Raw genomic sequence first — 144,179 nt, forward strand, 5'->3', positions numbered from 1 at the left:
GGGTCCTTTGTTCTTAAATGCCTGTCCTATAACAGAAAACCACTCTTGGCACCAGGGCTCAAGAATTTTGGGACTTTTAGCTCTGTCTAAACATAACACAGGCAGGCAGGGACTATGCCACAATCCAGCCTTACACAAATGGAAACCATAGTAGTGTCAAATGACTAAAACAGTTTATTAGTGAGGTTTCTGCCCTTTACTCAATCCATGGATTAGGGGAGCACAGTTCCTCACAAGCAGTGGAGCACCCTTCCAGAGGGACTTTCGGCAAGAACGAGTTTTATAGTATATTAGAAGAGGCAACACAGAAACAGCACATGATTGGCTAGGAGGTTGGGAACTTTCTTATAAGGCTAGCAGCTCCTATTTTCTAGGGTAAGTTGAGCTAGCTAAAGCTGAGTTGGAGGATTGGTGTTAGACAAGGTACCTTGACAGGTGTTTCCCCTAAGTGCAGGCTGACTTTGGTTTATATTTGTGATGTGGGCTGTGGGGGGTGGCCTCCGTCCTGTGGGTCCCTGTATAGGAATTAACTTCATCAGTAGTGTTGTAGGATGATGGGGTGGAAGGGGACTTCGAGGTCATCTGTCTCCATCTCCGTCTGATCAGCAGACCTAGCCGGGGTGTTTGAAGGAGCTGACTCTGCAGCAAACTGCACAAGCTCACATGGCCACTGGGGGTGGGTCTGGACGAGGGAGATCTTCAGGATAAAGGGCCGGCACGTCCTGCTGTCCTGCTTGTGCTGGCGCCACGCTTGCTGTGTGGTCATGCCTCTGTGACCTGGTGTGCGAAAGCAGGAGATTCAGGCTCTGAGAAGAGGAGGACATCATGGGATCTGGCAGCTAAAGCTTGACACCACCATCCCTCGGGTTTCATAGAGTCTGTAGTTTCACTGGGAGGCCAGCCGACTTGCTCTCCGCTGTTGAGTGTGGGCGAGGAAGTGGGAGGAAAGAAGCGGGTGATGAGAGAGTAGGAAGACAAAGAGAGACCGTGAGGAGGAAGAGGCGAGTGAGACATCACAGCCCCAATTTAAAATACACAGCTTCAAGGGCTCTGCCATATGCAGCAGACCGGGGACTTTACACCTGCTGTCCCTTACTCCTTGCCGTGCGGTGCTGGCTCTGGGACCGCTGGCCCTCAGATGGAGCCCCTGCTCGGTGCCACAGGACAGCCAGCTCTAGGGCATGTTTCCCGGGCTGCATCTGGATGGTGTGTCCAGTGGAAGGCGTCTGTAGGACCGAAAGGTGAGGGGGTTGGAGAAGCCAGGGAGACCCGTCCCCCCCTCCCCACCGCCTCTGCCTCAGGAGGCTGCTCTGGCGGCAGCTGCAGACAAGCCCTCAGCGTCCCAGCTTCCTCAGCTGACCCTGGACTTCCATAACTTCATCTCCTCTCTTTGTCTTCCACCCCAGGGTAGTAGCAGCTTCCTCCCCATCTCAACTCCTCCCTTGTCTGTGGAGATAATTCCCCGCATGGAGCCCTTTCTATTATAAATACTTAAAAGTAGTTTGTTTTATTGGTTAGATCCGGAGACAGGTTAGATTATTATTCCTAGTGAACAGAAGAGTAAACTGCGGCTTATATAGGTTAAATAGCTTGTCCAAGGTCATCACAACTAGCAAATGATGAAATTCGTATTCAGAATATAAGGCTGCAGAGCTCACACTCTTAATACACTCCTATGTGGCCTCTCAGAATGAGTTAGAAGTAATTAAGGAAAAGGAAGAAAAATCTTTTCATGTATGAAATGGTAATGATGTGGAAGCGTTGCTTTGACCTTAAGAAATTAGGTAATCTCTGTGGCAGAGTAAGTGTGTGTGCCCAGTGTTTCATAGTCCTAAATCTTGGTAAATTAATTCAACTCAGGCACTGGTGCTAGTCTTTTATTATTCCTCGTTTTCTCGGTTGATCACAAGGGGTTACTTATTTCCACTCATCTATTCCATCTATTCCATTTCAGTTTGTGAAAATGTGGCCCGAGCCTCGCTTTGAAACTCAGGTTGCTATAGAAACCTTTGACTGGAGGTGGATGGATCACGAAGGTTTATTAATGAGAATTTCCTCCTTCTACCTCTGGGCTCAGTTTGTGTGAAAATCCAAGAAAGGCTCATTAGTTTTTGTATTAGGGTTCTCCAGAGAAACATACCCAATAGGATGGATACAGATAGAGAAAGATTTATTTTAAGGAATTGGCCCACATGATGATGGAGGCTGACATGTCAGCAAGCTGGAGACCCAGGAGAGAGATGGTGTAGTTCCCAGTCCAAACGCTGTCTGGCTTGAGACCTAGAAAGAGTGGATGTTTCTGTTTGAGTCCAAAGGCAGGAAAAAAAAGGATGTCCCAGCGGAAGGCAGTCAGGCAGTTCTTCCTTACTAGTGGGAGGGTCAGCCTTTTTGTTCTATTCAGGCCGTCAACCGATTGGATGAAGCCCACCCATGTTAGGAAGAGCAACCTGTTTTAATCAGTCTCCTGATTGGAATGTTGATCTCATCCCAAAACACCCTCACAGACACAGCCAGAATAATGTTTGGCCAAATGTCTGGGCACCCTGTGGCCCAGTCTGGTTGCACATAAAATTAACTATCACAGTTCTCATTACTGGAGGCTAACTTTTCATCCTGTTTGGTGATCAAAGCTGATGGCTGTCTCTCCGGTCAGCCCTACAGGATGCTGATTTCAGGCATCAGAGGAGAGTGTATCCTTGAATTGATTGCTGTTAGAAACCTGTCTTGAATTGATGGCTACCAGAGAGTCACCTGATATTTGAAAGATACTGTGCTCCCTGGAGCATCAGTATCACTTAGGGAAGTTTCAGAAATGCCGATTCTTGGACCTCACCTCAGACCTACTGAATTAGAAACTCTGAAGGTAGGGCCCAGCAATCAGTGTTTTAACAAGCCCTTCCAGGTGATTCTGATGCATGCTCAAATTTGAAAACCAGTGGTCTAGGCTACAACAGTGTTTCTCAAAGTGAGAGCCATGGAGCTTCTATTGGTCAGCAAATGTATTATTACGGATGTTGACTGAAAAAAATGCACAATGTTAAGAGTTGTGAGTTACATTTTATTCAGGGACCTTATGAGGACTATAGCCTGGGAAACAGCCTCTCAGTAGCTCTGAGGGGACTGCTTGGAAGCAGTAGGGGAGGAGCCAGTATGTATATGAATTTTTTTGGCTGGGAAATACATGTCAAGTATAAGATTACTACTAATCACAAAGAACAGATATCTCAAGTTAATGATTTTAGTACTTTTGTACGTATGGAAGACGCAACAAACTGGGGCTAGTGAAATTCTTCCTTAGATATGCATCGTAACTATCTAGAGGCTGTATATCTTAGAGCTTCGTGAGATTTTGCTAAGAGAATAAAAATGAAATGTTTTATTTTGAAAAAAAATCCAAAAAACACAATATAAATGTATTCTAAGTAGCCTAAATGATCTGTTTGTATACAAATACTGCCATACTATATCTTTGTCCATAATTTGTGTCTGTATTAGTTTTTGTGTTGGTATAGAGTAGAATTCCTTTGCCACAGGTTAATGAGATGCATTTGTGCTAAGTGAAGACTGGGTGAATTGTTTAGGAGTTTGAACCTAGAAAAGTGATAGAAAATTGAGGTGTCATGAGGCATGACACTACCTGCATGTCAGACTTGAGACCCTTGCAGTCAATACCTATTCAGGTGTGATTTAGTTGAAGCAAACAGTGTCATCTCCCATCTGAGTTAGTGCTGGTAACTTGAATATTATTGGTTTTGTAGTTTTGTACCTGTTTAGTTTATAACCTTGTTTTGGCTTTATAGTTGTTTGTATATATAAGCCCAAGGACCTTAAACTGAAATTTATATTTATATATATCTAAGTAACATAATAATGAAAGTAATTTATATTAACTTTGGGGTCTGTACAAATTCATTACCTTTAAAAGGAATTTGTTTTCATATCAATAAGGATAGGCACACTTATGCAACAATATTAAAAAAATAAACTTAAAAAAAATATTTACTTTTATTTATTTATTTGGTTACACCAGGTCTTAGTTGTGTCTGGCAGGCTCCTTAGTTGCGGCTTGTTGGCTCCTTAGTTGCAGCTCACCGGCTTCTTTAGTTGCGGCACGTGTGCTCCTTAGTTGTGGCTCACCGGCTCCTTAGTTGTGACATGTGAACTCTTAGTTGTGGCATGTATGTGGGATCTAGTTCCCTGACCAGGGATCAAACCCGGGCCCCCTTCATTGGGAGCACGGAGTCTTAACCACTGCGCCACCAGGCAAGTCCCTAAACTCAGTTATTAACTCAACAGAAGTTTAGGGAGTTTTGCTAATTGACCTCAACTAGACTCAGGGACCCAGGCTGACTGAGGTTTTGTTTTGACGTTAGCATTCTTTTAAAAATTATTTTTAAAAATTGAGATATAATTCACACATTTAAAAGAATACAATCCTGTGGTTTTTAGTATATTCATATGGTTATGCAACCATCACTACTACCTAATTCCAAAACATTTTCATCACCCCCAAAAGAAACTCTGTACCCATTAGCAGTCACTTCCCATTTTCCCTACCCGTCAGCCCCTGGCAGCCACTAATCTGCTTTCTGTCTCTATGGATTTACCTAATTTGGACATTTCATATAAATGGAATCACACAGTATATGGCCTCTGCGTCTGGCTTCTTTTACTTAGCATAATGTTTTCATCCATATTGTAGCATTTATCAGAACTTCATTCCTTTTTATTGCCGAATAATATTCCACTGGATGGATAAACCACATTTTGTTTATCCATTCATCAATTAATGGACATGGGTTATTTCCACCTTTTGGCTATTGTGAATAATACTGCTATGAACATTCATGTATAAGATTTGAGTGAACATATGTCTTTAATTTTCTTGGGTATATACCTAGGAGTGAAATTTCTGGATCATAAGATAGGTGACGCTATTCTAACCTTTTGAGGAACTGCCAAACTATTTGCCACAGTGGCCGCACCACTTTACATCCCTACCAACAGTGTACAATTGTTCCAATTTCTCCATATCCTCCTCAATACTTGTTATTGTCTATCTTTTTTATTATAGCCATCCTAGTAAGTATGAAGCAGTTTTGATTTGCGTTTCCCTGATGACTAATGATTTTGAGCATCTTTTCATGTGCTTATTGGCCATTTGTGTATCTCCTTTGGAGAAATGTGTCTTCAAATCCTCTCTTTTTGATTGGGTTATTTGTCTTTTTATTGTTGAGTTGTAAGAGTTCTTTATATATTCTGGATACTAGACCTTTATCAGATATATGATTTGCAAATATTTCTTCTCTTTCTGTGGGTTGTCTTATCACTTTCTTGATAGTATTCTTTTTTAAAAAAATTTATTTATGTATTTATTTTTGGCCACATTGGGTCTTCGTTGCTGCCCGTGGGCTTTCTCTAGTTGTGGTAAGCGGGGGCTACTCTTTGTTGTGGTGCACAGGCTTCTCATTGTGGTGGCTTCTCTTGTTGCGGAGCATGGCCTCTAGGCATGCAGGCTCAGTAGTTGTGGCTTGTGGGCTCTAGAGTGCAGGCTCAGTAGTTGTGGCACATGGGTTTAGTTGCTCTGTGGCATGTGGGATCTTGCTGGACCAGGGCTTGAACCTGTGTCCCTGCATTGGCAGATGGATTCTTAACCACTGCACCACCAAGGAAGCCCCGATAGTATTCTTTGATGCACAAAAGTTTTTAATTTTTATGAAGTCCAATTTATCTATTTTTTTCTTTGGTTGCTTGTGCTTTGGGTATCATATCTAAGAATCTGTTGTCGAGTACCCTAATGACCACAACAGTATTCATGTTGTGACATAATGTGCCCTGGCATTTAAAGCTTCCACTTGAGACTTCCATGTATTACTGATGCTCACATTTCATTGGCCACAGAATGTCACATGGTTTCACCTAATTTAAGGGGGCAGAGCTATGCAATCTTACCATGTGTCTGAAAATGGGAAAACCAGAAATATTTGGTTAACAGCACTAATGACCACCACAGTTTAACTCACACTTGAGAAACACCAAACAACATATGTGGTATAAGTTAGAACCAAAAGCTCTGTCTTCACTGAAATACAACCAGGTCTTAGGTTCTCATATTTTTTCAAGGATCTATATGAGAACTGGTCACATGAAAAAGTTTTAACATCTTCAGCAAATTTGGGCCAAACTGTATTGTTTGTTATGTTATTTGGTGGCTTTTACATAAGGAAATGCGTGGTAATTCTTTTTAGAATTTAGTAACAGGAAGACATCTATTTCTAGATAAAGTTAATGTGCTTCCTTTTTATTTTGGAGTGGGAAATGTGTTTCTGTCTTTACTTTTGTTGCTAGGAAGCTCAGAGCTGAAATTCATGACCATCTCATATCTTTCCCTTTCTTTTTCAAAGAGTAAGATTTTTTCCCTGAAATGTTTATTTTAGCTGTCTTGTATCATGTTTTTGTTTTTGTTTTTGTCATTTTTCCCCCGAGTACCTCATTTTTTGCCAGGCAGTTAGGAGATAAATTATAAATAAATTACAGATATTATTAGCTTTTTCAAATCCAGTTCTTAGGTCAATGTTATGCTTAATTTTCAAATTTTACAGATCATTCTATCATGTTCATGCATCATAATTACAATCATGAACTTTTTTTAAAATTAATTAATTTTTTTTTTGGCTGTGTTGGGTCTTAGTTGCAGCACACGGGATATTTCTCTGCGGCACACAGGCTCTTAGTTGCAGTGCATGGGCTTCTTTCTAGCTGTGGCACGCGGGCTTAGTTGTCCCACAGCATGTGGGATCTTAATTCCCCGACCAGGGATCGAACCGGCATCCCCTGCATTGCAAGACGGATTCTTAACCACTGGACCACCAGGGAAGTCCCTACAATTCTGAACTTAAGACATAAAACTGGTGCAACATGAGTAAGGGGTGGAGAAAATGGGTGGAGGCACCTTTACTCAAGAGTAGACACTTTGGTAGTTGCACGATACTCACACTTGTGTGGGAGGGTAGTGTGGAAATCATATCACAAGCCTCAAAATTATGCATACTGTTAGATTCAAGATTGAACTTCTGGGTATTTATCCTAAGAAAATAATTTAGGAAATGGCCAAAGGTTAATAGTTATATAATATCTAATGCTTTTTAAGCTCATGGTTAGTGCCTTATATGTATTATCTCATTTAAGAGATAGGCATCACTATTACCCCATTTAACAGATGGGGAATCTGAGGGCCAGAGAGTTTAAGTGACTTGCCTGAGGTCAACTCGCAGCTAGTGAGGGCAGTGTCTGGGACTCAGACCAAAGCAGTCCAACTCCAGAGTCCAGAATTTTAATTATTATTCCCAGTGCAGATATGAGAGCAAAATCTGGAAACAGTAAAAATATTCAAAAATAGGAATTTGTTAAATGAATTAAGCCATACATTGGGATACCATGCTACCACTTAAAGTGTTGCAAAATGATTTATTGACATGAGAATCTATTCACTATATACTGCTGAGTGAAAAAAGCAGGAAATTTAAAAAGGCATGCTAGGTATGATATAAACGTGTGTGTGTTTGTGTGTATGGGTCTGTGTGTGTGAGGGGACTGACACTTTGAAAAGGGCCTGGAGCAGTGGTTCCCAGCTTTCCTGGAGTCTTAGAATCCCTGGAGGAAACTTTAAAAAATACTGATGCCGGGCCAATAAAATCAGACCAGACCAATGAAATAAATCAGACTTCTCCAGACGAATGAATTCAGAATCTCTGGGGGTGTCCCAGGTTTCACTATTTTTAAAAAGCTTCCCAGGTTATTACAGTATGTTGCCAAGGTTGAGGACCACGGGTAGAGCGGGAAGTCCATCTAGGTATTGAGTGGTTGTCCCTGAATAGAATGGGAGTTGGCTCCTTTCTTTTTTTCTTTTCTGTGTACTTTTTTTTTTTTCTGTAATGAGGCTATTACTTGTAATTAGGAAAATTTTTAATCGAAATAAATATGATTCAGAGCCTAGGAAATGAAATGCTGTGTTCCTTTTGCTTTCCCTTACTTTTCTAAACCTTGTAACTTACTATTTTATTTTCTAGCATGTAAGTATATTTATAGCAAAGATATACAATGTGTATGTGTGTGTCTGTGTCTGTATGTCTCTGTCTGTGTGTTTGTGTGCCTTGAGTGCTCCATGGTACCTGCCAGAGAGGGAAGGGGGACAGTTGAGTGCAGTCCCTCAGGGAGCCAAACCATGGTGTACGTGCCTGGGGACCAAGCCGGGTACGACAGTCCCAGTTCTCCAACAGCCTGGGGTGGTGAAGTTCCACCCAGGAGCCGCTGCTGCAGTTTCCTCCATGCCTGCTAGGGTGACCAGTCATCCCAGTTTGCCCGGGACTCTTCTGCTTTTAACACTGAGTGTCTCGAGTATCGAGAAGCACCTCAGTCTTGGGCAAACAGGACAGTTGACCACCCTGTCCTTGCTCTGATGGGCACTGTCATCCTTTGCTCTTGACTCTGTCTCTCTCTGAGCCTCAGCACTTACATCCCATCCGGGTGGCAACTCTTTGTAACTACCTAACCCAACACAGGGAGGCAGGGATGGAGCAAACTACATTGGTATTTGCTCCAGGGCTAAAGTACAAATAAAAAATGTATTTTTCTTTTTTCATCTGCCTTTTTTTTTGAAGGAGGATATCTCCAAGCCTAACAGTACCAGGATTTACTCTCTTGTATTTTGCTCTGGGCTGTCCTTAATGGCCTTGAACATGGTCAATTTCCTAATCTATAGGAGAGCTACGGTATTCTTGCTGAGTAGTACATTTTAAAAATATTCCTGAATCATAATACATTTCTCTAGGGTATGTTAAAGGCTTGCCAGCCAGCCCTTCATTGTGACTTACCTTAGGTAGGTTTTTGTAAAAAGCTGGCCTGGATTTTGCTTAGATAACCATAGAAATGGAATCAAAACAATCTATTTCTCCCTCTCTCTCTCTTTTCCTAAATTGCTGTTTGATCTCGTCATTTTCTGCTAAATCTTGGCCCCTGTTTCAAATTGCACATCACGCTTTTTGCATGGTTTGACTGATACAACAGACCTTCTTTGAAATGTACACAGTATGTCAAACCATTTTGATTACCTGTAATATTTGTAGTATAACAGCACTGCATATGTATCACTCTTTCTCTTAAACTTGGTGCATCAAAAATTTTCCCATCATTTGCATATATATCATCTTTACCCATCAGTTCCCACTGAATAATGGCTCACAGCTGACCCAAATCAGTTAAACTGAAGTGTTTTTGATGTATTAAAAAAATATTAAGAACCAAAGCTCTATTCCCAAGCTGAGGTAAGATCTAGCTTGTCAGACAGAGCTGAAGATTTGAGGCCAAGGTTGTATTCGGGATGGTAAGGTTGTACGATCTCTTTACAGAAATGGAGACTGGACTCATTATTGACCAGAACTGGGTAAAACATTTACCCTCCTTCTGCTGTAGCTGCTCACTTAGGAAAATCTGATTTCATCAGGCAAAATTTCCCCAGACCCCTTACTCAATTCAGATAGCCTTGGTACATTACAAAATTATTCTTTTTACATGAGACTAAGTAGCTAGTTCTTCTCTAGCGATTGTAACTTTTCCTTCAAAATGTGAATGGAATATAACCCCCCTGTTTATTGAGCTATTAGTAAGTATAGGGGCAATGACTTTTCTCTCTTTCTGTAAACACCTGGCTGGTTATAGACAGACAGGAAGAAAAATGGGTAAACAGAACTTTTTCCCATCCATCAGGTCATGGCAGGGGCACTCCCTACCCCCTTCAGCTGTGAAGACATATTTTCCTTCCAGAAAGGTTTGCGGGATAGAGGAGCTGGTATCCGGTGTCTCTCTTTTAGGAACCTTTGGACTTTGGCTACCTTGCACATCTTTCTCCTGTGCCCTTAAGAAACACTTCTGTTCTATTTCCATTTCTTTTTGGTTAAATGTTATGTTTTAACATTAATAACTCAGCAAATGTTGGCTCCCTTCCTTAGTCATGGATGCTTTTATTCCTTTTAATTTCTAACATTAGTATTTCCCAAAGCCTTCCTCCCCTAACCCCCATGGCAGGGATAGCTAAAATTAGGGGAAGCATTGGGCATTTTTTAAATATGTAAGATATACTGCACTTTAAAAACTCTCACTGGCAGAGGACTTACAGTTACTGAGACTGAGACCACCTGACCTAACTCCCCTCTTCCTACCCACTTCAGCATCTCTGTGTTTTCACCCATCCTTTCTTCCTTCCTCATATCACAGAAGCAGAAGTGTCCATAGTTAATACTTTCCCATTGCATCTTATACCCCCACCCCCACCCCCACCCCCACCGCCCCCACCGACTTTTCTGAAACCTTGCAGGTTCCTTTTTCGATTGTATCATTCGTCTGGTCTTCATTCTATTCTTTTCCACTGAGTCCTTCTCAGCCTCCAAACATACTTTAGCTTCCTCCTTCTAAAGAAGTAACCTGCTCTAGTTTCACTGCCCTTTCACTGCCCTACTCTCCTCCTCTTCACTGCTGAGCTTCTCCCTGCCTTATCTCAAAAATGCAAAGCTTCCGATCCTTCAGGACCCTGCTCAAATGCTTGACAACCTCCAGGTGGGAAGGACCTTACTCCCCTGCCCTCTGCTCCCCAAATTTCTCTCCTTCCAGAGGAAAGACCCTCATTCTCACGATAACCTTCCTCTGTCCCCTGGTTTCCATAACAGTGTGCTAAACCAGAGGGGTGAAACTCAAGATCAAGTTTTCCCTCAGTATAGCCACCATTGAGAACAGTAGTCAGCTTGGTCACTGCATTGGTTGACCTGTTAAATTTGAGCATCGTCCAAGGACAGACAGGAAGAGGGTGGTGAATAATTAAGTCAGAAATCACATTAAGAAAAGAAATACTTCCTCCTTTAGCTAGGAGCCTAGTCCTGTTTCGGGAAGGTACTGGGCTTCCATCATTATGTGGCATAGCACAGTTTCTATCCATTTAATTTCTATCTTCACCTGGTTTGGGGGAATCTACCAGTATAAAAGAGGAGCCATATCAGTCTTTAATGGACCTTTTGCTACTCAAAGAAGGGCTCTGACATTCCATCAAATTTTAAGGCTCTTTCTGTTTTATTTAGTTTAGTGTTTCTCAGTGAGCGTCCTTTGGGTATTTCATCCAGGACAGTTATTCTTTGACTACTATATGATATTAAGCATCCTTGCTTCCCCCCATGTTCTGGTGACACCAAGGGTTGGGGGGAACCACTGTCGACAATGGTTGAAAACACAGTATTTTTACATGCATATTGTGGCACGCAGAATTCTAAGATGACCCCCAGTGACCCACACACTTATCTCATCTCCTCTCCTTGAATGTGGGCAGAACCTGTGAATATGATGAGATACCATGGTTATGCTACGTGATATGACAAAAGGGAGATTAGCCTATTGGACTTGACCTAATCCAGTGGGCCCTTTAAAAGCAGAGAGTTTTCTCTGGCTGGTTCCAGAGGAGAAAGTCAGAGTTTCAAAGCAAAAGGATTCTACATGCCATTGCTGGCTTGAAGGTGGAGGCCATGTGGCAAGGGAGGGAGGTGGCCTTTAGGAGGTAAGAGCAGCCTGGCTGACAGTCATGGAGGAGATGGGAAGCTCAGTCCTATAACTGCAAGGAAAAGAATTCTTCCCACACTTGAATGAGCTTGGAAGAGGACCCTGAGCCCCAGATGAGAAGCTCAGCCCACCTTGATTTCAGCCCAGTGAGATCTGAACAGAGATCCCAGCCGCTCTGTGCCTGGACTTCTAACCTACAAAACTGTGAGAGAATCAGCTTTCGGTAATTTGTTAACATAGCAATAGAAAACTAATACACATGTATTTGTCTTTAAGAAGTATATAGCTTTCCCCAACAAATTATAATGCTCTCAATTACAGGAATGGCACCTACTTCATCTTGGGTTTATCACCATGCCCAGTGATGCCTCTTCATGGCAGAACTCAATTAATGTCTGTCTAGTGAATGAATGACATTTTAAGGTTCATCTTAAGGTGAGGGATAGGGAGAGAGAAGTCATCCTTCCTATAAAGTTGTCCCAATTTCAACAGAATAACATTGCTTTAGTACCTGCTGCATTCAAGGCACTAATCAAATACTGATTTCTTTCAGTGGCTGAAGATATTCAGCCAAACTCGATTTTTTCCTGGACTTCCCTGAAGATTTTCTTCCTTGGCAAGAATTTAACAAGAAAGAGCCAGGTCTACATATGATTTTATTAGTTTTGTCCTGCTGACACTCTGTAGCATGTGTATAGTCTACTAGGCTGTTGGAAATGGCAAGGTAATAACTGATTTTTTAAAAATATTTATTTATTTTTATATTATTTTATTTTTAGCTGCATCGGGTCTTAGTTGCAGCACGTGGGATCTTCGCTGAGGCGTGCGGGATCTTTCATTGCAGCGCGCAGGCCCTTCGTTGCAGTGCCTGAGCTTCTCTCTAGTTGTGGCATGCGGGTTTTCTCTCTCTAGTTGTGGCGTGCGGGCTCCAGAGCACAGGGGCTCTGTAGTTTGCAGCACGCAGGCTCTTTAGTTGAGGCCCGCGAACTCAGTAGTTGTGGTGCGCAGGCTTAGTTACCCTGCAGCATGTGGGATCTTAGTTCCCTGACCAGGGATCGAACCCACATCCCCTGCATTGTAAGGCGGATTCGTTACCACTGGACCACCAGGGAAGTCCCAATAACTAATTTTATAGTTGTTTTTCCTGATTCTCAGTGTAGTCTCAGGTCTCTGTGGCAGGGGAGAAAGCCAGTGGTATCTGAGGCGATGGCTAAACATAAGCTGGTCCTTGGATATGACGTGGAGTGATGGTGAGGGTTTACTCTGGTGAGGTGTTGGGATCTAAGCTGCAGCCCTGGCCCTCACCGGGACGTGCCTCTGTCTCCCTACTTGGCTGAGGGGCTGAGGGGATGATGATAGTACTGCCTCATGGGGTGGCTGGGGAATCAACCAAATAATGCATTTAAAATGCTCTGCATAACGCCTGGTGTTAGGCTGCTCTCAAATATTAGCTATTATTCTTACTACAAAATGTGAAAGATTTATTTCTGTAAATGTTTGCACTTTCTTTTCTGTAGTTTGTGTTGCAAAAATAAGAAATAATTTTCCAATATAAAATGGCATACTATTAATTTTGCTTTTTTGAATAAAACATCCTGCTGGACAGTATCATTAGGCTCCTCTTGAGGGGCGGGCTCCCCACCCCCGACAGGAATCACTGGTCCTAGACCCAGAGGAGAGTAACTGAAACTGCTCTAGGGTTAGCCAAGGTCACAGGTCACCCGGATCTTCCCCCAGGCCTGTAGCTCAGACACACTGAAACAGGCTGTTAGGAAACTGGAAGGGACTGCCTGTCCCAGGTGCGGGTAGCCTGGCAACGGGGCAGGGGATTGGGCTTGTCCAGAGGAAGCCGGGTTCAGGCTGTTGGTCCTAAGCTCTTGCCAAATCAGGTGCCTGTCTTTTGTGGGTGTGTGGCCCGGATGACTTTGTGATAAGAGCCAGGCGCGAGAGGCCACACACAAAATAGAATTTCAGGACTACAGCAGGAACTTGGGGAGGCTGCTCTCCTGGTCGGCTGGGCCTTGGATTTCTCAGGGAGAACAGAACAGGCTTTCTGTAGAAGGTGATGTGGAAACATTGACGTTTGTTTCGCTGGAGAGCAGGATAGAAGGGAGAGAATACCGTGCCAGTGAAACCCCCTTGCTGTTCTTTCGGGATCTTGTTTTGAAATGGCATCTAGATTTCAACAACATGCTTGTGCTTGAAAAATGAAAACACTGGACAGAGCTGGTGGCTACGAGTGTGAACTTGCTCTGGCATCCAGTGTAATTTGTTTTTGCTGCGTAACTGCCATTCTTCGCTGCTGCTCCTCCAAGCAAATCTTTGTGAAAGAGGAGTTTCCGCTGGGGAGATCTTAGCTGCTTTGTTAAAAATGTGCTAGCGTGGGAGAGGGAAGGGGTTTCCCTGTCGCTAGCAGAGGAGAATGTTACATGGACACTTACCCTGAACAGGAACTGAGGAGAAAGGAACTGTGTATTTGCACCCAAAGAGATCAATGTACTGTTGACTCATCTACCTTTCTTGGGGTATTTAGGGATCCAACTGCTTAGCTTAGGCCTTTCCTGGTTGGAAGATACTCTCATGAAGCTCCAAGGGAGGGCTCCGGGGGTGGGTGCACTAAGGATTCTCTGGGTCTTAATTCAGGGCCTAGCTGGCTTGGTTAGGTCCCAATCACCATCTGTGTGACAGCTTCTGACCTTTATTAGCATGCTTATTTTTTTGAAGAGAGTAGTGCTATATTGGGAGCACTGTGCGAAATACAGGTAAAATATAAGACCCTGGTTAAATTTGAATTTCAGATAAGCAACAAATAATTTTTTAGACTAAGTATGTGCAAATACTGCATGGGACATACACTAAAAAATACCTGAGCTAGAGTGAAGTAGCAAATGCCAGGAAGATAGTGGGGTCATTTCCTGGAGATTTTTTGTGGTGGCTTGTGATGACAAAGTGACACCAAGGAGTTCCCTCCCCAACAAGTCTGCTAAGTAGCAGAAAGCTGTTTGGAACCAGAAAGGGGCAGATCCCCTGATTAAAAAAGTACCTCTGCATTCTTTCCTCACTGGGTAATGAAAATATCCCCTTCTCAAAGCCGCCTTTCCTTCTCAGAGGACAGCCTCCACTGGCTTTGGCCATCCTCTGATGGCCTGGCCCCACGTCATCTGCTGATGCAGTGAGCTCTTTATCCTACATTCCTAACCTGGGAAATGACTCTCGTGCTTCTTGCTGAGGGGTGGCACCAAACTATCTTGTTGTTGTTGTGAGGGCTGATAACAGGGAGGGAAATCAGAAATCCAGTGTGAAGATAATGTAACTGGGAGATATGGCAGGCTGCAGCAGCAAGGGAAGTTTATAGTCAGACAGAACTGGGTTCAAAGCGTGGGACCACTGCTTGCTCGTCGTTGGATCTTGGGACTGGGGCTCAGTTTCCTCATCTCTAAAATGGGGTGGGTAGTGATATTTACCCCACGAGGTTGTGGTGAGTGTTAAATGAGATAGTATAGTCAAGGCTTCTTAGAGAGTGTGTATTACTTGGTAAATGCTAAATTAATGGCAGTGCCTACTGCCCCAACCACACAGGAGTTCTGTCTCCCCCATGCCACCATGCTTCTCAGAATGATCTTCTCACTTAAGCCTTGCCACGTGCTAGGGAAATGGGCTGTTTTACATGCCTCCTTTTTTTTTTTTTTTTTTTTTTTTTTTTTTTTTGCTGTACGCGGGCCTCTCACTTCTGTGGCCTCTCCCGTTGCGGAGCACAGGCTCCGGACACACAGGCTCCACGGCCATGGCTCGCGGGCCCAGCCGCTCCGCGGCATGTGGGATCTTCCGGGATCGGGGCACGAACCCGTGTCCCCTGCATCGGCAGGCGGACTCTCAACCACTGCACCACCAGGGAAGCCCTACATGCCTCCTTTTTGACAGCAGAAAGCTGGTCGGCTGGCCTCTGAAGCTTCTTCTAGAAGGAGGACTCTGGGGTATCTTGGCACCGTAATCAATGGCTACACTTGGGCTATTAAGGCTATTAAGCCAAGGTGGAGGTGGGGTTTTCGGGCTCCTCATGATTTCGCGAGCTCCAACTCTAAACTTCGGCACGTCAACATTAAATCTAAGTAAACAGTGTGCTTGCTGCACAGAGCCAGCTTTAGACGAGTCCCCGTTCCCCCAGTCAGACTGCAGCCCCAGGCCCCTGTGTAAAGACCTCAGGGGCCACTACTGGGCCAGACAGTGAGACGTGCCTGAGAGGCCGAGTGCGAGCAGCCTCTCCGTGCACAGAGGGCTCCTGAGTCCTCGGAGCACTGACTCTGTAAGAACACGAGGAAGACAACACAGACGACATTCTAAAGTTTCAGCATTTGGAGGAAAGCTTCTCTATTGATAGCCTGTTGATAGCTATGTGCCTATCAGAAGGTGCGAATGTATGTGTTCTATAGAGGAAACATGGGTAGATTAAAGGGAGGCTTTAGTGGGACAGACAGGCTTTTAGAAAGGGCATTAAGAGAAAGCTCCAGTGACATTTTAATGTACCTGATTACACATAACGATGGGAGAGGTTTTTTGGGAATGTGGAGCATAGACCGTGGGCTATGGAGGCTGAGGCTGCCCGGGGATTTGGGCTCCAGGAGAGGGCAGAACGAACTCAGTGGCTTATTCTCCTGGAACTGGCAGCTGGGGCCAGCCTTGCCGCTTGGCCTTCCGCGGCCCCCGGAGAGTCAGCTGGCTGGTGTGTTGGCTGACAAGACTGTGTGTGCTGAATCCCTTTCCAAGGAGGAGGAGGAGATGCCAGCTCTTCCATACATCATCCTCCACCTGCCAAGGAGGCAAGATACTGCTGCAGAGAAAACAGCTTTTACTCATTCCTTTGTATTTGGGGCTGAATAAAAGCCAGAAACAGTGGGGTTTGCTTCATAAATCAGTTACAGATCATGCTGATGGGAGTGCTGCAGTCTGGAACATCAGGGCTGGGGAGCGTGTGATTGAATGTTGAGAATCTTAGGGTGTTATCCTCCCTAATGTCCACTTTTGGACCTACAATCGTGTCATCATGGCTGGTGTGAGCAGCCAGCTATGACAGGGAGGGACAGGCAAGGGTCAGGGTGGTAAATATCTATGATGTGATCATTGTGGGGTTAGCAGAGAGCAAGGTATTGCCCTGCTCTCTGAGTAGTGAAGATGGGGGGCAGAGGCATTTTGCTTTATGCGCAAAGAAAAAAGAGCAGGTCCAGTGCTACCCCCAAACACAATCAGTTTGTCTAGGTTGGGTTTCCTTTGGTGTTCTCTCTCGAGACGGCCAAATCAGATTTCATACTCAGAGAAAGGATCCACCATGTTCAACAGAAATTCTTTTAGTCCTGAAGACACTGTAGTTTGGCACTGTTTTTCCTCCATCTGACTGTGGTGTGTCTTGGTACTCAGCTCTCACTTTGGCTCAGGTCTGAGTTTCATGCTATCGCTCTCAACTCTCCCTTCCTGAGATCCTGTTATACTCCGCAGTGCTGCTTGCATCTTCCTCCAGTAGGTAATATGTGGTGCTAGTGGGACTTGGTTTCATCAGTGATGTCGGAGGCTTTGCTGAACTCGGAAGAACTCCCCACAGCAGAATGGCTCATGGAGAAGTGTGCATAGGTTATCAGAATGTTATTTGCTGGTTTACATGAGCCATCTTCACAAAAATAGGGGCTATCACTTTTCCTCCAACTATTGTCCAAATGTCTTTCATCTCCCACCTTGCCCCAAACACAGACCTGTACCCCTCATTGGCCTCCTTCTCCCCTTTCCAGATGACTAGTAAGTTTATGAGTTAATTATACTTGAAAAGGCCTCAGTATTTTTTCTTAAGCCATGGTGGCGAACTAGCTTCTCCCCACCGCCTGCCTTCCTGAGTCATTGCCCAGCCCAGCTGCCAGGGAGAGTTGGGAGGAGGAGTGTAGGGTGACTAATAACATGGGTGAATCTGTAGCCTGGAGAAGGATTTCCCTGCTTTCTTTACACCAGGCCATTGTGTGGAAGGAGTGTGTGTGTGTGTGTGTGTGTGTGTGTGTGTGTACATGCTGGAGCCTTGTCCAAAAGCAAGTGCTTTCTCAGCATCACCTGGGGCCTTGCTGTGGGAAGGTGCTCTGAGGTCATGCACTTTTCCTTCTTGTACTCAAACTTGGAGTCCAACATTAGCTTTGTGGTTCCAGCCAGATGAGGAAACAGACCCTGTGCAAGTCATTTTTAAAATCATGTTCAATGAACTTCTTGAGCTTACAAATCCTAGCACTTTCCTTGGATAGGTCAAGGGTGAGCAGCCTTCACAATGGTCTTTTTTCCTTCTTTTAAATCTCTGTTTTTCCAAAACTGTGAAAATGAGCATATTCTCCTTCAAATGGAAGTCCCTCCATAAACGACTCTATCGAAAAAGAAAATGAAATCCTTTAGCAAACTCCTTGCTTCCTGGGCCCCCAGAGAAGGGATTGGTTTGGGAGACAGGGATCATGTACTCAAACATTACACCTCCATCTGCCCTGAAAAGAGGATCCGTGCCTTTATTTATAATATATTTACCCAGCTCAGTGGCCATTGAAGAAGTCTGTTTAATGAAATGCTGCACTTGTATTTAGATGGGCTGTTGGAAATCAGTATGAGTAAACATGTGTAGAGATTTATTTTCCTCCCCCAGAGGTCTCTCGGAGGTCCCTTAAAGATAAATATTTGCCCAGAGTCCAGTTCGTATTTCCCCAGTCTAATGTGGTACTGAGCCAAATGGATTGCCTTCTTCCACAGAGCTTGTTAACATGCACAGAACTGCTCTCCTCCCCGAGCGGCTGTGACATCTAACCCTGCCCTGGAGACAGTGTGTGGGCACCAGCCTAGAACGTTGGTGCAGGCACAGGCTTGTTGCTGTTTGAAGCAACCACATGCCACCGCTGAGGACTGGACCATTTTGAATCAGACGAGTTTTGCCTTGCGTTCAGGAAGTCCCATTCCCTCTCCTGTGTGAATTTGCCTTGCTGCCTTGGTGTTATGGAATTCAAGGGCAGTGGACATAATTCTAGAGTCCTTCGAAATGGAAATTTCTTGAATCTTAATGTTCTCTCTGGGAAGCTGATTGCAACTTTCTTTCAAAAAATTTCTTTTTCTTTCAGACCCTTAATAATATTCCAAAGCAAACCGGGATATGTTATCTAAGATCAGGATTAAAAAAAATTCTTTTTGACTGGTCTTTATCTCTTGGGTAAAAGTGAAGGGAGAAGGAATTATAGAGTATTTTATGCTTTTAACATACATTTAAAAATTTTAACTACAAATTAGGAAGGTAGCCTTAATGTTACTCTGTAAAGGACATGACTGATCATTTTAGAGTGCATTATCATTAGCATAAAATGGGGTTAAGAAGAGGTCTGGGACTATTCAGTTTATTTTATATAGCTCCATGCTTGAGAATGGCACAGGTCTTAGAAATTGGTGTCCGAAGAAATTTAGGAAATATATTAAGTTCACACTCAAAATATTCTTTATTATAAGGTATCTATAGTATCATAATCTAAGAAATACTATATGCTCGTGTCTGTAATCTTGAAATGGGTACACAAGTGCATGGACAGTCTTGAGGAAGACTGAAGTCACCTGTCAGGGATTTGGAAAAGGCTAGACAGTTTGAATTCAGACTGTAAAATATGTCAATCTAAGTATATATTGCCCAGCAAGCATGGCTTCTGCATCCTACAAGATTCAGCAATTGATGTTTTTAAAATCATTGTTGGAAGTTCGGGACTGAAAACTATTATGAAATCCTGCTCCTTGAGTAGCTAGCCATCCACTCTATGTGAATTGTCCTGACATGAGAAAACGGAGTGCTGGAGGCCAGTGAACTTTTTGAGAAACTGGCAGCCCAGCAGACATGCTGACGCCAGCAGGACACCACTGGAAACTGAAGGTCTTTGTACCAGGAAGAAAAGTGCTTCTTCCCTGAAGGAGAGGGAGCCCTGGCAATGGAAGGCCGTTGGGAGCAACTGGGTAGTGAAGCTTGGGGGAAGGGCCTGGGGATCAGAGAGTTGCTGTGTGTATAATAGGGGGAGAGGAATTTGGAGCTCTCGGGGTTGAAACATAAGGGATGTCACCATGGGAAGGGGGTGGGGAGAATGGCTGAGAGTGTCCTTCAAGAGGTGTCCCTTCTTCTTGTGGAAACCCCCTCTGTGTTTTCAGTGAAACCTCTCAGGAACTGCTTCATGCCAGCAGATTTATTCTGGGAACCAGTGGAAGGGCTGCATTTCGCTTTAGGGTAGGTGGAGGAACTCAAGAATGGCGTGCAGATTCAGGCGGTAAGAGGACATCAGGCCCCATGGGAACTAGCAGGACTCTGGGGGAGTCTTTGGACCTTCCTCGACTGTAGAATTGGTGGGTTCAAGACAATTTCGTCCAGATGTTACAGGGCAAGGAGATCTGAACCTGAATTTTGGGTCACACCTTTAAAATAAACACCCAAATGAATATTTGTTCTTTAAACTCGTGTCCTATCAGGTTGGCTTAACAACTCCGTCCGTGGATTCTGTTTTTCTGCCCCGATGAATACGGAATGGGAAGGGAGGGTCCGGAGGAGTGAGCTTTGGAAACCGGGCCAGACCGCCTGAGGAAGGCGGAGACCACGGCCAGGCTGCCAGGCGTGCTTTGCCGGGCGGGTGGAGCAGGGCGGCGCGCCGGGCTTCCGGGCAACCCGCGCAGGGCGGCGGTGGGCGGCGGCGGGCAGCGGCGCGGGGAGGGCGGGGGTCGATGTCAGCGGTGGGCGGCGCCGGGCGCAGCGCGCTCCGGGACAGCTGGCGGCTCCGCGGCAGCGCGGCGAACGGTGACAGGTTCCGCAAATAACAGCTGCGGAGCAATCTTTATGTTTGGACAACGTGGGAAGGGCCATTGTTCACAAATCGGGCTCTTCAACAACACCTGCATGCACAGATAATAATTGACTGTCGGTCTCGGGCTTTCAAAGACAAAAGAGAGCCGTGGAGGGAGGAGCGAGCAGTTACTGGAGATCGCGGGACACCATTTGAACCACGGAGAGTGCAAACGAGGATTCCAGGTTCTGTTTCTGCCTCCGGCGGGACTGTAATTCACCGTGGGGCTCTCTTTCATTTGCCAGTAGTGAGCTCCACCTCTTTTATCCTTGCAGGCCGCCGCCGCCGCAATCGTCATTTCTTATGCAGAGCGCGCTCCCCAGCAAAGCAGCGGTCAAAACTGGTAAAGTGGCCCTAGGAAAGGTCACACGTGTGTATGTAAATCGAAAGGTTTATGAGGCGCCCGTGGTTTACACTCCTCGGAGACTGCAGTGTTAGCATGTCAAAGCTAGACTGGAACCAAGGTCTACATGCAAAGTCTCTTCCTGTGGCTCCGGGAAGGCCTGACCATGACCCTCTTGATCGTGCAATTTAAAATCCCTTGGTGGCGCCAGATGCTGCCACTACGTTGCTAATGCATGCAGTACCTTCCACTTGCACACTGCTTTGCCGTTTATGGTTAGTCTTCCTACTTGCATATCTCATTTTAGCCTCATATGGACAGTGTGAGTCTGTAGTGAGTAAGAGCCCCGTTTTAACAGAAGAGGAACCAAAGGACCAAGTCTGGTGTTCTGTCCACCACTTGGCACAGCTACAGTGTACATTGGGTTATTTGGATCCTATTTAATTTCATTTTTTCCTTTTTCTGCCTTCAGTGAACAGCTACTACCAGGTCCAAGATGAGGTAATAGGCACACCAAGACTTAGGAAATACACTTCCTATCCTGAGTGCCCTGTCCAGTATGGTGCCACTGGCCACAGGTGGCTATTAAAATTTAAATCTTAATTAATTAAAATTAAATAAAATGTAAAATTCAGTTCCTCATTTGTACCAGCCCCATTTAAAGAGCTCAATAGTCATGTATGCCTGGTGGCTACTGTACTGGACAGGGCAGAGAGTTCTACTGGTCAGCACTGTGTGTAGAGGCTAACAATCTAGTGAAGTTTAGGAAATTTTCCCTCTTTTCTGTCCTATGTGCTATGTTCTTGAAGTTCAGTTGTTTCTTGGTGCATACATACTTCTTGCTTTCTAAAAAGTAGCCTGAGCAGTTTCAGTTTCTCAGTAAAGAGGTATAATGTACCTACAATAGATGCATTCTTTTTTTTTTTTTTTTTTTTTGTGGTACGCGGGCTTCTCACTGTTGTGGCCTCTCCCGTCGCGGAGCACAGGCTCCGGACACGCAGGCTCAGCGGCCATGGCTCACGGGCCCAGCCGCTCCGCGGTATGTGGGATCTTCCCGGACCGGGGCACACACCCGTGTCCCCTGCATGAGCAGGCGGACTCTCAACCACTGTGCCACCAGGGAAGCCCAGATGCATTCATTTTAATGCTCAATTTAGTGAGTTTTGACTAATGTAAACAGCACTGTAGTCACCACCATTATCAAGACACAGAACTTTTGTATCTTTCCAAAATGTCCCCTCCGTGCCCCTTCCCAGGTATTCCTCCTGTTAATCCTTAGTCTAGGCAAACACTGATCTACTTTCTGTCATTATATATTAAATTTGTAGTTCCCAGAGTTTCATATAAATAGAATCATATAATATTCATTCTTTTGTCTGCCATCTTTTGCTCTGTTTGAAATTCATCCATGAGATTCATCCATGTTGCTGCATGTATTACTAGCTAGTTCCTTTAATCATCGATAGTGTTCTTTTGTAGGGATATATCACAATTTGTATATCTATGCACCTGTTGATGGACCTTTGGGTTGTATCCAGTTTTGTCTGTTATGAACATTTGCATACCCATCTTTGTGAGGACATGTTTCCATTTCCTAAAAGTGGAACTTCTAGGTCATACTGTAAGTGTATGTTTCACTCTATAAGAAACTGCCAAACTGTTTCCAAAGTTACTGTATCATTTTGCATCCTATTTAGCAAGGTTGCAGGATACAAACTCAACATATAAAAATCAACTGTATTTCTATATGATAGCTATATACAATTACAACTGAAATTTAAAAAGCACCATAAAAGCATAGAGAATGAAATATTTAGGGTTAAATTTAGCAAAATACGTGTATGACCTGAGCATTGAAAATAACAAAATACTGCTGTGAGAAATTTTAAAAGACCTAAGTAAATGGAGAGAAATATACTGTGTGCATGGATTGGAAACACGATCTTGTTAAGATGTCATTTCTCCCCAGGTTTTTTTGGGGGGGAGGGGTAGAAACTGATAAACTGAAAATGGATATCTAAGGGATCTAGAATAGTCAAAACAGTATTGAAAAGAATAACAAAGTTGGAAGATTTACATGACTTAATTTCAAAACTTTAAAGCTACAGTAATCAGGATGGCATGGTTCTGGTATGAAGAAAGTCTAGATAGAAGATACTGAAGTACTGGAGCAGGAAAAGATTTAGGAAAAATTTGGAGTTTTGAGTTAATAAAGAGAGGCTTATAAAGAGGGATTTGTGGGGAGAAGAAAAATCAAATGGGGATTTTATTAATTTGCTGTCTGGCATATGATGTAATTCTTCCTCAGTGACAACCTTAAATCTTAAGTAAAGTTCTTAGGAAAACTTTCATAGAGATCCACAGAGGGTAGAACCAAGATGGCAGACTCACATGAAGGAGAGGATTTGGGGGGCATGAAATATCAAGAAGACGTAGTAAGATCCGGAAGTAAGTAAGTAGAATATAGTCTGTAAATGTCTCAAGTAAAATCAAGAATTTTATAAAAGTATGGGGAAGGCTTTAGAATGTTCCAAGCTGTGGAAGCAGGGTTCAGACCATAGTCAGTCACATTCTCTATGTCTAAAGACTTTTGTTATGTAAAGAGAATTCGTGAATCCAGTGCTGGTATATTGTACAACTCCAGGGGACACTGTTTTCATGTTAGCTTTCTAAATGAAAGCTGGTCCTGGAGTTGTGCAGCCCAACTCAGCCGCCTTCATCAACTGAGTCTAAAAATCAGCATTTTTTAAAAGGCTATGGGAGTGTGAGGTTTGCAAAATACTCTTCAATATTATGTATTATCTCTTTTGTGTTCCTCACCTGTGTCCCTAAAAATATGTTCCTTACTTCCCAAACTTCTCACATAAAGACTCAGTAGAGGGACTTCCCTGGTGGTCCAGTGGTAAATAATCTGCCTTCCAATGTAGGGGAAGCGGGTTCCATCCCTGGTCGGGGAGCTAAGATCCCACATGCCGTGGGGCAACTAAGCCTGTGTGCCACAACTATTGAGCTTGCGTGCCTCAACAAGAGAGCCCATGTGCCACAAACTACAGAGCCCACGCACCCTGGAGTCTGTGCACCACAACTAGAGAGAAGCCCGCGCCGCAACTAGAGAGTATCCCAGCAGACCACGCGCCATAACGAAAAGATCCCGTGTGCCTCAACAAAGATCCCGTGTGCTGCAACTAAAACCTGACGCACCCCCCCGCCCAGAAAAAATAAGGGGAAAAAAAAAAGACTGAGTAGAAATGACAGGCAAAGGAAACAGTGAAGCCACATATCAAATGGGACCCCCAAAAAGAATTTTTTGCCTTCTTCCTTCAGTCTTCTCGGATTTAGGGATTCATAAAAAGGAAGAAAATCTCTTATTCACACAGCCTGGATTAAACTGCTTGTCTAGTTCTGTTCTATAAAGTCCTTTCCATTTGGATATTCCAAATAATTAGGCATGTCTGAAACAGAAAGTGAAGCACTTTTACTGCTTTTTAACATTGGACATCCATTTCCCCTTCTGTAGTAGTGGTACCCTGCTTTCCCTCTGGGGAATCACCCTCACCCTTGCTCTGGGTAGAGTTGACTGTTCTCCCAGTACAGAACCACTCCACTCAGGACAACCAGGGCTTTTATGATTGGTTCTCAGGTGGGGCACATGACTTAAATTGGGCCAATCAAAGTGAAACTCATAACTTGGTGGAATAAGCTTCCTTCTAAGCTATACAGAACTGAAAGTTGGAAGTGTTGTCAATAACTCCTTCCCGCCCCCCCCTTTAAATTAGTTTAGGTCAGGTTTTATAGTACCTCAAAGCAAAACAACCCTAAATGAAACACTGAATTTATTATCTCATCCTCTAAGCCCATATCAACTTCTCTTGGTTGTTAAAATGGCACGATTATTGTTTCAGTCTCAGGATAAGTTAATTGCCGTAACAAATGACTCCAGAATGTCAGTGGCTTACCGCAGTGAGCCATGTGAAGCCCAGGTGGTGTTCCTATTTGGCAGGCAGACTTTCATGTAGCCCTCCTTCAGTCTTGTGGATCTGACCTCCTCTTCAGCCTCAGAGCCCTCTTCATTCATTGGGAGGATGGGAAGGAGCGTGGAGAAACACATGTGGGAAGTTTTTATGGACCAGACCTTTACGGGGAACACATTACTTCTGTTCACAATCTTTCCTCAGAGCTCAATTACATGGTATACCCACCTGCAAGGGAGGCTGGGAAAGGTGGTCTACCTGTGGCCCCAAGAGGAAGAGGAAGCTACACTCAAGCTCCAGGATTAAAAAGTGTGGTCGTTTGTTATTTATTCCTCTCCTTGAGTTACTTTATTCAGCGAGTCACCAAGTCGTGTTAGTTTTTACTTTGCAATGTCTTTCATCTCTTGCTTCTTCCCCCTTTACTCTGCCCCCAGTTTTCTTCCATAATCCAGCCCCAACTCTTGCTGTCCTCTGTTTCAACCCATTTGCATTCCCCGCTGCCAGGCTCCTCAAGGGCAGCCACTGCCTTCTCCAGCTTTGTATTCTCAGTGCCTACAGACACCTCATAAACATCAAGAAGTGTTTGCTTTGTGAAAAGCTGACACACTAATCTTCCTTATCAGCAATTTCAGCATGTCATTCCCTTGCTCAGAAATCTTCAGGAGATCTTGTAGCTTACTTTGTCAAACTTGTATTTATATGCTTGCCTTCAAGCACTCATGCCCTTCTTTTTATCCTACTCCACAGCCTTCTCTGCTCCCCAGGCCAGCTCCAGCCCAAGTGCGTCCTGTTTTCTGGGCACTATGCTTTTCCTGAAATGCTCTCTTCATTTACCTCTTCCCTCTGTCTTTCCAAGTACAGATCTTCCTTGACTTTTGATGGGGTAACATCTTGATAAACCCATGGTAAGTTGAAAATATTGTCAGTTGAAAATGCATTTAATACACCTAACCTACTGAGCATCATAGCCTAGCCTAGCCTACCTTAAACATGCTCAGAACACTTATATTAGCCTACAGTTGGGCAAAATCACCTAACGCAAAGCCTGTTTTATAATAAAGTGTTAAATACCTCATGTAACTTACTGAATACTGTATTGAATGGTTGGGTACAGAATGGCCATAAGTGTACTGGTTGTTTACCCTGTGATCACATGGCTGACTGGGAGCTGCACCTTGCTGCCACTGCCCAGCATCAGGAGAGGGTATCGTACTGCCCATTGCTAGCCCAGGAAAAGATCAAAATTCAGAATTTGAAGTGCAGTTTCTACTGAATGCACATAACTTTTGCACCACTGTAAAGTCAAAAAATTGTAGGTTGAACTGTTGTAAGTCAGGGACCCTGTGTACCACCTTCCCTCAAGGTCCATCCAAGCCCTGGCTCCTCCATGCACCTTTCCCATTCTGCACCTGTCCTCCTTTACCTCCCCCTTCTGTGAACCCCCATGGCTGCCTGTATTGTTGATAACCAGGGTGACCCTATGTCCTTGCTTTTATTTCTTTTTTTTTAAAAACACTTTCATATAATTGATCAGCTTATTTATTTATTTATGGCTGCGTTGGGTTTTCGTTGCTGCACGTGGGCTTTCTCTAGTTGCAGAGAGCAGTGCATGGGCTTCTCATTGCGGTGGCTTCTCTTGTTGCGGAGCACAGGCTGTAGGCACACGGCCTTCTGTAGTTGTGGCACACGGGCTCAGTAGTTGCAGCTCACGGGCTCTAGAGCACAGGCTCAGTAACTGTGGCGCACGGGCTTAGTTGCTGTGCGGCATGTGGGATCTTCCTGGACCAGGGCTCGAACCCGTGTCCCCTGCATTCGGATTCTTAACCATTGTGCTGCCCGGGAAGTCCCAGTCCTTGCTTTTCTGAGACGGCCCTGAACGCACATGATCTGTCTTGTTGTCAGACGCATCGGCATAAAAAGTAGACAAAGCTGGAGCTGCTCTGATTGCAGGGAGGTGGGCGGAGATCAGTGCTATAGCACCACACCTCATGCCCCAGCATCTTCTTGCAGCCTTTTGAGGAGCAGAGTTTAAAAACTATTGATCAAGTTCAATCCCTTCATTTTACAGATGAGGAAACTGAGGCAACCAAGAGGTAGGCTTGCCCAAGGTCATAGCTGGTTGAAATAGTCAGAACCCACAGCTCCTGACTTCTAATGCTGGCATTCTCTCCTAGCAGCTGCCTCCTAGTCTGTCCTGCTTTTGTCTCTGGTACACCTATATAGGAGATTCTTAACTCTACAGGGCAGCACCTGTCTGGTAGCCTTCCCCATGGCTGAGATTTAAATAATAGTAAATGCTCAATTCATACTTACTGATTTAAATTCCATTTCATATCAGTGGGTTTGAAATCTAGTAAAATTAGCCAGGATCTGTGACTAAAGCTACGAACCCATTTTATATACATGTGGCAAAGATCAGAGGGAGAACGCAGAAAAATAAGAGTAATTTAATTTGATGGCTGGTAGGATTATGGATGAGTTTCTTTTATGTGTGCCAGATGTGAGGATGATAATGTGATAAAATTAACTGGAGTCCAGATAACTTCAATGACACTTTCAATGCAGCTGAAAAGTCTTATTTTTCCTCTCTTTTTTTCTAATTTTCTCTTTTTTCTAATTTCAAAGTTTGCTAATTCCAACATTCTATCTTCTTTGAAATTCCCTCTAATCTCTTTTTCATTCAAAACCACCCCAGGCATTTGAGAGTGTAATTCACAGAAATTTATTATTAATAATATCAGTGAAGTGAATCCTGTAATTATTTACGCCATAATTTTAAACATGGCGGAGCATTTGCAGAAGCATGGACCTTGCCTGAAGGGTTATACGGGGCACATTACACGTCGATATGCAGCATGAATAAATCCGTTTAGATAAGATGACTGTTGGATCTCAAGGATAGAGAATTCTCAACTGTGTTCAATAATGATATTAATCAGTTTTTCATAAAGAGACTATCCTCAAAGGACAGAGAACAAAGGAGGAAGGAAGCTGCTTTGAAGAAAGTCTTGAAAGAGACATCGGTTGGGCATGGCATGTGGCTGGGAGCAGGCCAGGCTAAAGCCACAGAGTATGAAGTTGCTGGCATCTCAGAGCTGCCATCCTTCGAAAGAGAGGATTCTGTGACCTTCCTTCACGAGAATCAGGGACAAGGACCAAGAGCTGCCTGTGTGTGAGAGAGATTGGTGTGATGTTTTTATTTCTCAACTCTTAAGATCTGGGGGCCGGGTTTGAAGAGCCATGATTAGCAAAATTTGTCACAGCACAGTCTGGTACAAAGAGAGGAAATAAAATCCTGCTTTAAAATACTTTAAATCACAAGGAAATTGAAGAGTCATTTACAAGTACTTGTTATGGGCCTTGTTAGGAATCTTGTTGTGTAGATCTGGTTGGATGGGGGCCAGACCTACCACGTAAAGTTGAGCAGTTTGTGTGTTGCACAAAGGTCCAGGCTGAGGTGGTGAATCAGTCTTGGCTCTACTTATTGAGCTCTGTATTGGCATGAGACTGCCTTAGCCCAAAGGAATGGTACTTTTTTTCCTAATTTACCCAAAGCTGGCTTGCCAAGCCAAGTGCCCAGAGGATGTGTACTGTTGTAACTTGCACAAAGACACTGAAGAGGTTCACAGTGGCCTGGGAAAGGAAGTAGGGGAGGCTGAAAAGAGAGAGGGTAACAGTAGAGGAAGAAGGTAACATGGATAATTTAACTAAGTTGGGAAGAGAAATATTCAGAAAATGTTACAAGACACCATGTAATCTATTGTGCCATTACTGCCAGGATTCCATTCTCCTGTTTCTTCTGCTGTGCTCCCTACCTTCCATCCTCACTGGTTTTCTCCAAACCCATGGCTTTTCCCTCCATGTCGACGCACAAGACTCCCAAATTTCTATCTCTAGATCTGACCTCTCTCCTTAACTTCAGGACCATCTGTCCGAAAACTTATATTGGAAATATCTATCTGGGTGGCCCTGATGCATCTTAAACTCAACATGTACCAAATAATATTAATTATCTCCCTCTACTCTAAACTTGTTCTACATTCTTGACCTTGCAAATCCACATTCTCCTCTTTATTTCCCCTGCCAATGCCTGGGTTCAAGTCTAATAGCATCATAACTGATCTGCCTGCCTCTAACCTCTCCTCAATTTAACATGTCCTCCACATTTCTGGCACAGTAATTTTCCAAAAAGGGAAGTCTTTTCATACCTCTCGCCTCCTTAAAACTCTACTGGTCCTTTTTTGAGTTATAAGGTCTCCATGATCTGATCCCTGTATACCTCTCTCCAGCCTTAATTCCTACTTTTGCTCCCTTTATACTTTATAACAGCTCTGACCTGGAGCATCCTATACTTCACTTCTTCATACCTTTCTCCTTGATGATCCCTCTGCCTGGGATGTCTTGCCCACCTTGTCTACCAGTTAAACTTGTTATTCACAACTTTGCTTGAACAAGGAAGCTTGCCCTTAGAGAATCACCCATTCTTTCTTTTGTGCTACCCAATGCCTTGTACTGTTTTGGAACATATTTTTTTACATGTCAATCTTCTGTGCTAGATGGGGCTCTATGATGGTTAATTTTATGTGTGATCTTGACTGGGCTAAGGGATGCCCACATAACTTGTAAAATATCATTTTTTAGATGTGTCTGTAAGGGTATTTCCAGAAAAGATTAGCATTAGCATTTGAATCAGTAAAGTGGTAGAGATGATCACTATCACCAATGTGGCTGGACATCATCCAATCCATTGAAGGCCTGGATAGAACAAAAAAGCAGAGGAAGGGCAAATCTGCTTTTTGCTTGAGCTGGGGCATCAATCTTCTCCTGCCCTTGGACATTGGCACTTTTGCTTCTTGGGCCTTCAGACTCAGATTAGGACTTATTCCACTGGCTCCCCTAGTTCTCAAGCTTTCGTGGCAGGACTGAATTACACCACAGCTTTCCTGGTCCTCCAGCTTGCAGATGCCAGTTCATGGGACTTCTTGGCTTCCGTAATCATGTGAGCCAATTCCTATTATAAACCTCCTCTTATCTCTCTCTCTCTCTCTCTCTCTCTCTCTCTATATATATATATATATATATATATATATCCTATTCATTCTATCTCCCTGGAGAACTCTGAATAATACAGGCTCCATGACATCAAGGGCGAAGTCTTGGTCATCTATGTGTAACCCATTCCTGTAAGTTTCCGGCCTCATCAGCCTGTGCCTACTCGAAAAGGTTGTGTAGTGTGTGTCATATCTTATACCCAAATGGTATTAGAACAAGTCTTCTCCTGTCCAGTTGCCAGAAATGGGCTTTCTTTCAAATGGGGCTTCTAGGTAAGTTTCCACTCTTATTCCCACTGTGGTTTTAGAGTGAAGAAGACCCATGCAGACACTAGCCTACAACTGCTACCAAAAATAACCATCCTTAGAAGTTAAAGGTCACACATAATCTCAGAGCCCCCATAAAATCTCTGCTGGGCCTCTACATGAAGAATCTCTCAGCACCTCCAAGCTAGTGAGGGGCCATTTAACCTAAGATGAACCAAGCTGTTGCCTGGCTATGACTTGTCTAGCTCCAGAAGTTTAACTGGGCAAATCAGATGTTCTTACTTGGGAATTTGAAGTCCAAAACACTGAAACAAGTTGCCAGTTGGTAGAAGGGGAAAAAGGTGAAAGGATGCTAAGTGGTAGTTCTGGGACCCTAGCCAGCCAAATCATGGATAAATTGCTGCAGCTTGAAGCCAGCAAAACTATGAGTGAGCAGGGGGAGGCCAGCTGGTGGAGATGGAGAAAGAAGCAAACACGTGAGGGCACCAGCTCTGTTATTGGTGGGGCACCAGCAGAGGAAGCTTGAGATTTCCTGCTGCTAAATGTCTCTAAAGACACTCTGAAGCTTTAGTTCCCATGAGAACTGGCTGTACCATGGCTCAGTATCAGATCCTGTGACATCCCTGTCCCTTCCCTTTTATTTATTCTTAGAGTAACCCCCTACCACCACCCGCCCCCAGTGAATTAGGTTGAATAGTTCTCTGTTCTTTCCACCTTGGAAAGGGACGTGACTAACACTTGTTGAATTACACCGTATGGATTTAAAAAAGAGAAAGAGCGTGTAAGTTGCCGTGGTGAAGCAAGGCTTCCTGGAAGAACTAGGACTTTCGTGGGAGAAGGGTAGAGGGAGAGATATCCCAGGCCTGAGACAGTGCACAGTAAATAATCCCAGGTTATGCCAAGGAAAAGGCTAGTTAAAGAGCAGTAATTTGTAATTGTGTGGCGACGCTGAAGACGTGAGAGTCCTCGAGTGGTTTTCCAGGGCTGCCAACAACCCTCACTTCAGTCTCCCCAAGTCATCATTTGGATTAGTCTGACCCCAAAAACTTGGGAAAGACAAAGAATGATTATTAAAGAAATCACACTACGCCATGGAAGATGGAAAGGTAAAATTTTGCTGTAACAATCCCTCAGACAGGATAAATGTTGTACTGGATTATTATGTTGTCTAAAGATAGTCTTTGTGAATGGTGAATGACACCTGTGATATTTTCAGCTATTTACTTTGCAGTGCTTCCATTTCCATTCTATTTGGAGTGATGGTTTCTCTTTTCCAATGCCGCCTCCTTTCCTTCATCTTGGCAGTGGGAAATAACCTGACAAGGTGCTTTCAGGAACTCTCTCAAGGTACAGCACTCAAAGTTCTCCAGAATTCAAAGTTCCTCTTTTCAATCGTGTTACTGTATGTGTGTGTGTATGTGTGTGTGTGTGTGTGTGTGTGAGAGAGAGAGAGAGAGAAAGAGAGAGAAAGAGAGAGAGAGAGAACTACAAAAAGAGAACAAGCAGCACTGGCCAGCTGCCATGGAGACAGACATCCGTGAAGAGGCATTTGTGTAGAAACAGCCCAAGGGTTGGAGAAATACTTCAGGATAAAGCAAAACCCTTGAACATGCTTGAGCTTTGTAGAACAAACCTAAATGTGGCTTATGTACCCTTCTAAACCTAAACTTTTCCAGCATTTTAAATTAATGTTTAATATTTCATTTACTTAAAAAATTATTTATTTATTTTTGGCTTTGTTGGGTCTTCGTTGCTGCGCACTGGCTTTCTCTACTTGGCGGCGAGCGGGGGCTACTCTTCATTGTAGTGCATGGGCTTCTCATTGTGGTGGCTCCTTATTGCGGAGCACGGGCTCTAGGTATGCAGGCTTCAGTAGTTGTGGCACACGGGCTCAGTAGTTTGGCACGCGGGCTCAGTAGTTGTGGCGCATGGGCTTGGTTGCTCTACGGCATGTGGGATCTTCCCGGACCAGGGCTCGAACCTGTGTGCCCTGCATTGGCAGGCAGATTCTTAACCACTGCGCCATCAGGGAAGCCCAGCAACTTTTGAAGTCAGTATTTTTCCTGTGTCCAGGTGAGGAAGCTAAAGCCCAGAGGGCTGAGATAACTTGCTAAGGTTGCCCAGAAAATTAGTGGTAGAACCAGGCTTCCTGATTCCTAGCGTAGTGCTTCTTCCTCAGATGAGTGGCTTTCCAGCTCTCTCTCTCTTTTTTTAAACCCCACATATCTCTTTCTTCAAATGAAACCATTTAAGACGTCCAACATGTGAAACAAGTATGGCTGGAACTGCCCTAGTTGAAAATGGGGTGAATGTGGGGATTTTGATAGCTCAGCTACCCCCTCCCCAAGGGCAGCTGGGCCCTGAACTTTGTCTGAGGAGGGACTCCCAAAACACTGCTCCCGGAGCACCCGATCTTGCCCAGAGCACAGACGAACTCCCTGTTTCATCAAAAAGGGACATTTCCCCCCAAGAAGGGATGCAAGTTCATCTTTATTTTATTTTATTTTTTTAAAAATCTATCTATCTATCTATCTATCTATCTATCTATCTATCTATCTATCTATCTCTCTATCTATCTGGCTGCTCCGGGTCTTGGTTGCCACATGTGGGGTCTTTAGTTGTGGCATACGAACTCTTAGATGCGGCGTGTAGGATCTAGTTCCCTGACCAGGGATGGAACCCGGGCCCGCTGCATTGGGAGCGCGGAGTCTTAGCCACTGGACCACCAGGGAAGTCCCCAAGTTCATTTTTATCTAGGCCAGCCACGAGCACAATTTTATCTGGTGGTGACTTATTCTTTCTCTCCCTCTCCCTGCCACTTCTCTCGAGTCACATCTGCGGTGCTCTGTGTGTTTAATCTCTCACTTATCCCTTCTGTCCCGCTAGCTCCTTGCGCTGAGCTGCTTTCATCCTGGCAGGTGACCGCCATAAGCCTTTAAAGAGTGGTAAAATGAGATGGAGAAGTAATCAGAGGCCCCAGGGCTGCTTTAGGTGATGTTTGTTCAATTTCACCCACTCTCCCTCTGAGCTTAAGGTTTTCCATTCAGGCTCATGAGTGCCACGCCCGGGGCATTCCAGCTGAGCTGTCTGTAGCTGAGCCAGAGTTTTTAGATGGCTGGAAAAACAATGTGCTGAAGAAGCAAGACCTCCATGCTGTCATCCTGTTGGGACTCAACCCAGTAGCCTCAGCCAGGCCTCACACAGCTGGGCGCTGAGATGGTCTGCCCTGTGTGGTGACAAATGAGAGAGGAGTGAGCAGCACCCACAGCCCTCTGTCTCCCTCCCTCCCTGAGTTGGGAATGACTGCAGGGTGAGCAAGTATCAGGGATGCAGGGTAGACTTGCCAAAGTGAGGGAGGTACGTATGAGCCGTGGAGAATGACTCATGAGCTTTCCACCCGATACAGGAATGTCAGCCCTTCCAGGATATGCGTTAGGAGATGATCAACTCTAGAAAGCCCTCCCCAAGCACCACACGCTGCAAACTCCACACTGTTCCTGTATTCCAGATAGGGAAAAACAAGACTATAGAAGAGAAGCTGGATTCCAAAATGACACTTAGAGACACCTCCATGTTTCAGGTGAGGATTCTGGTTTAAAATGGCTGTTGGCACTGGGGAGACTGTTCCAAGAGTGTGAGTCATCCTGAAACTGCACATTCTGTGACTGATGGCTATTCCCATGGCCCCTTTCCAGATGGCAGCTCTGCACCGTGATGAGTAACCACAGCTCACATTTCCATAGAAGTTTACAGTTCCAGAAGCTCTTTCCCATATATATCACTGAACAGGGTTCAGTGCAGGTAACAGAAACCACTTTAGTAGTTTAAGCAGAAAGGGCGTTAATATAGATAATCAGGTGCTTACAAGGTGCAGGCTTCGGGCTGGCCTTCCATGAATGTCTCCCAGAGCTGGATCCCAGAACTGGCCTACCCAGAGAGCATCTGCTTCTGCCACAATTAGGAAGCCAGTCCCAGAAATGTTGGCTCTAAGAATATAATTCATTGTAATTTGGAGATCAGAAATATTGGCTCCAGCTCCATTTGTGATCTGTGCTAGCAGGATGCATACCTCATGTCTTCTTAACTTTGTAAATTCAAGTCCTTTGCAGAGACATCGCTGCAGGGGAGTCTGGAAACTAGGTTTTAGCCTTGCAGGCTCTGTGGTATGGGAAGGCACACTAGAAAATTGGATAGACACATCTATTCTGTATCTGCCATCCCATACTATTTCTCACTTAGTATTCACAGGAAATCTGAAGGTGACAGGAAAAGTGATAGTCTCATTTAGCACATGAGGAAAAGGGCTGTGATGGCAGGGCTAGAGAGAGAATAACGGGGAGCTGCGAGGCTCAGGGACTGTTGCTCTGAGCAAGCGAAGTTTGTGTTGAGGTCTAGAGAATGCTAGGGCTTCAATTAGATGAAGGGCTGAGCAGGAACGGTATTCTAGGCAGGAATAGCATGCATAAAAGTTCTCAGGCTAGAGGGAGTGCAATCCACCTGCAGCACTGAAGGTGGGGCAGCGTGCCTGTGGGGCGGGGAGAGAAGGATGTGGGATGAGGCTAGAGAGGCACCAGGGACAGACAGGCAAGCCCTGTGTGCTCCATTGAGGAACTTTGCCTTTGTCCCAAGAGCAGTGGGGAGCCATTCAAGCGTTTTATGGAGGGGGATGATGTAAGCGTGTGTGGGACGTGATCACGTTTAATTTTGAAAAGGTGACAGGCTGCGGTGTGTGTCCTAATACCATGCCCGTATTCACTTAATCACTGTCTGCAATTTGCCACCGAACTCTCACCCTTCTGTAGTACTAAAGGGGTTTATTTTTGTGTCCTCCTCATTCTTTCATTCTAAGCAACAGGAGAAAAACAACAGCAAGAAGAGGTCTACAAATCTGGGAGGGTATTTCTAGGGGTTTTACATCTGTATAAATAAAAGCCTCTGGGGAAAACCATTAATTTCCTTTGTAGCTGTTTTAGGATGCTGGGGTGGGGGGATTCGGAGTGAGCTGCGGATTGTTCTGTGGGTGGAGCTCAACGAGGTGTGGAAGTGAATCAGCAGGCGAGGTCTCTGATGGTGCCTCTGGTCCTCTAGAAATTGGCAGTGCTGGGCTACCTCGGCCCCCCTCAGGGATAGGTTGGAGGAGGGTGGGTCTCCTCTCACTGACCAGCATGTCAGGGTCTTGGCAGCCCATGGTCAAGTCCTGTTTCGAAGAGATCAAAGATCGGAAACTTAAAAAAACAGACATGACTGTACACCAAAACGACCACATCTCTTAAAAGAACTGGCCTCTGAGAGTCCCAGGACTCAACTTCCTCCAGAAACCTTTCTTCCAGAGGAACCCAGCTCTGTTAGCACCTTCCTCCGAGGAGGATTTGGCGTCCAGTAGGCAGTCCCACCTCCATGGAGACTGTGAGTCTCCTAACCAGATGTGAGCTTCTTGAAGGAAGGGATTACACTTTGCATAAGTCTTTGTATTCCTTACAACATTCGTTGGGGTTGGTTTATGGTCTGAGTGGGAAATATTCACAAATCCCGAGATTCTTGACTTCCTTCTTTGGGTCATGGTGCCCGTGGGGTGGGGTGTTTCTAGACCCCAGGCTAGGAACCTTTGCTTAGACTAAACCTTCCACAGGACTTCTCGGAAGTGAACCTCTTTCTGATTCTCCCAAGCCTATGTAGTGGGGGGCTGTCCACACCGGCCCTGAGACCAGTGACGAGGGGCAAGAAGTGTGCTTTGTGAGGTTCCCCTGGGACAGCGAGTGAAAGCAGCTGCGGTCCTCTTGGGCACGGCCTCCGCCTTCCTGCAGAGGTGTACAGAGCCAGAGCTGGTCTGCAGATGCATGGTGAAACAGAGTTATTAACAACCATTTAACTGTGTGGGTCAAAGACATCAATGCTCATTTCTTGCTCTGCTTTTCTTTTATGGGTTTCCCCGAAAAACTGCTAAGGCAGGGAGCCCTGTGCGGCTCACGCACTGAAGTGGCTCACATGCTGGCTGCCTTTCACAGCCACTGCTGCCCAACTGGGGAAAGCACTTAATCGTGGCATTTTGGCGTCTCTTTGTATGAGCAACCAGAATGTGTTGGGTTTGGTGCTCTGAAGCTCACTTCTTTGCTCAGTTGGACCCCCCCTCCCCCGACCCTGGTCATCCCTGCTTCTCCATCTCTCCATCCTCTGCTACCCAATTCGAATAGAAACTCAAAAGAATCATTTCTATTTATATTTAGGGAATCCTTAAAGAAATAGACGTCAAGAAGCCAGAGCATTACCCATTTTTTCCGTTAAAAATGATAACAATGAAGTGATAAATGATTCATGAAGTAAAGCATTACGGGCAGGGCTTTCCTGGTGGCACAGTGGTTGAGAGTCTGCCTGCCGATGCAGGGGACACGGGTTCGTGCCCCGGTCCGGGAGGATCCCATATGCCACAGAGCGGCTGGGCCCGTGAGCCATGGCCGCTGAGCCTGCGCGTCTGGAGCCTGTGCTCCGCAACGGGAGAGGCCACAACAGTGAGAGGCCCGCGTACCACAAAAAAACAAAAACAAACAAACAAAAAAAACACATTATGGGCAGATAGTGTAGTCAGATTCCTAGAGACAGAAAGTGAATTGGTGGATACCAGAGCTGGGTGGGAGGGGAGAACGGAGAGTTATTGTTTATGGAGTAGAGATTCACTTTGGGGAGAAGAAGTTCTGGAGATGGGTGGTGAGGGTGGTCGTACAACACTGGGAATGCACATAATGCCACTGAACTGTACGCTTACATGGTTCTAAATGGTTAGAACGGGAAGTTTTATGTAACGTATATTTTGCCACAATAAAAGACACTGCTACAGACAGAATTATCTCAACGAAGAGACACTAAATGTGTTGAGTTTTAGCTTGGGGGCTGTGTGTGTGTGTATTTATATTAAAAGTAACCGGTTTCCCGAAAACATATAACCTGCTCCCCGCCAAGAGGCTCTTTTCCTGTGCTTTTGTGCATCCTGAAGTTGTCTCCACAGTGTGTTGGTCAGGAAGTGGGTGACTCATGGGGCATTTATGACAGATCCCTGAGTCGCGCGCGCGCACGCACACACGCACACACACACACACACACACACACACACACGCGAGTCACCTCCCCCACAGGCTTCTAAGACAGGCAGGGATTTGGATGCTGCCAGAGAAATGTGCCTGGGGCAGGCAGGCACGTTCCTGGGCGGCCTTTCCTGTGCCTTAGTAATAAAGGGAAGCTGTGGCCACAGCTCCCAACCCCAGGCCCAGCATTACTTCTCTCTGGCTCTCTCTTTAAGTTCAACCTGGATGGTGGCAGCAGTGAGAGCAGTTGGTACTGGAAGTGCCGGGTGCCTGCTGGCCGCCGTGGGCTGCGCCTGTTTCAGGGGCCTCTTCACACAGTGATGGGAGCGATGCTGGGTGTAGGCACACGAGACGGCCGGTGCGTCGTGGGTACCATGGTCCGGTTAATCCCAGGGCTGGTCTGACATCTTCCTGGTGGTTGTGAATTCGTTTGGGAGCGACTCAGTTACGTAAAGACGTGGAGGGCTGAGCTGGACGTTAGGAGACCCGGGCTTGGACTCGGCGCTGCCACGAGCTCCTTTGGTGACTATGGTAAATCACTTAAACCTTCCAGCCTCGGTTTCCTTCTAGATCAGGACTGGCCGGCACACAGCTCACGTGCCGCCTACCCCTCCCGCGTCCACAGCAGACACCACTCACTACTCACAGCGCTCTCCCCGAGCCCAGACGCCCGCTCAGAGCCCTTCCCACACAGCCCTCTTGTACCTCTTTCGGGGAATCGGAATTAGCAGTTCAGGTGACACCTATTTGCCTCCTAAGGTTGGTTCTCAGTTCTCACTTAGAATCACTGAAGAGTGTTTACAAAATACACATGTTTGAACCCTACCCATATGGGTTCTGATTTAATTGGACTGGGATGAGCCCCAGGCATTGATATATTTTAAAAGCTCTCCAGGTGATTCTATTGTGTAGCTAGGATTGAGGGCCACTGGTTAGATGGTCACTAAGAGCTCATATCCAGTCACTCTATGAATGAGTGTTGGCAATAAGGTGGCAGACGTGACTGGGCCAGTTGGGCTACACTCTGGTGGCCAGAACGTGAGGTCGAGAACCAGGAGACCTGGCTCTTGTTTATAGTGTTCACTTGTAATTCACTCTATCTTGACTGAGTTATTTATTCTTTTAGAGCTTTAGATTCCACATGTATAAACTGGGAATAATAATCTCTTGAGCTTCCTATTTCACCATATTTTAGGAGGATGAAATGGTAAAAGATAAATGAGAACAGTGCTACATTGTGTTACATAAATTACTCCATTTTAATAACCCAAGTGCCCCTAAATACTTTTTAAAATGTTTGAAATAAAACTTGAATCTATCCCTTAAGAGGATTTGGTGAAGATCAAGTGAGATAAAATACACAACAGCACCCAGCACGCTGCCTGGCAGGTGTGCAATAAAGACTTGTTTAAAAATTTTCGCGGGCCTCCCTGGTGGTGCAGTGGTTGAGAGTCCGCCTGCCGATGCAGGGGACAAGGGTTCATGCCCCGGTCAGGGAAGATCCCATATGCCGCGGAGCGGCTGGGCCCGTGAGCCATGGCCGCTGAGCCTGTGCATCCGGAGCCTGTGCTCCGCAATGGGAGAGGCCACAACAGTGAGAGGCCTGCGTACCGGAAAAAAAAAAAAAAAAAAAAAAAAAAAATTTCGTGGCGATTACTGCAACAATAAATCACACATGGAGTTTTATGTGCCTTAAAGGAAGGATAAGCTCATTTCTGTGGTTGCTTTGTTAGATATGGTTCTTTATTTGATTTTTCTAAGGTAAAAAAATTATGAATGTTAATGCCTGAAATAGCCTCCTTATAAAATATGCAAATGATAGACAAGTAAAAAAAGCAGAATATGAAAGTCTTCCTTATCTTCCCACCCCACTACTCCCACTCCAGAAATAATCACCAGTGGTGATTGAAGTGTATTTGTCTAGGTAGGCCTCTTTCTTTGCATTTACATCACACACACACATTAAATATTTTTTTTTCTCATATAAATGGGATCTATATAGTATTCTACAGTTTACTTAACAATGTGTTTTAGGGGTCATTCCATGACTTCTGGCAAGTTATTTTAACTCTTCATGCCTAGTTTCCTCGTCTGTAAAAGGGGGTAATAATAAGGCCATTATAAGGTTTGAATTAGTTAATATTTGTAAAGTGCTGAAAATAGCGTCCAGCACTTTTCTATGGTTAAGCTCACAGTCAATCTTATAGAAATAAAGATTTCCTTAAAAGTTTATTACGTAACGTTCTAAAAATAAAAAATTATTTATCTTCATTTGTGCTGAACTTAGGGCTAATGGTAAAAAATACCGCCACCCTCCCGGCCCCGCAACCCCCGGCAAATTAAGACGCTGTTTTGAAAGTAGGTACCCTCCCTTACCAACCTTTCATACTTCATACAATGAATGATGGGCACTGGGACCCAACCGTGGGGACTTCAGTGATTTTATCCTAATGGATATCCGGATCTCAGCCTTTTCATTCCACTTCTGCACCTCAGTTTCTCTACTGGAAAGCTAGGTACAGTATTATCTACCAGGCAAGAGGTGACCAGAAGAAATGGACTCGAAGTGGTTACAGATCATGGTAGTTCATGACATTCCAAAGTGTTTGCCAGCATGGCTGAGTCATGGGTCATGACCTTGCCTTTGATTTCTCTTTGGGTTTTGTTAGGGAACGTAGTAGAGAGGAGAAGGTATTGGCATTTTGCCCCAGGAGGAATTTTGATCAAGGATAAACATATTCCAAGATGCCGTGAAGTTGAAGTCACATGAATGCTAAGTGATTTCTTGGCATCAAAAATCAGTCTCTTTCATGTCAGTCCTAAAAAAAAAAAATAAACACTTTTACCTTCTTCAGTACCGGGAATAGCCAGGTTGGTTTCAGCTATTATAGCAAAAGCTTTTAAAATAATTACTTGTAGAATACGATAATATTAATGATTAGCTTTGTGTTAAAATTGAAGTATTTAAATACTAGGAATAATAAACCTTGGAAGTGTCATTATGTAGTAAGTTTGCCCTTTACAAGTATCATTTTTCAAAGATTTTGCTCATAGTAAATTGTTCAGGAAAAATTAAATCCCTCACTAAGTAACCCTTTTTCTACAATTTAGGTGACTTCTTAAAATGATCTTTGATTTTCATCCATTAGAGTCAGACCCTTCAAAACAACAGATTTTTTTTTTTTTTTTGGGGGGGTACGCGGGCCTCTCACTGATGTGGCCTCTCCCGTTGCAGAGCACAGGCTCCGGACGCGCAGGCTCAGCGGCCATGGCTCACGGGCCCAGCCGCTCTGCGGCATATGGGATCTTCCCGGACCGGTGCACGATCCCGTGACCCTTGCATTGGCAGGCGGAGTCTCAACCACTGAGCCACCAGGGAAGCCCCAAAACAACAGATTTTTAAAGAAATAATTACACTCTCATTTATGGAGTACTTTCTGTGTGCTGGGCACTTGCATGCACAATCTTATTAACTCTGCAAACAGCCCTATGGAGTGATAGTGATTATTATCAATCCATTTTAGGGATGGAAAAACTGAGGCTTAGAGAGGTTAGGTAATTGATCAGATGAACGCAGCATGTAAATAGCACGTGCACTGCATTCATTGTCAGGTCTCTAGCTTCCTTTCATCTGGAGCAGTTCCTCAGCGTTTCCCCCCACCCCGTTGTTTATGTCATTGACATTTTTGAAGTGTCCAAGTAAGTTGTTTTGCAGAATATCTCTCAATTTGGATTCAGTTGGCTGTTTTCTAATGGTTAAATTTACAAGATCCAGTTTATAGAGTCAAGTGACTCGGCTGGCTTTTTTTTTTTTTTTTTTTCTTTTTTTTGCGGTATGCGGGCCACTCACTGTTGTGGCCTCTCCCGTTGCGGAGCACAGGCTCCGGATGCGCAGGCCCAGCGGCCATGGCTCACGGGCCCAGTCGCTCCGCGGCATATGGGATCCTCCCAGACCGGGGCACGAACCCGTATCCCCTGCATCGGCAGGCGGACTCTTAACCACTGCGCCACCAGGGAGGCCCTCGGCTGGCATTTTTAAGATTATATTTATGTATTACCTATATTTACATGCAACTATAAATATAGAAATATATATATTATAAAAGTCATATACTTACATGATTGGAGAATTTAAATGGGTTTAGACAATACACAATAACAAATGAAGTTCTCCTGGCCCAGTCCGTTTCCCTAAGGTGATACTGTTGACAAGTTTCTGTTTCTATCCTGAAACACATTTCTGTGTACACTGCCAGATCCATGTCCATGCTTACATGTGCCCTTTTATTTACACAAAAGGAGTCATGCAATCAGACTCAGATCCTTGAACCACCTTTGTGTTTCAGTGAAGGACAATTCCCGGTGTGAAATGAATCTCTCGGTCGTTCCCTGGTTTGAAGGAAATCTCCGTGCGGCTGCTTTCCATCAGCTGTGTGAGAAGCTGTGAAGGGCTTGCCCTGAGACACCAGCGGTTTGATGATCCAGACGGACCAAGGTCAGTACATATAGTAGCTGTCCGGCGTCGGCCCGCCTAATCAGGCTGTTCCCCTATGGGGCTGAGTGGGAAAAAGTGGTGGCTGATTAACTCAGGAAAGCTTCTAACAAGGCTGAACTCAAGGGTATGAAGGCCTCTGCTAAAGAGGTTGGTTAGTATGCCTTCTTTTTCTTTGTTGTTTTCCAAGGATTCAGGTATGCTCCCTGGAAGGGTGTCTGTACGTATGTACGTACGTATGTATTTTCCAGTTTTATGGAGATGTAATTGACATATAGCACTGTACATGTCTAAGGTGTACAGCAGAATGATTTGATTTACACACATCATGAAGTGATCATCATAATAAGTTTAGTGAACATCCATCATCTCATATAGATAGAAAATTAAAGAAATAGAAAAAAATTTTTTCCTTGTGGTGAGAACTCTTAGGATTTCTTCTCTTAACAACTTTCATATATAACACACAGTGATAATTATATTTATCATGTTGTACATGACATCCCTAATACTTATTTATCTTATGACTAGAAGTTTGTACCTTTGATCACCTTCATCCAGTTCTCCCTCCCCCCATTCTCTGCTTCGGGTAACCACAAATCTGATCTCTTTTTCTATGAGTGTATTTGTTTGCTTTGATGTATAACTGACCTATAGCACTATGTTAGTTCCTGGTGCACAACATAGTGATTTGATATTTCTATACATTACAAAATGATCACCACAGTAAATCTAGTTGCTATCTGTCACCAGTATGGCTTCTTTTTTGTTGTTGTTGTTTAACTCAGGCTCTTTTTAAAAAAATAATGTGGTAAAATTCATGTAACATAAAATTTACCATTAATAATACTTATTATATTCACAGTGTAGTGCAACCATCAGTACTATCTAGTTCAAAAATATTTTCATCACCCCAAAGAAAACCTTGTATGCATTAACATTCACCCCTTATTTTCCTCTCTCCCTCATCCCTGATAATCATGAATCTGCTTTCTGTCTCTATGGATGTGCCTATTTTGGACTTTTCATGTGGATGGAATCATACAACAGATGGCCTTTTGTGTGGCTTCTTTCACTTAGCATGATGTTTCCAAGCTTCATCCATGTTGTTGCATGTATCAGTACTTCATTCCTTTTTGTGACTGAATAACATTCATTGTATGGATGACCATATTTAAAAAATCCATTTATCAGTTGATGGCCCATTTTTATTAATTTAATTTAATTTATTTATTTAAAAATTTTTTTAAATTTATTTTATTGAAGTGTAGTTGATTTACAGTGTTGTGTTAGTTTCTGCTGTACAGCAAAGTGAATCAGTTATACATATTTTTTTCCATTATCATTTATTACAGGATATTGAATATAGTTCCATGTGCTATACAGTAGGATCTTGTTGTTTATCCATTCTGTATATATAACAGTTTGCATCTGCTAATCCCAAACTCCCAGTCCATCCCTCCCCACCACACCTCTGCCTTGGGAACCACAAGTCTGTTCTCTATATCTGTGAGTCTGTTTTTGTTTTGTGGCAGTTCATTTATGCCATATTTTAGATTCCACATTTAAGTGATATAATATATTCATCTTTGTCTGACTTACTTCACTTAGTATGATAATCTCTAGGTCCATCCATGTTGTGGCAAATGACATTATTTCATTCTATTTTATGGCTGAGTACTATTCCATTGTATATATGTACCACATCTTCTTTATCCATTCATCTGTCGATGGACATTTAGGTTGCTTCCAAGTCTTGGCTGTTGTAAATAGTGCTGCTATGAGTGTAGGGGTGCATGAATCTTTTTGAATTATAGTTTTGTCCTGATATATTGATGGCCTGTATTTAAATACCACTGCAAACCTTGGATTGAAGAGGCCCTTTTTGCATGGGACTTTTAAAAATTGTAAAAACCATAAACTATGTCAGTGATCTTCTTAGGTCAGGAGTTTAATATGCCAAATAAATTGTTTTAAAATAATCAGGTGGGACTTCCCTGGTGACGCAGTGGTTGGGAATCCGCCTGCCAATGCAGGGGACACAGGTTTGAGCCCTGATCTGGGAAGATCCCACATGCCGCAGAGCAACTAAGCCCGTGCACCACAACTACTGAGCCTACACTCTAGAGCCCCTGAGCTGCAGCTGCTGAGCCTGCATGCTGCAACTACTGAAGCCCTCGCACCTAGAGCCCATGCTCTGCAACAAGAGAAGCCACCACAATCAGAAGCCCATGCCCCACAAAAAAGAGTAGCCCCCGCTCGCCGCAACTAGAGAAAGCCCATGTGTAGCGACGAAGACACAACTCAGCCAAAATAAATAAATAAATAAAAATTAAAAAATAAAAGAAATAATGTTGGCATGGCAACATTAATTTAAAAAAAAATCAAGTTCCTACCAACTAACAGCTGATAGTTTCTGAAAGGTAAAAGCTAGAAGGACTTCTTGACTGGAAATAGAGCCTCTAAGCTTTGTGATACAGTATTTGCCTTTTTCCCCCACCAACCGTTTTATTGCAGTCCCCCTTGGATGACAGGCCCCAGGACCTCTAAGCTACTCAAATAATTGCCCCAATCATGAGTCAGATGGAACAGAACAGTCGTTCCTCCCAGGGTGGTTTAAGGATGGGGCAGCCACAAGCACCACAGTTGATGCCAGCTTGCTAGTCACCATCAACAACTGCTTCCCTTGCTTCTTGTCTACTCAACACATGAAAACGCCCAGGAAATGTCCTCCCCTTTCAACAAAAGATTTCAGTATTTCTACTGTCAATAATGTATTGCCTGCTGTTTGCTCCAACCAGAATCTATACTGTGATTGTGTGTGTGTGTGTGTGTGTGTGTATGTGTGTGTGTCTAGTATCACCTAGACAGGGATTAGCAAGAAACTCCTTAGGAATTCATTTGATGGTGAATGATGGAAAATCCCAGGATTTAAAAGAACGAGAAAAAAAAAATGCCCGACTTGCTTTCCAGACAGTTGCAAAATCTCCACCTTCCCTATTAAAATCTTGAGACCCACAGAGGGCGGGGAGAGAAGGAAGCACAGGCCCTGAGAGCAGGAAGAAAACATCTAGTTGCTGACCCCTTGGTGGCACCGAGCATTGTTTTAAGAGGTGAGATCTGATGAGGAATAGCTGATTTCCCCTCTCCCCTTTCCAGCTTCTCTTAGTCTTTTTCATACTGAACGTTTTAAAGACTTTAATGAGAAAGGGCATCCTGCAGGGAGCAAACCAACATCCTGAAGGAAGGCTCCAAGGCCTGCCTTCCATATTTCCCATGGTGTAAATCCTGTCACTCCACAGAGATTGTTTCTCCTCCCCCAGCCAACTGAGGCCTCCTCACATACTCCCATTTTTCTCTCTTTTTCATCTATCCTCTCCTTCTTTTCTTTTTGACAGTCACATCCCTCCCTGGTTATAGTGTTGCACCAGAAGGTCGGGCTTGCTTTCTTCACAGACCATGGCTGTCCATGACTAACTGAAACATCAAGCCCCACATCAGCTGTCCTTCCAAGGCCTCTATGCCATGGTCAGCTAGTGTATCAGGAGGGAAATATTTTCTTGATCACATAACTTCAGCTTTGAAGGTATTGGTACGATAAAAACAAACAGAACAGGCTTTCCTACAGCATGTTTTTGAGATCCACTTGGGAATTTGGGTGGGGTTGGAAGAAACCAAGTGTCTGGCCTATCCCAGGGGATATTAGTCACCCAAATTATGTTTTAGGATTTTAAAAATATTAGACGAGTTCGTACATGGTAGTAACTGTCAGACTGGCCACTCCTTGTTGAAGCTTGAGGTTTTGGAATTCTGATCTGTCTTCTCAAAGAATTTGTTTTTCAAAAGTAGAAAGGCCAATGGAGAAGGATCCTGGGTGCTTTCGGAAGGTCATTGCCTTACCAAGGTATATTAACAGTTAAAAAAAAAAAGGAAGGGGGCACGAAAAAGGTAGGCATGGTTGAAACAGGTACAAACCCCAAACGTGCTCTCTGCACTAAACATGTGCCATCTGCAGTGGGGCTGCTGAGTGCTGCCCTGGTCCCTGCACAGCAGGAGAGACTGAGGACAACTGCAGAGAAAGGCAGACACTGAGACCAAAGGGGCTTTGGGATGTACAAAACCTTGGGTTCTTGAAAGATTGGGCCTCTTCATGGAACAGCTCAAAGCCCTCATTAGAGGGCTATAGAGCAAGTCAGAGATAACCCAAGGGCCCAGGAAGGGTTGACAGACACTTATTCACCAAATTCCAGACTCAAACAAGGAAGTCCTGATGGGACTAGCTTTAGCCAGTTAAAAAAAAGTTTCTGCGTAAGAGACTCCTAGAATGTAAAGGAATTATCCCAAATAATTTTCACGTTGAAAATGGAAGACATCCAAGCCAGGGGTGATAATTTCTATCCTCTAAAGATGAAAGTATAAGGAAAAGTGGCTGTTATTTAAAAACCAAAAAAAAGCTTACATCCTCTGAAGTTAGCACTGAGAGGTGATTTGGGTATTGACCCCTCCCCTGCAGCTGACCTTTACATTCCTCTAGAGATGTCCAGTATGGAAGCCACTGGCTACATGTGGTTCTTGAGCACTTGAAATTTATATTCGTCAATTATTCCCAATTATTCCTCAAGGAATTTAAAAAATAATAGATAGTTCAAATTGAGATATATATAATATGTACACTGGAATTCAAAGATTTAACAAAAAATGTAAAATATCTCATCAATAATTTTTTCATATGGGTATATTAAGGTGATAATATTTTAGATGTATTGGGCTAAACGAAATATATTAAGATTAACTTCACCCTTTTTCTTTGCGGTACGCGGGCCTCTCACTGTTGTGGCCTCTCCCGTTGCGGAGCACAGGCTCCGGACATGCAGGCTCAGCGGCCATGGCTCACGGGCCCAGCCGCTCCGCGGCATGTGGGATCCTCCCAGACCAGGGCACGAACCCGTGTCCCCTGCATCGGCAGGCGGACTCTCAACCACTGCACCACCAGGGAAGCCCCTTAATTTCACCCTTTACTTATTTTAATGTGGCTATTAGAAAATGTGTAAACATTATGTATGTGGCTTACATTTGTGTCTCACATTCTAATTGTTGGAGAGCATTGCTTTAGAGTCCTTTGCTAGTAATCATGGCCATGATCATGCTTAATGGGGATGCTTCTCCTTTGTTCACACTGGCCCGAGCACGTATAGCACTGACCCGTGGCATGGCTGGAATGTCCAGAAGTCAATGTACTGAAGGTCAGGGGCACACCACCAGAGCAGAAACACAGAGAATCTTATTGATGAAACAAGGTTTTTAAACCTGGCTTTCTGAAACTGCTTTAATTGAGACCCGACCTGAGGGCTTCTGATAATAGTAGGTATCTAATAGTATTGGGTTCATTTGTTTAAGGCACTTAGAACAGTTCTCATAGGAAATTCTTGAAAACATTCGTTATTATTCACCCTTTTCTTGTGTGCAAATGAACCTCTTTAAATAAACGGGTTTCCCTGACACTAATAACATTCCTTTGTTTTTCTCCCAATTTTTTAGTGTGGGGAATGGTGGCCCCTATTTGCCTATCTACCAGCTACTAGGGGATGCCATTAATTGGGTGGGTCCAACTGGGACTTGAGCCAGTGATGGAATATAGACCCTCTTTCTAGTTAGTAGGGTTTGGACATGGTCTGAGTTTCTCCATGCCACTCTCTTGGTGTCTGGGGTGGATTTTATTTCTGGGGCATTTACTTAAGTGCTAGATGTCGTTTCCCTGCCTTCCTTCCCTAGTGTCATACCTGGGCTCCTTGTCCTTTTTTGTTTGGGACATCTTAGTCATGGCGTCTGTCATGCTTTGCACCTGCCTTTAGCTGAAAGTGCCCCCCCCCAACCCTGCCATATAGCCCCTGCTCATTGAGTGTGGTCACAGTTAATGATGATTACTTACAAATGATAAAAAAAATTTGGTTTTGAGCTTGCTACTAGTAACCAGGTAATGTGGATCTCAAGTTGTTCAGCTACTGTTAAGATCATCTAGATCAGTGGCTCTGAACAAGGGGAAAACTTCAAGATTGCTTGGGAACATTTTCAAAGGACATATTCTTGGGGCCCATTCTCAGAAATTCTGATTTAGTGAGTTTGAGGTGTGGCCTTGGCATTTGTGCTTCTAAAAGGCTCCCTAAGTGACTCAGGTGAATATACTTGATTGAGACCACCAGCTAGACAATAATAGGAACAGGCATTTTCCTACTATCAGTTTGGGTGTTAAGCAATTAATTTATTCGATGTCAAGATTAGATGGCTAATGTTTTAGTTCAAATTTTACAGGTATCCATTTGTAGACACACACACACACGTGTGTGTGTGTGTGTATGCTTTTTGCATTGAACATTCTCAGCATAATTGCCTGGCACTTACAAGCTCTGACTAAATGATTGCTGGATTGATGACTCTGCATATTGAATACATATTTGTAGAGAAAATATCTTTAAAATGTATTTCATGAAAATTTTTTTGAGATATCTTTAAAATATCTTTTAAAATGTGTTGAAGTTTTCCATCACAATTCATGTGCTTTAAATAAATGAGAAATGCGCTCCAAAAGAGCCTGGCAGGCGGCCTTGTGGCGAAGGCCGGCTTCAGAGTTGTCTCTGCACAGAAGACTTGGAAGGAGTAACTCGTTTGTTTTCGAACATACAGGAGGGGTGCAGCCGCAGGAGTGGCCTTTGTAGACACCCAGCTCCACTCTGCGGCAGTTCCGCCATTTCCTTTCTAAAGGAGGCGGCACAATAGAGGAAGATTATCTGCTGTTTGCATCCCCATGGGCAGTGCTGAAGGTGCTGGAAATTCAAGACTGAAAGTCAACCCCCCGGGTGGCCAGTGGGAGCCTGGTCTGTGGCTTGCTGTTAGCTCCAGGAATGATGTTCACAGGTCAGCTGACCCTGTGGGGCTGCCCTGGGCAGGGCCGCACCTGTGACTGCAAATACAGCTGTTGGCCTCTTCACCGACTCACCTCCCCTGACCTGGGGACCTCCAACCCCGATGTTCCTTGGTGGCTAGGTCTGCTGTTTCTGCAGGCCCCTCTGTGCTACCCCTACTCGCCACCCAGCCTCCCATTTCTTAGATTTTTAGAGAAGAAACAACCCACAAACCTATCTAAAAACAATTCAACTGATGCGGAATTCTAAACATGACTGAAGAATAACATTTATAGGGTCTGAGCCTGTGTTCAAAGCAGTGCTTTCAAGAGCCCTGTGGGAAATCCCCGCCCACGTGGGTTGGCCAGTTTCATCTTTTCACCCTCATTAGATGGTGGTTTTAGTTTGTTTTTAATTTAGCAAGAATTTGTCCAGTGACATCCCACTTTCACCAGCCCCTTGTCAGAGAAGGAAGAAGGGCCATGTTCTCAAGTTGTCGGTCCCTCTCACTCTTTGATAAAATTCCTGTTGTCCTGTTCCCTGTCTTCCCTGCTCAGGCATGACCCCCCTCCATGCCCCAAGCCCCCAGGAACCTTTGTAACTACAGGGAAAGGAAGAGCTCAAATTAGTCTGAGTGGGAGGGCGGCAGAGGCAGAAAGAGAGAGGAACCGGGGTGCGCAGACTTTCTGCAGGTGACGTTGCACGGCCCGAGCTGCCCCTTGCACTCCAGTCTCCACCCAGGCTTTACTGTCAGTGACAGTGGGTCAGTGCAAAAGCCACCCAAGAAGCCACCGGCTGCCCCAGGTACCGCTGCTGCCCCGGGCGCAACAGAAAGCGAGTCTCTGCGGGGAATGGGCAATCCCGAAGCGTGGCTGAGCACAGCTGGTCTCCGATGCAGAATCATGGCAGGAGCGAGCAAGGAAGTCTTCACAGATGCAAAAATATTGGGAACCTGAACTTATAGGTGGGACACTGGGGCTTTCTGCCTAGTTAGTGCTGGGTGTTGTCACCGTAAGAGGGACAGCTGTTCAGTCAACACATATTTATTGGGTATCTACTACGTGTGAGGCACTGTGCTGGCTGCTGGGGGTACACTGGTGAGCAAGAGCTCTACTTTCACACGGCTGAGAGCAGTGCCCTCCAAATTTGAGTCATTGCGAGTCCCTATAGGCAGAAAATTGAGCCTATCTATGCTGTTTTTATTTATTCATAAATTATGTAATGTATTGCTTATTATGTACATCATAAAATATGTACGTTATAAAATGGACATATAAAATAAGATAATAGGATGAGATAAATAAATATATACATATAGAGAGAGATACATTCTAATATTCTCTTTCCACCCACCAATGGCTTATCTTGTACAACTTCTGCGGGGGCAGGCGCCCACTTATGGAGACCACAGATGGGATTAAGAGTGTGATCTGGAGTCAGATTTCCTGGCCTCAGATCCTCCATTTGTAAAATGGGTGTTACAATAATACCTTCCCCAGAGTTGCAGTAAGATTAAATGAGATAATCCATGTCAAGTGCTTAGACGGCTTCCCAGTATTTGGAAAGAGCTCAATAAATGTTAGTTATTGTTATAATTTGTACAGTCTGGTTGGGAAGAAAAACTAACCAACTAAGTACTTAATTTCAGTTGTGATAAGGACCATGAAGGGCAAGTACGGAGGCCAGGAGGCTGTGTGTGAGGGGGGACTTAACCTCGTCAGTTCTGAGCTGTGTTTTGAGTTTCCGAGGGAGCCAGGGTTAGAGCAGGGACAGAGCATTCCTAGCTGAGGGAACAGCTGGCATGGAGGCCTGAGGCAGGAAGGAACTTAACCCACTGGGGGAGGGGGACAAAGGCCCTGCGAGAGGGGGGAACAGCTGCCAGATGGAACGGGAGAAGCAGGCTGCCTGGAGGCCATGTAGGGCTCCATGGGCATTGTATCTCTCAAGGATCTTTGTTACCAACAACAGAACACACTCACCAGAGTTTAAGCAGAAAAGGACTTTATTAAAGTATATTAAGACACTCTCAAAATCTCCAGGCGGGTCAGAGAGTCAGGCTTGGAGGTCAGGAAGCCAGAACAATGCTTAGACCAGCCGTGCCTCGGGTTGAATCAGCAAAGGGCCTCCACTACTGCCACCAGGTCTAGACTCCACAGCACAGCTCATGCCGCTGTTGCCCATGAGAGCTAGACACCCACTACCACCTTTTCTAGGAAATGGATTCTGCACAGTTGACCTCTTCCTGTGGCTCATTTTTGAATGAAGCCTTGTGTAAGAACATCTGACTGGCAGAGTTTGGATCATGTGGATGAGGCCTTAGCTGCAAGAGAAGCAAGGAAGGTGAATTTTTGGGCATCTACTGAGAGGAGGTGAGCACGCCTAAGGTGGGACATTCTCCAGGTGTAGGAATGATGTCAAGGATTTTGGACTTACCTGCTCTCACATCACCAGATGTTTGCTTTGCTGTGGTCAGTAGGATTGGAGAGGGACAGAGAGGTTCAATGTTCTCCTTTGCAGAAATGGGAGAGAAAAAACAAACAACCAAACTCCGAATTCCAACAACCAAACTCCAAAGCCAACCATTTAAGAAATGAAAAGAATTACTACCTCCTTTATTTGCAGTAAGTTTAACAAACCCTTTTCAAGGGGCGGTGCTGAAGGAGCTCATGCATGAGTTTGGATGTCTGTGTGACCAACGCTGAACAAACATCCCTGCCTGAAGGGTATGGCACTCCAGTTTACAGTTTTTCTCAAGCCAATTGTAGGTCTTTTCTCTCAAAGTTACAAACTGGAAAGGCCTGATTCAGAATCCAAAATTAGGTTTTTCTGTGGGGTGATGGGACAAGGACTGGACGGACCTGCAGGGACAGAAATATGAGATGAAAGTATTTTGTATGTCAGAGGAAGATGGATCGAGGAAGCAAGACAAAGGTCGAACAAGAGAAGCTCTTTCTTAAGAAAAGCTGCTTTCTTTTTTTAAAGTAACCCTTAATGATATCATGATTTTTGTTGATTCAGGAAGCTGGTTGAGTTGGCAGAACTTTTTTATATTAACAGAAACAAATTACTGCTTTAGTTCAAGTAATAAATAATGTATTTCTAAACACAGCAAATATATTTAAAAAATAGCTGCAGAGAAGAAGGTCAAAATGAAACGGGGGTAGGGTGATTTCTCCGCAGCTCAATATTTTCTGTTTAGTCGTCTGACTTATGGCCAAAAATGGAATTCTTGCTAAGTTGTATTATTCAAAGTAAAATGGTCCAGTACTTTAAAAGTGGAAGATTGATAACTCCTCTAGTATTATAATACAAACCATTTCAAAGAAGTAAATCTTGTCATTATTTTCATGATTTAATAATAATCAGAAATTCTTAACTGATGATTTAACAAATTAAAAACATTATAAACCAGTTAAATATAATAAACCCTTTCTTCATCACACACATACAGACGCATATTCTTTTTTAAAAAAAGAGTGTTCTTGTGGCCAAAAAAAAAAAAGTTTGACTATGTTTTTGGTGTGAGCAGCTCCCTGAGACCTGTACTAACTTTTGTTTCAGTGCTTTTCTCTTAAAGCAGTGGTTCTTAATCGTTTGGCAGGTGGGATCATAGATCCCTTTAGCATCTGACGAAAGCTATGGGCTCTTCCCTGAAGAAATGCTGTCTCACATTACTCCTGCAACAGCGTGGTGTGTAATTTCAAGGAGGCTCAAGGACCCCACATTAAACTCCTGCTCTAAACCTTGGCTTCCCATAACTCAGGGGAAGGGAGACAGGAAGCTCAGGCTGGTGGTCCATGATGATATCTTTGGTGATGGACAGTCCCAAATGTAGCAGTGGTAGTAGGACTCCTTGCATGTCATCCCCTGAAGTACTGGACTAGGTGGTGCTGGCTTAATGGCCAAGAGGAGCTTTGCACCAGGAAATAATCAGTTGGTTTTATTAACCGCAACAGGCTAGGTAGAATAGAAGTAAAAATGACCACAGCACTGCTGCACCTCACCTCCATAAACAAAGAAGAGTCTGCCAGGACCAACACTCTGCCTTCCTCACAGGAATCCTGCCATGTTAGTGCTTTTGAATAATATGTTCTTGTTAACTTAATAAGGAAGAATAGCTTCCTTGTTGAGTTTCTGCTTCCAGGGAGACACGTACATTTTGAAAGGAAGCGGACTTTAACGTCTTAACCCAAAGGGGTGTCTTCTCTGGGTTAGGTCTGGTTGTGGGGATAGGGGTTAGGAGCAGAGTTTGGGGACTGGTCCTTTGTTGAATTCCTAAAACTTGTGAACATACGACAAAGACTTTTAATTACATAATTACACATAAGGGTGAAATGAAATACTTCTTTGGATGGGTAGCAGGAAATGTGGATTTCTATAGGGAGGAAGTGGCTGATAGCAGTTCTTTTCCAAAGAGGCTGTGGTGCAGCGTGGTGGCAAGACTTTGGGATTCAGAGTAAAAAAGTCTTGTTCTAAACCTGCCTCTGAATCTTACTGACTCAGTGGGGACAGAGTAGCTTTGAGGCTCTGCAAAACGTGATTCAACCCAAACACACACCGGCCTCATTTTGTGGCTTCAAGGTTTGAACGTTGCTGGTGAAACCATGACAACAGAATTAGCCCTGCTTAGTTTTGGGCAAACTTCTCAGCTTCCTGAGCCCAGTTTCCTCATCTGTGAAATAAGTGTGATAATACCTACCTCATAGTGTTGTTATGTGGAATTAAATGAAATAATACACACTATGTATTTCATCAGTTCTAAAACACATATTTCTCCCCTCCCCTCCCTCAAGTTAAAAAGTTCCCTGAAATTGGGATGGTATCCAGGGGTGGATCCAGGTTTTATGGGGCTGAAACTTATATTATTTGGAGAACTTTAAAAAAAAAGAATGTAAAATGATGAATGCAAAATTAGGTAAAATGTGAATATTTGTTTAGATGAGAAAGGAATCACAACAAATTATAAATTTTAAAAAGCTGAAATAAATCACGAACACCTTAAAATCCACAAAAAACACCATACTATTTATTAATTAACTGCCTGACATGCCTTTATAATACCTCTTTGTCCTACATTTTTTCAGCTGTATAACAGTGATTTTGTTATGTCATTTTCTATAGAGAGAATAGGTAGGCTATTCAGTCTTCCTTCTCTGTGGTTGATGGAGAATTCTTTTTTACTATAGATAATTTAGAGAAGTGTTTTCCAGCTTCACCACTTATTTTAGGTAATGTCAGATAAATTTTTACGATTGTCAAATTTGGGGAAACCTCTATGAAATTTCTTTCATATGGGAGCTATAAGATTTGGAAGAATTTTCCACGGGCTAGTTTTCGGCTTCATATACTTCAAACCTTGTTTTTTCCCACTACTCGTGCCATATACCTCTGGTGAGCATGGTGGGACATGTTGACACTCGATACAACCTGGAGCCCTGCACTGAGGGTCTCACCGCAGGAGAGCTGACGGTGTGGAGGGTGGAAGAGGTGGACACTGTTGCTGCACCAGAATGACCAGCAAAGACTTGACTGCACAAATGTGACTGCGACCACATGCACACATCCCACTGAACCCAGACTAAATGTATCCCCAAGTCAACTTTCTCTTTAAGAAGATCCCCAAATTGCCCACGGCCACTCCAGTGCCAGCCAACACAAGGGGAAGTATGGCAGAGGGGAAGTCAGAGTGCAAAGAGACAGTGGTCTGATTGCAGCTAAAATACCTTTTTCAAATTTTACAAAAATATGTGGCCATGTGAACACACTACTGGGGCCCCTCTGGGAACCTTGAGAGGGTCTGTGCAAGTGCAGGGCCTTGAGACTTATTAAGTTTCCTTAGCTTCACAATAAATACACCCTGGATGGCATCCTTCAATTAATTGGTAGTGATTTTGCTTTTCTGATGGCACATGAAATAATGAGTATGTTACAGTTGGTGGCAACTTAGATTCCATCTGATACATGTAAAGCATCCCACACAGTGCCTGGCACACGCACCAGGGGTCCAGTAAGTGTTCCTTCCTTCCTCCCCCTAAAACAGGGCTCCGTCAGTGGAGGGGACTATGCCCTTCAAGTGCATTAGTGAAGACTCAGCTTTGTATAAGTTGATAGACCATTAGTTTGCCTATAAAATTTTAAATTGCAGTTTTTGAATTCATAAATCTTAGCTCAGAGTCAATAAAAAGTGATTGATAGGTAACCAGCAAGTGCCCAGGGACAGATGATGTCCTGTTGCTTTGTCAGTGGTCGATAATAGTGTACTTACCGCGAGCCAATCTCTAACAAAGAAAGCCCAGCCCTAAGAAACAGGAAAAAAAAATGGCTACAATGTATTAAAGACACCTGACTTGTGCAGAGTAAAGGAGGATTTTCCCTGGTATCAGCCCTGATGCTGCCCCTCCATCTCTTGAAGGGCATGTGTAAGAAAATCTGAGCTCAAGCCCAGAGTCAGGACACAATGAAAGCCCTTGTGTTATATTTTCCTTTCCACTTCCTTCTTCATCTTATGTTTTGCTCTTTCCCTTCCTCCATTTTGCCCACATTTTCTAGATTGTTTTCTTGTTGTCACTTCCTGCAAAAAGAAAAAAGATTCCACTGTTCATTGTGTGTTAGTGCTCTTGGGCGTCCTATCTGACTTTCTACACCTCAGAGGTATTTATATACAAAGGATTAAGGTGTGGAGTACTGACACAGTAGGGGTCTGGGAAGCCCATTTCTGTGGGAATGTAAGTTGATACAGCCACTATGGAGAGCAGTATGGAGGTTCCTTAAAAAACTAAAAATAGAACTACCATATGACCCAGCAATCCCACTCCTGGGCATATACCCTGAGAAAACCATAATTCAAAAAGAGACATGTACCAAAATGTTCATTGCAGCACTATTTACAATAGCCAGGACATGGAAGCAACCTAAATGTCTGACAGATGAATGGATAAAGAAGATGTGACACATATATACAATGGAATATTACTCAGCCATAAAAAGAAATGAAACTGAATTATTTGTAGTGAGGTGGATGGACCTAGAGTCTGTCATACAGAGTGAAGTAAGTCAGAAAGAGAAGAACAAATACTATATGCTAACACATATATATGGAATCTAAAAATAAATGAATAAATAAATAAAAAGGTTCTGAAGAACCTACGGGCAGGACAAGAATAAAGACACAGACACAGAGAATGGACTTGAGGACACTGGGAGGGGGAAGGGTAAGCTGGGATGAAGTGAGAGAGTGGCATGGACATATATACACTACCAACTGTAAAATAGATAGCTAGTGGGAAACAGCCACATAGCACAGGGAGATCAGCTCAGTGCTTTGTGACCACCTAGAGGGGTGGGATAGGGAGGGTGGGAGGGGGATGCAAGAGGGAGGGGATATGGGGATATATGTATATGTATAGCTGATTCACTTTGTTGTACAGCAGAAACTAACACAACATTATAGAGCAATTATACTCCAATAAAGATGTTAGAAAAAAAAGGCATATGTATTTTCTTTCTCTGGCACCAATTTAAATTTGCCATAATTCTGAGGCTGCCTACACGTTTCATGTGCGACTGTGTGTTAATGCACCCCATTTGCCTCACATCGTGGGTCAAGCTGTATTTCAGATTTGGTATAATTATAATGGTGTTATTTCATGAACTATAAGGATTGTGAATAATTAAGATTCATTCTAGAATGAGCAAAGAATTTCCTGGAATAAAGGGATGTAATAAAAAAGCAAGCCTCCTTCAATTTCTAACAAGGAGCTTGGTGAGTCTGTATTGGCGAATTGGATTTTGTAACAATTGTTTTCCTTAAAGTAATTTGGATGCTACATTAGTTCTAATTATTATGATTTCCTGTTTAGAACCCAGATACCTTCTTGATAGGTCCCCCACAGTATATTTCTGGAAATGACTTCAACCAATTACATTAGCTTTTACTCCCTTGGTTTCAATGTGGTTCACCAGACAGGAACCAGGCTGTTCTAGTGTGCAGCCCAGATAGCGCGAGGCAGTGGGTTGAAATTTAAAATTACCCGAAGGTGCTGTGTGGTCTGAAGGGAGCCTTAAGTGGAGGAATGTGACACAGCTGAGTGTTCTGATGGGCGGGGGTGGGGCTGTTTTTTTTGTTTTTTTTTGTTTTTTTTTTCTTTTTGCGGTACGCGGGCCTCTCACTGTTGTGGCCTCTCCCGTTGCGGAGCACAGGCTCCGGATGCGCAGGCCCAGCGGCCATGGCTCACGGGCCCAGCCGCTCTGCGGCATATGGGATCCTCCCAGACCGGGGCACGAACCCGTATCCCCTGCATCGGCAGGCGGACTCTTAACCACTGCGCCACCAGGGAGGCCCTGGTCTTCTTAATGTTACTACTTTTATGAATAATAATGCTTTATCATTTACAAAGGCCTTTCCATATTGTGTGGCAGATATCATTGGTCCCATTTTACAGGTATTTAAACTGAGGCACAGAGAGGTCCAGGTATATATTCAGTGTTGCTTAGAGTAAGCAGGGGAGATGGTACTTAAACCCCAGTTCCCTGTTCCCACTTCTCCCCTAGTGATGTCATACTCCATGCAGCAGTGGTGGCAGGGGTTCACAGGAAGTTGACAGGGATCTTCAGTCCCCTCTGGGTACCCTCTACACTCTGTGAATCTGCCGGGGGAGCAACATGCTCCAAGACTGTCCCTAAGGGGCATGTGCCCTCTCCCTGTACACATACTGGCTGTCAGAAGACGAAGGAATTCTACATGAGAGGGATTTTTGTAACACCTGCATTGACCCTCTCAAAGATCTGGAAGCATCGTCCAGCTACACAGGGCTAGCTGGGATTTCAGGCATTTAGCATGGAGAAAACACATTCTTCTCTAGAGTCATTTTCAGCTCTTATCCATATGTCTAAGTTTAAAAAAGAGAGAAAAAGAGGGCAAACCTACCTTGGGCCAAATGAAGGTGTTTGTGTGAGCATGTGTTCCCCCTTTTCCCTTTCTGAAGTCAAGTTTCTTGGCACATTTGGCAGTTTACCATCAGAAAGCTAAAGGCAAAGACAGAAACTGAAGACAGGAGACGCTCTTCTGTGCTGTCTTGTCCTCCTGATGCACTGAAGAAATACTCAGAAGAAAGGTAATGTGGGGCTCTTGCAAAAAGATTCAGCCTATGAGAGTGCAGAGTGACTGGGAACAAGACACTCAGAAAGCAGAGATCTTTTAAACTTAATTTGGTAAAACCAATGCTTCAGCTACTCCTCTAATTCCCACTCAGTAGTGGGACGCAAGACCTGGGAGAGATTTCACTGAGAAAGAGGTGGTTGTTTACAGCACAGACAATAGGCCGGCAGGTTTAATTTCCCCTCAGTTTTATAAGAGCATGTAACTTGAAACCAGTTTAATGAAATAACTCCTGGATTTCAATGGCTGATGACTTGGGCCAGAAAGCCTGGAACCGCCACGGTTACTAAGGATGTGGTGGACAGGGGTCTGGGAGCCCACAAGCTGCAGTAACTATGGGCCAAAGCAGGCCTTTTAAAATGGTTCTCCAGTAGTGCTCTTAGGCCTGGGAGTGTGGAGGCCTTTGAGAAGGTCAGCAGGGGCCCCCATGAGTCACAGCTTTGTGTTTGGGACTGTGCCCTCCTCTGGAATCCCAGCTACCTGTGCTGTGGATTACTTGGCGTGAACTGTTTGACAGTGTCTCCCTGTGCCAGGGCTGCCGGGGAGGCAGAAGGAATCCTTTGGGATTTGAAGCCCAGCAGCTGTGGACTAGGCATGGCTAAGAGGTCTCTGGGTACAGTCATCAAGTCCAAGGTGTTCCTGTGTGGGCAAGACGTTCTCACTCGAGATGAGCAGAGCCAGTGCTGTGCCTCTCCCCCGCTCTTCCAGAGGGGTGCAAAGGGTCGTTGACATAACACGCTGATAGTGGTGGGTAAGGTCAAGGAGTTTGGAGTCAGATCAACCCACTTTCATATCCTGCCAACCCTCTCCCCCACCCACTTATTTTGTGATGTCAGCAAATTAACATTTTTGAACTATCATTTCTTCAACTGGAAAATGGGGGTAATAATAACAAACTTTATAGAATTGCTGGGAAGATTAAATGAAATAGGTATGCCACATGCCCATCTCATACATGGCCAAAGGTAGGCACGTGACCATTTTGGCCATGGGGAAACATTACCTGCTCAGCTGGCTGAAGTTTGCCAGAAAACACCTTGATACATTAATCTTTGTGAGAGAAAATTAGGGAGCAGAGTGTAAATCTCAAATTTTTCATCAATTCAGTTCATCTGACATATAATTTTTTCTTTTACATTTATTTATTTATTTATTTATGCTACGTTGGGTGTTTGTTGCTGCACGTGAGCTTTCTCTAGTGGTGAGCAGGGGCTGCTCTTCGTTGTGGTGCACGGGCTTCTCATTGCTGTGGCTTCTCTTGTGGAGCACAAGCTCTAGGTGCACAGGCTTCAGTAGTTGTGGCACATGGGCTCAGTAGTTCTGGCTTACGGGCTTAGTTGCTGACATATATTTGAAGTGTCTTATATGCCAGGTGCCGAGGACCCAAGAATGAATAAGGTAGAGCTCTGCCTTCAGTAAAAGCACTTTCTTCTTCTTCTTCTTTTTTTTTGGCCACGTGGCTTGTGGGAACTTAGTTCTCTGACCAGGGATGGAACCCGTGCCCCCTGCAGTGGAAGCACGGAGTCCTAACCACTGGACTGCCAGGGAATTCCCTAAAAGCACCTTCTGGTGCAGTGGGTTTCAAGCCTTTGACTATGACCCATGATAGGAAATATCACAATGCAGTACGCACTCATACACAGTATTTATACAAAAATTGGAACAAAAGTTTCTTGAAATAATACTTGCCTTTTCATGCAAAGCACTCTATTTTTTTTTTAAACATCTTTATTGGAGCATAATTGCTTTACAGTGGTGTGTTAGTTTCTGCTGTATAACGAAGTGAATCAGCTATACATATACATATATCCCCATATCCCCTCCCTCTTGTGTCTCTCTCCCACCCCCCCATCCCACCCCTCTAGGTGGACACAAAGCACCGAGCTGATGTCCCTGTGCTATGCGGCTGCTTCCCACTAGCTATCTATTGTACATTTGGTAGTGTATATAAGTCCATGCCACTCTCTCACTTCGTCCCAGCATCCCCTTCCCCCTCTCCGTGTCCTCAAGTCCATTCTCTACGTCTGCGTCAAAGCACTCTATTTTTATGCTATTTTATTTCATTAAAAAAATGCCAGTGGTGACTCACTAAGTTGATTTTATCCTGCTTACGGATCACAACCTTTAGTTTGAAAAATACTAACTCTGACCTTTGCTATGACCAGGGCTGGCATGAGCCTTTGTGAAAACGGTATGGGAGTCTAGTGGGGTGACCACTCAGAAGGGGCAGGAATAGGTCTGGATCTTGATTATTCTAAGACAGGCTTGAATTCCATCCCCTTTACCTTTAATTATTAGTTTAGAGAAGGACATGTGACACAATTCTAGCCAATGATACAAGAAAGGACATCTTGGGCTTCCCTGGTGGTGCAGTGGTTGAGAGTCCGCCTGACGATGCAGGGGACGCGGGTTCGTGCCCCGGTCCGGGAAGATCCCACATGTCACGGAGCGGCTGGGCCCGTGAGCCATGGCCGCTGAGCCTGCGCGTCCGGAGCCTGTGCTCCGCAACGGGAGAGGCCACAACAGTGAGAGGCCTGCATACCACAAAAAAAAAAAAAAAAAAAAAAAGAAAGGACATCTTCAGTGGGGCTCCTGGGAATGGTTTTCCCTGCTCTAAAAAAGGGGCCTGGGGGAGGGGCATTCCTTTTTCTGCCCCAGGCACTCTTGTCTACCTGTGCTGCTTGGACTTGGGGCAGGACCATAGTTAAACACGGCAACGTAATACGTGAGCCCTGAACCTGGTCATCACAGAGTGTGATGGAAAGAAAGAACCTGGGTTCCTGGTGACATTTCGGAGCCACTGAATTAACTAACTTTGGAATTGCCCTACTTCTGGACTAGTTATATGAGATAATACATTTTTCTTATTGTTTAAACTTCTTTTAGTCGGGGGTCTCTATTATTTACATCCCGAATGATGGACTGGTTTACCTGTCTCTCTTTTTTTTAAATTGAGGTATACTTGCTTTATAATATAATATTCTCTAAGTTTCAGGTGTACAACATAGTGATTCACAATTTTTAAAGATTATACTCCATATATAGTTATTATAAAATTATATAATATAAAATAATAATTATATAATATAATATAAAAATATTATAAAATATTGGCTGTATTTCCTGTGCTGTACAATATGTCCTTGTAGCTTATTTATTTTACACATTGCAGTATGAATCTCTTAATCCCTTACTCCTGTCTTGCTCCTATCCCTTCCCTCTCCCCACTGGTAACCACTAGTTTGTTCTTTATATTTGTGAGTCTGTTTCTTTTTTTAATTATATTCAGTAGTTTGTTTTATTTTTTAGATTCCACATATAAGTGATATCATCCAGTATTTGTCTTTCTATGTAGGACTTATTTCACTAAGCATAATATTCTCCAAGTCCATCCATGTTGTTGTAAATGGCAAAATTTCATTCTTTTTTATGACTGAGTAGTATTCCATTGTAAATATATACCACATCTTCTTTATCCATTCATCTGTTGATGGATACTTAGTTGCTTCCATACCTTGGCAATTGTAAATAATGCTGCTATGAACACTGGGGTGCTATATATCTTTTCAAATTAGTGTTTTTGTTTTATTTGGTTATATACCCAAGAGTGGAATTGCTGGGTCATATGGTAGTTCTATTTTTAGATTTTTGAGGAACTTCTATACTGTTTTCCACAGTGGCTGCACTGATTCACATTTCTACCAACAGTGTACAAGGGTTCCCTTTTCTCCACATCCTTGACAACATTTGTTTATTTGTGATGTTTTTAATGATAGCCATTCTGACAGGTGTGAGGTGATATATCATTGTGGTTTGGAGTTGCATTTCTCTGATGATTAAAGATGTCGAGCATCTTTTCATGTACCATCTGTATGTCTTCTTTGAAAAAATGTTTATTCAGGTCTTCTGCCCACTTTTTAACTGAGTTTTTTGTTTTTTTGATGTTGACTTGTGTGAGCTGTTTATATATTTTGGATATTAACCCCTTATCAGTCATATCATTTGCAAATATTTTCTCCCATTCAGTAGGCTGTCAATGGTTTCCTTTGCTGTGCAAAAGCTTTTAAGTTTAATTAGGTCCCATTTGTTTCCTTTGTTTCCATTGCCTTAGGAGACAGGTCCAAAAAAATATTGCTATGATTTATGTCAAGGAGTTTTCCACCTGAACAGACGTATATGTATGACTGATTCACTTTGTTATAAAGCAGAAACTAATTCTAAAAAAAAAAGTTTTCCACCTATGTTTTCTTCTAAGAGTTTTATGGTTTCCAGTCTTACATTTAGGTCTTTAATCCATTTTGAGCTTTTTTTTTTGTATATGGTGTTAGAGAATGTTCTAATTTCATTCTTTTTCTTTTCTTTTCTTTTTTTTTGCGGTACGCGGGCCTCTCACTGTTGTGGCCTCTCCCGTTGCGGAGCACAGGCTCCGGACGCGCAGGCTCAGCGGCCATGGCTCACGGGCCCAGCCGCTCCGCGGCATGTGGTATCTTTCCGGACCGGGGCACGAACCCGTGTCCCCTGCATCGTCAGGCAGACTCTCAACCACTGCACCACCAGGGAAGCCCTAATTTCATTCTTTTACATGTAACTGTCCACTTTTCCCAGTTACCTGTCTCTGGCATCTGGAGCACGTGCTATGAATTTTTAACTTTGAATCACTTGGGAGCCAGTAGAATCAGATTAAGCCCACTTAATTAACCCCTTAAATATGGTGTTTAATTAGGTTCACATTATGCAAATGGACACCTTCTAATTGTAAACTGTGGAATGACTAAATTGATTTTAAAATTTTAGTTAACCAATGCAACAAGTCATTCAGCTGTGTGATTTGGGGCAAATTACTTCACGCCTCTGTGCCTCAATTTCTTCATCTGTTTATAAAACCGGAACATTGGACTAGAGATTATTTTCCTGTCTAAGATTTTGTGATGCTCTAGGATAGTGCTGAGTGAATTCCACAGAGAAAGAAGTTTGCCTTTAAGTGGCTGTCATGACTATTTGTGGGGCCTTTATGTTTGAATAGAAAGTTTTATTTTGGAAGCTGGGGTTGGTGGTGGTGATGTGTTGAGATTTTATAGGACAGGGTTAGCAATCCGAAGCTCTAGATTTAGGTCGTGGCTCTACTGTTTGGTGGCTATAAAAACCTCATAAGGGGCTTCCCTGGTAGCGCAGTGGTTAAGAATCTGCCTGCCAATGCAGGGGACACGGGTTCCAGCCCTGGTCCAGGATGATCCCACATGTAGCGGAGCAACTAAGCCTGTGTGCCACAACTACTGAGCCTGCACTCTAGAGCCCGTGAGCCACAACTACTGAAGCCCATGCACCTAGAGCCTGTGCTCCGCAACAAGAGAAGCCACTGCAATGAGAAGCCCACACACTGCAACGAAGAATAGCCCCCCCCTCGCCGCAACTAGACAAAGCCCGCATGCAGCAACGAAGACCCAATGCAGCCAAAATTAAAATAAAATAAATAAGTTAAAAGAAAAAACTCTCATAGGTTACATCATTCACTGTGTACAAGGCTGCCTTGGATACTCTGTTCTCTATGAGCATCTGTTTCCCCTTCCATAAAATGGAGATAATAGTCCTACCTTATCTGTTGACTTTTCAAGGGGGTGTGAGAATCAGATGAGGAATATAGATAAAAACAAAGCACTCAGCTAGCCATTAATGTGTTATGCAAAAGATGTCGCTGTCTTGGTGATGTAAACCATAGTGTTCGTTTAGCTTGTGAAATTCTGTGCTGTGTTTCTAACAAACTCTCAGAAAACTACTTAGGTCCCAATTTTGTGCCAGGGAAATAACCATGCTCCTTGGCTGTGCCCTCAGGCTCTCCCTTTACTCCCTTCCTAGTTTCTAAAGAACTGTTTATGGCTTAATAGTGGGCACAGTCTCCTGATTTTATTCCATGACTTTTCTCACTTGCTAATAAATAACTTCCATACAGAGTGAAGTACGTTAGAAAGAGAAAAACAAATACCGTATGCTAACACATATATATGGAATCTAAAAAAATAAAAAAGTTTCTAAAGAACCTAGGGGCAGGACAGGAATAAAGACGCAGACATAGAGAATGGACTTGAGGACACGGGGAGGGGGAAGGGTAAGCTGGGATGAAGTGAGAGAGTGGCATGGACATACATACACTACCAAATGTAAAATAGATAGCTAGTGGGAAGCAGCTGCACAGCACAGGGACATCAGCTAGGTGATTTGTGTCCCCCTAGAGGGGTGAGATAGGGAGGGTGGGAGGGATGGAGATGCAAGAGGGAGGGGATAGGGGGATATATGTATATGTATAGCTGATTCACTTTGTTATACTATACTATACTTTGTTATATATAGCAGAAACTAACACACCATTGTAAAGCAATTATACTCCAATAAAGATGTTAAAGAAAAAAGGTGTATATATATGTATAACTGAATCACTTTGCTGTACAGCAGAAATTAACACAACATTGTAAATCAACTATACATCAATTAAAAAAATAAAATTCCATAAGGGAGAAAAAGAAATAAAATAAGGGAACTGAGCAAATGACTTGAAGGGTGCAGAGGTGAGTTTTGAGTTGAGTATAGATCTGTCTGGAGTTGACTTTCTCTTAGAAAAACCCACATTTTCATTCAAATACAGTATTGGCTCAGAAAACAGAGTGCTTAGTGGTCCTTGGTAGGCAAGTCGATGGAATTAAGCACAAATAAACAAGCATGTTGATTCGTTGTCCCCTGACAATGGGCTCTGGTTGTAAAATAAAAGAGAAATAATTAATATTCCAAACTAAATGTGAGGAGTTAGGCTCTTCCTGCCTTTTTCTCTCCAATATGAAATTCTACTTGTCTTACTCATTCTTGTTGGTGATCTAATCTGAGTACCAAGAGATTAAATGATTTTCCTGACTGGTGAGTGTCTCTCACAAAATCTGTCATTGGAGCTGGGGCCCAATGCCTGGACTGTGCTCCTAATAACCATCCCATATGTCTCTATAAATAGACCATTATCAAATGCTTTTTATCGGGTTTGGATTGGACAGCAACCATGACTCTTAATGTCCCTTCCTTCCCTCTCATCTGATTTTAAATTATCTCTGACAGTCAGGATGTAAGTCTGCTGTGTTCAGAGTTCAGAGTTCTGAACACAATTTTCCAACATAAGGCAGGCTGGAAATACATATTCTAGACAAAACATGGAAATCCTACTAATTGGTGGTAAATTCCCTCCGAATTTCTCTCTTCCCTTTCAGGAAACATGGCTCGGGTCTCCTGTCCTTGTTAACACCAGCTCCTCCGGTCTGGCGATAAGTCATCACCTTGGCAACACCACTTCCCACGATCCACAAAGCTTTGGAAAACCAGTCTCTGTTTTGCCTTTGTCTCCTAGTCTTTGGCCAGTAAGGTACAGGAGCCCGTGACCCTGCTCATCCCAGCTTTGTTTTGTCCAAGCTCTTTTGTGCAAAGAGGAAAACCAGGACTCTGAGGCATGCTCTGGGCTGGGCTGGCACGGTGCACTGCGAAATAAATCACAACTCCTGTATTTTAGAACAGCTGGACATTAGCACTTTTAATGGACAGGAGAGTCTGGCCAAAACAGGACTGGGATGAACAGGGTTATCCTTTCAGAATGCTGATTTTGGGGGGGAGAATGCCTCTTCCCTGTTTTTATACGTCACGAGTCCCCTTCCCTTCCAGGCAGCTGCTGAGATGAAGGACTTCCTGCAGCAAGCATCCTACTCACAACCACATGCTGACTGCACAGACTAGGCACAGTCTGTATCTTTTAAATCTGCACGCACACAAGTCATTAACCCTGGAAAAGTCAGGAGAGCAGGTTTAATTTAATAAAATGAATTAAAATGTAAACACAAGACCAGTTAAAAACCAACAGTTTCATCTTCAGCTTTCACAAGGCTATACCAACTGGTTGCAAAGGGAAAAAGGATTAACATTTACTGAGATCCAAGTATGTGCTAGGATCATTAAATTCTCACAACAGCCCTATGAAGCAGCTACTATTTTTGCTTCATCCCCACCCCTTTGGAGGTTATGCCAGGCAGTGGTGGTGGTGGTGGCTGCTGACACTGGCAACAGGAAAGGGGTTTCAGAAGCAGTGCCTAAGCCGCATGCCTTTTAATTGTCCTGGGAGACATCCCTGGATAAGTAGGTAGAACCAACGGGACTTTGATGGCCAAAGGTTCCAGCATGACTTTCCATAAGCACTTGGGGAAACACACTGTATAACCCCATCAAATTATGTTGAACTAAACTGCATGCCTCGGTTGTGGGATAAGGTTGGTTCAATCACCCATATCTCATACCCAGTGATTTTTAAGAGCTGTATCTCAGTCAGTTTGGGCTGCTATAACGGAATACCGTAGACTGGTGGCTTAAACAACAAACATTTATTTCTCAGAGTTCTGGAGTCTGGGAAGTCCAAGAATAAAGTGGCGTCAGATCCAGTATCCATGAGGACACTCTTCTTGGTTTGCAGAGGATCATCTTCTTATTCTATCCTCACATGGCCAAGAGAAAAGTCATCTCTCTTGTGTTTCTTCTTATAATGCTATAAGCCCATTCACGAGGGCTCCATCTCTCAAGGCCACACCTCCTAATACCATCACATTCGGGGTTAGGATTTCAACATATGATTTTGGGGGAACACAGAACTTTTTTTTTTTAACATCTTTTTTGGAGCATAATTGTTTTACAGTGGTGTGTTAGTTTCTGCTGTATAACGAAGTGAATCAGCTATACATATACATATATCCCCATATCCCCTACCTCTTGCATCTCCCTCCCACCCTCCCTATCCCACCCCTCTAGGTAGACACAAAGCACTGAGCTGATGTCCCTGAGGACACAAAATTTAATCCATGACTATCTGGTTTCAATGTCTTTGAGGGTATCAGATTCATCAAAGGGGCTCAAATACTTGAGTATGGATGCACCTGTATGATCTGACTTTTCATTTGGTATGATCTGGCTAGTAACAGCTCAGGAGTTGGGTTAGGAGAAGGAATCTTAAAATTCTGCACCCAAGAGGCAGTAAGGTATAGCGGTTACAAGCACAGATTTTGGGTACAGAGTTCGGATTTAGACTGAGGTTTGTCATCCAAATTCTCCTACTTGTTTCATGTGTGACGTTAGGCAAGTTACTGAACCTCTCGATGCCTCAGTTTCTTCATCTATAAAATAGTGATGATAAACATGACTCACCTCCCACAGAAATTGTGAAGATTAAATGAGTTAATATGTGTAGCATTAAAAGCAGTGCCTGGCATTTAACAAACCCTTTACAAATATTTGTTGCTATTGTTGTTATGGTGCTTGTATTTGTTTGCCAGGGTTGCCATAACGAAGTACCACAGACTGGTTGGGTTAAACAACAAAACTCTATTTTCTCACAGTTCTGGAGGCTAGAAATCTGAGATCAAGTTTGGATATCTTCTAAGGGCCTTGAGGGAAAGATCTGTTCCTCTCTCCCTGGCTTGTAGATTGCTATCTTCTCTCTGTGTTTGCAGATGGTCTTCCTTCTGTGTGTGTGTCTGTATCCAGATTTCCTTTTCTTATAAGGGCTTCAGCCATACTGGATTTGGGCCCACCCTAATGACCTTATTTTAATTTACTTACTTCTTTAAAGACACTATTTCCAAATGATTTTTTTAAGATATGAATTTTTGAAAGACACAAGCCCACAACAGTGCCTAAACAAGGTTCTTGTTGAAAATCACTTTCAGAGTAAATTTTATTCATACAAAGTTGACTGTTTTTTCCTTTTTTTGAGTAATTAATGTAAAATTTCCACCTTTGTCATATTATCTCCTACTTACAGACTGCTCTTTAAAAAAGTTCGCATAAGTATTGGGTTGGCCAAAAAGTTCGTTCAGGTTTTTCCATAAGATGTGGAAAAATCCGAACGAACTTTTTTGGCCAACCCAATATCTTGGTCAAAGTTCTATGGATGCTGGACAGGATGGATTCAATGTTCCCCTCCCCCAAGGGAAAATCCGTGGAATTGTAGGTCAAGCAATAACTCAATACCTAAACTTAGGGCAGGGTCATTATAATATACTTGAGCTTTTTTGGGTACACTCAGCTTTATTATTTTGCTATTGCTAACTAACCATGAGCAGTCACTTTTTTTCAACAGACTGTTATTAGTTAGGAAATACCATGTCAGTGAAGTCCTGAAATGCTGATGGGTGGTGTGAAGAGGTAGCTCTGAGTGTGAGCTGGGACTGGTCAGGCATGGTTGAGTACTGGTGGAACTCACCTGGGGTTTGACTGTCTACATACAGTCATTCTCACACAGGTCGGGCATGTTAAGTAAGATTCTCTGGGTGGCAAATGTCAGAAACCAACTCCAGCTAGCTTAAGCAGAAAAAAGGCTATGCTGGGAGGATACTGGAAAAACTCACCAAGTCCCAGGAATCACTGAATTCCCAGGACTCAGGTGGACTGGGGATCAGGGCAGGAGTTCTAGGCCTGTGCTGGGTCTTTTCCATTTGCCTCTCCAGTCCACTTTCTACCCTTCTCACCCTGCTCTGTGCTTCATTGGATTATATGATGGGCTCTAGGGACTGCATCAATGAGCTCCTGTTCCCTTGACTTCTGGCTGGGTTTGGCCAGTGGTGTATCCTGCCCAGAGATCAGAGGAAGAAAGGAGAGTGAGTGAGATCAGGATGTTTCTTCCCTTGGCTCCTACCTTGAGGAATGCCTTGGGTTGGCCAGTCTCTTGGTCAGCAGTCACAGGTCATCTTAAGTTTACCTTCTCAACATGACACTCTCCTTCCAAGTTCTAGCAACCCCTCTTGCCTTTCATCTCTTTGGACTTAGCTGTGGTAACAGCTCTGTTTTTACCGTCCCCAGGGAACTGCACTACCCCTATGGTTTCCCTGCACCCTGACTAGTGCTGTGCTGGGCCACACTGGAGCTTGAGGCAAAAGGAAATAGCAGTAATAGTGATCCTGTTATTGTTTAAAATGTTGGTATTTTGTTCATCATAGATATTTTTTGCATTAATTTTGATTTTTTAAACTATTGCATTAAAATATAATTAAATATAAACAATAAAAGTATAATTTATCTTGCTTACTAAGGTTTGTGGTGCCCCCTTAAATTTTGCACCTGAGGCCTCACTCACTTTACCCTACTCCCATTACATTTTTTTTAACATATTTATTTATTTATTTAAATTTTTATCTTATATTGGAGTATAGCTGATTAACAATGTTGTTTTAGTTTCAGGTGTACAGCAGAGTGGTTCAGTTATACATATACATGTATCTATACTTTTTCAAATTCTTTTCCCATTAGGTTATTACAGAGTACTGAGCAGACTTCCCTGTGCTATACAGTAGGTCCTTGTCAGTTATCTGTTTTAAATGTAGCAGTGTGTACATGTCAATCCCAAACTCCCAATCTATCCCTACCCACCACCCTTCCTCCCTCATAACCATAAGTTTGTTCTCTAAGTCTGTGAGTCTGTTTCTGTTTGGTAAATAAGTTCATTCGTATCTTTTTTTTTTTTTTTAAGATTCCACAAATAAGCATTATCATATGATATTTGTCTTTCTCTGTCTGACTTCACACAGTATGATAATCTCCAGGTCCATCCATGTTGCTGCAAAAGGCATTATTTAATTCTTTTTAATGGCTGAGTAATATTCTGTTGTATATATGTACCACATCTTTATCCGTTCACCTGTCAATGGACATTTACATTGCTGCCATGTCTTGGCTATTGTAAACAGTGCTGCAATGAACATGGGGGTGCATGTATCCTTTTGAACCATGCTTTTCTCCAGATATAAGCCCAGGAGTGGGATTGCTGGATCATATGGTAGCTCTATTTTTGGTTTCTTAAGGAACCTCCATACTGTTCTCCACAGTGGCTGTACCAATTTACATTCCCACCAACGGTGTAGGAGGGTTCCCTTTTCTCCACACCCTCTCCAGCATTTACTGTTTGTAATTAATTAATTAACTTTTATTGGAGTATATTTGCTTTACAATGTTGTGTTAATTTCCACTGTACAGCAAAGTGAATCAGCTGTATGTATACATATATCCCCACTTTTTTGGAGTTCTTTCCCATTTAGGTCACCACAGAGCATTGAGTAGAGTTCCCTGTGCTATACAGTAGGTTCTCAAGAGTTATCTATTTTATACATAGTATCAATACTATATATATATGTCAATGTCAGTCTCCTAATTCATCCCCACCCCCGCTTTCCCCCTTGGTATCCATACGTTTGTTCTCTATGTCTGTGTCTCTATTTGTGCTTTGCAGATAATATCATCTGTACCATTTTTCTAGATTCCACATATATGCATTAATAAACAATATTTGTTTTTCTCTTTCTGACTTACTTCACTCAGTATGACAGTCTCTAGGTCCACCCACATCTCTGCAAATGACCCAATTTCATTCCTTTTTATGGCTGAGTAATATTCCATTGTATATATGTACCACATCTTCTTTATCCATTCCTCTGTTGATGGACATTTAGGTTGCTTCCATGTCCCGGCTATTTTAAATAGCACTGCAGTGAACATTGGGGTGCATGTATCTTTTTGAATTATGGTTTTCTCTGGATATATGCCCAGTAGTGGGATTGCTGGGTCATACGGTAGTTCTACTTTTATTTTTTTAAGGAACCTCCATACTGTTCTCCATAGTGGCTGTATCAATTTACATTCTCACCAACAGTATAAGAGGGTTCCCTTTTCTCTACACCCTCTCCAGCATTTGTTGTTTGTAGATTTTCTGATGATGCCCATTCTAACTGGTGTGAGATGATACCTCATTGTAGTTTTGATTTGCATTTCTCTAATGATTAGTGATGTTGAGCATCCTCTCATGTGTTTGTTGGCAATCTGTATATCTTCTTTGGGGAAATGTCTATTTAGGTCTTCTGCCCATTTTTGGATTGGGTTGTTTGTTGTTTTGATATTGAGCTGCATGAGCTGTTTGTAAATTTTGGAGATTAATCCCTTGTCAGTCGCCTCATTTGCAAATATTTTCACCCATTCTGTGGGTTGTCTTTTCATTTTGTTTATGGTTTCCTTTGCTGTGCAAAAGCTTTTGAGTTTAATTAGGTCCCATTTGTTTAGTTTTGTCTTTATTTCCATTACTCTAGGAGATGGATTGAAAAACATGCTGCTGTGATTTCTGATTACATTTTGTAAATTTTCCCATTATAAATCCCTCCTCTCTGAGCAAGGAATTTGTGTCCTGATAGGACCCTGACTGACGTAGATACTTCCTTTCAAAAGTACAGACTGTGAATCATTGGCTCTCAGGGAGTATTTTACCAAAGACATGATTTATTTGACCAAAATTTAGTTTTGAAATTTAGTTGACAACTTAAAAAAATTGAAAGACCTTCATGTAAAAATCTAGATTTCTGGTTTCTCTTGAAAAAAAATCAAACAATTTGGCAACACTAGGCCCCTCTCCCTTGTGGCAACAATTGGATGAAGCTTAGCGGCTGCCCCTTCAGACTGGGCATGTCTCTCCTGTTGGACACAGTCCCCACCACTCTCTATTATCCCCCCAAACACAGACTTAGTGTTAGCTGCCATTTATTATCATAGTGGCACTGCTGTTTTATTATACTTGCCTGATTGCTCAGCTGATCCCTGTAAGGTGCTGATTTTGAGATACCTGCTTTACCCCTGTGTTTTTATAAGCTTCTGCTCCCAACCTCTGTGACTTTCAGTTCAGAGATGACATTCCCAGGAGATGGATCAGATTGGCTCAACTTGAGGCAGGTAGTCACCTCAACGGCAAGCAACTATGACCAGAGGACCAGATTTGTGGTTGAACACCTGCCGGGGACCCATCCCTGAAAACGGAGAGTGGGGATTTTTAGAGAAGAGAAGGTGCTTCCAGAGTAATACTGTACACATTTTATATTTGATTTATGCTTTAATTGTTTGGAGTAAACACCCAACAGTACCCCATTCAGTGAATTCTGCTGATGAAATGCTTTCAAAGGCAAAAATGGCAAAAATGAAGGCAATTTGAAATTGATTCTTTATGTAAACAGTGTCTGTGAGAAGGCAGTAGGGATGTATTTATGAGCCACAGGCTGGCGCTCCAAAATTCCTCTAAGACACAGATCTGTGGTGAACTAGTTTGAGGCTGATGGTCTAACACAGCTCTTGCACATCTGAAAGCCAGGCTAAGGCTGGCGAATGTGGGAACCCGTGATTCTGTCTCTTGCCTGGCCCATGGCAACGCTAATACACTGTAGAATTCCTTACTGCTAAGCTTAGGAATCCTTCTCAACACAGCTCTCCAGGAAACCAGTACTAACTAAGCAGGTGGCACACAAAAAAAACCCATTTGTCACTCTTTCCCAAGAGACTTTCTGGGTGACTTATTGTGGAGCCTCCTTGAGCTACTGGAGCCAGGATTTTATTGGCATTTGTGAATGTTTGGTTGGCGATTGCTGTCCTCAGCAGGTTAGAGGCAGGATGCTCTCACTCATCAAGGTAACTCTGCCAGCTGTGGTCTTGCTAGAGACCCAGGGAAACCAGCCTAAGTCCTGCCCCTGAGGAACATCAAACAGACTAAGGCTACTTGTTGAGTTTAAGGCAGGTAAGTGATTCTGTTGGTTCACAGTTGGGAAGATGAGTGAGTGAGCAGTCACAGGCCTCTGGCATCAGAGAGCCCCTAAGGGGACTCTTCAGAGCATCTGGGAAGCATTTCTTCCTGGGTCCTGGGCAGGGGCCAGCTGAGGTGAAGCCATCAGAGAAGCCTGCTTCCTTCACTGCTGGTGTCTCAGGCTTCCGTCCACAGTGGTGCCATGGTTGATGGACCTGGCAGGCTTCCAGACACAGACACTGCACAGTCCATTATGAAGCCAAACCTGATCTCCTTATTCATTCTCTCACACCCCACCCCCTGTTTCCTGATAGTTAAGTAAATAATCAGATGCAGATTGATACTGTTTGAATGAAAGCCTCAGAATTAAATGTTTAGTCCTCCTCAGGACATTTGTGTATCCTATTATTTAGGGGTCGCCTTGTGACTTTATTAATCCTCTCTTGTGTCAGCCACTCCTCAGCTTTGAAAGGGTATGAAAGACATAGATGTGAGGAGACCTGGGCTGCCTCTATCAGGCTAGGTGTTCTGTTCAAGGGCCCCTGCTTCTCTAGGCCTTAGTCATCCCATCTTTAAAATTTGGGGCTTGGGTTGGTGACTGAGTTCCCTTTTGGCTCTCACAGCTATCAAGCTAGCTCTGAGCTATCATTCTAAGCTCTGACCCTCTCAATCACTTAATAGTAATAACAAACAATTATTGAGACTTACTGTGTGCTTGGAATTGCACTAAGAATTTTATGTACATTCTTTCATTTAGTTCTTACAAAAACAGGTTGAGGTAGTTACTAATGCTATCCTTTGTATCAGTTAATATTCATTTCAGCTGTTTATACAGAAATGTCCTAAACAATAATGGCTTAAATAGATAGAAGTTAAATTTTATCCCATGTAAAAAATAAAAATAAAACAAGACATTTGGAAGTAGGCCAGGCCACTATTGATATGGTGGCTTCATGGTGTCATTCAAGATATCTATCTTTCTGTTCCACCATCCTCAGCATATCACTTCAAGATTACTTCAAGGTTCAAGATGGCTGCAATAACTCCAGTCATCACATGTCTATTTCAGGCAGCAAGAAGCAGGAAGAGAGAGTGAAAGGGCTACCTTTTTTTTTTTTATTATTCCTAGAAATGCAAACAGTACTTCTGCTGACATTTCATTGGTTAGAACTTAGTTACACGTTTATACCTAGCTGCAAGGGAGGCTGGGAAATATCATCTTACTGTTTCACAGTCAGCAATGTAAATATTTGAGTTCTGTCATAAGGAAGAAGATGAGAGTGGATATTGGAGTAAATTCTAAGTTTCTTCACATCATGTTTGAGCAGCAAGGAAGCAAAGCCCTAAGACATATAGCGGGTCAGTGAGTGTGGCAGGATTTGAACACAGCCCATCTGCATCCAGAGCCTGTGCTCTTAGATGCTGCACTATTAGATCCCGCCTGGAGTTCCCTTGCTGCTTCTTTCTCCTTCTTATCAGAAGCTTCATGCAATCTCCAGCTCTAAGCTTTAGTTCTCTTTCTGTATCAGGAAAGCCCCTTATTGAAGCTACATGTGCAGGAAAGTTGGGCAGGACTGTAAGCCCAAGGCCACACTGCCCTTCCTCAGAGGTCCTTCTGTCACTGGTGGAAGGTCCAGTACACCTGTGGAGTCTCCTCTCGTCCACTGCCCAGGCCCAGCCCTCACTCCTTCGTCCCTGGTTCCTCACCTGAATAAGAATTTACTTATTGAATACATTGCTTGGTTTAGAAGAAACTGGACTGAGGAAAAGAGAGCAAGTAAAAATCAGATGCTGACATAAATAACTGCCATTTCTGACACAGCCATGGATCTCGTATCTATCCAGTGCATCGTTCAAATGTCAACAGTTCATTGACTGATTGATATATTAGAATGGGGAACCAGACAATAGCAGATAAAAGGTCTCATGCTTAGATTTCTTCTTAAGATTCCCTTGAAAAGTTACTCAAATCAGTGCCCTTAAGTCTCCAAATGGCTTTTGCAAACCTGATAAGCTTAGTGTTTTGGGTTCACGTAACTGGCCAGTTTTGCTAAGAGACTACCAAAAGCACTGTTGTTGTCTAAACAACTATTTTAGTTTAAGGATACAATCTAGGTTTAAAAGCCAACATGTGATTCACTTTAAAAGCTCAGAGGAGAGAGCCGTTGTACTCTTAGTCTCCTTTTTATATGCTATGGTAGTTCAGACACCTGGAAGAATAACAGAGCTATTTCTTTCTATGAGTTCAGGCTTAAATTGTGGAGAGCCCCAAAGAATTTCACATTTGGTACTTTTAAAATTGTTTCCCCCACTGTGGGTTCGAGAGGTTCACGAAGAGATTTTTCCTTGAGGAGGCAGCATGATGTAATAGTTAAAAGTGTGGGCTGTAGCACCTGACCACCTGGCTTCGCACATAACCTTTACCAGCTCTGGAAGGTGGGGAAAATAACCTCCTACCTTGACAGGCAGGGCTGCCATGATTGCTGAGTTAATACGAGTGAAGACACAGAAGAGTGGCTGACATGCCATAAGTGCTGGGTAAGCATGTGCTATTACCGTGTCTTTCTACAGTATCTAGACATCTGGCTCACTCTCTTAATCTTACAAATGAGAACATGGGGATCTAGAGAGGTCCAGGGGCTGTCTGCTGCATGGCCTGAGCTGGGGAGCCTTCCTTGCCCTCCCTGCTCTCCTGGGGGCAGCTCTGTGCTGGGTCAGCGCCCAGCAGCTCCATTTCACACAGGTGCTCTCAGGGACTCAGGTGAGGGTCAATGGTGAGAAGAGAATCAGAGATTGATTCAGGTCCTGAGTTTTCCTTTGTACATTGATGTCTCCCCTCACTCCCCACTCTCAAAGGTATTTTCACCTTTTCACCCCTGGCCAGGCATGTATAGTCTAGGGTGTTGCTGCAAACCAAGACTGTGACATCTGAGAGACCAGAGCCGCTTCCTCAGCTGCTGTTCACAGCAGAACAGTTTGAAATGACTACACTCAAATCTCCTCCTTCCCCAGGGTTTTGATAATTCCCCCTGCCAATCATAGCACTTTGCTAAGATTAACTAATTAATCCTCACCATATACCCGAGAGATGAAATTAAAGCTCATTTTTTCACACGTGTAAAGCACCTTTTATCTAAGGATTACCAACACTGATGCATTTGTCTCCCATGACGACAGGATGACAAGGAAAATTATTACCATTTCAAGAACTGGGAACAAAGAAAACTCCCCCTCCAGGACACAGAGTAGAAGAGGGGCAGTCGCTGTACAGGTCTGTGGTAGCAGTGTGAACACCGGAGGACACCTGTTGTCCCCAGGGTCCTAATGGGAACTTCCAGGTGGGCCTGTAACCCCATCTGGTCATTGTTCTTCACATTGTTCAGGGTTCCCCAGGGATCATGTCTGAGATGAGGAATGAGAGATGGTTCCATGGGGATGTTCAAGCCTATGTTTGGCTTCCTAAGGAACCGCCTACTTCTACTCTCCTACTTGTCTCCAGAACGCTGGTTCCTCCTCATCTCAATTTGCCAGCGTTCTATTTGTGATTGAGATGAAGTGGAGCCAATGAGGAGGAGAGAGCCTGAAAAAGACATTACCAACTGAGGACCTCAAAGGGGAGGAGAGGTAGGTGGGTGGGAGGGAGATGTCAGTCAGTCTGCCAGGGCTCTGGAAACAGCATTTGGAGTAAAAGAAGGGAAAAGCGGTCTGCACCATGTGACCCGATGAAAGGTTTGCTACGATTTCTTTGTAATTCCTTTGGCAGTGGATTCCTTTTACTTGACTTGGCCGCACAGACGGCCAAGGCTGAGCTGCAGCCAGGGGCTGGGAACTGTATTGTCCTGCGTTACACTGTGGGTGCTCCATACGGGGGGTGGGGGCGGCGGGGGGTGTCTCAGAGACGATGAAGGAGACACAGTGGTAACTTCAGAGACACCCCTCCCATAAAGGCCAAGCAGTTGCATTTCTTCTAAGCCTCAGATTATTGGTTCAGACAATACTCCTGGAAGCAACTTGCTGGTGTCCCTGCCTGATGACAGCTGTGACTTGGAGCTCAGAGCCCTGGACCTGCAGGATCTAGTGCCCGCGAGGTTGCTGCAGCTTCCTCCAGGCCTCTGAGGGGTAGGGGTGTCAGAAGGAAAGGCTCTTGCTTACTTCTAAATCCAAGAAAGAGACAGTGAGCAAGAACTTCACATTTACAGAGATTTAAGAGAAACTCTCACAGGTGCATGACCTTATTTAAGCCTATGACAAGCATATAAGGCTAGACAGTGAATGGACATCTCTTATTTTGCCAGCCCAGCATCCCTTTCTTTGGGAAACTGACTTTTCTGTAATCACTGCATTCTGGTGGGTCTGCCAATCACGGGACTGTCCCACCTTTCCAACCCCTTCTGTCCCCCACCCCCAGGGTTAGGCGTATGGCTCTAGCTAGGCCACTGGGCTCTTTATACCGGACACTTGAATCTTGTGGGGGAGAGTTTCTGGGGGAGGAAGGTGTTGGAGCTGTATAAAGAGAAGGCTGGTGGATTCTTGTTTCCATGATCCCCAGGATGACTCAGAGCCTGGCTGTTCAGCTCTTCTTTCCATCCTGTGGGTTATTTATTTTCCTTTCAGTAAAATTGTCTTCAGTTTATGCTAGCTGAAGTCTACAAAAGAAGCCCAAATTATAACATGCACACCCCGCCCCCACCCCCGCCAGGTCTTCTCACCTCAGGTCAGTGACTTTTTATCACACCAAGTAAATGCACAGTTGTCTTTAAGGAAAGACAGAGAACTGAGCAGTGCTGGTAGTAAAGCTTTTCTGTAAGCCCAGCAGGCTGTGCATCTTTCCCAGTAGCATCACATCGGGATCCACCTTGGGAATGTACTTCAAGTTTAACTGCAGCCATGGAGCTGGCACATACCTGCATTCGCCCACAACCGGCCTCTTTTAAATTTTGTTCTTGTTATATTTTCATGGGATGTGTCTTTGCTGGTAGGCTGATTCTTAAGTGTATTTGGCTATGGGTCTATCTTTGTGTTTTCTAGACCCTATTGATCTGGCAAATGATCACAAGTACCTGGTATAGTTCAGATGGAGAATCAGTGAGGTTGGTGGGTGTGGTTAGTAAAAATTTAGTAGCTAGTAAATTTTTGGCAGGTGCGAGAAATCTTTTCAGGGTAGTATATATACTAAAACATATGATCCAGCATTTTACTACTTTATACCACATACAGTTCTAGGATCTATACTTATGGAAACATATAATCCCATGTTACAGCACAAGGCCCTCTCCCTCTGGAGACTGTTCTTGTACTTTCTGCAATAGCGTTGAATTAAGGATGGAGGACCTGTTTCGTGAGCTGAATCTCTTCTAAGTAAAATTAAGAAGTACTAAACTTCTGAATCATGAACTATTTAGAGTGTTTCTAGTCCAGGACTGGATCCCAAAGGGAGTCAGAAGTGATCCTAAGACTTTTTTTTTTTTTTTTTTTTTTTTGCGGTACGCGGGCCTCTCGCTGTTGTGGCCTCTCCCATTATGGAGCACAGGCTCCGGATGCGCAGGCTCAGTGGCCATGGCTCACAGGCCTAGCCTCTCCGCGGCACGTGGGGTCTTCCAGGACCGGGGCACGAACCCGTGTCCCCTGCATCAGCAGGCAGACTCTCAACCACTGCGCCACCAGGGAAGCTGGATCCTAAGACTTTTGAAGTTTCTTCTACACAGAAGTTGAGTGACTGAGTGAATGGATGAATGGAGTTAGGGGTGGGAGAAATCTAAGAAGCCTAGATCTGAAGGAACCTGGTGATCACTCAATACGACCCTGCAGTAGTTATCTATGACTGCATAACAGATCACTCCAAACCATAGTGCCTTAAGTCAAGAATCATTTATTTTTTCCTCCTAGTTTCTGTGGGTTAGGAGTTCAGAGCAGCCTGGCGGGGTCCTCCTGGCTCAGGGTCTCTCATACGGCTGTAGTCAGATGTCACCTGGACTGCAGTCCTTGGCTGAGGCTGGAAGATCTGATTCCCAGGTGGCTCACTCACATGGCTGGCAAGCAAGGAGCTGTTGGCGGGAAGTTCCTCTCCACGTGGGCCTCTTCACAGAGCTGCAGGAGCGTCCTCCAGCATGGCAGAGGGCTTCCCCTAGAGCAAGTGATGCAAGAGAACAAGGCAGAAACTCCAATGCCTGTTATGACCTAGCATCAGAAGTCACACAGCATCATTTTAGGGAGCCCACTGCACAAGGGTGTGAATACCAGGAGGCCAGGGTCAGTGGGACTGTCTTGGGCCCTGACTACCACAAACCCGTTCTCTTAATACATGATTTAAAAATTTATCATGGGGCTTCCCTGGTGGCACAGTGGTTGAGAGTACACCTGCCAATGCAGGGGAGGCGGGTTCGTGCCCCAGTCTGGGAAGATCCCACATGCAGCGGAGCGGCTGGGCCCGTGAGCCATGGCTGCTGAGCCTACGCATTCGGAGCCTGTGCTCCGCAGTGGGAGAGGCCACAACAGTGAGAGGCCCACGTACCGCAAAAAAAAAAAAAAAAAAAAAAAATTATCATGAAATATTTTCAGACATAAAAAAAGGATTAAAAAATAATTAAATGGGGGTTCCGGGTAAGATGGCGGAAGAGTAAGACGCGGAGATCACCTTCCTCCCCACGGATACACCAGAAATACAGCTACACGTGGAACAACTCCTACAGAACACCTACTGAACGCTGGCAGAAGACCCCAGACCTCCCAAAAGGCAAGAAACCCCCCACATACCTGGGTAGGGCAAAGCGGAGAGATCCCCACACAGAGGATCGGTGCCGAGCGGCACTCACCAGCCCGAGAGGCTTGTCTGCTCGCCCGCCGGGGCGCGCAGCGCTGGAAGCTGAGGCTCGGGCTTCGGTCAGAGCGCAGGGAGAGGACTGGGGCTGGCGGCGAGAACTCAGCCTGAAGGGGGCTAATGTGCCACAGCTAGCCGGGAGGGAGTCCGGGAAAACTCTGGAGCTGCCGAAGAGGCAAGAGACTTTTTCTTCCCTCTTGGTTTCCTGGTGCGCGAGGAGAGGGGATTAAGAGCGCTGCTTAAAGGGGCTCCACAGACGGGCGCGAGTCGCGACTGAAAGCGCGGAGCCCAGTGACGGGCGTGGGACGCTGGGGCTGCTGCTGCTGCCGCCAAGAAGCCTGTGTGCGAGCGCAGGTCACTGCCCACACCGCCCTTCCGGGAGCCTGTGCAGCCCGCCACTGCCGGGGTCCCGGGATCCAGGGGCGGCTTCCCTGGGAGAACGCACGGCGTGCCTCGGGCTGGTGCAACGTCACGCCGACCTCTGCCGCTGCAGGCTCGCCCCGCACTCCGTGCCCCTCCCTCCTGCCCGGCCTGAGTGAGCCAGAGTCCCCGAAGAGGCTGCTCCTTTAACCCTGTCCTGTCTGAGCGAAGAACAGACGCCCTCCGGCGACCTACACGCAGAGGCAGGGCCAAATCCAAAGCTGAGACCCAGGAGCTGTGAGAACAAAGAAGAGAAAGGGAAACCTCTCCCAGCAGCCTCAGAAGCAGCGGATTAAAGCTCCACAATCAACTTGATGTACCCTGCATCTGTGGAATACATGAATAGACAACACATCATCCCAAATTGAGGAGCCCGGAGTCACTGCTGTGCCTCTGAGGTGGGAGAGCCAACTTCAGGACACGGGTCCACAAGAGACCTCCCAGCTCCACATAATATCAAACGGCAAAAATCTTCCAGAGATCTCCATCTCAACGCCAGCACCCAGCTTCACTCAACGACCAGCAAGCTACAGTGCTGGACACCCTATGCCACACAACTAGCAAGACAGGAACACAATGCCACCCATTAGCATAGAGGTGGCCTAAAATCATAAAAAGTCCGCAGACACCCCAAAACACACCACCAGACGTGGACCTGCCCACCAGAAAGACAAGATCCAGCCTCATCCACCAGAACACAGGCACTAGTCCCCTCCACCAGGAAGCCTACACAACCCACTAAACCAACCTTAGCCACTGGGGACAGACACCAAAAACAACGGGAACTACGAACCTGCAGCCTGCAAAAAGGAGACCCCAAACACAGTAACATAAGCAAAATGAGAAGACAGAAAAACACACAGCAGGAGAAGGAGCAAGATAAAAACCCACCAGATCTAACAAATGAAGAGGTAATAGGCAGTCTACCTGAAAAAGAATTCAGAATAATGATGGTAAAGATGATCCAAGATTCTATTTCCCAGATCCAAAATCTTGGAAATAGAATAGACAAAATGCAAGAAACAGTTAACAAGGACCTAGAAGAACTAAAGATGAATCAAGCATCGATTAAAAACACAATACATGAAATAAAAAATACTCTAGATGGGATCAATAGCAGAATAACTGAGGCAGAAGAACGGATAAGTGAGGTGGAAGATAAAATAGTGGAAATAACTGCTGCAGAGCAAAATAAATAAAAAAGAATGAAAAGAACAGAGGACAGTCTCAGAGACCTCTGGGACAACATTAAACGCACCAACATTCGAATTATAGGGGTTCCAGAAGAAGAAGAGAAAAAGAAAGGGACTGAGAAAATATTTGAAGAGATTATAGTTGAAAACTTCCCTAATATGGGAAAGGAAATAGTTAATCAAGTCCAGGAGGCACAGAGAGTCCCATACAGAATAAATCCAAGGAGAAATACGCCAAGACACATATTAATCAAACTGTCAAAAATTAAGCACAAAGAAATCATATTAAAAGCAGCAAGGCAAAAACAACAAATAACACACAAGGGAATCCCCATCAGGATAACAGCTGATCTCTCAGCAGAAACTCTACAAGCCAGAAGGGAGTGTCAGGACATAATTAAAGTGATGAAGGAGAAAAACCTGCATCCAAGATTACTCTACCCAGCAAGGATCTCATTCAGATTTGATGGAGAAATTAAAACGTTTACAGACAAGCAAAAGCTGAGAGAGTTCAGCACCACCAAACCAGTTTTACAACAAATGCTAAAGGAACTTCTCTAGGCAAGAAACACAACAGAAGGAAAAGACCTACAATAACGAACCCAAAACAATTAAGAAAATGGGAACAGGAACATACATATCGATAATTACCTTAAATGTAAATGGACTAAATGCTCCCACCAAAAGATACAGATTGGCTGAATGGATACAAAAACAAGACCCATATATATGCTGTCTACAAGAAACCCACTTCAGACCTAGAGACACATACAGACTGAAAGTAAGGGGATGGAAAAAGATATTCCATGCAAATGGAAACCAAAAGAAAGCTGGAGTAGCAATTCTCATATCAGACAAAATAGACTTTAAAATAAAGACTACTAGAAGAGACAAAGAAGGACACTACATAATGATAAAGGGATCAATCCAAGAAGAAGATATAACAATTGTAAATATTTATGCACCAAACATAGGAGCACCTCAATACATAAGGCAAATACTAACAGCCATAAAAGGAGAAATCGACAGTAACACAATCATAGTAGGGGACTTTAACACCCCACTTTCACCAATGGACAGATCATCCAAAATGAAAATAAATAAGGAAACACAAGCTTTAAATGATACATTAAACAAGATGGACTTAATTGATATTTATAGGACATTCCATCCAAAAACAACAGAATACACATTTTCCTCAAGTGCTCATGGAACATTCTCCAGGATAGATCATATCTTGGGTCACAAATCAAGCCTTGGTAAATTTAAGAAAATTGAAATTGTATCAAGTATCTTTTCCGACCACAATGCTATGAGACTAGATATCAATTACAGGAAAAGAGCTGTAAAAAATACAAACACATGGAGGCTAAATAATACACTACTTAATAACGAAGTGATCACTGAAGAAATCAAAGAGGAAATTAAAAAATACCTAGAAACAAATGACAATGGAGACACGACGACCCAAAACCTATGGGATGCAGCAAAAGCAGTTCTAAGAGGGAAGTTTATAGCAATACAATCCCACCTTAAGAAACAGGAGACATCTCGAATAAACAACCTAACCTTGCACCTAAAGCAATTAGAGAAAGAAGAACAAAAACATCCCAAAGTTAGCAGAAGGAAAGAAATCATAAAAATCAGATCAGAAATAAATGAAAAAGAAATGAAGGAAACGATAGCAAAGATCAATAAAACTAAAAGCTGGTTCTTTGAGAAGATAAACAAAATTGATAAACCATTAGCCAGACTCATCAAGAAAAAAAGGGAGAAGACTCAAATCAATAGAATTAGAAATGAAAAAGGAGAAGTAACAACTGACACTGCAGAAATACAAAAGATCATGAGAGATTACTATAAGCAACTCTATGCCAATAAAATGGACAACCTGGAAGAAATGGACAAATTCTTAGAAATGCACAACCTGCCAAGACTGAATCAGGAAGAAATAGAAAATATGAACAGACCAATCACAAGCACTGAAATTGAAACTGTGATAAAAAATCTTCCAACAAACAAAAGCCCAGGACCAGATGGCTTCACAGGCGAATTCTATCAAGCATTTAGAGAAGAGCTAACACCTATCCTTCTGAAACTCTTCCAAAATATAGCAGAGGGAGGAACACTCCCAAACTCATTCTACGAGGCCACCATCACCTTGATACCAAAACCAGACAAGGATGTCACAAAGAAAGAAAACTACAGGCCAATATCACTGATGAACATAGATGCAAAAATCCTCAACAAAATACTAGCAAACAGAATCCAACAGCACATTAAAAGGATCATACACCATGATCAAGTGGGGTTTATTCCAGGAATGCAAGGATTCTTCAATATACGCAAATCAATCAACGTGATACACCATATTAACAAATTGAAGGAGAAAAACCATATGATCATCTCAATAGATGCAGAGAAAGCTTTCGACAAAATTCAACACCCATTTATGATAAAAACCCTGCAGAAAGTAGGCATAGAGGGAACTTTCCTCAACATAATAAAGGCCATATATGACAAACCCACAGCCAGCATCATCCTCAATGGTGAAAAACTGAAACCATTTCCACTAAGATCAGGAACAAGACAAGGTTGCCCACTCTCACCACTCTTATTCAACCTAGTTTTGGAAGTTTTAGCCACAGCAATCAGAGAAGAAAAGGAAATAAAAGGAATCCAAATTGGAAAAGAAGAAGTAAAGCTGTCACTGTTTGCAGATGACATGATACTATACATAGAGAATCCTAAAGATGCTACCAGAAAACTACTAGAGCTAATCAATGAATTTGGTAAAGTTGCAGGATACAAAATTAATGCACAGAAATCTCTGGCATTCCTATATACTAATGATGAAAAATCTGAAAGTGAAATCAAGGAAACACTCCCATTTACCATTGCAACAAAAAGAATAAAATATCTAGGAATAAACCTACCTAAGGAGACAAAAGACCTGTATGCAGAAAATTATAAGACACTGATGAAAGAAATTAAAGATGATACAAATAGATGGAGAGATGTACCATGTTCTTGGATTGGAAGAATCAACATTGTGAAAATGACTCTACTACCCAAAGCAATCTACAGATTCAATGCAATCCCTATCAGACTACCACTGGCATTTTTCACAGAACTAGAACAAAAAATTTCACAATTTGTATGGAAACACAAAAGACCCCGAATAGCCAAAGCAATCTTGAGAACGAAAAATGGAGCTGGAGGAATCAGGCTCCCTGACTTCAGACTATACTACAAAGCTACAGTAATCAAGACAGTATGGTACTGGCACAAAAACAGAAAGATAGATCAATGGAACAGGATAGAAAGCCCAGAGTTAAACCCACGGACATATGGTCACCTTATCTTTGATAAAGGAGGCAGGAATGTACAGTGGAGAAAGGACAGTCTCTTCAATAAGTGGTGCTGGGAAAACTGGATAGGGACATGTAAAAGTATGAGATTAGATCACTCCCTAACACCATACACAAAAATAAGCTCAAAATGGATTAAAGACCTAAATGTAAGGCCAGACACTATCAAACTCTTAGAGAAAAACATAGGAAGAACACTCTATGACCTAAATCACAGCAAGATCCTTTTTGACCCACCTCCTAGAGAAATGGAAGTAAAGACAAAAATAAACACATGGGACCTAATGAAACTTCAAAGCTTTTGCACAGCAAAGGAAACCATAAATAAGACGAAAAGACAACCCTCAGAATGGGAGAAAATATTTGCAAATGAAGCAACTGACAAGGGATTAATCTCCAAAATTTATAAGCAGCTCATGCAGCTCAATAACAAAAAAACAAACAACCCAATCCAAAAATGGGCAGAAGACCTAAATAGACATTTCTCCACAGAAGATATACAGACTGCCAACAAACACATGAAAGGATGCTCAACATCTTTACTCATTAGAGAAATGCAAATCAAAACTACAATGAGATATCATCTCACACCAGTCAGAATGGCCATCATCAAAAAATCTAGAAACAATAAATGCTGGAGAGGGTGTGGAAAAAAGGGAACACTCTTGCACTGTTGGTGGGAATGTGAATTGGTACAGCCACTATGGAGAACGGTATGGAGGTTCCTTAAAAAACTACAAATAGAACTACCATATGACCCAGCAATCCCACTACTGGGCATATACCCTGAGAAAACCATAATTCAAAAAGAGACATGTACCAAAATGTTCATAGCAACCCTATTTACAATAGCCCGGAGATGGAAACAACCTAAGTGTCCATCATCGGATGAATGGATAAAGAAGATGTGGTACATATATACAATGGAATATTACTCAGCCATAAAAAGAAATGAAATTGAGCTATTTGTAATGAGGTGGATAGACCTAGAGTCTGTCATACAGAGTGAAGTAAGTCAGAAAGATAAAGACAAATACTGTATGCTGACACATATATATGGAATTTAAGAAAAAAAAATGTCATGAAGAACATAGGGGTAAGACAGGAATAAAGACACAGACCTCCTAGAGAATGGACTTGAGGATATGGGGAGGGGGAAGGGTAAACTGTGACAAAGTGAAAGAGCGGCATGGACATATATACACTACCAAACGTAAGGTAGATAGCTAGTGGGAAGCAGCCGCATAGCACAGGGAGATCAGCTCTGTGCTTTGTGACCGCCTGGAGGGGTGGGATAGGGAGGGTGGGAGGGAGACGCAAAAGGGAGGGGATATGGAAACATATGTATATGTATAACTGATTAAATTTGTTATAAAGCAAAAAATTAAATAATTAAAAAATAATAATAATTAAATGGATACTTATGTGCCTACTACCCAGTTCAAGAAATAAAATATTATCAATTCAATTGACATCCCCTATGCACTCATGATGACTATATCTTCCCCCTTCCCTATCCCACTGCCCTTAGGAAACTAGTATTCTGAATTTTGTGTTTACCCTTCCATGCATTCTTTTATATTTCCACCATAAATTTGTGTACCCTAAACAATATGTGGAGTTGTTTGGCATATTCTCAAACTTTATATATGGCAGCATCCTGTATGATTCTTTTGCAACCTTCTCTTTTTATTCAGAGTTATATTTGTGAGATCCATCTATATTAATCTGCATGGCTCTAATTCATTTGTTTTAGTGACTGTACAGCATTCCACTGTGTTAATAAATCAAAATTTGTGTATCCATTCTCCAGTTGATAGACATTCATGTTGCTTGTAATATTTTTATTTTGCTATTACACATAATGTCATTATGAGTGTCCTTGCACTCTCCTTGTGCCCAGGTGCAAAGTTTTTCCAGGATACCAGTCTAAAGGTGGAATGGATAGGTCATATGATATGTGCATTTTGACTTTTCTTAACAGCATCAAATTCTCTAAAACAGTTGCATTAATTTATACAACTTCCAGCAGTGGTTGAGTCACCCTGCTCTTTATTCTGGTATTGTCAGATTAAAAATTTCGTGCAAAGCTGATGGATGTGAAATGGTATCTATTTATGGTTTTAATTTGCCTTTCCCCAGTTATTCATGAGGCTGATTATTTTTTTCACATGTGTATTGGCCACTTGGGTTTCTTTTGCTGAGTGCTGCTTGTTTACATCTTTTGCCCATTTTCCTATTAAGTTATTTCTCTTTTTCTTATTGATTTGAAAGAGTTCTTCATAGATTCTAGATATTAATTTTTGTCAATTATATATGTTGCTAACATTTTCTTCCTGTCTAATGCTTACCTTTTTTACCTTTTTGTTGTCTTGGTTGAATAGAATTTTTAAGTTAATGTAATTAACTGTGTCATTCATTTCCTTTCTGGCTTGTTTATATGGCAGAGACTGCTAGCTGTCCATTAACACCTGCATCTCCTTTCTTTTCTAGCAATAGAGCTGTGGCTGGTTGTGCTATGGAGTGCATCTAGAAGGGATATATGCAACATTGACCTCGCTTGCTTCAGAGGAAACCTTTGTTTCTAGATGTCCACTCTTTACCCCTGCAGCAGACTGAAGTATCATTATTATCCCAATTTTACCTACAAGAAAACCAACGCTGCACTGCCAAGGTGAGCCCATCATCTCATGCCCCAGCTCCTCCCGTGGAGCCCTTTTGCTCTGTTACCGTGCCACAAGAGAGAAAATTCAGCCTAATCAAATCCAACAAATATGTACTAAGCCCCTCTCACATGCACAGCTGTGCACTAAGGCCACACCAAGATGAGCTAGACACAGAGACACAGCCTCTGGTCTGAGGAGCTTACAATCTGGCTGGGGGCAAGGCAGACTCACATAAGTGTCTGGCTGTGTGTATGTGAACACTTTCAACTCAGGGAATCAGGAGAATCCTCATGATATTTGAGATTCCATCAGACAACCTGGAGCAAGGGCTTTCTAGGCACAGGGGACAGTTTGAACAAAAGCCCACAAGTTGAAAAGCACAAGGCACGTTTAGTACACAGCCAGAGGTTGAGTTTGATTGGAGCGACGTCAGGTGAGAGGCTTCGGGAACTGAGGCTGATCTGTAGCCCAGCTGTTGGTGTGAAAGGGCACACCAACACAGCCCTAGAGGTGTGAGGGCTGCAGGTTACAGGAACTGCCAGTGGCGGGGGAGCTCATGGGGTCAGTTAGAATCATTCTTGCTTTAACCTTCTTTAAAATGTTAAAGCAAAGTCTATATCACTGCATTCTGGTAGGGTTTCTAAACTTTGTAGAACCTTATATGAAAGACAAGTAAGGAAGGTGCAAAAACAAGTTACCATCTTAGGATTTCTCTTCCAGAGCCACCTTTCCTCCTGTGGAATTGGCATGTTGTGCACCTGTTTACAGGTCCTGAGAGACATGGGTGTGGGTCTCTGGCTTGATATCGACTACTTTCAGCAGAATTTCTTAGCCCTCTCTGAGTTTCTCCATCAACTCATGCTTACACACTGCTTAATGTGACCAGTCTTCTCCAAACAAACTTCTGGGATGGAGCCCCTGCTTCATTCACTATTATGTCCCCAAAGCCTGGCTCTGTACCAGGCACAGGGCAGGTTCTCCACACACATTTGGGGGATGAGTAAGCAGATGTTGGGAGAGAATGAGAGCATGAATTCCCCAAAGCTGTGCACAGGGGTTGTTGCAGCATCACTGTACCCTGGACAGCCAAGACAAGCGAATTCACAGGTGTCCAGAAAGAGTTCTTGACATTCTGTGTTAATTAAGATACAGTCCCAGCTGCTGTCACAGAGAGCCAGCTTATATACAGTAAAGGATTATTTCTCTTCCGTGTAAAAGTCTAAGGCAGTATGTGCTCAGTGCTATAGAGTCGTCAGAGACCCAGGGTTTTTCTGATTCAGATATACGTATATATATACATTCCCATTTGTATATTCTTTCCCATTATGGGAAAAGGGATAGGATATTGAACTATATTCAATATCATATTATCATAGGATATTGAATATAGTTCCCTGTGTATACAGTAGGACCTTGTTGTTCATCCCTTCTATATATAATAATTTATATCTGCTAGCCCTAAACTCCCTCTCCATCCCTCTCCCAACCCCCTCCCCCTTGGCAACCACAAATCTGTTCTCTATATCCATGAGTCTGCTTCTGTTTAGTAGGTAGGTTCATTTGTGTCATATTTTAGATTCCACATATAAGTGGTATCATGTGGTATTTGTCTTTCCCTTTCTGACTTACTTCACTTAGTATGATAATCTCTAGGTCCATCTATGTTGCTGCAAGTGGCATTATTTCATTCTCTTCTATGGATGAGTAGTATTCCATTGTGTATATATACCACATCTTCTTTATCCATTCCTCTGTCTCTGGTCATTTAGGTTGTTCCTGTGTCTTGGCTGTTATAAATAGTGCTGCTATGAACACTGGGGTGCATGTATCTTTTTGAATTATAGTTTTGTTCAGATATATGCCCAGGAGTGGGATTGCTGGATCATAAGGTAATTCTATTTTTAGTTTTCTGAGGAACCTCCATACTGTTTTCCATAGTGGCTGCACCAACTTACATTCCCACCAACAGCATAGGAAGGTTCCCCTTTCTCCACACCCTCTCCAGCATTTGTTATTTGTAGACTTTTTAATGATGGCCGTTCTGACTGCTGTGAGGTGGTATCTCATTGTAGTTTTGATCTGCATTTCTCTAATAATTAGCAATGTTGAGCATCATTTCATGTACCTATTGGCCATCTGAATGTCTTCTGTGGAGAAATCTCTATTTAGGTCTTCTGTCTATTTTTCGATTGGGTTGTTTGTTGTTTTGTTCTTGTTGAGTTTTATGAGCTGTTTGTGTATTTTTGAAATTAATCCCTGTTGGTCACATCATTTGCAAATATTTTCTCCCAGTCTGTTTGTTGTCTTCTCATTTTGTTTATGGTTTCCTTTGCTGTGCAAAAGCTTGTAAGGTTGATTAGGTCCCATTTGTTTGTTTTTATTTCTATTGCCTTGGGAGACTGACCTAAGAAAACATTGGTACGATTTATGGACATACATATCCCCTTTAAAGTGATCAGCCTCTCTTGTCACATTTTCTTCTTGAGGGGGCACATTACGGCTGGTATTGGTAGTTGTCCACCATATCTGTTTTCCCCTTCTTCCTGGATACAGGGCTAGACTGTATTTTCCCACCCACCTTGCACATCAGTGTGGTGGTGTGATCAAGTTCTTTCAAATGGAGTCTGAGTACTGTGTGTCATTCCCAGGCCTAGACCTAAGGCTGTGTACACCCCTCCAACACTTTTCCCTTTGCCCCTTTTGCAATGTTGACTTAGAGGCAGTCTAGCTTTCACCAAATAAACAACAACAATGCCCTAGGGGGTGACAGAGCAGTAACCTGGAAGCAACATGGGTCCATGATTGAGCTCATAGACCGGAGCTGCCCACCGGGCTGGTATGCTTATCTCTGACTATCATAGGGAGAAATGAACTTCTTTGTTCTCTCTTCCACAGTGTTGTTAGGTCTTCTGGCTATAGCAGCCTAGCCTTTAAGTTTAACTGATACACACTACACACATGATCGTTTTTCCCCCCAAGTGTGGGGCTGTGGATAGGAAGTTGTCCATCAGGGCTGTGTGCTCTAATTCCGTGAGCACAGGAATGAGGTTGTTCTTCATGATGTACATCACACACATGTCTTCTGTCCAGCTTTTTCAATTGCAGTCAAAAAAATCTACAAAAAATAATTCACAACAGCAATAAAAAGTAAGGTACTTTGGAATAAGCACCCTAAAAGGAATGTACAGAATCTATGATGAAAATGGTAACGTTTTTTGAGGTACATAAGAGACCTGACTAAACTTAGAGACATACCACGTTACAAAAGACTCAATTGTGAAGATGTACATTCTCTGCAAATTCATTTCTAACTGTTAAGTCATTCTAATAAAATTACTATGAGGTTGTTTATGGATTGTGATAACAATTTAAAGTTATAGGAAGAATAAATGAAAGAGAATAACCTAGAAAATGTGAAAAATAAGAATTTTGGGGAATGCTTTCCCTACCAAGCATCAAAATTATTAAAATGCTACGATATATAAGTAAATCTCCTATTGTTTCAAGAATAGACTTACAAATTAATGGATATAAGATAGAAAATCTGGTAATTGTGTAAGCATGCACACACATATATATGAATTTTGTACACTATAAATGTATGCTTCATATTTATAAGAAAAGGTCACACTGCTCAATTCATAATCATAGGATGATATTTGATTGGCTAAGTAGAAAAAAGTTATATACTTATCGCATAAACAATAGGGCTGATTTTTTTAAAGGAAATTATTTTTAAAATAAAGAAAATATAGGTAAATATTTATCAGATCTTGCAGTGAGAAAGCAAAGGATGAAGTCATAAAAGAAATACTGATAGATTTGACTACCTAAGAATTTAAAAATTTAAGTTAAGGGGACTTCCCTGGTGGTCCAGTGGGTGAGACTCCGTGCTCCCAATGCAGGGGGCCTGGGTTCGATCCCTGGTCAGGGGACTAGATCCCACATGCATGCGGCAACTAAAAAGTCCACATGCCGCAACTAAGAGTCCTCATGCCGCAATGAAGATCCCATGTGCCGCAACAAAGATCCCGCGTGCTGCAACGAAGATCCCGCGTGCTGCAACTGAGACCCTGCACAGCCTAAATAAATAAATAAATATTAAAAATTTAAGTTAAAAAACCATAAGCAAACATAAAAGATAATTAAGAACTGAGAAAAAAAAACAGCAAATAAGTTGAGTCTTTATATACAAGAGCTCTGCAAAACAATAAGAAAAAAACTGCTCAATAAAAAATAAACAAAAGACCTGATCAGACTGGACAAAGACCTGATCAGACAATTTGCAATAAACATATGTAAAACATCAACTTCAGTAATGATCAGGCGATAATTAAAGTAACAATGTATCAGTAGTACAGGTCTTCGTTTATCAAATTGCCAAAGATTTTTAAAAGTTGTCATATCCAGCAGTGAAATGGAAATTCTTACACATACAGAGTTATAATTTATCAGACCCTTTCTGGGCAAATTTGGAATGTGTATAAAAAATTTCTTACATATTTATATTCTTTGACTAATTACCCTTCTAGGAATTTATTGTATGGACATAACCAGGGGGCTCCCAAGATTTATGTGTTAATCATCATACTATTAATAAGAGAGAAAAATAATCAAAATAACCACAAAAGATATTGCTTGAATACATTATGGTTAGTCCATATGGTACAATCCTATTGTCATTACAGAGTTATGTTTTTTAAAAATATTTATTTATTTATTTATTTTTGGCTGCTTTGGTCCTCGTTGCTGCACGCGGGCTTTCCCTAGTTGCAGCGAGCCGGGACTACTCTTTGCTACGGTGAGCGGGGCTTCTCATTGCGGTGGCTTCTCTTACTGTGGAGTATGGGCTCTCGGCGCACGGGCTTCAGTAGTTGTGGCACGCGGGCTCAGTCGTTGTGGCTCGCGGGCTCTAGAGCACAGGCTCAGTAGTTGTGGCACACAGGCTTAGTTGCTCCGCGGCATGTGAGATCTTCCCGGCCCAGGGCTCCAACCCATGTCCCCTGCATTGGCAGGTGGATTCTTAACCACTGCGCCACCAGGGAAGTCCTAAGAGTTATGTGTCTGAAGAAAATATAATGAAGTCAGGGAATTCTCCCACTATCACGATAGGTAAAACAAAACAGGGTATACCGTGGCCTGCGGGTCTTCCGTAATCTGACTCCGCCCACTCAACTCCTGTTCTGATCCCTTCTGCTCCACCTGCCCCTCACCCACTCCGCTCCAGCTACCCTGGACTCCGGAATGTTCTTCCAGCACGCCCAGTGTTTGTGGCCTCAGGACTTTGCACTTGCTCTCCGCTCTGCCTGAAATACTTGCATAGCTGCTTCTTCATTTTCTTCAGCCTCTGGTTGAATCTCACCTTATCGGCCACATCACCCCTGGCTGCTCGTATAAAAATAGTATCCACTCCTCAGCCCACCACTGCCACCCCATCCTTTCTGTCACCTATCGTGCCTTATTTTTCTCTATAGCACTTACTGCTTCCTGGTACCTGGCATATTTTTGTATTTATTTACTTATTGTCTGTTTTTCCATGAGGAGTTCCAGATCCGTGAGGACTGGGAACTTGTCTGTTTTGCTCATTGCTGTATCCCCAGCACATAATAGGCCATCAATAAATCTTTGTGAGACAATAAAATATCTAACTATACCAACAATCTTATATGACTTTTATACAAAAATCTCACCATATTAACTCACATATCTCACACCATATTAACTGTGGTTATTCTTGGGTGGCCAGCTTCCTGATGATTTTGATTATTTCTTTACACTTTTCTGTGTTTTTGCAACTTTTTGCCATAAACATATGACATAATAAGAGAGAAACCAGTGTATTGTTATTATTTTAAAATGCCATGATTTGCAAAAATCACCCAATACCTGAGCTGACCAAATATTCCAAAAGTTCTCATTTTTCCCATGTTATGAATCTGGTGACTCTTCCACAGGGCTCTATCTTTTTTTGGTACGCAGGCCTCTCACTCTTGTGGCCTCTCCCATTGTGGAGCACAGGCTCCGGACGCGCAGGCTCAGCGGCCATGGCTCACAGGCCCAGCCGTTCCGCGGCATGTGGGATCTTCCCGGACCGGGGCACAAACCCGTGTCCCCTGTGTCGGCAGGTGGACTCTCAACCACTGCGCCAGCAGGGAAGCCCAACACAGGGCTCTATCTTGTCAGCCACTGACTCCTGGTATTTCCTTCCTCTGCCTTTCCCACTGCAATAAGCACCTCGATGACGTGGAATTTCTTTGGGGGCACTTCTCAGTTAACGAAAGGCATGTACTACTGTTCTCTGTCCACTGTCCTTGGCCCAGCGCAGCTCAGGAATTGCCAAGATTTCCTGCTCCTCCTCCCAGCCCAGCCTCTTCCTTGAGTTCCTTCCTGGGACCTGCATTGCCAGGTGCCTCGAGGCCTGGGGCAGTGGCTTCACAGGCCCCCTTAGCCTCCAAGGGAAAAGGAAGGTTAGATTGAGGGTAATTATTGAAAGCTGAGGAGCCTGATTTGGGATGATTGGCTTGTAATCCTCTTAAGAGACCTCATGCCAGCACCTACCTCCAGAGCCCCACGTGCATAGGGATGGGCAAAAGCCCTCTGAGGAAGCCGTGTCCCAGCAGCCATATTGACCAGCAGGGGTCCGAGCTGTAAGATTCTTTCCTTAGAAGGAGGGCGACTCAGTCCCAAACCTGAGAGCTCTCTTCATTTGTACCCTCATGCATCTTTCTGGCCTGGAGTATGTAGCTGCACATGATGAGTTAAAGGTTCTCACCCACTGTGAACAGGCACTGTTGTTTCACTTCTCACAGCACCTCCCTTAGTTAAAAGTAATTATCCAAGTACAAAATGTAGCCACCCCTTGAAAACCGAAAGCACACCCATGATGACCAGTGGGTGCACAGGCCTGGGCTTGAGGGAAGGGAGTCATCAGAGCATGACAGGATAAGGCTCCTCCCCAGGACCCCGATGGTGGTGAGCATTTTTAAGGTGACCTGGGCGACATTCAGTTATTATTTGTAGACTCAGCGGGGAGGGCCTGTGGGCTGCAGAGAAGCCCTCGGCAGTCCGGGACAGCGGGACAGCGCTGGCTTTGTTTGAGCAAAGATAACTATGCACTGGCTGGTGGGAGGGAGCGCCCTGCCCCGGGACTCCACGCAGGCTAGCAGCCCCAGCCGCTTATCCCGGGGCGGGGGCCTCCTCTTGCTGGCCCCTTAAATGGGTTACAAGTGTGGTAGTGGCACCTTCTTAGAATGTGCAGCAATGTGCTTAGCAGTCCTTGGTATTTCTGAACCACAGCTGCCCTGGAAAGAACCTAAAAATGCATCCATCGTCCTAGGTCAGTCTCTACTGCCATTTAAAAATCCCCCAACCCCCAAATTGGTCCCGTCCTTTGTATTTTCTGAACATGCTGGGCCTGCCTCTGCATATCACTCCCCGTATATGAATTATCTATTCACGTACCTGTTTCCCCTCCTGGACACCATATCTTACATGTGTCGGTCCAGTGTCTGGCACACAGGAGGTGCTCAATCAGTATTTCATGAACCTATTTTTGGAGTCTGTCTTTGAAAGTTCATTTTAAAACATTCCACAAAATGCTGATTCCTTGGAAATGTTTTCACTTATGGCAAGACTCATGGGGGTACTTCTTGGGATTGCCTATTTCTGAGTCTTCAAATGCTGAATAGGGAGGGGGTCTTTAGGGCATCAGGGACATTCAGTGCCTCAAATGGGGTTTGTTACTATTATTTGATAGAATGATTGTTAAAATGACAATCTCTTAACATGTGTCTGACGTCATGATTTAAAGCCCTTTCAATTTTCTTATCGCCTATTATGATGTTCTGATTTCTAAGGCATGGTCGAAGGCATATTTAAAAATCTTATAAAAATCAGACACCTTTGTGATTTATCTGAAAGTCTTATTTTTAGAATCAAGCACCATTTTTCATTCATTCAACACATGTTTACTTCATATCCATTATGTGCCAGGCATTGTATAAGGCACTGAAGACACAGAGATGGAAAGTCATAATTCCTGCTCAGATTAGAGGCATTGGTACAAAGTGATGAGCGCTACATTCAAGGTGTCATTAAAGGCTGTGGGAGTAATGGGCAGCAGTGCTTGATTCTGCCTGGAGAGAAGTGGGGGGAGGTTTCAGACCAAGATGGTGGTGATGCTGATGGTGATGCTGAGGAGGAGGGTGACGATGCTACTATCAGCGATATACAGTGCTTACCACGTGCCAGGCATTTGCTGGGTGCTTTGCACACCTTAACTCCCTTACTCCTCACAACCACCCTCTGAGGTAGGGGCTTTTATTATTTCCATTTTACAGATGAGAAAATTGAGGCATGCAGAGATTAGGTAAATTGCTCAAGATTGTACCAGTAAGTAAGTGGTGGAGATTATCTACTATTTCTTGAGTTTCTGGACCAAATAGCAACGATAATACTGGCAAAGTACAGGGGCTTCTGCTACTGCCAAAACCCACTTTCCTTGGCCCCCTTCCTGAGGTGCAGCCCACGTACTTCTTGAGCCAGCCCTTGAGCTTGGCAGTACATCAAGGGCCTTCCTGTCTAGATGGTGAGCCTGGTTTGTGGCCCTGGCCCCAGTACCAGCCCCTGACTGATAAAGGGTCCTGGTCAAGATGTGGGATTTCAAATTGGACAGCCTTGGGCTAGACCTCTGGTCCTATCAATCCTCAGCTATTGACCTCTGAGCCTTAGGTTACCCACCTGTAAAATGGGGAGAATAGCTGTATCCATGCCTCTGCGGCCTCACATGTTAGCTACTTCTTGCTCCCCCTCCCCCTCACACAAGATGAGGCCCTGAACCACTCAGATGCTGAAAACGAGCCAACCTGGAAGCCTGTGGAGTTCCCCAGCAAGACTGGAGGCATTGTTCTGCTGCCGGGGGTGGGGGTGGGGGGTTGACCCTTTGGCAGGGAGGGCCCGAGGGCTTCCGTGCCCTCGGGAGACATCTGCCTCGGAGGTTTCCTCCGCCTTGCTGTAAGCTTTTCCTTCGGAGGCTGACGCGAATGGAGTTGAAAGCAGCTACTTCATGGGAACAACAGTTGTGACGGGCTGGAGGGCTGGCAAGAGGACTGGAAGTGGGCTTCACCCGGGGCTGCATCCCTGGGGTACACCTCAGAGAAACCTTGGGGCCAATGGCATGCTCTCTGTTTACTCAGGGGTTTCCTCACTGAACCTGCTGAGGAAACAGCTTTGTAAGGAAAGGGAAAACATATGGTTCAGGCAAGGGACTCATTGGGCCCAACGGAGTCCAAGTGGCTGCCTCCAAATTGCCTGCCACTTCAGTGCCAAGGGGGCACGGCATACAGTGCAGCTCCTGCCCTGCCTGGGCTCAGGGCTAGCCGTGGGCTCCACCCCTGCAGAGGGGCCGGCCCTGTGGCTGCAGCCTCCTGGCCACACCTGGTGTCTTTTTTTTTTTTTTTGGCTTTTAATGAAATATAATTGGCTTTTATGTTACTTCAAACAGTTCATGAACCAGAGAATTTGCAAATATAATATTACATCTAAGGCAGCTAGGAATTTAGAGGGAGAAAAAAAAGTGTGGACTGTCAGATGGTGGTTTGTTTTGCTCCAGTCTGATGCCCCCTTTTTTTCCTGGCATGTGTACGCGCACTTAGTATCTCTTTTAATTGACCTGCTTCTCTGATTTCTTTTCTTTTTTTTTTTTTTTTTCTGGTGGTACGCGGGCCTCTCACTGTTGTGGCCTCTCCCGTTGCGGCGCACAGGCTCCGGACGCGCAGGCTCAGCGGCCATGGCTCACGGGCCCAGCCGCTCTGTGTCATGTGGGATCTTCCCGGATCGGGGCACGAACCTGTGTCCCCTGCGTCGGCAGGCAGACTCTCAACCACTGCGCCACCAAGGAAGCCCTTCTCTGATTTCTAATGTGGTTATCGAGGAGCTCTCAGACCTTCCCTCTGCTCCTCCCGGGGGCCTTCCTTTTGAGGGTGCTGCCTATAATGAGCTGAGTGCATTGGTAACTATTTGGGAGGTAAAGACAGTTAAGTAACTTTCTAGGCTTGATTTGACCTTCTGGGTCCTTTTGGTTTGTGGTCAGTTCCTTAACCTGGCGCTAAGAATCTCAAAAACATTTGGAGTCCTTTCTTTGGGGTTTCTGCTTTATTTTGTCTGAGCTGAGCTCTTACAGTTAAACCATTAGTCTCTCTGGTCTCTCGATGCACCTGGTGCCTGTTAGGGAGGGCCGTTGACTCTTCCAAGCCTCTCAGGCCCCTTAAGTAATTTCTCAGGGGAAGAAATTTGCTTGTTGATGGCAGAACTCTCTGTCTCTTCACTCGCTTTACTCCACCTCACCCTTTATCCTTGGTGGAAGGGGTTTTTAAAGCATAAAATACATCAAAATTATGCTGTGAAAGGTTATAATAGCAGCAAGAGAGAGGTTGTCTGATGGGGGCTCCACTTGGAAAAAGAATTCATGCAGCTGTTTCAGAATGAAGGGCAGGCTCCAGAGGCCTCGTGGCTCCAGGCTTTGGTGATGCTGGGGATGGGGGTGGGTGGATGGGTAGAGGCAGAGTGTAGAAGGAAGGAGGGAGGGAAACTGAGGAAGCAGGAGCTTAGTCACGGTCAGAGTGTGACTGTAGGGTCTGCAAGGTGACTTCATTGGGAGTAAATAGATGATTTTATCATCCTCTGGACTCTCAGCTACAAGAAACATCACACTCTTTCCAGAATTGGATTGTGGGAGGAGAAAATAGCATGGCCTACTTTGATTCAATGGCTGAGTATCTCCTATGTGCCGGCACCATGTTTCCTGCTGAGGAGAGGCCTGTGGGTGCTAAGTGGGGGGCACTTGCTGAGGAGATCGTTCCTGCAGTAATGATCACGGACAGCAGCGATCAATCAAAGGACGAGCAAGAGCCTCTCGTGGGTGGCGGTCGGGGGGCGCGTCACAGAGGAGGCATGGCTTCCCTTTCTTGCGAGATGGCAGGACAGAAACAAGGAGTGGGACCGCGAGCAGGACCAGGGACACAGCGTTCCAGAGCCGGCCTTTGAACCTGGCTGTGGGTAGGTCTTTGAGGGGAAACTTCTCCCTGCCTGGAGACCCTCCTTCCTACGAGGGATTACTGGCTCCTGACCAGTCAGTACGCAGGACTCCAGGCTACACTGAAGGGCCTAGCCAGCCTGGGTTTGAAGGCTCAGGGAATTCTCTGGGCTCTGGGATCTTTGGCATCCTGGCAAAGACGCACCAATTATACACATACGCTGGGAAATAAGGGAAACCGAGGGAGACCCAGACCCTTTGCTGGAGAGAGTTCCAGCTGAGCAGAGAGCACAGGCCTGGGCTTGAAGGAAGCAGAGAACACAGGCGCTGGGCAGCCCTCAGGCACGTGGCCCGGCTCTGAGGGCTGCTGTGGATACCCACATGGCTTCAGAGTGCCTGGTAAACTGCTCCAGCTCTGATGTTCGGGTCTGCAAATTCCCTGGTCCCTCCTCCAGGGACTTCCACCAGATACAGCCTCATATGCCCTGGACTGTTCTACCCGGGACTAATCCCCACCCCACCCGACCTGGTTTATCTGACCCTCTTTCCCATGGGCACATTAAACCTCCTAAAAATGTGTTTGCTTTTTTCTCTCCCACCTTTGTAACTATTTCAGAAATATTCTCCTTTTTGCTTTTTCCTTTAAGAATCTTATAGGAAAGAAAGATCGCAGGATGGTTGGTGCAGATAATGAGAAAAGCAGGATTGGGTGGGTAGTTACGATGTCAGGGGGTTTGGAAGAAGAAATGCTTCTTTTCCCTCATCATTGCACCCAGGAGAGAAATCGTTTTAGCCATCCTGAGAAGTGTGAGCAAAGCAGAGGGTTTTATGGACCTCAGTAGCAAAGTGCATTCATCTGCAGTTATATTCACGAGAAGATTTTAAACATAATCAAGAATTATACACAGTCATTCTGAAACTAGGGAAAGGTGTCAGGGGTTGATCTTAGACTGTCACAGCCAGTGTTTGCTACAGGACCTACAGTGTATGAGGCATCTGGATGTCAGCTGAGAACTCTCCTGTCTACAGCATCCAAGGGGGCGGATCCATAGAGGAAAGGTTTTCCCCAAGTTGAGCAATGGTCCTTAGGATTCAACGCTTTATTCTGCTTTAGTAAGTCCAGTATTGCTATATTCTCTCACACTGTAGACTGCTGAGAATTTACAAAATGCACTTTTAGAATGTTACTTAATGCTTAGTGCTCTGATATCACATTATTCCATTTCTAGGTTTGTTTGTTTTTGAGATCTCAGCATGTTTAACTCAGATTCTCTGTATAGAGCCTGTGTTAAGGCCTTTGGTACTTAGCATGTTTATTTTTTATTTCCAACTGGAAAAGTCTTAAAAACAGAATCCTTTCCTTTTTTTTTCTTCCCTTTCCTTTCTTTCCCATCATTTCCCCTTCCCCTTCCTCCCTCCCTTCCTCTCTCCCTCCCTCCAAACTGAACTTTGAAAGTACAGATCTAAGAAAGTTGACAACACACAGGCCAGGCTATGAGGAAGTGAGCCATCTCAGAGATGCTGTGGGTGTGAATGGGCGCCCCCTTTGAAGGGCAATATGGTCATGTCTATCAGAGTTATAAGAACAGACACCCTTTAGCTCAAGGTTCTACTTCCAGGGATCTATTCTGTAGTTATCCTTGTACATGCAAGGATGTATGTGTGAGGATGTCAATTAAGGCATTGTTTACAACGGCAAGATACTGGAAACGAGCTGAGGGACCATTGGTAAGAGCTATTGAAATGAATGATGGGAACTGGATGATGGAGTTTGTAAGAACTATTTGCTGGTTGCTCTTCCAGAATCCATTCCCTTTTGTCCCTTCTAAGGATTGGTTTGTGTTGACCCTAGTCCCACCTCTAGGGGTGGACCCAGTTGGTGGAAGCCAGTCAGGCCGTCATGCTCCTCTCTCTGCCCTTCCCCAAGCTCCACTCAGGACACTACTGTCATCCTCGGGGGCCTTCCTTCTTGGGTAGGCCAAAGTGCTTGGTGGTGCCTTTCCCTTTCCTGCTACCCACCACATTTTATTGTCATTATTTGTTTATACCTACACCACCTGCTATTCTGTGAGTGAGCTCTTTGAGGGACCCATGTCTCCCTGGACCTAGGATAGTCAGTGCTCGTGACATGATGGGAGGAGGCACCTTGTAGCTGTCCCGGGAACAAAAAAAGGTAGGTTCAGATTCCAGCTGTCTTTTGACTAAACTCTTCCATCCCTTTCGGATTTCTTTTCTCTTGCGGCTGCAAATTCTTATCTGTTCTTTGTCTCTCTGCCCAGTAACAATTAGCCAGGTTGTAGCAGAGCTAGAGTTCCCAGCCCAGCCCAGATTGCATTTCCTCCCTCTTAGCAGCTGGGGGGAGTCCTCTTTCACTTCACCCAGGATGTATCTGAGATTCACAGCAGGTCCAATGACCTGCTCTTTGTCTGCCTTGACATGTACAGTCTGTCATAAAGTGTTCATCCAGTTCAGAAAATTTTAAAAAAACTGCGGGAGAATAGAAGAGTGAAAAGAGACTTTGTAGAAATGTAGTCAGTCACTTGGGCGTCCATCCCATTCAGCAGTCTACTCCCTCAGGAAACCAGGTAACCTGGAGATGGGTACAGGAGCTATTCCCATGGAACCATCATTCCTGTTAAATAATCACCAAGCCCAGGAGAAATCTGTCATCTGCACACAAAATCAGCAAGGCAGAGTCTTTCCAGGAAAGAAATGCAGTGAGGCAATGGTGTGTTCCTCATTCACGCAGAGACGCTGACTGGCCTGGCTCAGGGAGGTGCTGGCCCGCCGCTGGGTCTGCCCCTGCTGGGGCATCGTTGGGGCCCAGGAAGGACCTGGCTGGCTGTTGGCTGGCTAGTGAGGCACAAGGAAAATGATGAGCCATCAATTCTATTTGTGGTTTCCAGCCTCAAGAGCAGTGAGTGTTTGAGGGTGTCAGATGTTGGGGTCTGGGGAAGATGCAGTGTCCAAGGTGTTGCACAACAGATTCAGGGCTGTTGCTAGCCTATATAGTGTCTTTGCATGAATCAGAAAATAAGTGCCCCCTCTGGGCTGACCCGGCTCCACACTAGGGCAGAAGCCTCGCAGTTGGAGGCGTCTCTGTTCAAAGAAAGAGTGCTCGTTAGTTACTCTGGGTGGGCACGGCCCCATGCCAGGCACCTAGATCTCAATGTCCACTTGCCTTCTCAGCTGGGAGCCATTATGCAGCACAGGAACCACACGGCCATACTTGTGGCTGAGAAGGTATAGCTTTGGGGGTGTTCAGAAAGGAGAGGTAAGAGAAAAGTGAATTGATTATTCAGGGTTGTTTTTCTTAAAGCGCAGAACTCCCTATCACAGTCTCCTAGGTGTACTTGATAAGAGTGCATATTCCTAGGACCCACCTCAGAACAACTGAATTGAGCGCTCTGAAGGGTGGGACCCAGCAATCTGGATATTTAACTAGCCCCCTAGAGGATTCTACGGATACGCGCCCCGCCCCCCACTAAAACTCAAGGACTGCCGGTTTAGCAACTGCTGTGTCAGAAGTCCTTGAGATCTGCGTATTTGGGAATCTAGAGCTCTGACTGGACAGAGCAGACCGAGACGGGTCTCAGCTCTGCAGTGTCGTCTCCTCGGGTGTCCTTGAGGTCTCCCCAAAGGCTGCTTCTCTGGGGTTTGGGGCTGATGTCATTGTTTTTCCTGGCACCACTGCTTTGTTGTTTCCAAAGAGCACTTTTAAAAGTGTCCGCTTTTAGGATAAAAACTCTAGGAATCCTGAAACAAAGAGTGGGTAGGACTCAGATAATTCCACACTTGTCCTTCCTCCTTGGCCTCAGGCTTCTTTCCTGCCTTCTGGTCCTGGGGCAGAGACCGGTTTCTGGCTGAGTCATTTCAAGGAATTCTCCTGGAGATACTGTGTTTCCATTTTGGTATCAATCTTATATGAAGGTTAAATTACATTGTTCTAAATTCCAAGGGTCTGATCAGTTTGCTTTGTTGAACTGGTATTTCTGTCCTTTGAGTAACGCTTGAAATATGATGTGAGTGGCCCATAATCTGGCCACCTCTCTTTTATTTAGGGAGTTGCACTGGAACAGAGTTTTAGCTGAGCCCACACGTGCTTACTTGCACCTTATATTATAGACACCCATTGCTCTGGGCCACAGGGAGGCACTCATACACCCAGCCTCCCTCCTTGGGGGATGAAGTCACTCACAGACACTGTTCACTGCTATTGATGGAATGTTTGTGTCCCCTAACCCCCAATGTGATGGTATTAGGAGGTGGGAGGTGATTAGGTCATGAGGGTAGAGGCCTCATGAATCGGATAAAAGACACCCCAGAGAACTCCTTTATCCCTTCTGCCACGTGAAGACACGTGAAAAGATGACCATCGATGAACCAGGAAGCAAGCCATCACCAGACACTGGATCTGCCAGTGTCTTGATCTTGGACTTCCTAGCCTCCAGAACTGTGAGAAATAAGTGTTTGTTGTTTAAGCCACCAAGCCTTACCCAGTGATATTTTTGTTCTAGCAGCCCGAATGGACTAAGATATTCACACTGTTGCCCTTGTGCTGAGCACAGTGCAAGATATACTAGTGTGAGGGGTTGAGACCGTGCCCTGCCTTCAAGGAGTTTAATCTAGACTCCCACTGTCCCATACAATAGCCACCAGCCTCATGTGGCTATTGAGCACTTGAAATGTCCGAATAGAGATGTGCTGTAAGTGTAAAATACACACCAGATTTCAAAGCTCTGTAGGAAAAGAAGTGCATGTGAAGTATCTCATTAACATTTGTTTTATGTTGCTTACATGATGAAATCATAATATTTTCAATATATTAGGTTAAATAAAACTTGTTAAAATTAATTTCACCTATTTGTTTTTACTTTTTTAATGAGGCTGCTAAAAAATTAAAAATTACACGTATGGCTTGCATTATATGATTATTGGACAGTGCTCTCTAGAGGGTGAGAAAACAAGTATAATTGACTATCATAAAGAAATATGCTTACTGTTGGGATAGGAGAGGGACGGTTCCTAGGGCGAGCTAGGAACTGTTTGAAAGAGCCCTCACTCAGCCTTGGGAGCTGGGGGAGGGCTTCCAGGAGGAGGTGTTATCTAATTAAGACTCAAAAGCTGAGTAAGAGTGAGGTGCCCAGTGCGATAGTGACCGGCATTGGAGGTGACAGAGCATGGTGCATCCTGGAAGCAGGGAGCAGTTCATCAGGGCTGTAGCCGAGTTGGGGTGGGGAGGTGGGCAGAGCTAGGCTGGAAGTGGGGGGGGTTCCGGATGTGGGGAGGGGGCACTCTGCTTCTTTCCGCAAGGGAGAGCTATGACCTCCTTTTCCTGGAAATAGGATTAGAGGTGTTAGAGATGAATGGGTATTTGGTTTCCTTTCCACCTGGGGTGGGCAGTGGAGTGAGGGAAGACACTCAGCAGGGTGGGGGGTGGGGTAGGAGAAAAGTGGTTAAATTTTTGCCCCTTTGCCAGGTGTGGAACTGATGAGTTAGAGCAACTCTTATCAGTGAGATTAGGTTGCAGAAAGGCTTTGGGCGTATAACGCCCCTGTATAGCCATTAGTTTGTTATGTTTAATTGGACCTTGATCTTACCATCAGAATACTGAAATTATAAGTCTTATCTTTGGGAAAGTTGGAATATTTGCTTCAGATTTTAGCCTGTTTTGTTCTTAGAGGAGGTGATTCTCAATAAGAACAATCTTAATAAGGATAATAATCATGATAACTCTTTTTAAAGCAAAAGAATCTGAAGAGAGTAACAGTTCTGACACGAAGGTTCAGAATTTTGTAGGAATGGTACAGCCCAGGTCACAAACCAAGGCTATTGCACCTTTTTCTCTTCTCTCAGGATGCTGTGCCTCCAGAAGTGAAAGGCCAAAGATTTATATATAAAATTGTCTTCAGAATCCCTCTGTTCTTGCACAGTGCATCTTTACCCAGATGCCTAGTATTGTCAGCAAAATTCCAACAGAGGGCCTCCCTGGTGGCGCAGTGGTTAAGAGTCCGCCTGCCGATGCAGGGGATACGGGTTCGTGCCCCGGTCTGGGAGGATCCCATATGCCGCGGAGCGGCTGGGCCCGTGAGCCATGGCCGCTGGGCCTGCGCATCCGGAGCCTGTGCTCCGCAACGGGAGAGGCCACAACAGTGAGAGGCCCACGTACCGCAAAAAGAAAAAAAAAAAAAAAAAAAAAAAAAAATTCCAACAGAGCAGTCAGCTAAATGCTTGGTGGGGGACGTTCAAGAGGTCTCACTTCTCTGTGTGGCTTGGCTTTGCTCTTAACACGCAGTAAAATTGTTAGCACCTGAGAGTATGCTTATCGTGAAGTGGTTAGTTTACACATTGTCTTCTTTGCCTTGGGCTTTCTCTAGGGATGGGGGAAAGGCAGAATTTGTCCAGAGCAAACAATTTTCCACGGATAAATGTCCTTTGACCCCTAGAAGGCTCAGAATTGGATTACGTCCTCCTAAGAAAAGAGATTCTCCAAGGAAAGGGGATGATTTTGGACATTCGCTCGTTCATTCTTTCCATTTATTGCACACCTACTATGTGCCAGGGGCTGTACTAGTCACTCTTGGAGAATAGGTGAATACAAAAGGAGCCCTTACTTGGATTGAGCTCATAATCAGAGAGGTGGACATATCAGTTCCGATGTAGTTTAATGTTACACTAAAGGTGGGTACACACAGCTATGAAGGCCTGTGAAGGGAGGAAAGCATTCAAGTTCTGTCTGGATGGGGGTAGGAAAGGCAGGAGCCCTCACCTAGGAGGGCTGGGCCTTGAAGCATGAGCAGCAGAAGGTAGAGGATATTCGGGGGCTAGAGTGGCATGGACATATATACACTACCAAATGTAAAATAGATAGCTAGTGGGAAGCAACCGCATAGCACAGGGACATCAGCTGGGTGCTTTGTGACCACCTAGAGGGGTGGGATAGGGAGGGTGGGAGGGAGACGCAAGAGGGAGGAGATATGGGGACATATGTATGGTTGATTCACTTTGTTATACAGCAGAAACTAACACACCACTGTAAAGCAATTATACTCCAATGAAGATGTTAAAAAAATAAAATAAAATCTTTGCCAAAAAAAAAAAACAAAGACAGAAAGTGCATGGCCTGCTTGGGGAGTGGTGGGCTGGTGAGTGAGGGGTGTGAAGGAGAGAGTGTTGAGATGGGACAGGCGGGTACAGGAAGAACCAGGAAGCACTGGATATGGCACCTGTAGGGTGTGGACTTCTTTCAGGCGAGTGTCCAGATGGAGAGAGACAAGCTCTAGTCTGTGGTAGAAAGAACTCCGGTAGTGGGGAAGCCTAGATTGGAGGAGGAAGGACAGGTCAGCAGCCCGGAGTCCAGTGATTTGGAAACCTATAACTGCCTGCGATTCCTTTCCTTCTCTCTGGAACATGTCCAGCCAGGCCCCTGGACCCCCCAGGCAAAGGTGGTCTTGTCTTACAATAGAAGAAGCCTCTGACTCCTTCCACAGGGAACCACGGCACATATGTCACGGGGATTCATACAGACCGATTTCCCCCTTGGCCCATGCTCTTGGCTTAGAAAGCACCTTAGCCACCAGGTGGGGATGGCTCAGTCTCAGGGCCTGGCCTGCTGTGGCAGGGGCTGTCTGGCTGGTGGTTTGAGGGCCTGGCCCTGGCCTGGCGCCTGGGTCTCTAAGGCTGGCTGGGAGGCTGGACTCTCTCCACTCAGTGATGCCGGGTCTACAGGACCATTGCAGAGTGGCAGGAACCTTGGTGAAATGTGAAATTTCCGTTGGCCGCCTGCCACAGTTCCCACTGTACACTGACACTCCACCCAGAGGCAGGATGCCCTGCCCTGTGGAGCGGTTGGGAGTGATAAATATATTTGTTTTGAATTAGAACCTTTCCTGGCACTGAGGAGAAATGCAGCTGTGGTTGCCTGGCCTCGCTGCTCCCCCAGCCTCCGCACAGCCTACTCTCCGGCACAGTCTGGAGCCAGAGGTAATGATTATGTTGGCTTGCCCGAGCCCAAACCTCCAAGGACGGGGCGCTGAGATGAAGGGCCCTCAGATGGATTATCAACATCAAAGGTACCCTAATCACACCACACTAGGTAATCAAAGCCCAGCACGGCCTTTCCCAACATTTCCCTTATTATGGCAATGCTCTCTGTTTGTTTCAACCCTGTGAGTGGAGGTCAGAGTGCCCTGAGTCAACTCAAGGATAGAAGCTGACTTACCCAGGTCGTGAAGCAGCATTTGTTTCACTCTTCACCTGCTTAGCAAAGTCGAGCAATTGAGTGTATTTTTAAAAATGCTCCAGAGACTTCTGTCAACTCCAAACCCCAGATGCAGCCCTGATAGAACTGCCCTTGGCAGGAGCAGGCTGGCCAGGAGAGATGCACCAGGTGAATAGGGGCTGGGGCTCCTCGGGCAGCCCCCCAGGACAGCTGGCCCCTGCACTGTGAACGTCCCTGTGCAAGTGCCCATAGACAGGTACTACCTGCTGGGCACCTGTATGCGCCAACTGCTGTGCTGACTGTGTGAGCCAGAAACAGCAGTTTTCATTTATGCTGCAGTGTGTAATAATAACCATGACTTCGTCTGGATAGCCAGTTCTCTGTGGTTATGTTTTGGCTGATTTCTTAAATTAAGGTATTGTAAATTTTTTTGCTCTTCATTGTCCCAAGCTGGTAATGTATGTTATCTCTTGATAAAAAAACAAAACCCAAACGTCAACCCTTCTTTTCCTAAGTCATGGTTGTTCTGTTTAAGCATAACTTAAAGAGGGCCTGACGGCCACGGATTTGCTGAATCAACAAACAGTATAACATAGCAGTTAAGAACATTCAGTCAGGGACTTCCCTGGTGGCGCAGTGGTTAAGAATCCACCTGCCAATGCAGGGGACACGGGTTCGAGTCCTGGTCCGGGAAGATCCCACATGCCTCGGAACAACTAAGCCCGTGCGCCACAACTACTGAAGCCCGTGCGCCCAGAGCCCGTGTTCCGCAACAAGAGAAGCCACCGCAATGAGAAGCCCGAGCACCACAACGAAGAGTAGCCCCCGCTCGCCACAACTAGATAAAGCCCACGTGCAGCAACGAAGACCCAACGCAGCCAAAATAAATAAATTAATTTAAAAAAAAAAAGGAACATTCAGTCAGATGACACACCCACTAGGTCAGAAACTCCCAAAGCTGTGTGATCCCGGGCAAGTTAAGTTCAATTTCTTCATCCATAAAAGGTAGATACAAATGTTACCTACTTCTGTTGTGAGAATTAAAAGGAAACCCTGGTAAAAGTACTAAATAAGTATTCAGTAATACTGTTAAGTGCCTACTCTGTGCCAGGTGAGTAGAATATAGATATCCATATTCTAGATGAGTAGAATATGGCCCTTACCAACAGGAGTTCCAAGACTAGTGTGGAAAGCAGATATGGACACATACTAAGCATGGAAATACAGGCACGTACAAAGTACTACTGAATCAGGAGTATTCATTGAGTAATCAGGGAAGACTTCACAGAAGAGGCAACCTTTAGCTGAGCATTGAAGGATGATTAGGAGTTCACCAGGTCGACAAAGATGGGGAAGAATATTCTGGACAGTACCAGCAGCTTGTACAAAGAGAGGTAGGAAAGAGTGTGGCCCAATCAGAGAACCATAGGAGTTACTAAAAGATATAAAAATTTAAAAGGATAGAACTGTGACTCTAATAGAATTATAAATTGAGCATCTGTCAAAGGTTTTATTGAACTCATTAATTAATGAGAAAACTGTTAAGATGTTATAAATTTTTCAAAGGAGAATTCAAAGAACATTCATCTGTAAGTTATCAGAAATGATGAAAAGAATTTAAGAATAGATGCAAAACCAGTCAATATCCACAGGGCAATAACCTAGTGCATCTCCAGGGACACAATTTGCACTTCTGTGGCCAAGACTCATTTGCATCCCTTTCACTAGTGTACAGCTTACAGAAATAAAATAGGAAATAGTCGACAACTTACGGAAGTGAAATATAAAATAGTCTACAACTCACAGAAATAAACTAGCTCAAAACCAAGGAAAGATAAGGGTAACCCAGTAGGGTGCACCAGACAGGACACCCAGTAATCTATTTTTGGCCTGTTTAAAGATTTTTCTCATTTTTTCCTGACAGAGTGGGTTAATTTATTGGAGAACCATAGCGGAGGGAGGGGCGTGGATGAGCGGGAGATGAGGCCTGAAGTGTAGGCAGGGACCAGACCACAGAGAGCCTAGACCATCATGCCAGGGAGTCTGAATTCTACTCTGCAGCCCACAGGGTCCAGGATGGACTGTGGGAGACTAAGTCTGGAAGACTGGGCCCAGTGGGGTGGGCGGGGGAAAAGTGAGGAAGTCCTGAAACAAGGTGGTGAGAATAGAAATGGAGACGTGGGATTGAACTGGAATACAGAATGAAGGGACATCTGGGGTGACTCAGGTTTCAGGAGGACAGAAAGATGTGATGAAATAATCTGAAGACGCTTTGTGGGACATCTTCTAGCACGTGCACCCAAACGTGATGTTCTCTCGGGAGGCCTTCATTGTGTCTGTTGAAATGTAGACCTTCGACTCTGTTAAAGAGGAGACATTTTCAAACAGATATTTTTCTTGGGAGAGGACACTCACCTTGATTTTTCTCTGGATTTTCTAAATGGGCTGATTCCCAAGCTACAGTTTGGAAAATTCTTATAAATCAACTTCTCTCCCTAACCCATTTGGATCCCTTGAGTCTGTCATGTAAATGGGTGTTCATTTTGCCCCTCGAACCTCACCACCCTACCCCCCTCCATTCTCCCCACCTTCTCTGCCCTATCCTGGGAGATGGCTGACTTCCCCAAATTGTATCACCTGGCTCCCCTGTCCTCCACCTTCTGATTGGCTTTTGTGCCTGGAGAGTGGGATGAGAGAAAAGGCAGAATATTAATTTCTCTGGGCCCCTCCCTACTTTGGCAGGTTCTGGCTCTGCTGTGTCCCTCGTGACAACACCATTCCCTGGCTTCAGCTCTCAACCAGGGTCTCCAACACCCCTCCTCCCTTTGCCTCTTTGGGCCTTGGAGAGTGTTAGGGGGTGAATTTTATCCCTCCAAAATTCCTAGTTTTTTTTTTTTCCCCACAAATGTAGGCATATATAGAACTCTAAGTGCCATGTGTATAGATATTTTTTATGATAACTAAAAAAAATTTTTTATGGGCATATAGTTGATTTACAATGTTGTGTTGGTTTCAGGTGTACAGCAAAGTGAGTCTGTTGAAATCCTAACCCCTGGAACCTCAGAACGTAACCTTACTTGGAATAGGGATCATTGCAGATGTAATTAGTTAAGATGAGGTCATACTGGAGTAGGGTGGGCCCCTAATCCAATATGACTGGTGTCCTTATCAAAAGGGGAGATTTGGACACAGACATGCACGCAGGGAGAATGCCATGTGAAGACTGGACCTAGGTTGCCACAAGCCAAGGAACTACCAGAATCTAGCAGAGGGGCTGGAACAGAGTGTTTGCTAGAGCCTTCAAAGAAAGCATGACCCTGCTAACACCCTGATTTCAGTCATCTGGACTCCAGAGCTGTGAGATAATAAATTGTGGTTGTTTAAGCCATCCAATTCGAGGTAACCTGTGTTGGCAGCTCTAGCAAACAGAGTGGTGGCAGTTTTCTGCTGTGGCTTGTCCCTTAGCCCACACCTCCAAAAAAACTATCCCTTCATTAAAAAGTCTCTTCAGAATTCCCGGTTGAGTGAGCCATCTGTTTCTGGCCAGGACATCACTATAGACTCACTATTATGTGACGGTGTTACTCCCCTTTCCATTTTTGCCTTTCCTCTGAGAAATGTTATAGTCCTGGTCTTTTATGCTCTTCTGAGTTGTTTTGCATTGGAGTCATTGTTTTCGGTTAACCCTGGGAGGATTATTGTGGAGAACAGTCTGCATTTTCTTAGTCTGCTACTTCTGCAAAGGGCAGCATGCAGAGGAAAAGGTGGTGGCAGGAAACACGCACAACTTGCTCAGTGTTTTCCACGAGAGCCAAACTCTTGAATGTTCATGCCGACAAGCTGGGTAACTGGCTTGGCATTCTAGGCCCTCATGCTTCCATTTCCATATTGGGATCACATCCCTGTACGGGTCTTAACCTTCAACTCCAGGAAAAGCAATATTAGACCCAAATAGACGCACTTGTTTGTGTCAAGCCTCAGCGCAGTAGAAGGCTTGTTGTGTGCCGTGGAGTGTGGCATCCCATCTGCCCCTGCACACTGCAAACACAAGTATTTCTTTATCCCAGCAGCCCTTTCCCCTCTTCTTCATGCGAGTCTCTCAACAAAGGTTAGCCTGTATTCTTTGGCTGGGTGTCCAGATTTCTCCTCTCATCAGCACAATGAAAAGATCTCTTCTTAGCCTAGTAGTCTTATTTATTTTCTCCAGTCAAGACTAGACACATCACCAGTTATTATCAGGGGTGATAAAGTGACACTTAAGCAAGGTCATACAGATGGCAGATGTCCATACTGTTAATCTTCTCAGACTTGAAATACCAGCATCTGTTCTTTTAAATGTGAGTGGCGCTTAAGTATTTAAAAGCCTGTTAGATTGATCCCATTCTGGAATTTTATCTCTACAGAATGTGTGTCAAACAGGTAGCTGTGTGGTGGTCTGAGAATCCTCACGGCAGTGCAGTAATAGAGTTTACAATAATAAACTTCTTTCATATTGTTACTTAATATTTTCCAGTAGCTTTCAAAGTAGTTCTATTCACAAAAATTATCTGGCCTATTAGAGTAGCATGGATCCCGCCCCAATTTACCAATCATCTTTTCTCTGGCCAGTGTGCTCCCTGATATACAGACAATAAACAGGTAAATATTTATACTTAAATATTTTTTATTTTTATTCTTGGCAAGTGATTCTGGCTTTCCGTTTTGGCGAGTGTTATAAAACTGCTTTTTAAAAAGCACAAGTGATATGTAGATGTGACAAACATTTTTGAAGATGGAATGACCAAAAAGTAGAGGAAATCGTGGTTTTCAAAAATGCAAATGATTCCTCACCCAGCACATAGATCTAGTTCCCCACAGAGATTTCAGTGCAATCTGAATAGAAATGGAATAGAAAGAAAAGTCAGAGGCTTTTCCCTTTGCCCAGCCCTAACGGATCCTGTGACCTGAACACGTGTGCCAGTCCTTATGATTGTGGCTGAGACCCTCAGGCTGCACCCAGCATCTCACAGGTGAATTCACAGACCACCCCCCTCTGCTTGGGGCACAGTCAGAGTGGCTTCCACAGAACCAGGAGCGTGCCTGGGGAGGAACTTGCTCGGTCTGTAAAGACAGCACCTCCTAGGTAAGCTGAGGCTGTGCCCGAGAATGAGCCCAACTTCATCTGCACAGAGGTGGGGAGAGCACTAATCCACACCAGGCTCCTTTTTAGGGCCGCCGCATATTCACATGGTGTATTCGTTCCCTAGAGCTGCTATGACAAACGACCAGACACTTGGTGGCTTAAAAACAACAGACATTTATTCTCTCACAGTTCTGGAGGCCAGAAGTCTGAAATCCAGATGCTAGTGGGGCCAGTTCCTTCTGGGAGTTAAGGGAGAAACACCCCATGCCTGTGTCGTAGCTTCTGGTGTTTGCTGGCAGTCCTTGGCGTTCCTTGGCTTGTAGATGCACCGCTCCAGTCTCTGCCTCTGCCTTCACTCGGCCTTCTCTTCTGTGTGGTCATCCAAATTTCCCTCTTTTTATAAGGACAACAGTCATTGGATTAGGACCTACCCTAATCCAGTGTGACTCCATCTTAACTTAATTATATCTGCAAAGACCCTATTTCCAAATAAGGTATCACATACACAGGTACTGGGGTTAAGACACCTATTTTGCAGGGAGAGGGAGTGGGGACACAGTTCTACCCATACACATGGGAACTAGAAGCTACAACATTTTAGAATTAAAGGATGATGCTCAGGCATTGCCCATGTGGCCGAGAGTGGAATGCTGGGTGTCCACTGCCTGTGTTAGGTGCTGATGGCGCTCACGTCAGTTTCCTTATCAGCAGGCTGGGAGGATAACAGCATTACCCACTGCCGGAGTCTGTGTGAGGATTAAGTGGATAATTCATGTGAAACACAGCACCTGGCACAGAGAAAGCCCCAATAAGTGTTGCACACCTTTAGATAGCCTCCATATATGTCCAGTCAGCCTCCCATAAACTAGCAAGTGTCACAAAGGATCCTTGACAATAAAAAATGACACCTTCTGGTCTGGAAAATACAAGTAAGCTTTGGGGAATCAAGAGTAAGTGCTTATGTATGGTTACATTTTGATTTGAAAGAATGACCCTTTTGATGGTTATGTAACACTGTGGTTTCTTGTATAAACTGTCAGAATGATATCTTTATTTGAACAAGGATTTTCAGTTTTCTAAGTGTTTTCATTTGATTCTCACACAAACCCTGAGAAACTGGCAGGGTAGGTATTGATAATCCCACTTTATAGATAAGGAAACTGAGACAAGGGTTAAGCGATTTGTTTTAGATCAGTGAGTTCAGCAGAGGGGACTGGCTGCCCAACCAATCTGTATTCCCTCCTTTCCCTTGGTAACAAGATCCCTGTATTGTTCAGATAAGGATATGTGCAGTTAATAAAGAACATTCCCAGATTCTTTTGCTAACAGGGCTGGCCAGTGACGTGTAAGCAGCAGTGGCACATGGGAAAACTTCCAAGACAACCCTTTAGAGGAGGCCAATTCATCAGGCAGGGGCTCTTTGTGTGTGTGTGTGTGTGTGTGTGTGTGTGTGTGTGTGTGTTTGTGTGTGTTCATTTGCCCAGGGCTGGTTGGTTCACATTTGAAGTCCCTAATCAGGAATCCACACCCCAGAGCATTGTAGGTACATTTGGAGGGTCCTGGTCAGTAGTCCACTCTCCAAAGGTGGCAGAGGACAGCCACCTGCATCTTGACTAGAGGGTCTGTTGATGAGCACAAGGATTTGCAAGGACGAACTGTGGATTGGCTAGGAACGTTGTAAAGGGCGCTGTGCCCTTGCATTCGTGTGGTGTTAGAGTGAGTCCACCTGATGGACCCCACCCCTACCACCACCTTGGAGAAGCCTAGGATGGAGGCTTTGTTGAGTTTTGTGCACTGATGAGTCCCAGGGGATTCGGCCACTAATGCAGCTGGGAGTTGAGCTGATTCTGCGGTTGGAGTGCCGTCACTTCTCCCTCCCTTGACTGAACTTCTTGTGCAAGCTGATGTCAATCGCTACGTCTCTGAGCGTCCAGTTCTCTGAGTGGTCTGATGTCTTTGTGCCTGCTTCTGTGTAAATGTTTGTATGTGTGGCAGAATTCTGAATGAGACCTGCTTTCATCTGGACACCATCCTCATAGGGAGGTAGTTGGGGAGGGGAACTAGAGTGCTCACATACCTCTAACCAGCGGAGTCCTCGTTAGCTACTGACAAGAGCCTGATGAATGTGACTTAGGCCAAATTGACAGAGGTCAATGTCAACGCGCAGGCAGCCATGTTTGAACGCGTGACTGTCCAGCTGGTTGTGGTTTCTTGGAGCAGGTGGAGACACTGGCCCAAGCAGTGCCAATCTTTCCTGCAATGTTGGAAATGAGACTGAAAACTACTGGTCTCAGGCTCTATTCATTGTTGAAATGGAGGTAATATAAACCCAGGCATGCTGGGGAAGCCATGTGAATGGACAGGGAAGAAAGCAGTTCTGCCAAGAGAAAAGCGTGGGGAGGGGGCACATCTGCACAGAGGCGGGGCTGAGAGACCACGTGGCCTCACAGCATGAGGATGGAGAAAAGCAGGACGGTGGGGAGCCTCCTGGGTTCCCGCTGACTTGCTAGTTCTGGCTTTCAGCTCCTTGGGAATGTCTAACTGATTTCTTGCCCTGAGGTTCCAGGCTCTACCTCTATCTTTGTAATACATTACTCTTTATTATTGCTTAAGTGTTTGAAGTGCTTTCTGTTACTTCAACCAAAAGAACCTTGATGCAATCCGATGTCACGCTGGAATGTATATAAATACCTTCTGAAAAGGTTTGTAAATCTGTAGACTCTATTAATATCCATTTCTCCCAGCCTCATTAACATCATCTTGATACAGGACACACACACATACGCACTGCACTCACGCTCAGTTCAACTACCAGGGTACAACTTCCCACGTGCCTACATGTCTTAGCCACACATGCATTTCTCAGACTCCATAATTCACTGGACTAGATTTTAAGCAGACTGAATAAACCAATGAACAGAAAAAATATTGCTAAACTTTTCTTTGAGGTACATCCCCCTTCTTAGAAATAAATTAAGTTCAAGGGCAAATTTGCAGCAGACCTCATAGCACAGCTCTTGGGCTGACTCTAGTCCTTCACCACACAAAGCACAAGAAGTGTCTTGTGTTAAGAATGGTCATCCCTTCATTGCGCAGGCCTGCCGTGTGCTCTGTTCTGCACCAGATGCCGTGAATGCAAAGGTGTGTGAGATTCAGCCCCGCTGTGAGTCATCCCCACGGCAATTTCCTGACTTTACAGTGCTACCTTCTTTTCTCAGTTATCTTTTCTGGCTACCCAGTTTTCCCATGCCACTCTCACACCACTGTTACAGACTCCGTACCTCCAGGTTCTCACTCTTTCTTTCTAGAAGTTTTCCTTTCTTTTTTCTCTCTGGAGTCAGGAAATGACAACTCTCTCTTACTGAGGATTCTTTCCCCAAATGTCACCCATCAGGAAATGGTGTTACCTCAAATGGACTGGACATGCTCTCTCCTCAGGACTTCACCCTGGCTGTTCCCTCTGCTGGGAAACCTCCTGCCCAGATATCTCCTGGGCTCATTCCCTCACCTCCTTCAAGGCTTTGCTCAAATGTCACCTCTCCTGACCACCTGCCTCAGCACTCCCCGTTCCCCTTACCCTGCACTTTTTCTCTTTCCCACGTCACTTCCCACCATCCAACATGCTGTATAATTTACTTTTTTTGTCTTTAATGCTTATTGTTAGAATGTAAGCACCCCAAGGGCAGGGGTCTTTGTTTTGCTCATGCTGTATCCCAAAGGCCTAGAGCAGTGCCTCCCATTCAGTAGACCTGCAATGAACCTTTGCTGAGTGCTTGAGTGAGTGGTGATGTAACCAGCAGGACCGTATGGGGCCTTCCCAGGGACAGACCCCCCACTGTATCCTCTGCCTGCCTCTTGTCTGTAGAAGAGCCTCCCCTGAGTCACAAAAGCCTGACTGAAGACTTGCTGATTGAAAGGATGTGAACATGTGGTAACAAGGATGGCAGTCAGTCCTGGAGAGCTGGTGACAGTTTGAACAGTGGATCAGCCATGTAGCAGCCACAGAATCTTTAGTTCCTCCCTGAAGGACATAGATAACAGTGTCTGAGGCACTTTCCTGAATTGTTCTGCAGATACTAAAACCACCACCAGAGAGAAAAAGCTAACTGCATAATGACCAGACTGTAGCCATGACATAAGCTGCTCCATCTTGCACAGTTACAAGAACTGGCCTCAGTGAAATGGGAACACACCTACCCTGGAATTGCAGATTAACTGCGCTTAAAGCAATCAAGATGATGCTGACCAGACCACCGCATGGCCAGTTTCAAGATGACTGTTGGAACTGACTGTGCCGTTCTGCACGTAGCCCTCCCACCTGTGCACCCCTGAAACTCCCCTTTAAAACCTTTTGTCCCCTGATACCTGGGAGATAGTTTTGGAATGCTAGGCTGCCATCTTCCCAGGTTGGCGACTTCCTGAATAAAGCACCTTTCTTTTTGCACCAACACTTGGCTCTCGAACATTGATTTTTCAGTGATGAGCAGCTGAGCCTGAGTTCGGTTCTGGCTCTAGCCAGTAACAGTGATGTGGGGCAAGTCCATTTGAGTGAGACAAAAGCAAACAATCAGAACCTCCTTCAGTCAGGTGTTAGAAATTAAACTCACTCAGGTGACCTTAAGGAAGGCAACACTCAGCACAGAGGTTAGTTGGGGCTAGTTTTGTCAAGTTAAAAAAAGTAAAGACTCTGCAGGTACACAAAGCAGGCGGCATCCAGGGGCATAAAATGTGCAGACCTGTGACGTGCTTTATGAGAGAATGCATGATGGAACTACTGATGGAGAGTATTTTTGATTGTGTGTTATATTTGGGTGGGTAGTTATTCATCCAATATTTTATGTCCTAACTTTCTTTCCTTTTGATGTAATTAACTATTAGGTTTATGTTAAGCATTATTTTTGTTAAAAGAACAGCATTTAAAAGGAAAAGAGAAAGTTGGGCTATGATGGGGAGAAACGGATTATTAGGTCATGATGTAGACACAAGCTACTTATGAACACCTGTTCTGGCCTGCCTGGTAGAGTGGAGGGCACTAATTCTGAGTTGGAAGGTCCAGGTCAAGTTTTGGCTTGACCTCTTCCTCGGGGTCTTGGGTAAATAATTTCACCTTATTTGGGCTTACTTAGATCATCTGTAAAAGAAAGGGATTGGACCAGATAAACTTAAGATCTTTTGTAGCTCCTAAGGGCTGTGATGTGGGATATGTGCTGGGTATGGCCCATAGAAGAGTGGAGATGATCCCAAGCCCTCACAGGGGTCAATGTTTGGCAGGTGACATATGCGTCAAATCTTACTTAGTTTACAAAGAGGCAAAATACTACAGGAAAACATTCCACTTTTTTGAGTGAGTATTGACTTTAAAATGCATTGGGAAGTAGAGGCTATTTTAAGTTGGAAAGTGAGAAGTTGATCATCTAAGTAAAGAAAGACCATCTAAAGTAAAGATAAGGTAAGGACACAAAGGGAACTAGAATGTCCCCTCCTGCAGTGGGCTGAACGTTTGTGTCCCCCAAATTCATATGTTAAATCCTAACCCCCAGTATGATGGTATTTGGAGGTGGGGCCTTGGGGAGGTGATTGGGTTGTAAGAGTGGAGCCCTCATAAATGGAAACAGTACTCTTACAAAAGAGACCCCAGGGGCTTCCCTGGTGGCGCAGTGGTTGAGAGTCCACCTGCCAATGCAGGGGACACGGGTTCGTGCCCCGGTCCAGGAAGGTCCCACATGCCGCGGCGCGGCTGGGCCTGTGAGCCATGACCACTGAGCCTGCGCGTCCGGAGCCTGTGCTCCGCAATGGGAGAGGCCACAACAGTGAGAGGCCCGCGTATCGCAAAAAAATTAAATAAATAAATAAAATAAAATAAAATAAAATAAAATAAATAAAAGAGACCCTAGAGAACTGAGTGGCTGCAGAGAAAAGACCTGCAGAGAATGCCATTTGGGGTCCCGCCCTGAAAAGGCTGGCTCACCACCCGGTCTCCATCAATGAAATTTACCAGCCAACAAGCCCTGCCCACACCTCAAAGCAAACCCACGAATCAGATTTTTAGATCTTAGACTTCAATGTGGATGCATATCCAGGAGTCACCTGATTCTGGAGGAAAGCCTCCAAGATGAAAGAGTCCAAAAACATTCCAGCAGGGAAAAGATTTAGGAGGAAACAGAAACAATGCAGGGGAACAGAATAAAACGTCACAAACACACAACACATATATTTAATATTCTTTGGGAGATAAGAAGTAGTGCCATACCCATTAATCAGAGGCAGAATGCTTTAATCCAGGAATGATAAAAGCACAAGAAAGAGAATCCCTCAGAAATTAAAAATAGAAGAGCTAAAAAAGAAGATTTGGCAGATAAGTGGGAAGATCTCCCAGAAAGATGAACCAAAAGATAAAGATGCCCAAGAAGGAAGAAATGATAAGAAAAAATAAAGGAGTTAGTCCAGGAAGGCCAACCTTCACCCAATAGGAATTCCAGAAAGAGAGAAGAAAGAAAACGAGGTGAAAGAATTGGCAAAGAAAAAAATACCAGGAAATTTCCCTGTGAATTTGAAAAGATCCACACCACATTACACCACTTTGAAATTTCAGAAACTGTGGATAAAGACCCTAGAGGGTTAAAAACAGGTTCCATTTAAAGGAACAGGAGTTGCGATGGCCCAGGACTTCTCAATAGCAACGCTCAATGTCAGAAGACCAAGGATATCAAACTTCAGTTCATTTCTGTCCTCAGCGGCATCAACATCTAATAACGTAAACACGAACTGTTGATTTAACCAAAAATTGTAATTTATCTATGTTGAGAGAATAGGGGGAGGTAAAATAGGGAGGCAGATGTACGAGTCCTCTAAAACATAATAGGAAGCCAATAAGTCACGTCCCAGATGGATAAATCAGTAGCAGTATAAGCTTATTATTCAGAAATCTGGGGGGGCGGGGGGGAATATAAGAAATGGCTGAAAAGGACAGGTTGGAAGGGGAGCGGGAGACTGTCTTTTTCATTATAAGGCTTGTGTTATTAAACTTCGTAAAGTACTTGTATGCACTAGATGCTAAAATCCGTGGAAGGACCTTGAAAGAAAGATCATATTTCCTCTTTTCCGTTCCCTGATCTGGTTGCTTTGCCTTCTCCGAGGTGGCGCCCGACCCTGGCTGTCTTGTAAGCCCTCCAATGTTAGGGGATTGGGCTTCCCCTTGCTTGGGGGTACAGAGGCTTGTCTCATGGACCAGTCCTTACATAATGTAGAAGAAAAAGAAGTTTCCAATATGCCTTTGTGTCTGAGCTCCCGTGGACATAAAAATCATGAACATTGTTCTTTGTCTTCATGGCGATATTTATGCGAAGTTCTTTTCCCTTGTGGTGTTTATCTTTTGGCGGAGCTTGTCAAGCCTGTAGTGGACTCAGGTGGTGAGTAAAGCCTGAGTCCACTTGTTCCTCCTCCTGGTGACCCCACCCTGAGCCTGAACTAGCAGTGGCTTCGTGAGCCTGTCTATTGTCTAATGGGGTAAAGCCAGCCTTGCTTTTGATGTCTTACAGGTTGGAAGAATTTTCTTTCTTGGCATTGCCATGAATTTGGGTTTGCAAAAATCAACTCAGGACAGTTATGTCATGAAGACATGGAAATGAATCCTTGAAAAAAAAGTTGGGGTGAGAGGAAAAAGCTAGATTAGGCAACACCTCCCCACCCTCTGCCCTTTAGAGGTTTTAATAGACCCCTCAGAAGTGCTACAGATTAGGGAAAAGAAAGAGCTAAAATATATGCTGTAGATCCTTGTCTCTTTGGGGTTTGGGTTCTCACACCTAGGGGTGTCTCCTTCCTATAAATCACAAATTCCTGGAGTGCCTTACAAAAGGGGCTGCTTCCCTGAACCTCTTGTTTGGGGTGGGGCTGGACAGGCAGCAGGCACCACTTGTGGGAAGGGAGGAGGATGCGGCCAGTGGATGCTGCCAAAATTCAGTGACCCTCAGGAACAAGCAGTGAGTCTGCAGACCTCCTGGCAGCAGCAGCGGGAGGGGCCCTCGGCCAGGACACAGTGCTTCCTTCCCCAAGGGGCTTCCTTCTTCTCCCTTCAGGGATTGAGGTCCATTTCACGTTACCAGGCGAAGGAGCCTGCGCAAGTAAACACCGCAGACTACACTGCCTGGACTTGGCCCATCTCCCCTCCGTGTGCTCCTTTTTCCATTCTCTCTCTCTCTCTCTCTCTGTTTTCCTTCTTTTTCTTATAGGATCTGATCATTTTTCAGCTAACTGCTGAATCTTCTGGGCCAAATAGACACACGTGTGCTTCTCTGAGTTTGTTGAGATTAAGGGAGGTGGGGGGATTTACATTTCCTAAATTTGTCTTATTTAACAATTCTCCTGATGTTTTAAAAGATAAAAACACCAGGCCTGCCCTTGGATGAGATCCGGGCTAAGTCAAATCAAGAGCAAGCCAGTCTAGCTCAGCCTCAAACTAGGGTGTGTGGGAGCAGAACTCTTGGTGAGAGCCACCCTTATCTGATTAAGAACACTCATGAACATTTGAAAAGCAGGTCGTGCCTCAGCTCTGCTTCCACTTGCCTGATTTCAAGAAGCTTGTCCAGGCGCCGAGTTTCTCTTCCCGAAGATTCCTCCCATGGTTCTGCTCCTGTACCCGCCAATGAAATCAATCACCCTCATCTCTTGTACAGCCGACTATTTAGAAGATTCTAAAAGATGCTGGTGTTTTTGCCATGTTTATCACAACAAAAGGCTGATGCTTTCAGTGGCTGTCCAGCCAGAGGGCTTTATAGAGTAAACTTCAACATGTCCATCCAGCCTCCCTTCCTGGGGCTTTCAAGTCTTCTCAGAGTAGCCTCAGCTCCTGATGGCAAGCAGGACACTTTACTGGCCCCTCCCATGGAGTAAGTTTGCTTCCTTAAGAAAAAAGGGAAAGCGAGATACTACTTTCTTATCTAAAGGAAAAAGAAACCATCAGTTTTCAGTTTGGGTAAAATGGTGTGGTATTTAAAAGAAATCTTACACAGTTGTATGTTACATTTCTACAGTATTGCCCACAGAATGCAAACGTTTCTTTGTTCTCTATTTTATGCAAAGAAACCAAGAGGAAGAGAAGTTCAATTCCATTCAGTTCATACAATAATGGTTGGTAAACATAATTGGCATCGGGATAACCTGGGGAGCTGATATGATATAGGTTAGCAGGTACCCAGGCAACCTGACTCTATGGGGCCACATTTTGAGAAACCCTGACCCTTAGACTTGTGACTTTAAATGTCACACAATTGGACAGGGCCTTAAAGCTCCTAAGTTCCCACCCCTCTGTTGACAGAGGGGTTCTCCCAGGCTCCTACAGCTCACATAGCTCATACGTCAGAGGCAGAATCAGACCCGGATCTTGGTCCTGGGCTCTCTGAGGACCCTGTCCCGCTCAGCAGCCCCAGTTATCCTGTGACCTCATATATTTCCTGCTCTCTCCGTCTCTCAGCCTTCCCACTTCCTGCTTCCTGTCTGTCTCTGTTCTCATTCTAACCAACATCCTTAACTTGAATCCTTTCTTCTCTCGGGTTTTATCCTACCCGTGCCCTCCTTACCACCCTTCTTTACATTCTCTACACAGTTCTGTGGCACTGCAGTGATGGACGGGACCTCTTGCCTAGATCTGATGAACTCCTACTCATCCTTCAAGACCTAACTCAGCTTTTGTTTCCTTCAAATCCTTCTGAGTCTCCACCAAATTCAGGTAATTTCTCCCATTTCTTAAAATGTTATATAGGAAAAAAATGTGATATAGGAATGGTATTTATATAGAAAGTCCTCATCATACTGTATTTAATTAAATTTGTTGACTTGCCCATCTCCTCCACTAGAGTATGAGGTCTTTGAAGGCAGGTACCTTACCTAATAGATCTCTCTATCTTTGCATCCTCTGTACCTAGCTATTCTGGTTAACTGTTGTGAAAAATACTCTAAAACTTAGTAGGTTAAAATAACATAAATGATTTAATTTGCTCACAAATCCACGCCATGGACAGGGTTCCATGGGGACAACTCATCCCTCCTCACGCAGTGTCAGCGGGGGTGACTCCACTGGGGCTCCACTGGGGTTCCACTGAAGTGACCACTTCCACTGGAAGTCTTCCAATGCAGCTCACTCATAAGGCTGGCAAGTTGGTGAAAACTGTCAGTGCCTTTCCACATGGGCTTCTTCACAGGGCAGCTTGGGCTTCCTCACACAATGGCATCGGGATTCCAAAAATGAGCATCCCAAGAGAACCTGGTGGGAGAAGCTATATTACCTTTTATGACCTGGCCTTGGAAGTCAAATAAATAATGTCACTTCTGCTGTGGTCACGAGTCAGGGAGGGAACATAGATCCACCTCTCTGTGGGAGGAGCGGCAGAATCACACTGTGAGAAGAGCATGTGGGATGGGAAATTTTGGAAAATACAATGCATCACACTAGCACAGGGCCTAGGACTCAATAAAGGATTGGTAGATGCACAAAGACATGTTGAATAAATAAATGGCTAAGTAAAACCAAAAGTCTCAAACCTTTGTAGCATCACAAAGAGCAGTGGCTTCTGAGGGGTTCTGATAGGTATTAGGTCGCTTGGATTTTCTCTTTTGGGTAAATATAATTTTTTCAATTGTTTTGGATATAGGGAAGTTTTCATATAATTGGGAAAGAAAATGGATTCAGAGAATCTCAAGATACATTCCTTTCTGAATTTTAAGTTCTCATGCTGAGACATAGGGTGTCTAGGGCATAGGGATGGGAGGAAGATCTATTTTCAACTCTATCCCCTTTTATACACTTTGGGTTTTGAACCATGCACAAATCACGTACAAGTATCTGTTGTTAAAGTGTTTAAATTCTAAAATGAAATTTAAAATTAATATTATAATGGGCATCATCATCAACTTACCCTCAAATGATTCAGAAAAAAATAAAAAATATATACAAAGATGGAGAGAGAGAGATTGGGACAGAGAGAAACAATGATAAAGCAAATGGGCAAAATGTTGGCAATAGGTGAGTCTGGGTAAAGAGTATATGAGTGTTCTTAGCACTATTATTCCTTGTGCTTGCAACTTTCCTGTAAATTTAACATTTTCCAAATAAAAAAAAATTTTGAAAATCATGATGGAATGAACGTGGGCTGCAGCTGCTGGGTTACCAGCAAAATGGCTTATTTTTTGGAAGCGTCTTCTTCTTTTTCTTCTTCTTCTCCTCCTCCTTCTCCTTCTTTGAAGCACAGTGGATGTACAATATAATATAAATTACAGGGGTACAATATAATGTTTCATAATTTTAACAGGTTATACTCTATTTACAGTTGTTATAAAATGTTGGCTATGTTCTCTGTGTCGTACAGTATATCCTTTAAGCTTATTTTATACCTAATAGTTTGTACCTCTTATTCCCCTACCCTTATATTTCCCCTCCCCACTTTCCTGGAAGGAAGAGTCTTCTCAGCCATTTTCTTTGTTGCTTGCCTAGTGCAAAGTTAGGTTTTCATTCATAGACCCTCTTTTGATTGTTTCCTGGAATAAATCCTTCGGTGAGTTTAATAGTAACACAAGTAAGAGAGAAAATCAATAAAAGTTAAGGTAAAAATGAATTACCTCAAAATGGGTGGCATCAAATTTAGCAGCTGACAGAACAGAGTGACAGGTCTATAAGCTTCATGTGTGTTGAACTTTGTATATCTAATATTTAGATGGAAAATTCCATAAGAAAGAAAGGGGAAAGAGAAGGTGAAGGGAACTCACAGTTATTTAGCACTTCCTGAGACAGAACTTGTGCAAGAAGTTCTAAACGCATTATCTTATTTACTGCCCTCAAAACCCGAGAAGGCAGATTGTACTGTCCTTCTGTAGCTGAGGAAGCTGAGACTCAGCTCAATGGTTGTGTCCATTCTGATGCCCTTGACTTCAAGTAAGGGAACTTCAACTTGACTGGCAGGAACAGCAGGGACATTTATTATCTCCCATGCTAAGAGGCTGGGAACAAGAAGAAAGGATTGATAACATGCCAGGGATTCTGCTAGCCCTGAAAATACAAAGATGGGAAAACCCAGCTATTGCTCATGGGGAACTCACAGTAGAAGTAACACTGAAAAGGCAGACCCACAGTCTGTGGACTTGTTCAGTGTTGGCCATCAGCAAGTAATCTGTCTTTATTTTAATAGCCACAAGGGATAATTATTAAATGAACACATGGCTTACAGATAGCTCTTAAATAGTCGCTGCTTTTAAAGAGAAATATTTGTGCCTCAAACTAATGATGTATTTTCTCATCAGGGCTAGTTTTATTTCTGTGTATTTACATATAATTTTATTGGCTTACATTGTTGGATCAATTTGCTAAAATCTTGTTGAGAATCCTTGCATCTCTGTGTAAAGAATATAGGTTTGCGGTTTGTTTCTTATACTATCTTTGTCTGGGTTTTGGTATCAGAATAATGCTGGCCTTATAGAATCTTGGAAAGTATTTTCTCTAATTTTCTGGGAGAGTTTGTATAGAATTGATAGTTTTTCTTCTCTAAATGTTTGGCAAAATTCCCAAGTGAAGGCATTTGAGCCTGGTGTTGACTTTGTGGAAAGGTTTTAAACTACAAATCCAGTTTCTTTGATACGGCTATTCAGGTTATCTGTTTCTTCTTGAGTAAGCTTTGTTAGGTGGGACTGAGGCAGTGTTTAGTCTAGGGTTAATTTTCCTTACTACCAAGTTAAGACCTTTCTGAGTAGTCTATCCCACACCCTGTGTATTATAAGGTTTTTCACTCTGGCTGATGGGAACAGGCATTATTCCCAGCCGTTCGTAAGCTCTCTGCTCCTTGTCCCCTCTAACCCTTTTAGACAGTCTTTTCCCCAGCCTCAGGCAGTTTCCTCTGTTTGCAGGCACTGAACAATACGCAGCTGAATACTCAAGGGGGATCCTCTGCCCATCTCCACAGTCCCCTCTCTGTGCCTCTCTTTCGTTTCCACCCTGTGGACTCTAGCCACCTTGGCCTCCCCAGTTTCCTCTACTCAGTGACACAGCCAGACTCCATCCGGGTTCCCCCTTCTTGTGCTCTGGGCTGGAAATTCTCTCAGTGCAATAAGCTGGGGCAATCTTAGGGCTCATCCATTTCTCATCTTTCAGGGATCACTGCCCTTCATTGCCTGATGTCCAGTGTGTTGGGAACTATTTTCATATATTTTGTCTGGTTTTTTTAGATGTTTTGGGTGGGAAAATAAGTAGATGTTTGGGTGGGGGAAAAAATAAGTTTTTATTTTTCCATCTTGGGCCACACTAGAAGTCTCCAGGTTTACAGGTTTATTTAATGTTATGATTCTAGATCTCCAATATCACCTTCTTAAGGTGCTTTGGAACAGAGTTTGGTTGCTTAAATTCATATTATGTTTGACAGTTTCTTCATTCTAATATACTGTATCTTATAGACAGGTTTTGACATTCTGCTTGGGCAGAATATACGTCTAAAGGAATAGTAGGAAGTTTCCTATCCCACTGATGCCTAAAATTTCACCGTTAGCCAGCCATTTCTTAGGGTAAAACAATCCTCTTCTAGGCTTCTCTTTCATAATCCAGATATCTGTGGGAAAATACATTAAGTCCTTAACATTTTGATGTTAATTAATGCCATTTTTTCCTCTGATGAATCATATGAACAGGTGAGATCCTTAATGTCAGAAAGCAGGGCATTAAAGGTGGGGAAAAGGATACAGAAGTGGAGTTACCTGTGGTTCAGCTTTATTTGCAGACTGAATGCCAACAAGATTAAGATGTCTTGAATACGCCAAAAGACAATTTCACGCGAAGAGTGTAGCTCAGTTTTCTGACCCAAGGATCAAGTCACCTTAATTAATTACTAGAATTCTGCTTTTACTTACGTGCTCTACCTTGAACACATCACATATTCCTTTGGCTGCACAAGAGTGATTCATGAAGTAGAGTGGATAAAACTGCCTTCCTCCATGACAGAGTACACACTGAAAGAGGTGGAAGTGCTTTGGATTCTTTAGAGGCAAGATGCAAACACAAAGTATGTGTAGGATGCACTGTCAGCTTTTTGCTCATGGTTGGAACAAGGCTGCAGACCTAATATTGATCGTCACCTCTCTGTCAATAGGTGAAGAGTCATCTTGGGCACAAGAATAAGATCTCATTTAGTTATCTTGGTATTTTAGCCAGCAGAAGGGAGTGGTGCCTTCTGTACTCCTGTGGGCTTCTTTTAAAAATAAAGCTGAGTTCCAAGAGGGAGGGGACGTATGTACGCATATAGCTGATTCACTTAGTTATACAGCAGAAACTAACACAACATTGTAAAACAATTATACTCCAGTAAAATAAAATTAAAAAAAAATAAAGCTGAGTTGTCAGAATCTTCATATTATCTTCTAAACAGGTAGAAGGGAAGTCAGTGGCTCCAGAGATCTTTGCTACTCAAAAAGAAACACTGTAGATTTATGCCCCCAAATGGTCATTAAACTTTGAAATGGATCTCACGGGATTGGGGGCAGGGACTAAACATTCTATATAGAGTAGGGGATGAAAGGTGGTTTAGGTATCGTCCATGGGCAATTATCCTCCTACTGGGACTTGATAAGGTGAGGTCCAGGAGAAAGAAATAGACATCTGCCTCCAAGAAATGATCATTTTAGTCATTAAGTTGACATTTGCAAAGTACTTTGTACGTTTTCTTCACAGAAGGCTCAGAAGAAGAGCCCTGGAGGACTTAGGGAAGGGACCACCCGGTCCTGCCAGAGGTAACTGAGTCAGACCCACAATGGGTCAAGTGGGTCTTACCACTTTAGTGCACGTCACATTCACCTGGGGGCTTGTTAAACCATCTGATCTCCAGCCCCTATTCTGAGAGATTCTAATTCAGAAAGCCTGGGATGGTGCCGTGAGCCTACATTTTGAACAAGCACCCGGTGTTTCTGCCGCGCACCTCACTTTTAGAAACATTGACCTAGATCTCTTAAGCTAGTCAGTACTTTTACTGGCTGGTTCAAGTGTTTTCCAGGAAAGAAGCTTTTCAGGACCTGGGAGAGCTGTAATAATTGAGGCACAAAAGAATAATTTAAAAGAGCCAACTGGCAGGGACATGCAGTGTGGTAATTCTGGAGAGAGAAGCCTGGCTCTGTGACTCTGGACTGCGGCTTCCCCTTCTTCCTTGTGCCCAAGCCTCAGGCCTGGGTCACCCTAGGCCCTAGGTGACAACGTGTCAAGGTAGTGCAGGCTTGGAAGACAATCGGGGCAGGAGTGCCTGTGTCCTAGCAGTGGGATTTGCAACTTGACCGTGCTTATCAACCAACCAGAGGCAGGACCTTTGACTGCACACACCAGCAGCCATGCGGGTTCAGCTGGCCCACAACGAGAGGCGGCAGCAGAGCCAGCCAGAGAGTCATGGGAGAACCCTGCGGGCAGAGGACGAGCCGCTGGGGCCTGGGCCTGGCAACCTCTCTGCTGGACTCCGCGAGGCCTGTTGGCAAAACCTCACATGCGAGGCCTGGGAGCCGGCCAGGCTGTCCTGTCCTGTTAGACTGGGAGACAATAAAATAGCCTGGCCAAGCCTAGGGGATCTTTGGACTAAGATCATTTTTTTGTAACCATATCCAGACTTTGTTTCATCTGGAAACGGAAGGAGCTGTGTTGGAAGAGGGCTCCCTGAGGTCCCTCCAAGTCACCGCGTTTTGTGATCGAATGAAGTCATCTCCATGACCAAGTCCTTATAAACTGGAAGCTGTTCCTCGTGGGCACATCTATAGGGTACCAGACATGATCCTTGGTCCCTGTGGTATTTAATAGGTCCATAAACTACTTAAGATGTAGGTGTTGGGTAGTGATGAGGGGATTATTTCGCCATGGGGAAGGCTTGGGTTATACAAAGAAATCTCTCTCAATGCAATTGGTGGATTCTGTTTCCCAGGATACTGGGCCTACCAGGCTTTGTAAGGACAGCACCGGTGTTCCCACCACCCTCCACCCCACTCTGCACACTCTCCTCAGCCAGATGAACCTTCAGGCTGCTCTGATAGAGTCTTCTTCCCTCTCGTTCCTGCAATGGTTTTTGTTCCTATGGATCCTTAATCAGGTCCCTTTCTACATGGCTCTTCCATCAAAACTTCTGAACCACACTGGAAACCCTCATTGACCAGGAAGCCAACCACTCACAGGTCTTCTTTTGCATGTCTTTTAGTCATTATTTATTTTATAAATGATCTGAGGTGTGATGGTAAACTTTTTCTGAAAAGAATCCAGTGGTCTTCTTGCCTCCTCTACTATTTTCTCAGGCGGCCGTCTGTTATGCTCGCTGCTTTCGGGAAGGGCCTTTAAAGGTTCCTGCCAAAACATGAGGTGCTCAGCTGTGGGTCTGCGGGGGAGATGGGTGGAAGGGGAGGGAAAGTGGTAATGCTTCCTCATCCTGTGAGGACCAGAGAGCAGAGGAAAGCAGAGCCTAGGGCAGGACAAAGGAAACAGACAGCCTTCACTGGACTCTGCCCATCAAGTTTACATTGCTGTGGGCTTGCATTTTCATTCAAGGTGTTATGAATTTCAGCAAATTAAACATACTCATTTCATGGTGTCCTCCAGGGCCAAAAATGGCTTTTGGACTACTGTTTTGGATTATCTGTGTCTCTTTTTTTTTTTTTCTTTTTGCGGTATGCGGGCCTCTCACTGTTGTGGCCTCTCCCGTTGCGGAGCACAGGCTCCGGACACGCAGGCTCAGCGGCCATGGCTCACGGGCCCAGCCGCTCCGCGGCATATGGGATCCTCCCAGACCGGGGCACGAACCCGTATCCCCTGCATCGGCAGGCGGACTCTCAACCACTGCGCCACCAGGGAGGCCCTATCTGTGTCTCTTTTATATGAGGAGGGGCATGTTAATGATCAAGGCCCAGTCAAGGTGGCTTTGAATGTAGCAGCAGCCTGAGCCAGCTCAAGGAGAAAGAGGAAATTTCTCATAGGAAACAAGGATGTTTCAGGAAGATAGGAGTGTCCCTGGGGCCCCATGCAGCCCGGGTACCAGAAAGGGCAAAGCCGTTAGCAACCAAGGCAGCCGTCTTCTCAGCCTCTGGGGGTGGGAGCACACAGGGTCTCGGGCTGCTCCTCTCTGCTCTTTTTTGTCCTCCTTCTTCTCCAGACGTATAGGCACCTAGATTGTCTGAGTTTACAGGTGCTCTGAATTGCAATTCTCAGCTTGGTGAGGTGTCCACCGCTGGTCCAATCAGCAGTGGTTCAGATGGGGGGTGAGTGATGGTGTGTAAACATGGCTGTGGATGTGCTATCTGAGGGAAGAGGCAGCTCTCAGAGAAAGCTGGTCACTGTGGGCTGGACAGATGTCCCAGATGTGTCTACTAGAGCTGTTCGGGTTTTGTGTTTTTTTAAAATTTTATTTATTTATTTATTTTTGGCTGTGTTGGGTCTTCGTTTCTGTGCGAGGGCTTTCTCTAGTTGCGGCGAGCGGGGGCCACTCTTCATCGCGGTGCGCGGGCCTCTCACTGTCACGGCCTCTCTTGTTGTGGAGCACAGGCTCTAGACGCGTAAGCTCAGTAGTTGTGGCTCACGGGCCCTGTTGCTCCGTGGCATGTGGGATCTTCCCAGACCAGGGCTCGAACCCATGTCCCCTGCATTGGCAGGCAGAGTCTCAACCACTGCGCCACCAGGGAAGCCCGAGCTGTTCGTATTTTGTGTGTAACCTATGTATCCTTTTCCTTTCTCTCTTAATATCTATATTAGTCATTGTTTCTTCTCTATGCTGCAAGTTCTTGGAGACCAGGGGCATAGTCTACCCAGCTCTATAAACCAACAGATTGCCTCATACAATGTCCTGCATCTTATGAGGGTTGCAGTCGAGAACATAAGTGGGATATTTAACATTTTCTCAAACTTGTGCTTTACCAAGTTTACGTACACTTTGTTCTGTTTGAGGACTTAGAATCAATAAAATTTTAAGAGACTTAAGATGAACAGAATGAGACTTGTCCCTAATCCAAAGGTTAAATAATATTAAGAAGGATATTTTATTAATTTAATAAAATTAGAGAGGGTTCCTTTGATATTAACCTGGGGGAAAGGGGGCAGCTATTAGTAGAAGGGACTTTTCAAGATTCCTTCTGGTGGCCAGATTCATGGACCCAAATAAGAGCTTGAAGAAATTAAGTCATGGAGTAATTAAGAGACGTGCCTTGGGGGCAGCTGTTGGCAGAGCTGAGACACAAATGAGTCCTCTGCTCAGATCCCTGGCTCCAGCCTTTGGTCTGCCCCTAGTGATGCACACATGATTGTGCTGTGTGGCAGACACAATGTTCATAGGCAAGAAAATGACCTTTGGGGCTGCTGACCTTTCCAATTCCATTCATCCAGCAAGCAATTGGAACTCCATTTTTAGAAAAGAGACAATGCAAATACTTGCAACTTTTCTTACTGGGTTGTTTTGTGCTTGGCATTAGCAATATTATATCACTGAAGTTTATTTGACCTTTAAATATTTGTTCCCTAAACCCACTTAAAAGAGCAAGATACTGGAGGGATGAGCTAAGGTCCATGTAACTGAGAATAAACTGGTGATGTTGCTAATGGCTATTTTTTTGTCATTGAGTTGTCATCTGGCAAGTTGCTTGTGTCTTAAAAATCTTGGTTTTGAATTCTAGTTTTTTTTTTTTTTTTTTTTTTTTTGTGGTACGTGGGCCTCTCACTGCTGTGGCCTCTCCCATTGCGGAGCACAGGCTCCGGACGCGCAGGCTCAGCGGCCATGGCTCACGGGCCCAGCCGCTCCGCAGCATGTGGGATCCTCCCAGACCGGGGCACAAACCTGCGTCCCCTGCATCGGCAGGCGGACTCTCAACCACTGTGCCACCAGGGAAGCCCTGAATTCTAGTTTTTGAATTGTAGGCTTGGGATGTTGACCCCGTTGAAGAGTATGAATACTTCCATGATTCCATGGAAGGTAAATTTAGATTCATTTAGACTTAGGTCAGATCACATCCCTTGAAGCATAACTATATATAGCAATGGCTGATATTAAACCCTTCACTGATAAGTCAGGTGTCTGCCCTGTCCCCCAACACCACTCCAGTGTCTGTGACCCCCTGGCACACAACCCTTGGGAACTGACACTTCTCACTCCTTGCATTACCCAGCTCACCTACATGACCCTGGTGGTGTTTGCTGAGCAGTCATAATGAAGATACCTGCCCCTTCCCTGTCCCCGTGGCAGGCTGGAAAGCCACAGATAGGCTTCAAAGCAGCAAGAGGCAGAAGAGGAGCATCACTGGGATGTTGTCATTAGCTCCTGGTGTCTTAGGCTCTCTCCATCCTTGCGCCGCTGGTCCAGGCCTAGGTGCTTCCCACTGATTCTCATGTTTGGCCCCATTAATAAGAGCCAGAGATGTTGCTGTCTATATTCAGGCAATTTTAAAGCCTGTGAAGAGTGATTCAGGCTATTCTCCTTGACAGGAGATAGTGAGAGAGATGGTGTGACCTTGGGATGGGGTGTTGTGTGGGGTGCTGACCTTGGGGGTATCCAGAGGAGGAATGTTGCACAGCCTGTGGGCTCAGGCAGCAGAATGGGAAGACGAAACAGAGAGGGCACGGCGACTCTCCCTGATCACATCTCCCTATCTTTTACACCCTATCATCTGCATCTTGAGGAGGTGAGGAAGGGCCTGAGATGTCATAGAGTCCAGGAACCACCCACCCCCATGCTGCATCTTATCTCTTTCATCACTGTGATGGAATATTTCCAAAGGTGGGCACCCCATTACCTTCCAAGGCACACCTTTCTGCCTCTGGATATGACAACTAGAAAGTTCTATCAAAGTAGAAATAACCTCCATGTCCACGAGTAGAGGAGTGGTTGAATGTGGAATAGCATAAGGATATTGTACAACTGCTGAAAATTACATTTTCAAAGAACTTCAAAATGTTATAGAAAGATACTCAAAATATTAAGTAATGTAAACTGGAAATAAAACTGTGTGCAGTAGACCTATGTGAGCATATGTGTTTATATAAACATATTTGCATTAAAAACACTAAGAGCATCTACTGGTAGTTGATTTACAGTTGATTTTGTTGTGGCAGACACTACTAAGGGCTACTAAAAGCTCATTCTCTTCTCCCTTGCCAGCCTCCCACTATATAGGCTGGAAAAGCTAGGAATGTATTTGGAGATAGGGTCTTTACAGAGGTAATCAAGTTAAAATGATCATTAAGGTGGCTCTAATCACCAAGGTGGGTCATCAAGGACACCTGACTGCTGTCCTTATAAGAAGAAGAGATTTGGACACACAAGAGAGACATCAGGGATGTTTAAGCACCAAGAAAAGACCATGTGAAGAGGCAGCAAGTGGGCAGCCATCTGCAAGCCAAAGAGAGAAGCCTCAGGGGAAACAAACTCTGCTGGCACCTTGATCTCAGACTTCTAGCCTCCAGAACTATAAGAAAATAAATTTCTGTTGTTTAACCCACCCAGTCTATGATATTTTTTGTGGCAATGCTAGCAAACTAATGCACCATGTTACTAACATAAAAATTATTAAGGAGTGTAGTGGGTTGTAAGGTGGTTCCCCAGAATTTATGTTCACATCCTAATCCCTGGAACCCGTGAATATGACCTTATCTGGGAAGAGGGTCTTTGCAGATGTAATTAAGTTAAGGATCTCGAAATAACATCATTGGGATTATCTGGGTGGGCCCTAAATCCAATGACAGGTGTCCTTATAAGAGACAGAAGAGGAGGACAGAGACACAGAGGAGAAAGCCATGTGAGTACAGAGGCAGAGGTCAGGGATGCAGCCACAAGCCAAGGAATGCTCAAGCCTTCTAAGGGAGCATGGCTCTGCTAACCTAAATTTTGGATTTCTGGCTCCAGAGCTGTGAGAGAATAAATTTCTGTTGTTTTAAACCACCAAATCTGTGGTGATTTGTTATAGCAGTTCTAGGAAATGAATATAAGGAGGTGCTTTATGTTCTTTTTTCATACTTTGAAATGTGGTACATATTTTATATTCCAACACAGCTCAATTCAGAGTAGCCAAGTTCATGCTAGTTGATTTGGAAGGTGATCCCAGGTAGCCAGAGTGAGGGAAGGGAGAGAGGCACAGGGAAGGGGGCCAAGATGCATTCTCAAGCTGGCCACTCCTACCCCCACCTTTCCTTTTGCAGCTTGTATTCTATTCTTGTGCCCATGACCATCAGCACCTTCCTGTTAGAAGCTGACTTCCAGGTCTCCCACTTATGCTGAAGTCTGCTTCCAGGGCAGGGACTCTTTCATCTACCTGGAAACTCCAAACTTCCTGTGCAGCCCCTCTCAGGGTGCTGGTACCCAAAGCTGGGTGGAGTGACTAGTATGCTGTGGAGCTTCTCTAGTGATGTTCCCGTTAGCAAGGAATCCACATCCACACTTCCCCATATCTTGCTTCCATAGCAAAGTACCAATTTCTGTTGGCTTAAACAACAGAAATTTATTGTCTCAAATCTGAAATCGAGGTGTTGGCAGTGTTGGTTTCTCCCAAGGGCTGTGAGAGAAGGATTCATGCCAGGCTTCTCTCCTTGCCTTATAGATGGTTGTCTTCTCCTTATGCGTCTACCCTCTATGAGTATTTGTCTCTGTCCAAGTTTTTCCTTTTTATAAGGACGCCATTTATATTAGGTTACGGCCATCTTGATGACCTCACTTTAACTTTTACCTCTATACAGACCCTATCCCCAAATAAGGTCACATTCTGAGGTACTGGGGGTTAAGACTCCTATGTATCCTTTTTGGTGGGACACAATTCAGTTCGTAACATCTCCTTTGATGTTTCACCTCATTATCAAACCCAGTGTCCCTGGATTTTACCTAGCATCTATGGGTCGTTTTCTCTAAATCTAAATTAAATTTCCTAATTTCTAAATATTATATATATATTATTGTTCTGCGAGTTTAAAAGTTTTATTCAGAGTCTTACTGGAGACGATAGCCCAGGAGACAGCCTCTTAGTAGCTCTGAGAGAAATGTTCTAAAGAGGTGGGAGGAGAAGGCAGTTTATATGTTTTTTTGTGGGTTTTTTTGGCTAGGGAATATGTGCAATCAAGCATACATCATGGTTAAAGATTACTGCTAGTCACAAAGAATGGACATCTCAAGTTAATGATTTTAGTGCTTTTTTTATGTATGGGAAAATGCAAGAGTCTGGGTTCATTAAAATTCTTCCTGAAATATACATCTAAACTATCTAAGGGGACTGCTTGTCCAAAGCACACAGCATCCTGTTAATGTCTTTTTGTTGTTGTTTTGGCTTTTTTCCCCCCTATTTTTTTGTTTCCTTGTTTTTCCCCCATATATATTTTAATACAATTTTTAAAGGTTACACTCCATTTACAGTTATTACAGAATATTGGCTCTATTGCTTGTGTTGTGTTGTATTCATCCTTGTAGCCTATCTTACACCCAATAGTTTGTACCTCCCACTCCCCAACCCCTATACTGCCCCTCCCCCCTCACTGGTAACCACTAGCTTGTCCTCTGTATCTGTGAGTCTGTTTCTTTTTTGTTATATTCACTAGTTTGCTGTTTTCTTTGTTTTGTTTTGTTTTGTTTTGCGGTACGCGGGCCTCTCACTGTTGTGGCCTCTCGCATTGCGGAGCACAGGCTCCGGACGTGCAGGCTCAGCGGCCATGGCTCACGGGCCCAGCCACTCCGCGGCATGTGGGATCTTCCCAGACCAGGGCACGAACCCTTGTCCCCTGCATCGGCAGGCGGACTCTCAACCACTGCGCCACCAGGGAGGCCCTGTTGTATTTTTTAGATGCCACATATCATATAAGTGATATCATACAGTATTTGTCTCTCTCTGTCTGACTTATTTCACTTAGCATAAGGCTGTCCGAGTCCATCCGTATTGCTGCAAATGGCAAAATTTCATTCTTTTTTATGACTGAGTAGTATTCCATTGTGTGTGCATCTGTGTGTGTGTATGTGTGTATGCACACATCTATCTATCTATCTATCTCACACCTTCTTAAGTCAGTCATCTGTTAATGGAAACTTAGGTTGCTTCCATATCTTGGCTATTGTAAATAGTGCTGCTATGAACATTGGGGTGCATGTATCTTTTTGAATTTGTGTTTTGTTTTGTTTTTTTATACCCAGGAGTGGAATTACTGGGTCATATGGTAGTTCTATTTTTAGTTTTTTGAGAAACCTCCATACTGTCTTCTACAGTGGCTGCACCAATATACATTCCATCCAACAGTGTACAAGGGTTTCCTGTTCTCCACATCCTCACCAACATGTGTTAGTTGTGTTCTTTTTGATGAGAGCCATTCTGACAGGTGTGAAGTGATGTCCTGACTGTGGTTTTTATTTCAATTTCCCCAATGATTAGCGATGTTGAACATCTTTACGTGTGCCTGTTGGCCATCTGCATTTCCTCTTTCGAAAAAATGTCTGTTCAAGTACGGACGGTCCTTAAAAAACTAAAAATAGAACTATCTTATGACCCAGCAATCCCACTACTGGGCATATACCCTGAGAAAACCATAATTCAAAAAGAGTCATGTACCACAATGTTCATTGCAGCTCTGTTTACAATAGCCAGGACGTGGAAGCAACCTAAGTGTCCACTGACAGATGAATGGATAAAGAAGATGTGGCACATATATACAATGGAATATTAGCCATAAAAAGAAACAAAATTGAGTTATTTGTAGTGAGGTGGATGGACCTAGTGTCTGTCATACAGAGTGACGTAAGTCAGAAAGAGAAAAACAAATACCATATGCTAACACATATGTATGGAATCTAAAAAAAAAAAAAAAGGTTCTGTAGAACCTAGGGGCAGGACAGGAATAAAGACGCAGACATAGAGAATGGACTTGAGGACACGGGGAGGGGGAAGGGTAAGCTGGGACAAAGTGAGAGAGTGGCATGGACATATATACACTACCAAATGTAAAATAGATAGCTAGGGGGAAGCAGCTGCATAGCACAGGGAGATCAGCTCGGTGCTTTGTGACCACCTAGAGGGGTGGGATAGGGAGGGTGGGAGGGAGAGGCAAGAGGGAGGGGATATGGGGATATACGTATACATATAGCGGATTCACTTTGTTATACAGCAGAAACTAACACAACATTGTAAAGCAATTATACTCCAATAAAGATGTTTTTTAAAAATGTCTGTTCAGTTCTTCTGCCCATTTTTAAAAATTGTTATTTATTTATTTTTGGCTGCGTTGGGTCTTCGTTGCTGCACGCAGGCTTTCTCTAGTTGCGGTGAGTGGGGACAACTCTTCATTGTGGTGCACGGGCTTCTCATTGCAGTGACTTCTCTTGTTTCGGAGCACAGGCTCTAGGCGCGAGGGCTTCAGTAGCTGTGGCACATGGGCTCAGTAGTTGTGGCCCACGGGCCTAGTTGCTATGTGGCATGTGGGGCCTTCCCGGACCAGGGCTCTAACCTGCGTCCCCTGCATTGGCAGGCAGATTCTTAACCACTGCGCCACCAGGGGAGTCCCCTTCTGCCCATTTTTTAATAGAGGTGTTTGATTTTTTGATGTTGAGTTGTATGAACTGTTTATATATGTTGGGTAAGAGAAAAATAATATTTGTTTTAAAGTGTTGTAAGGGTGAAAAGTGATAACATATGAGAACATGCTATACACTATGAGCTGGTATTATTAGTACTTCTCACCACCACCCCTTCCCTTCATACCCCCTGATCAAGGGATGGAACAGTGCCAGCTGGACTGTGGAATCTGTCACCAGCAGTAAAATAGCCAAAGGTAGGTAGTATGACATAAATCTGAGATAAAATTTGAAATTTTTCAAAAGGAACTTTACCAAGAATCAAAATAAGACAAAGCAAAACACAAAATCCTAGAAACAGATGAGTGTGTAAAATACCTGTCATGATTTTAATATAGGAAGGATGACCCTAGACTGGCTCGGCTAGGGTGTGGCTTATAAAGTGGCACATTCCAGCCCTCTCACCACCCCACCCATCATAGCAGGAGTCCTTGGCTGAGCTAATGGCCCAAGATAAGCCCAGTTCTCCAATCTTGCGGTTTGATTCATGGCTTCTCCACCGAAGGGACTCACCTTAGTGTGAATTGGCTCACTCCTCACTTCCTCTCCCGGACCTGGGCAGATCCCTCAGAGCCTCATGGTCCAGCCCAAGGGGATCCCTCAGACCCTACTCTGTATGGACCTACTCTGTCTAGGATGTTTTCTTGGGTGAATGGGAAAAACAAAATCTTATTTTCTTAGTCACTGGGAAGTCTTAACTCACCAGTTTTGTTGAAAAAATGCTTTCATAAACTCTCTGGAGTGGGGAGGCAGGAGACATGGTTGAGTACTAATAGATGTTTGGTGGACAGTCTTCTAATAAAAGTGTTGGGGGAAATTAGTGCCATGATTTTATTTAGTTATTTTTATTGACATGAAATTTATATAACATAAAATTAACCATATTCAATTGAACAACTCAATGACACTTAGTACATCCACCATGTTTTACAGCCACCACGTCTGTCTAGTTCAGAAACATTTCATTACCCTAAAAGGAAGCCTCATACTCAGCAAGCAGCCACTCCCATTACCCTCTCCCCCCAGCCTCTGGCAACCACCAATCCTCTTTCTGTCTCCATGGATCTACCTATTTTGGATATTTCATATAAGTGGGATCATACCATTTGTGGCCTCTCATGTCTTTTTTTTTCACTTAGCATAATGTTTTCAAGATTCATCCATGTTGTAGCTTGTATCAGTATTTCATTCTTTTTTAACGGCTGAGTAGTATTTCATTGTATGAATATACCACCATGATTTTATTTTGCTAAGTGGAATATGCAAACTGAGCACCAGAACTGACTTCCTCTGGAGTTTTAGAAGCTGTGTGGAGAAAGAGAATGAAGAGAAAGTGAAATGGTGACTTACAGAGAAAATTTTTGAGAGAAATTATAAAAGACTTTTATGAAGGTTTCAGTGTGTGGTGTAAGATGGAAATCTTTTCTGTCTTCCTGTGAAATCTTCATTGAAATTGATGTCACTAGTGTTTGTGGCCTTAGATCTATTACTTTTTTCCGACATGACAGATTGTCAAGTGCAACCTCAAGGTATGATCAGGGCAAGAGCTGAGGCTGCTGAAGCCAGTCCCAGGTGATCTGGTTACCTGGGTTCAGCTGCTTTGAGTTAGAATCTGACTTTCCTCTGGAAGGTGACTAAAGGTTTAGCATCTCAGTAGAGTCGGTATAGATGGTGATTCTGCCACAATCTGCATCCAGCCTGCTTGAAAACTAAGCCCAATTTTGGCTTATCAAGATATAATTTTGCTGCCAAAGAAAAAATTTGACCGTGAAATGAGTCAGCTGATCTCTAAATTGAATTTTCATTTTAATCCTGTGTAATTGCGCCTTTTCTCCCCACCCTCAGCCCCAATATATTGTAAACGGCCAAGTTGGTGGGGGTATCTGATAAGGCTTTGCATGAGGAAGGATCTTCACTGAAAGCCTTGGGCTGCTTCACCTCCTTCCTTGAGATGGGTTAGAGAAGAAAGAACTGACTTTCTTATTTAGATTTGATCATGGGGAAGTTCACTGTAGTACAAAAGCAGAAACCTTTGGCCAACAAGAAGGTTTTCTTAATCTGATTAGGTGCCTGGCATTCAGAATTGTTTAGTGCCTGTTGTACAAAATGAATAAAAATGTGCTGAATCAGCTGCTTACTAGAAAAAATAAAATTATAAATTACTAGGTAAATACATCACAAGAAATAAGGCTGTTTCCTTTTGGGGAACCTAGAAACCTATGATTCAGAGTGCTGAGCCCAGAGACTCGTTCAAATGTGAAGAACCCGTAACAACAGATTACAGACAGGTCAGAACCCAGAAAATGGAGCCTGCCCTTCCCCAGATTCCTCGTCTGCTCTGATGTCTACCACATCTGGAACGCTCCAGTTCTGACAATGTTTTTATAGGATTGGCTCGAAAGGCAACAACCTTACAACATTTGACTTTTACTAGCCAAACTATTCCATCTAGAATATATAAAAAGACATGGGAAGCTGCATCCAACCCCACCTTCCCAACCCTAATTTCCTTCCTTTCTACTCAGCTAATAGGTCTCAAGAGGTTGCTTTAAGACAGTATGTTCAGAAGCTCTCAATTTTGTGCATTGTTTGAAACTATTTCTCTCCTGATCCACAATATCACATTGTCACCAAAAGAAACAACAATTAAAATATGGCTACGGCTTTTCTTTAAAAAGAAAGAGGAATTATATCTCAGTAGAAAAAAACAAAACAAAACAGCTAATCACCTCTGTACAAATCAAAGTTCAGTTCAGTTCACATAGGACTCTTTTCCTTGTTGCGATAGTGTATTACCAATGAAATCTGTCCTTGCCACTTAAAGAAAAAGAGGAATGAGGTGGGAGGAAGGGTGGAGCAGAGAGAGGCACGTGCACTTGGAACTTAAGTGAAGACACGTGTGTGTGTGTGGGGGGGGGCTGCTATGGACCTAGAGAGAGTCAGGGTGGGGTCCACCCCACACATTCCCGTCTCTCCCTTCCAGGGCCATCCGCCTCTGAGCGATGGAGAAGAGACATGAATGCCTGTCGTGAAGCTCCTGGGAATCACACCTAAGGGCCATCTTGGACGTGATATTGGTTAAATATTGATGTTGATTTTCCAGAATCATTCTTTTTTTTTTTTTTACATCTTTATTGGAGTATAATTGCTTTACAATGGTGTGTTAGTTTCTGCTTTATAACAAAGTGAATCAGTTATACATATACATATGTTCCCATATCTCTTCCCTCTTGCATCTCCCTCCCACCCTCCCTAACCCACCCCTCTAGGTGGTCACAAAGCACCGAGCTGATCTCCCTGTGCTATGCGGCTGCTTCCCACTAGCTATCTACCTTACATTTGGTAGTGTATATATGTCCATGCCTCTCTCTCGCTTTGTCACAGCTTACCCTTACCCCTCCCCATATCCTCAAGTCCATTCTCTAGTAGGTCTGTGTCTTTATTCCTGTCTTACCCCTAGGTTCTTCATGACATTTTTTGTTTTTTTCTTAAATTCCATGTATATGTGTTAGCATACGGTATTTGTCTTTCTCTTGAGCTATTTGTAATGAGGTGGATAGGCCTAGAGTCTGTCATACAGAGTGAAGTAAGTCAGAATCATTCTTTGTAGAGCTCTCTCCCAGATGCTATATATTTGCTCCATCATGTCCTTAGGTCTTTGTTCAGATGTCATCACCACAGAGAGTTCCGTCCCTCCCAACTCCTTGGCACCTCCATTTTTTTTAAAAAATGGAAGTATAGTTGATTTACAATATTATATTAGTTTCAGGTGTACAGCATTGTGTTCTAGTATTTTTACAGACTGTACTCCATTAAAAGTTATTATAAGATAATGGCTATAATTCCTTGTGCTGTACAGTATATCCTTGTTGCTTGTGTATTTTACACATAGTAGTTTGTATCTCTTAATCCCATAACCCTAATTTTCCTTCTCCCCCATTCCCTTTCCCTTTTGATAACCACGAGCTTGTTTTCTATATCTAGAGTCTGTTTCTCTGTTTCTGTTTTGCGTATACATTCATTTGTATTATTTTTTTAGATTCCGCATATAAGTGATACTGTACAGAATTTGTCTTTCTCTGACTTCTTTCACTAAGCATAATATTCTCTAGGTGCAGAGAAGATTTTAACAGCATCACCTAGATGGTGGACTTTTTTTTTTTAGTGAAAGATTCTTTAAATTCTATAGTGCTTTACAGTTTTCAGCAGTTTCACACACATGGTTTCATTTAATCCCATAACCCTTTTTTCCCCTTACCCCTATATTGCCCCTTCCCCCTCCCTCTCCCCACTGGTAACCTCTAGTTTGTTCTCTATATCTGTGAGTCTGTTTCTTTTATGTTATATTCACTAGTTTATTGTATTTTTTAGATTCCACGTATAAATGATGTCATATAGTATTTGTCTTTCTCTGTCTGACTTGTTTCACTTAGCATGTCTTCCAAGTCCATCCATGTTGCCACAAATGGCAAAATTTCATTCTTTTTTATGGCTGAATATTATTCCATTGTATATATATACCACATCTTCTTTATCCACTCATTTGTTGATGGACACTTAGGTTGCTTTCATACCTTGGCTATTGTAAATAATGCTACTGTGAACATTGGGGTACATGCATCGTTTCGAATTAGGCTTATTTGTGTATTTCTTCGGGTGTATACCCAAGAGTGGAATTACTGGGTCATATGGTTGTTCTATTTTTAGTTTTTTGAGAAACCTCCGTACTGTTTTCCACAGTGGCTGCACCAATTTACATTCCCACCAAAAGTGTACGAGGGTTTCCTTTTCTCCATATCCTCACCAACATTTGTTATTTGCTCTGCGTTATCTTTTACTTATTTGTTTATTATCTCTCTTTCTCCCATAGAATATAGGCTCCCTGAGGGCAGGGAGTTTTGCCTTTTTTGTTCACTGCCATATCCTCATCACCTAATTGTTGCCTGACATACAGTATACACTAAATAAGCATTTGTACAATGACTAGATAAATGAATGAATGTCCTCCTAAAGCTCCTTTCCTTGGGAGGAAGGATATATCTTCATATCATCAGCACATTTTAAGGAAGTTATCATCTAGGGCCTGTAAGGTACTTAACTTATTTCCATAACCACCCCAGGCAGTGCTTTTAAAACATATTTCTTTTCTGGATGAAAGTAACAAAAAATATAGGAAACTCATTTAATCATTTAGCAATCCTTCAATGAACAATTACTTGATTTTATTTTCTATCCTGATAGATCTTTATGATTCTTACATTGTTACAGAAAAAATTAGAACAGAGGCCTCAGTTTTACAATTTACAAGATTTAACGGTGTACACTTTCTCCATTCTGATTTTCCCCCTAGGAACTGGGGAGGTGGATATGTGCTCCCATGCGGGCACCCCCATGACTCTGACATCATCCTCACGCCCTGTAGCTGCAGGGAACCACAATACACCTTTTCCAAACCTCTATATTCCCAGTTCAAACTTCCCATTTCCCTGTCTCCAGATGCTATCTGGGAAGCACATAGATCTTTCTCTCCACCTCTGTAGCTCCTGACTGTGATGCAGAAACTAAATGAAGCTGAAAGATTGTCCCTAAACCAGGAAATGGAGCTTGTCATTTTCAACACCTTAATTCTTGAACAGTAGAAACATATTGTATTGCAGCCTATTACGTGGAACTCATTGTATGGGAATCATGTCCCAAATAGCTGGATGGACTAACACTTTAGTCTATTACCCAGGTAATAGTCCTGTCTCCTGGTAAGTCCATTATAATGGGCTTTCTGTTTTGGACTCCCTCTGCTTGCTCCCTCTCCCAGGCCTGGCTAACAGAAGCCGGAGTCCCTATTTTATGAGGCTTCCTGATTTTTATTCCTTTAAAGTGTTCTTCAGGGGGCAGAGCTTTATAGGGAGATGAAATTTATGTGGTATCAGCAGAATCCAGCCCCAGATGCCTCCACGCTGAAGAGAATTCTATCAGGCAGGTGCTGTGATGTATCTGCTTCACTTAGGGTCTGATAAATCGCAGATGTCTTAACCTCTGCAACCATCAGCAAGAAGTCCGGATACGATCTTCACTCGGGATTCCTGAACTCATCTTCTCAAAATCTTATAAAACTGCCCAACCTTCAGTACACTAAGCCAGCCAAATTAAGTAAACAGGGAAAAATAAAACTCCTTATAAGCACATTATTTTCTACATGAAAGCTCACTCTTCCTGTGAATTTTCTTAAAAGTTTCCCCCTGACATAATATGCCTGGCAACTATGTCGGGAAGAGAAGGTAGGGAAAATCCTCGCTCTCGGTGCATTCGCTAAGTGTTTGGAAGAGACTCTCAGAACCCAGCTTTCAGACAGCATTACCAGTTGGCTCCCTCTGACAATTCTGCAGCTCCTGCGGAACCAGAACAAAGCAGGTGGGCTTCTTGGGTGCTGATGTTGCTGCAATGGGAACACTAGACCTTCTGTGTCCTGTGCTAGCTGCCCAGCAGCCACGCTGCGTTGACGATGGAGGCAGCCCAAGGCGTTCCCTGTCCATCACCCATCAGCTCTGCAGCAGGTGGGAGCTGATTGGACTAGGAGAGGCCCCGCCCTTAGGGCTACTCTATACACAACAGCGTTTACCCTAGAGATCCAGTGATGGAGACAAGCCAGACCAATCAAAGCCTTTTTGAATTTGAATATAAAGCATAGCCAGAGAGTAAGGTTCTGGGTAAGTGAACAAATCTCAGAAGTGGAGACGGAGTGAGTGGATGAATCTCAGAACTGCGGGAGTCCTGGAATAGGAACCAAAGAACTTACAAGATTGAACCGACAAAGAGAATCTGGTGTCCAGAGCTGCACTGTATTCCGGTACAGGGCTGTATTCGCAAAACAAGAATAGCAAACACTCCTACAGCACTTGTGTGCCAGGCGCTTTTCTGAGCACTTTACATGTATTATGTCTTTAAATCCTCACAACAATCCTGAGGTCAATGCTTTTGTCGTTCTCTCGTTACAAGGAAGAAACTGAGGCAGATTAGGATTAGGAATTTGCCTAAAACCACACAGTTGATAAATGGCTGGAGGAGGATTTGAGGCTTGCTTTCTGACTCTGGAACTCATGATTTTCACCATTCCACAAGCTATCAGTCAGTCCCTGGAGGCTCGTTTCACAATTTTTTCCTATTGCAAAGGTACTACATACATGTTAACAGACAACATTCTTTGACTGCAAGTAAAGAAACTGATTCTACTAACTTGAACCAAAGGGAATTTGTTCGAAGGGAATGAGGTAGCTCAGAGAGTGTAAGAAAACACATAACACACAGGCTTGCGCCTCACTGAAGCCAGAGTAGCTCGGAGCTCTTGGACGAAATAGACGATTTGGTCCACAGTGGGGTGAAGGATCCTTTATATATGCTTCTCTTCTTGCAAATCCCAGGGAGAGAGGCCCACTCATTTAGCCTGAGTCCCATACCCATTCGTTGACTCAGTGGATGGTCCCTCCAAGACCACACACATTTGGGGAGCAGAGATCTCCCAGAAGGAAATCAGGCAGACATCTTCCCCTGGAAGGAGAATGGATGCTGTGTAGGCAAAACCAAAACATGTCCACTACAGGATTCACTACAGTGGTGAAGAAGCTTAAAATTAAGGACATGAAAATTCTTCAAAATGCTACCATCCAGAGATAATCAACTTGTAACATTTTGGTCAGTATTTTTCCAGTCTCTTAATTCCCATGTGAAATTTTATACAAATGGTCATCACTTGTGCCCACCTCCCTCTCTTAATCTCAATCTCTCTCCCTCTCCCTCTCTTTCCCAGGACCTCACAAATGCTGCTTATCTCTCTTAAGTCCTTCCTTATCACTTCCTCTAACTCAGTGTTTCTTCAAAGATCTGTGAGGAAGAGCCAGTTGGTTTTTGGCTTTGTTTTTTTCATTTTCCAATCTGTCCTGACTCATTTTTTAATAAAAATTTACAATAAAATTAATTACCATGGAAACTAAAATTTTAAGAACAGATTCGTAAAGTACATTCCCTAATTTTCTATAATTAGATTCAACAGACATAAAATTACTTTGCCCAAATGTTATAGAAGTTTCTAAATGTTTACTCTCAATTTCTGTACTTACCCAGGGAAGACTGTTAACAAATAGACTTAGTGGACACTTTGAGTAACTTTGTTCTAGGTAACTCCGACCCTTTCTTGGTTTCTTTTTTTTTTTTTTTTTTTTTGACCCTTTCTTTAATTCTCAGCTAAGATGTCACTTCTTCCAGGAAGTCTTCCTGACAACCTTCCTCCAACCCACATCTGGCTGGCTGGTCTCATAGAATTCTGTGTGTCCCCCTGTCAAAGCATTCACCAATCAAGCTGTGTTCTAAATGAATCTGTCTTAGTGGGTTAGAGGTGCTTCTGGTTATCTCTGAATGTCAACCTCTTGCAAAAGTTCAGGGTTCCAGGTC

General features: G+C 44.0%; 1 long non-coding RNA gene across 1 annotated transcript; it reads left to right on the forward strand.

Moving 5' to 3' along the window:
- Positions 1-41,532: 41,532 nt before the first annotated feature.
- LOC132494904 (uncharacterized) lies at positions 41,533-120,892 on the forward strand. Its single transcript, XR_009533177.1, has 3 exons — positions 41,533-41,668; positions 86,627-86,807; positions 120,776-120,892. It is a non-coding gene; the product is annotated as an uncharacterized LOC132494904 (long non-coding RNA).
- The last annotated feature ends 23,287 nt before the right edge of the window (positions 120,893-144,179 follow it).

The sequence above is a fragment of the Mesoplodon densirostris genome, chromosome 8, assembly GCF_025265405.1.
Source record: "Mesoplodon densirostris isolate mMesDen1 chromosome 8, mMesDen1 primary haplotype, whole genome shotgun sequence".
Classification (NCBI taxonomy): Eukaryota; Metazoa; Chordata; class Mammalia; order Artiodactyla; family Ziphiidae; genus Mesoplodon; species Mesoplodon densirostris.